General features: G+C 44.5%; 2 protein-coding genes across 2 annotated transcripts in view; one reads left to right on the plus strand and one right to left on the minus strand.

Moving 5' to 3' along the window:
• rxfp3 (relaxin family peptide receptor 3) overlaps positions 1 to 9,348 on the plus strand; it is an 18,306-nt gene extending 8,958 nt beyond the window's left edge. Inside the window, exons 2-3 of the mRNA XM_078241901.1 lie at positions 7,450 to 7,477; positions 8,150 to 9,348. Coding sequence (XP_078098027.1) covers positions 7,450 to 7,477; positions 8,150 to 9,267 — 1,146 coding nt within the window. The 3' untranslated portion in view covers positions 9,268 to 9,348. The remainder of the gene's footprint in view (positions 1 to 7,449; positions 7,478 to 8,149) is intronic.
• Positions 9,349 to 17,042: 7,694 nt separating this feature from the next.
• Positions 17,043 to 92,805, minus strand: slc45a2 (solute carrier family 45 member 2). The gene is made up of 8 exons (XM_078225190.1): positions 92,348 to 92,805; positions 91,777 to 91,953; positions 86,206 to 86,552; positions 82,225 to 82,368; positions 77,440 to 77,563; positions 53,307 to 53,512; positions 40,529 to 40,775; positions 17,043 to 17,155 (listed from the first exon to the last, which is right to left on the minus strand). The coding sequence occupies exons 1-7, from the start codon at positions 92,757 to 92,759 to the stop codon at positions 40,551 to 40,553; spliced, it is 1,635 nt and encodes a 544-aa protein (XP_078081316.1). The 5' UTR covers positions 92,760 to 92,805; the 3' UTR covers positions 17,043 to 17,155; positions 40,529 to 40,550.
• Positions 92,806 to 123,297: the final 30,492 nt, after the last annotated feature.

Here is a 123,297-nt window from a genome sequence, read left to right on the forward strand (position 1 = left end):
GTTCAAAGCTTTGGTCAATGTGTAGCCTTCTCTCCAACAGCACCATGAGAAGGTACAGCAGCTGTGTCTATCTGGTCCTCACTTGTCTGCTGTAGCCCGGTGAGTAATCATGTGGAGGATCTTCTCCCAAACCCAGGGGCACAAAAAGCCAGTTGCAGCACTTCTGTTAAGCTGTCTAAGATCTACAACAGTGGTTTTTAACCGGTGTGCAAGTATGTCGTGGCTGTGTCCATGGGTGGACTCCAAGCCCTGACTTAATTTTTTTCTGTGAAAAGGCAGATTGCCCAAAACTCTTTCCAATGAGGCCTTCAGCACCTTCTCTTCACTACTCCTCCTTGATGGACCCCCTTCCTCTCTCCACAGAGTTTTAAGCTCACCTTACAGGGTCAAATTATTGTTCCAACAGGTTGTTGCTATCAGGGTACCTGTTGTGCGAACTGCATTTCCCACCAGAATAATGAGGGCGATTCTCCCCCAAAAAATGCTACGTGTTGAATTCGTGTGAAAACTGGAGTAAATCCAGTAAATCAGTGGGAGTTTCAAGATGAATCCCCCACATTCCGTGCACTGCAGAATGCACTGCGTGAATCACTCTAAAAATCAGTGGACAGGGCCTAACCTCCCCCTCCCCCAGCCTCATCTCCCAATACCCAACTCCTCCCCAACCAGCAGCCGTCCGCCACAGTACCAACCCCCATCCCTGCAATCCTGACCATCCCTCTGTGGTCCCGACCCCCGCACCACCCCCTCCCCCCCCCCCCCCCCCCCCAGCAGACTGCTCCACCCCTCCCCACCCCGATGACCAGGCCCAATCGCTGGCCTCCCTCCCTTCCCTACTGATCCCGACGCAGAGTGATAGCGGGACCGCCCCCCCCCCCCCCGCCCACCAATCACACCAACCACCCTCCCAGAGGCCACGCCCTCATCAGGCCCTGTCCCCATTAGGCCCCTCCCCCATTGGGCATTGGCACCTTCTCTGGGCATTGGCACTTTCCCCTTGGGCAGTACCATGGGGCCCAGGCTGGCATTGCCAAGGTGTCAATGCCAATGGGGCACCCCCCCCCCCCCCATGCCTAACCTTCTGGGTACCTTGCTTGGTCCTCTCCACTCAGCGGGGTTGGGTTGCTAGCTCCATGTAAGTGGGGAGCTATAGTAAACCATGCTGGAGTGAAACACTCCTGGCGGGGGGCGATCCCAGTAAGGAGTCTAACAACACCAGGTTAAAGTCAAACAGGTCTATTTGGTAGCAAACGCCACTAGCTTTCGGAGCGCTGCTCCTTCATCAGATGGAGTGGAGATCCTAGCAGGCCGAGAGATTACATAATCCTGAGCCAGCTAATAGCATTTGAATAGTATTCAAATTAGGGGCTGCATTCATTAGGCAGCTCCGCGCCGACTCCTGGCACGGTGCTGATGGTGCTGGAAATCTGGCGCTGGGAGATGCGCTCAGGCTGAGACGCCCAGCGTGAATCACGTGAATTGGGCGCCGCTAGAATCTTCCGGCCCGCCACGCTAAAAAATCAGCACAGTGGAATGGGAGAATCATCCCAAACATATCGTGATGTCCTAGAGGAGCCCAATTTGCATGAATGGATGCTTGACTCAACTGATCAATTACAACACTTGAAAATTCTGGTTAAGTCTGGAGCTGGAACAGAGTTTATCCACTCCATTTTAACTGCTTCACCAACTGAATTCCAATGGGTGGATATTTCTCACTGTCAATCATTATTATACATTTACTAGTAATTCAGATTTTTAGTTTGTTTCCAATAAGATACAGGAGCAAAATTAGGCCATTTGGTCCATCAAGTCTGCTACGCCATTCAATCATGGCTGATATATTTCTTATCCCTTTCTCCCACCTTGTCCCCATAACCTTTGATTGCCTTGCCAATCAAGAGCCGATCTATCTTTGTCTTATATGCACTCAATGACCTGGCCTCCACAGCCTTCTGTGGCAATGAATTCCACAGATTCCCCACCTTCTGGCTGAAGAAATTTCTCCTCATCTCAGTTCTAAAGGATCGTCCTTTTACACTGAGGAAGTGCCCTCAGATCCTAGTTTTGCCTACTAATGGAAACATTTTCCACAAGTCCACACTTTCCAGACCTTTTAGTATTCTGTAAGTTTCAATGAGATCCCCCTTCATGCTTCTAAACTCCATTGAGGTATAGACTATTTTGTAACTGTCTAACATAGAAACATAGAAGAGAGGAGCAGGAGGAGGCCATTTATTACAGCTATGACTGTAACACTACATTCTGCACTCTTTCCTTTCCTTCTCTATGAATGGTATGCTTTGTCTATATAACACGCAAAAAACAATACTTTTCACTGTATACTAATACATGTGACAATAATAAATCAAATCAAATCAAAATTTGGCCCTTCGAGCCTGCTCCGCCATTTATTACGTGGATTGGGGATTGGCTATCTAACAGGAAGCAGAGAGTTGGGATAAATGGGTGCTTTTCTGGTTGGCAGTTGGTGATCAGTGGCGTGCCGCAGGGATCGGTGCTGGGGCCTCAATTGTTTACCATTTACATAGATGATCTGGAGGAGGGGACTGAATCTAGGGTATTCAAGTTTGCTGATGACACGAAGGTGAGTGGGAAAGCGAATTGCGTGGAGGACGCGGAAAGTCTGCAGAGAGATTTGGATAGGCTGAGCGAGTGGGCGAGGGAATATAACGTTAGCAAATGTGAGGTTATCCACTTTGGAAGAAATAATAGTAAATTGGAATATTATTTAAATGGAGAAAAATTACATCGTGCGACTGTGCAGAGGGACCTGGGGGTCCTCGTGCACGAATCGCAAAAACTCAGTCTGCAGGTGCAGCAGGTGATCAAGAAGGCGAATGGAATGTTGGCCTTTATCGCGAGGGGGATAGAATATAAAAGCAGGGAGGTCTTGCTGCAACTGTACAGGGCACTGGTGAGGCTGCAACTGGAGTACTGTGTGCAGTTTTGGTCCCCTTACTTGCGAAAGGATATATTGGCCTTGGAGGGAGTGCAGAGAAGGTTCACCAGGTTGATACCGGAGATGAGGGGTGTGGCTTATGAGGAGAGATTGAACAGATTGGGTCTGTACTCGTTGGAGTTTAGAAGGATGAGGGGTGATCTTATAGAGACATATAAGATAATGAAGGGGCTGGATAGGGTAGAGGTGGAGAGATTCTTTCCACTTAGAAGGGAAACCAGAACTAGAGGGCACAGCCTCAAAATAAGGGGGGGCCGGTTCAGAACAGAGTTGAGGGGGAACTTCTTCTCTCAGAGGGTAGTGAATCTCTGGAATTCTCTGCCCATTGAAGTGGTGGAGGCTTCCTCATTGAATATGTTTAAATCATGGGTAGATAGTTTTCTGATCGATAAGGGAATTAGAGGTTATGGGGAGCAGGCGGGTAAGTGGAACTGATTCGCTTCAGATCAGCCATGATCTTGTTGAATGGCGGGGCAGGCTCGAAGGGCCAGATGGCCTACTCCTGCTCCTATTTCTTATGTTCTTATGTTCTTATTACGATCATGACTGATCATCCAACTCAATACCTAATCGTGCTTTTTCCTCGTAACCTTTGATCCCATTCACCCCAAGTGCTATATCCAACCGTCTCTTGAATACATTCAATGTTTTGACATCAACTACTTCCTGTGGTAATGAATGCCACAGACCCACCACTCTTTGGGTGAAGAAATGTCTCCTCACCCCCATCCTAAATGGTCTACCCTGAATCCTCTGACTGTGACTCCTGGTTCTGGACTCCCCCACCATCGGGAATATCCTCCCTGCATCTACCCCATCTCATGCTGTTAGAATTTTATAAGTCTCTATGAGATCCCCCCTCATTCGTCTGAACTCCAGCGAAAACAATCCTAAACTAGTCAACCTCTTCTCATACATCAGTCCTACCATCCCCGGAGTCAGCCTGGTAAACCTTCGCTGCACTCCCTCCAGAGTAAGAACATCCTTCCTCAGAAAAGGAGCCCAAAACTGCACACAATACTCTAGGTGTGGCCTTACCAAGGCTCTGTATAATTGCAACAACACATCCCTGCTCTTATGCTGTAATGTATGCTTTGATTTGCTGTACTCACGTAAGCTGCCTGGTGATGCAGAAACTGATGCTTGGTGGAAAAGCCGTCACTCGCAGACCAGTTTATGCAAGCTAGAATACTGTATATAGTTGGAGTCCCATTGACTCTGAAGAATTAATTTAACTGTACTAATAATGGCAAGGCTGTCAGCCTTCTTTTTTTTTGAATGGCCTGTGATAGCAAGGGTACATGCGGAACCTGCCAAAAATATAGCAGATACCCATGTTCCATCTCCATGGCCCACCCCTTATATATTATTGGCCACTGTCAGTTTGCTATGACATTGTGGGGTGGTCGATTCAGCTGAGATAAATGGGTGTGCTGCAGAATTGTTTGTCTCATTAAATTCATAGAATCCTACAGTGCAGAAGGAGGCCATTCAGCCTATCAAGTCTGCACCAAACACAATCCCACCTAGGTTCTATCCTTATAACCCCATTCATTTACCCTAGCTAGTCTCCCTGACACTAAGGGGCAACTCAGCATGGCCAATCCTTGAAGAGTGCCGTGTTACTGGGATTCTTTGATTATTTATTAGTGTCACAAGTAGGCTTACATTAACCCTGAAATGTGAAAATCCCCGAGTCGCCACACACCAGCACCTGTTCGGGTGCACTGAGGGAGAATTTAGCATGGCCAATGCACCTTAACCAGCATGTCTTTCGCACTGTGGGAGGAAACCGGAGCACCTGGGGGGAACCCACACAGACACGGGGAGAACCTGCAGATTCCACATAGACAGTGACCCAAGCCGAGAATTGAACCTGGGTGTCTGGTGCTGTGAAGCAGCTGTGCCAACCACTGTGCCACCGTGCCGCCTATAGTGATGTAGTAGGACAACACTGCCCCCTCTCTATTAACCTTGGCACAAAGCTACAATTGAATTACACCATGCCGCTAACCATGTTCATAGAATCATAGAAACCCTACAGTGCAGAAAGAGGCCACCTGGCCCATCGAGTCTGCACCGACCACAATCCCACCCTGGCCCTACCCCCATATCCCTACACATTTACCCGCTAATCCCTCTAACCTATGCATCTCAGGACACTAGGGGGCAATTTTAGCATGGCCAATCAACCTAACCTGCACATCTTTGGACTGTGGGAGGAAACCAGAGCACCCGGAGGAAACCCACGCAGACACGAGGAGAATGTGCAAACTCCACACAGACAGTGACCCAAGCCGGGAATCGAACCCAGTTCTTTTCTAGATCTTCCCACCGCTCTTCACTTTATTGATTTCTTTTGCTTAATTCTTTTTCATGCAGGAAGACAAGTGAACCATTACCCTCACTGAAGTCAATGCATAGCAACCATGATCATGTGCAATCAGTCCCACTGGTCTGGATACATGCCGGACATTGGGCTTGCTAACAGATTCCCTTTTCACAACTTAAGGACGAAGGCCAATCTCAAGGAGGATGCAGAGAGAGAAAGATAATGTTTTAAGGACCTTCCTCATTGAAAAAGTGATGAATTGACAATCAGTTCATGGGAAGAAGCTGCCACAAGCAGTAAAGGGACTGACAGCAAAAACTCTTATAACAGAGAAATGACAAAAGTTGAGGGAGAAAGAGAGCATGAGAGTAGAACTCCGCCTTCATTAAGAACCCCTTTCCTCTGGGTAACTCATGCCCTCTCAACCTCAAAGATCTGTGGCTCTAGGATTGGCCAACTGCGTTACCTGAAGACATTCACGTCATGATGCCTGGCAGATCTGATCCTCATTTGCAGAGACTGCTGGCCACAAAACAATCATTTATGTCCAATCCCTCACCTTTCTTCCTGCCTGGCACTTTATGTTTGATTTCATGTTCCAGGTTCAGTTAGAGGGTGGCACAGTGGCACAGTGATTAGCACTGCTGCCTCAGAGCACCAGGGATCCTGGGCTCGATTCCGGCCTTGGGTCACTGTCTGTGTGGAGTTTGCACATTATCCTCGTGTCTGCGTGGGTTTCCTCCGGGTGCTCCAGTTTCCTCCCACAGTCCAATGATGTGCAGGTTAGGTGGTTTGGCCGTGCTAAATTGTCCCTTAGTGTCCAAAGGATTAACCAGGGTAAATAGGGTGAGATACTCTTTCAGAGCGTCGGTGCAGACTCGATGGGCCAAATAGCCTTCTTCTGCACTGTGAGGATTCTGTGGCTCCTTTTTGTCTTACCGTGAAAGTGTCCTCAAGGGACACAACTCTGTCAGCAAGTAAAAAGCTTAATTTACCTCAATTTAATCTAACGTGCTGCAGCCTGCGATGTTACAAAACGAGCAACCCCGCCACAGAAACAGCTTCCAAAAAGGAAATCCTTTCCAGGATTCTTTAGATAGCAACGCGTCCCACATCAAATAATGAAAGCTGATTTAAAAATACTTTAGAAGGCGATTATCCTGAACCTTGCCCACACAAAACAGACCCCAAATGAAAACAGCACCAAAAATCCAGCAGAAAAGTCAATAATGATGCAGAGCCCAAAATAAACGCAGTAAAGCAGGGGCTGAATGAAGAGGTTTAAAGAGGTTTGAAATAGCTCTGATGAAAGGTCAGCGCAATTCGCCTCTCGGCAGATATTGCCGAATCGATTGAGTTTTCCAAGTTCGTTTCATATGCCCGGCGCCCACAATATCCTGCTTCTGTTTTCTGCTCAGTTAATTGTGTCTGTGAAGCCGGATTCCATAACAGACTCTGTAGAAAGTAAAGCAGCGACTGACAGCATGGGCGGTAAGAACTTGAGGTTGAAATGATATCTATGTGTGTCTCTTTCACTATCGCCACGTGCTAATCCATTCTAGTGCCAAATTGTCATCCTGGATTCAGTGGTGTCAGTTAAATAACCCACTCTCACCTTCAACCTGCCTGCCCTTTCTCCAGCCACCTCCTGGACAGCTTGCTGTTCCAGTTTGCCTTCTCCCTCTGGGTGTCTCCCCACCACTCTCCAGTCCAGAGAATCTCTCCAAGTTTCTCATCAATGGGGGGAAGGCTGGGAAGAGCCGGTGCATTTTATTGATGGAACCGATTGAATTATGTATAATCATGAATGAAACGTGTATAATCCGATTTGGAAGTCCGCACGATGGGCTAATGCTGGCCACGTTTTAATGGCTAAACGGGTCATAGCAGGAATCATTAGTTGGGACAAGGTCGACAAGATTTTAGGGAAAGCAAAGAAGAATCAGTACGAAACAATGTGTGATTGTTAACAGGAAAGCGATTCTAAAGGAATGTTTCCAGCGTGATTTATAGTCTCGGACCCGGCCAGTTTTATGTGGTCAGACTTCAGAATCGGGCGAGGGTCCAGCCAATCTATCCCGGGGCATTCCCGCTTCCCTGTCCTTTGCAGGGATGCAAACGACATTTCAAATAGGGAACATCGGAGGACAGGTTCGCTTCTGGTCCTTTTTAAGTTAAGGGAGCCCAGAATATAGAGACAGAGAAGCCACGGACGATGGTGTGAGTGATCGACTTGTCCATCCCTCGGCTAATTGATGCCACTGGTAACAAAGTGATGTTTGAGTTGGAGAGACGGTGAGGATCGGTGTGGTTGTGGATCAGTCCCTCTGCACACACACACTCTCATAGACCTGCACAGGCTACAGCTTCAGCAAGGGAAGACTGAAGTTGCAAGGATGGATTTATTTTCCTCCTATTCATATAATAACGTGTAACCACTCACCCCTCCTCCCCTCCCCCCAACGTGAGGAGGAGTAACCCAATCAGAGCTTCCAGCTCAGAGGAAGGGAGGGTATACGCCAGCCCTGGAGTCCAGCCTCTCCCTTGCCTTGCCGGGGCAATGTGAGTAGGGGCTGAGATATAAAAGTGCCCCCTCGCTGCCTGCTTGGGGACTCTCCGTCCGGAGCCGGTTCCAATGGGAAGGGCGGAAAGGCGAGGCAAGTAGCGGCTCCTGATCGCCGGGGACGTGGAACATGGGATGGATGTCAGATTCCAAGCGGCCAACCACTCGGCTGCTCTGCAAGGAGCCATGGTAGACAGGGACAGGAAGGACATCCCACTGGAGAAACTTTCCATGTCCAACAGGACTAACCAGTCGCTGAAGTATTTGGAAGTGGACGAGCAGGGCATCATTGGAGACGGCTCTGCCGCTGTCAGGATCAGCATCTCCATTGTGTATTCGGTGGTGTGTGCTCTGGGGCTGCTCAGCAATGTGCTGGTGCTCTATCTCATGAAGAGCAGGCAAGGCTGGAAGAAATCCTCCATTAACCTGTTCGTCACCAGCTTGGCAGCCACGGATTTCCAGTTTGTCTTGACCCTGCCCTTCTGGGCGGTGGACACTGCTCTGGACTTTAGCTGGCCCTTCGGCAAGGTGATGTGCAAGATAGTCTCCTCGGTGACAGTGATGAACATGTACGCCAGCGTCTTCTTCCTGACAGCCATGAGCATTGCCAGGTACTGGTCAGTGGCATCCGCGCTGAAGCCCAGGAAGAAATTTTCCGGTTGCTCCGCCAAGTGGATGAGCGTCTTGATCTGGGTCTCTGCCATTCTGGCCAGCATCCCCCACGCCGTCTTCTCCACCACCACCACCTACTCCAACGAGGAGTTCTGCCTGCTCAAGTTCCCAGACCAGAACGGTTCTGGCGAGTTCTGGCTGGGTCTCTACCAGATCCAGAAGGTGCTGCTGGGTTTCCTCATCCCCTTAGTCCTCATCACAGTCTGCTACCTGCTCCTCCTGCGTTACGTGACCAACAAGAAGGTCTGCAGCTCCAGCACCAACAGGAGGTCCAAGGTGACCAAATCCGTCACCATTGTGGTCCTCTCCTTCTTCCTCTGCTGGCTCCCCAACCAAGCCTTGACCTTCTGGGGCGTCCTGGTCAAACTCAACGCCCTCCAATTCACCTACGAGTACTACATCGCCCAGTCCTACATCTTCCCCATCACTGTGTGCCTGGCTCACAGTAACAGCTGCCTGAACCCCATCCTGTACTGTCTGATGAGGAGGGAGTTCAGGAAGGCGCTGAAGGGTATGTTTTGGAGAATGACTTCCCCAACCATCATACACATGCGTCCCTTCACAGCCTCCACCAGACCAGAGCAGGAAGATCAGGGACGTGTCACCATCCCGGTGAACCCAGTCCAGCCGGAGATTTTGTACTGCCCCCCGGGCGTTGTCATGTGCAACGGGAGATATGACATGCTGCCCGCGAACTCTGCGGAGCCCCGCTATTAAGAGGTCTCTTTCACAGGGACGCTGTGTTTTAATCTTTCTAGTGGATCGCCTGGTGCCAGTCTGCCTGGTTTTAACTCTTACATTCGGTTCAACTCTCCAATGCTTCTCACCAGTGCTCCTCGTGTTTCAATTGCTTGAACAGACTAAAGTGACCGTGGCTTAATCGTTGTGCAGCTGAAATCGCAGGGAGTGACACTTCCCTAAGTAAAAGTTGCCTTAACGGTTTAAAAAATAATGATAATCTGTTTTTTTTATCTACTCGGAATGAGCCGAGCAGCGGGATATCCGCGCATTCGCGACGAATTAACAACAGAACTACCAGCCACTACAATAAACACTAATGGTGTTTTGCTAGACTATATAATACCAGCAGGCAGATTGAGGTCAAGTGCAGTTTCTTTAGTAAACAGCATCAAAGCCCACGAAATTAGATACTTGCGCTCTTGTTAACAAATAGTTTGCACGTTGGAAACATTGATTCCGCTTTCTTTAAACAAAATGTTTGTTTAGGTTAAAAAAACACGAAAGGTAATATTAGGAATTGTAATTAAACAGACTCCAATTTTATGCTTGTTTTCATTCAATCTGAATAACAAATGGACCATAAATCACTTTGATCGGGCATATGGCTTAGAATAACAAATTGTCATCGGGTGAAATAGCAGCGACAGTGTCACGGTTTTGCAAAACACTGATATGCACAGAATCATTTTCCATTCTAATTGCAACCCATGTCTCCCATTGCAATTTATCTTCGGTGCACCTGTCCTTTCTGTTCTGAGTCCGACATACTTATTCCAGGCTGTCCCATCTTTTAAAATAACTTTAATAAAAGACACTTTTTAAAAATATCTAAACCTCCCCAAACCGTGGAGCTTCTGGCACAGAGATTTGGTTAAGACGCGACATTCAATTTTATTGACAATATTCAGGAGAAGCGAATTGCGGCAACTTTAGGGCATACTGGACTGTAGATACTGTATAGTAAAAATCATCTTCTGTGGACAACCCTGTTTATGAGAAGTTAACTTCTTTACTCTGAATCTGCATATTATGGTCCTTGATAAGACTTGCAGCCAACACAGCTAAGCGTTGGCTTTTTGCTGTTTCGAGGATTCTGGTACAACACATATGGACTAAGTTTGCGGTTTCTAATAATGACATACTTCTTGTACAGAATGTGCCCAAAGATTCAGGACGTTGTAACATACTTACTTTCATATCTACCACTGCTGGCACTTATATTGTAAATTAAAATCGTGAAACAAAATCATTTTGAAAACATTAAGTGTAATATACCATTGTTTGTTAGTTGGAGGATTATAATGTTCAATACTTTGTTAACTTTGCATTGTTATACTACCTCGCTTAAATTGATGCAAAACAGTTTCAGATATGCATTGACACATAGTGGGTGGAATAATTCAAGAGTCAGATTGGCAATTTGACTGTGAAGGGCACGAGCTTCTCCAGGATATACAGTCTGGGCACAGACTGGGCTTCATATTGATTAGCGTAGGACTGCAGTCAAAAGTACAATTTTTCATTTGAAGTTAGTGCTTCCTTTAATGTATTATCTATCAACATGGGACATTTTGCAAGCTGGATTTAGTGTGCCACTTTTGTATTGCTATAAATAATTTTGGGTGCATGTTGATTATATTAGTGCCAACACAACTCCAAGGTCTGGACCCAGTCTGACATCAGAATGCAGTATGTCAAGCTATGTGAAAATGCGGTGCCCCTAGCCACCCCCCATCCCCCCACCCCGGGTCAGGCTGCTCACAATCACCACCAGATGAACAATCAGTTCATAGCAAGCTGAAGTGAATTTTAATCATCCCACAGTCCGAAAGACCTGCTGGTTAGGTGAATTGGCCCTGCTAAATTCTCCCTCAGTGTACCCGAACAGGCACCAGAGTGTGACGACTAGGGGATTTTCACAGTATACTAATAAATAAAACACATTATTTCAATATAACCTCCTAGCCACTTAATAAACTACACTGGTTTAATGGGTGCAGAACAATAGCTATCCCCTTCTGCATCATTCAATTTTAAAAGAAATATTGCTTGTGAATAAAAGATATTTAAAGTTTATTTATTACATAAGAACATAAGGAATAGGAGCAGGCCATCTAGCCCCTCAAGCCTGCTCCGCCATTCAATAAGATCATGGCTGATCTGATAGTGGGTTCAGTTCCACTTACCCGCCCGCTCCCCATAACCCTTAATTCCCTTAATGGTTAAAAATTTATCTATCTGTGACTTAAACACATTTAATGAGGTAGCCTCTACTGCTTCATTGGGCAGAGAATTCCAAAGATTCACTACCCTCTGGGAGAAGAAGTTCCTCCTCAACTCTGTTCTAAATTGACTCCCCCGTATTTTGAGGCTATGCCCCCTAGTTCTTGATTCCATTGTAAGTGGAAATAACCTCGCTTCTACCCTGTCTAGCCCTTCATTATCTTATATGTCTCTATAAGATCTCCCCTCAACCTTCTAAACTCCAATGAGTACAGGCCCAGTCTACTCAATCTCTCCTCATAAGGTAACCCCCTCATCTCTGGAATCAACCTGGTGAACCTTCTCTGTACCCCCTCCAAAGCTAATATATCCTTTCTTAAATAAGGGGACCAAAATTGTACACAGTACTCTAGGTGCAGCCTCACCAGTACCCTGCATAGTTGCAGCATGACCTCCCTGCTTTTATACTCCATCCCTCTCGCGATAAAGGCCAACATTCCATTTGCCTTCTTGATTACCTGCTGCACCTGCAAACTGAGTTTTTGTGATTCATGCACAAGGACCCCCAGGTCCCTCTGCACAGTAGCATGTTGTAATTTTTCACCATTTAAATAATATTCCATTTTACTATTATTCCTTTCAAAGTGGATAACCTCAAACTTACCAACGTTATACTCCATCTGCCAGATCCTTGCCCACTCACTTAGCCTATCCAAATCTCTCTGCAGACTCTCTGTGTCCTCCACGCAATTTGCTTTCCCACTCATCTTTGTGTCATCCGCAAACTTTGTTACCCTACACTCGGTCCCCTCCTCCAGATCGTCTATGTATATGGTAAATAGTTGAGGCCCCAGCACCGATCCCTGCGGCACGCCACTAGTCACTGATTGCCAACCGGAAAAGCACCCATTTATTCCGACTCTCTGCTTTCTGTTAGATAGCCAATCCTCAATCCACGCTAACACTTATTAGTCACAAGTAGGCTTACATTCACACCGTAATGAAGTTGCTGTGAAAATCCCCTAGTCGCCATACTCTGGCACCTGTTTGGGTACACTGAGGGGGAATTTAGCATGGCCAGTTCACCTAACCAGCACATCTTTGGACTGTGGGAGGAAACAGGAGCAAATCCATGCAGACACAGGGAAAACGTGCAAACTCAAACCCAGGTCCCTGGAGCTATGAAGCAGCAGTGCTAACCACTGCACCACCATGCCTGCTTTAAAATACTGAATGAGAATTTGCCTGGTGTGTAAATTGTAACTTCCAGCCACAGATTTTTTTTCCATTCTTACTTTTTGTGATCCCGCAGTATAACTGCAGCCTAACACCAGTGCTTAAAAGAATAACAATAAGTTAGATTTACTTAACATCTTTTAGTAAAACTACACAAGGCACATTACAGAAGATTATGAGCAGAAATTGACACAGAACCTTATAAAGGATTTAGAAAATAGGAGCTGGAAGAGGTAATTTGGTCCTTTGAGTCTGATGTCAGCAAAGGCGACCAACTGCTTGGTCAAAGGTGTAAGCTTAAGGAGTGTTGTAAAGGAGGAGAGAGGGGTAGAAAGGTGGAGAGATTTACTGAGGGAATTCCAGAGCTTAAGGCAGTTATGATCTCTGTGGGGAAACCATTAACCAAAATAATAAAATTTACAGAATGACCCTCAAATTCCACTTTTGGTTTCCACTTTTTGGTAGCCTTTACATTAATGCAAATCGGAACCAATGCAAATTACACATGAATTAACAGGCATACGATACTTCAAATAAAAATGTAAATTTCTCTTTAAGTAGTCAATACAATAGAAATATGTCTTATGCAATCACAAGCATTCATAAATGTGGCACTATGTGGCTATAAATTTCAACAACATGCTGTTCTTTATTAAACCAGCTTAGATCAGCATTTCTATCCGATAACAGCTTTCATTTTTGACTTTCATGGGTACAATTATCATCAGCAAGGTACAATTATTCTACAAACCCCCTCTACCTCAGGTCATGACAGTCCTGACAATGTAACTTTCCAGAGTTCCCTTTCAGCCAAACAGCTAATAACACCCTGAATAGAATCATAGAATCCCTACAGTGCAGGAGGAGGGCATTCAGCCCATCAAGTCTGCATTGACTTACCCCATAACCCACATATTTATCCTGCTAACCTATATATCTTTGGTCACTAAGGGGCAATTTAGCGTGGCTAACCCACCTAACGTACACATCTTTGGACTGTGTGAGGAAACCAGAGCACCCAGAGGGAACTCATGCAGACATGGGGAGAATGTGTAAACTCCACACAGTCACCCAAGGCCAGAATTGAACCTGGCACTATGAGGCAGCAGTGCTTGCCACCATGGTTCAGTTTGGCCAATTATGGGAAAAGCCAGTTCCTCAGTTATCCACGATGCTTTATGTCCCAAGATGCATAGGTTGGGGGATTAGTCAGGTGAATACATAGCATGATGGGGATAGGGCCTGGGTCAGATGCTCTGTTAGACAGTTGATGGAGACTTGATGGGCCAAATGGCCTCCTTCTGAGCTGTGGGGGTTCAATGAAGTTGCGGCTCCAACCAAAGTCAATGGACATTTTGCTGGCCTGCTGCATGTCCCTTGCCGGGACCAGCCACAGTCTGGCTGGAAAATCCCAGCCTGTGTTCCTGAAGGATTGTAGGCAATTAGGGAGGTGGGGTGGGGAAATGAGAATACAGAAATGAGAACTTAACATTGGAGCTGTTGCTGGATTGAAAACCATTGTAGGTAAGTGAGCACAGGAGTGAATGGGACTAGGTGGGAGTTAGGATATAGGCAGCAGAATTTTGGGTGAGTTCTAGTTTACAGAAGGTAAAAGATAGGAAACCAGTCTGGTGGGCATAAAAGGCTGTCAGACTAACAGTAAGAAATCATTTTACTCTTAAAGAAATGTTCTTCTGTGCAGATTGAAAACAATCTGTTTATTCGTATATAAGAATAAAGATGTTTCTTACTTTAATGCAGACACAACACCAGCAACTTTTTTTAATCTTAAGGAAATGCAAAAGAGAACATTCAAACTGATGACATGCTTTTTAGGGTATCATAATTAATCTCAATACCCTTGGATGAAAACAAGAGCACCTTTCACCAATTTCTCATCACTATCCTTTGATTCTTATTGAAAGTGTACTCACGGATATTATGTGAAGATAGGTGTCTTCATTTTCATTGCAGGCTAGAGACTGGGAATTCTGCAGAGTAACTCACCTCCTGAATCTGCAAAGCTTGTGCACAATCTATGAGGCACAAGTCAGGAGTGGGAAGGAATACTCTCCAATTGTCTGGATAGGTGCACTCCAGCAACACTCAAGCAGCTTGACACCATCCAGCAGTCCCTAATTGTGCTTGAGGTGGTGATGATGTGCTGTCTTCTTGGAACTGCTGCAGCCTGTACATCACAAGAACACCCGCTTGATCGACGCCCCACCCACAAACATTCACTCCATCCACCTCCGGGGAACAGTAGCAGCAGTGTGTACCATCTAAAAGATGCACTGCCGGAACTCACTAAGGTCCTTAGGCAGCTACCATTGAGAAGGACAAGAGCAGCAGATGCAGCAAACACCACTAGATGCAAGTTCCCTCCAAGTCACACACAAACATGTCTTTGATCTATATAATTCTTCTTTCAATGCCGTGGGGTCAAATTCCCTTCCCAGCAGCACCATGGGTGTTCTTGTGATGTACAGGCTGCAGCAGTTCCAAGAAGACAGCACATCATCACCACCTCAAGCACAATTAGGGACAGGCAATAAATGTTGGCCTTGCCATTGACACACACATTCTATGGTGAATAAAATATTTTAGGTAGCCAGTCGCATTCACTGTTCATATTAACATGAAAAATCACCACTTGCTTGACATGCTATCGGGTGGCAAATATCCATGGATCTATACTGTGGGTTCAAGAGAGGGGAGGAGACATTTTTTTGTACAAAACATTTTGAGACACACTGGCAGGTCAATGTTAACGTGTCCTTTGAGAAATCCCTGGGATCGGGTGCAATGCTGGGTTTATATCTATGAATATAAATGTAATATAACATATTGTGGTGTGTAAACCTGGCAGTGACCTAACCCCATTGGTTTCCTGAATACCAAGTTTGTAAAATTAACATCCCCTACAAGTGTCCTGGTGCTATCATAAACCAAAAAGTGAAAGAAAACTAATATATCCTACTCCAGTAGTTTCTATGTTTATAGCATAAACTTCGCAGATAGATGTTGGTCTTCATTGTTTCTACCTTTTGTAATAATAAATAGATTAACATCTGAAGAGACAGGAAGTTAAACATTTAGCCAATACCATTTCCTGTTTTTGAGGCACTGATCATCTTTGTGTACATGAAACATGTACAGCAAAATAAGATTTTATGAAAACCTTTTATTACCTTGCAAATCTTATGGCATTCAGTCATAAGAGTGACACTGTAATGATCTCCATGCATGATTTTCCCCAATTTATACTTAATCACCTGATGCGACTAGCATGCTGATGTATTGAATAGCTTGTGCATTTATCGATACTGCCCTAGAAGCACTTAATCCATCAGTCATTTGTGAAGCCCAAGATAATAATAAATCTGTGGTGCCATTGAGACAGGAATCTCTGCCACACTACATCTTGCTGACTGATTTAGATGTGGATTGTTCACATACCATTGTTTTATCAGCACAATCCAGGCCCAGGTTTATACTTGAAAGAAGTTGAGCTATCTCATCCTAACATACATATGGGTGCCCCTCTTAGAAGCTATAACATTGCACTCAGCCGTGTGAAATCCCAATATCTGTCATAGCAAATAAATTGTGTGGCTACGGTTTTGTTTGAGACGTTTATTATAGTTTCATGTCAGACTCTCAGAAAACTACCAACTCTTCTGACATGTACAAGAAGTTTATGGTTATATGTAAAAGCCAAGTGTAATGTAAATTTATTTGCAATAAATGTTTCCCCATTATTATAGAATATCCGTGTTTTTGCATCAATAAGATAATTTTCGACATCAAATAATTTCCAGTCACAAAATGAAGAGAGATAAAAATCAGGTGATTTCTGTCTTTTCTCAGCTCATAGATCTCAGGTGTAGATCAGTAGCAGTATTCCTGTCTCTAATACAGGAAGGTATGGGTTTAAGACTTGACCACATAATGTAGGCTGACAATTAATTATTGTACTGAAGGAGTGCTACAGTGTTGCAGGTAATTGTCGTTTGAATGAGAAATTAAAGCAAGGCTGTGACATTCCTTGCAGATGGACAGGAAAGATTCCACGATACTATTTGAAGAAGAGTAGGACAGTACTTCCAGTGGTCTGACTAATATTTTCCTCAGCTAATACCGCCAGGAAAAAAAAATTGGTTACCTTTGTCATTAATGTTTGTGGACCTTGTCGTAACTTGAGACACATATGCAAAACTAGTAACAGTAGCCAACTTCAAATGTGCTCCATCAGCTATGAAAAGATTTGATGCATTCTAAGGACATGAAACATGCTGTATAAATGTATTTTATTTCTTTCCTGGATTTGCAAGAAGGTTGACAAAGAGCTCCACGAGTGTTGAATTTGGGTATTCTATTTTTTTATCCTGAGTCAGTCCAGAGACTGCAAAAAAGAACCAAGAAAAGAACAGTGTTATCATTTGAATCTTTTAAGATGTATATATATTAAAATACCACTTGACATCCTAGTCATGTCGAAAATATTTGTTTCTGTAAATTATTTAAGTTTAAATAAAATTGATTAGTTGCTTTATTCTCAACAAATTTGGTATAACCTGTCATACATTTTCATCATCCAATATACTGAATATGCATCAAGAACTACCATGCAAATTCCAACATATAATGCATCTTAATCCGTTACAACTTTAGCATCTAGCAGCCATGATTCCAAACTTTGTTCTAACCATTCTGCTGGAAAATCAGTGAGGTGGTATAAGGCCAAGGCTGTGTTGTCTGCCATCTTATTTAAGACACCGGATATATTAGCATTGACTCATTTTATTGCTGTGATTGAAGTTCCACAGGTTAGTCATTGTCTCTCTGGAAGAAGGCATCCTTGTGACATTAACCAAAATAAAAACCCAATTATCTTCCTAGTTGGACCCATCAAAGTGACAGTATCAGTGCTAGTGCATGTTCTGCATGAGAATTATGACAATACATCCTCAGAATGAATCAACTTCCCAGGATAATTCATTGTGTGGGAGGTGCAATGCCAGAAGTTGTAAAGGAGAAAGACCCAGTAGCGAGAAAATATATGAATTAATATTGGCAAAGTAAGAATGTTGCAACTTTTGAAGATCTTCATATTTCATTGACATCTGAAATCATGTGAAAATTGCTGAATATTGTATGATGTGTGGGTTGCTGATCTTTAATTCTGTTGTGTGGTAGCTGCAAGTTTCCAATCTTCCCATTGTTGATGATCAGCCAATCAATGTTTCCTCTTCTTTAGAATCATAATACCATAAGAAATAGAACATAGAACATAGAACATTACAGCGCAGTACAGGCCCTTCAGCCCTCGATGTTGCGCCGACCAGTGGAACCAATCTAAAGCCCCTCTAATCCACACTATTCCAATATCATCCATATGTTTATCCAATAACCATTTGAATGCTCTTAATGTTGACGAGTCCACTACTGCTGCAGGCAGGGCATTCCACGCCCTTACTACTCTCTGAGTAAAGAACCTACCTCTAACATCTGTCCTATATCTCTCACCCCTCAATTTAAAGCTATGTCCCCTCGTGCTAGCTATCACCATCCGAGGAAAAAGGCTCTCACTATCCACCCTATCTAATCCTCTGATCATCTTGTATGCCTCTATTAAGTCACCTCTTAACCTTCTTCTCTCTAACGAAAACAACCTCAAGCCCCTCAGCCTTTCCTCATACGATTTTCCCACCATACCAGGCAACATCCTGGTCAATCTCCTCTGCACCCTTTCCAACAATTCCACATCTTTCCTATAATACGGCGACCAGAACTGTACGCAATACTCCAAATGCGGTCGCAACAGAGTTTTGTACAGTTGCAGCATGACCTCCTGGCTCCGAAACTCAATCCCTCTACCAATAAAAGCTAACACACCGTACGCCTTCTTAACAACCCTATCAACCTGGGTGCCAACTTTCAGGGACCTATGCACATGGACACCCAGATCCCTCTGTTCATCCACACTACCAAGTATCTTACCATTAGCCCAGTACTCTGTATTCCTGTTACTCCTTCCAAAGTGAATCACCTCACACTTTTCCGCATTAAACTCCATTTGCCACCTCTCAGCCCAGCTCTGCAGCTTATCTATGTCCCTCTGTAACCTGCCACTTCCCTCTGCACTGTCTACAACTCCACCGACTTTCGTGTCATCCGCAAATTTACTAATCCATCCTTCCACGCCCTCATCTAGGTCATTAATAAAAATGACAAACAGCAGTGGCCCCAAAACAGATCCTTGCGGTACACCACTAGTAACTGAACTCCAGGATGAATATTTCCCATCAACCACCACCCTCTGTTTTCTTACAGCCAGCCAATTCCCGATCCAAACCACTAAATCACCCTCAATCCCATGTTACCGTATTTTCTGCAAAAGCTTACCATGGGGAACCTTATCAAACGCTTTGCTGAAATCCATATACACCACATCAACCGCTTTACCCTCATCCACCTCTTTGGTCACCTTCTCAAAGAACTCAATAAGGTTTGTGAGGCACGACCTACCCTTCACAAAACCGTGCTGACTATCCCTAATCAAATTATTCCTTTCTAGGTGATTATAAATCCTATCTCTTATAATCCTTTCCAATACTTTGCCCACAACAGAAGTAAGGCTCACCGATTACCAGGGTTGTCCCTACTTCCCTTCTTGAACAAGGGGACAACATTTGCTATCCTCCAGTCTTCTGGCACTGTTCCTGTAGACAATGACGACACAAAGATCAAATAGGAACAGGCTTAGGCCATTCGGCCCCTTGAGCCTACTCTGCCATTCAATAGGATCATGGCTGATCCATCTTTTTCACATCCATCTTTTTGTCCATTCTCCGTAAGCCTTGATTCTCTTACTGATCCAAAATCTACATATTTCAGCCTTAAATATACACAAAGGCCAGAACTCTACCACCTTGCCCACCAAGGAATCAGAGCAGGTAAGAGTTTGACAACGGAAATCTCCTTTGACCTCGGGTGGGAGTTTCTGGTCTCACCTGAGCCAGGCCCTAAAATCCCACCCAATGACTCTACCCCCACAGCTCTCTGTGGCAATGAATTCCAAAGATTCACAACCCCCTGAGGGAAGAAATTCCTCCTCATCTCAGTCTGATCTTGGCATCCCTTTATTCTGTTCCCTTCCCATGAGAGGAAACATCCTCTCAGCATTTACCCTGTCAAACCCATTAAGAATCCTCTCCATTGAAATGAGATCACCTCAAATTCTAATGAGTAAATATGGTCTCATACCTTGTACAGTTGCAGCAAAACTTCCTACTCTTACACTCCAACCCCCCTGAAATAAGGGCCAACATTCCATTTGCCTTCCTGATTACCTGCTGAGCGAGTTTTCTGTGTTTTATGCACAAGTCCCTTTGTGTTGCAGCTTTCTGCAATTTTTCTCCATTTAAATAATACTTTGTCTTTTGTTCTCCCTTCCAAAATGAACAACTTCACATTTTCCCACATTATACTCCATTTGACAACTTTTTGCCCATTTATTTAACCTATCAATATCTCATTGTAAACTGTTTGTGGTCTTCTCGCAACATGCCTTCCCACCTATTTTTGTACTATCTGCAAATTTGGCTACAATTTCACTTCCCTTCCTCCAAGTCATTAATATACATTGTGAACAGCACTAATCCCTGTGGAACTCCATTGGTTTCAGGTCACCAACTTGAAAAAGAACCTCTCATCGCCACTCGCTGTTTCTTGCCCATTAGCCAATTCTCCATGCCAATATACTACCTCCAACACCACAGGTGCTTATCTTATAACATAACCCTTTGTGAAGTACCTTGTCAAAATGCCTTCTGGAAGTCCAAATACAATACATCTACTGGTTCCCCTCTATCCACTCTGGTTGAGATTTCCTCAACAATCTCTGATAAATTAGGCAGACACGATTTCCCTTTCATGAAGCCATGTTGATGCTGCTTGATTACATTATGATTTTCCAAAGGTGTTGCTATTACGTCCTTAGTAATTGATTCCAACATTTTTCCAACAACAGATGTTCGACTAATCTGCCTATAGCTACCTGCTTTTTGCCTCCCTCCCTTTTTGAATAGGGGTGTCATGTTGGCAGTTTACTAATCCTCTGGCACCTTTCCAGAATCTAAGAATTTTGGAAAATTACAAACAATGCATCCATTATTTCTGTGACTACTTCTTTTAGGATCCTAGAATGCAAGCCATCAGGACCAGGAGACTTATCTGCCTTTAGCCCCATTAGTTTTGTCCCATCATCACCATCACTTCTCTAGTGATGGTAATGATGGGATGTTTGACGTACCTTCCACTGTAAAGGCTGATGCAAAATATCTGTTTAACTCCTCTGCCATATACTTGTTCCCCATAACTATCGCCCCAGATTTATTTTCTAAGGGTCTATGTTCACTTTGACTTCTCTCTACCTCATAGAGTTACAGAGGTTTACAGCATGGAAACAGGCCCTTCGGCCCAACTTGTCCATGCTGCCCTTATTTTTTTTTTAAACCCCTAAGCTAATCCCAATTGCCCACATTTGGCCCATATCCCTCTATACCCATCGTACCCATGTAACTATCTAAATGCTTTTTAAAAGATAAAATTGTACCTGCCTCTACTACTACTTCTGGCAGCTTGTTCCAGACACTCACCACCCTCTGGACAGTTTTGTATCTCTCCCCTCTCACCTTAAACCTATGCCCTCTAGTTTTAGACTTCCCTACCTTTGGGAAAAGATATTGACTGTCTCGCTGATCTGTGCCCCTCATTATTTTATAGACGTCTATAAGGTCACCCCTCAGCTTTCTACGCTCCAGAGAAAAAAGTCCCAATCTATCCAGCCTCTCCTTATAACTCAAACCATCAAGTCCCAGTAGCATCCTAGTAAATCTTTTCTGCACTCTTTCTAGTTTAATAATATCCTTTCTATAATAGGGTGACTCATAACCTTGTAAACCTCTATCAAGTCACCCTTCAACCTCTGTCATTCCAGTCAGCGACTGATACACAAGGACACCAAGGTCTCGCTGAGTATCCACCTCTCTCAATTTACAACCATTCAAGCAATAATCTGCCTTTCTGTTATTGCTACCAAAGTGGATAATCACAATGTGATCAACCACATTGCTGTGGCTCTGGAGTCACAAGTAGGCCAGACCAGATAAGGACAGCAGATTTCCTTTTCCCGAAAGGACATTAGTGAATCAGATGGGTTTTTACAACAATCAACAACAGTTTCATGGTCATCAGTAGATTCTTAATTCCTGATATTTTGTATTGAATTCAAATTCCACCATCTTCTGTGGTGGGATTTGAACCCAGGTCCCCAGAACATTAGCTGAGTTTCAGCATTAATAGTCCAGCAATAATACCTCTTGGCCATCACCTCCCTGCAGTTTTCTTCATAACAACATAAGAACTAGGAGCAGGAGTAGGCCATTTGGCCCCTCGAGCCTGCTCTGCCATTCAATAAGATCATGGCTAATCTTTTCGTGGACTCAGCTCCACTTACCCGCCCACTCACCATAACCCTTAATTCCTTTACTGTTCAAAAATTTATCTATCCTTGCCTTAAAAACATTCAATGAGGTAGCCTCAACTGCTTCACTGGGCAGGGAATTCCACAGATTTACAATCTTTTGTGTGAAGAAGTTCCTCCTCAACTCAGTCCTAAATCTGCTTCCCCTTATTTTGAGGCTATGCCCCCTAGTTCTAGTTTCACCCACCAGTGGAAACGACTTCCCTGCTTCTATCTTACCTATTCCCTTCATGCATCTCCTAGCATTTTAATTTTAGCACCGCAATGTCTGTAACCAAGGTCCTCTATAATTGTTACTGATGCAAAATACTAGGCATCATATATATTTTAATCTGGCCTAATGCAGTGTCCTGGGGTTTTAATATCCTTTGGGGATTGCTCAGTGGGGCTGGATTTGGGGATAATTGACAGGTCAGGTGATGTCTGGTTGGACAGGTCTTTTTTCCACACAGAAAGCCAAAGTTTTAGGAAGGCAGTGGCAAGATTTCTCTGGCCGTTCACGCTGGCAGGATTCTCCAGTCCTGCTGGCAACGCAGCCCCTGCTCGCGGGTTTCCCGTCGGTGTGGGGGCGACATCACTGGGAATTCCCATTGACAGCAACGGGACCAGAGAATCCCGCCGCTAGCAAACAACACGCCACTTCCCACCAGCAGGAAACATGTGGTTTGGAGGCCGGTGTTATTAGCCCCAGTCTGGTTTCTATCTCTGTCTCTCTCTCCAGAGGCATGCTGAAAGTTCCAGGGCTGGAAAGCCTCAGAGTTTTAATCCAACATACAAAAGGGCCAATTCACAGTAGGTGTTAAAATCTCTTATCAACTTTTACAGATGCACCATAGAAAGCATTCTTTCTGGTTATATCACAGCTTAGTATGGCTCCTGCTCTGCCCAAGACCGCAAGGAGCTACAAAAGGTCGTGAATGTAGCCCAATCCATCACGCAAACCAGCCTCCCATCCATTGACTGTGTCTACACTTCCCGTTGCCTTGGCAAAGCAGCCAGTATAATCAAGGACCTCACACACCCCAGACATTCTCTCTTCCGCCTTCTTCCGTCGGGAAAAAGATACAAAAGTCCGAGGTCATGTACCAACCGACTCAAGAACAGCTTCTTCCCAGCTGCTGTCAGACTTTTGAATGGACTTACCTTGCATGAAGTTGATCTTTCTCTACACCCTAGCTATGACTGTAACACTACATTCTGCACTCACTCATTTCCTTCTCTATGAACGGTATGCTTTGTCTGTATAGCGTGCAAGAAACAATACTTTTCACTGTATCCCAATACATGTGACAATAATAAATCAAATCAAAAATCCACCATCACATGAGCATACTTGCTTTCTGTGCTAAGTCTAAAAAGGGGTGTGTGTTTGTGAGATGTTGTTTGACTTGGAACAACAGAGAGAGCTAGCTGTTAAGGTTTATACAATATCATGGTTGTTTTCTTGTAATTAGTTAAGGTTATGCTAATTCTTTTTGTTACATTTTAACTGTGTTCTTAAATAATGACGAGTGAGAATACAGGAATGAGATAGAGAATCTGGTGAACTGGTGCGGCAACAATAATCTCTCCCTCAATGTCAACAAAACGAAAGAGATAGTCATCGACTTCAGGAAGCGTAGTGGAGAACATGCCCCTGTCTACATCAACGGGGACGAAGTAGAAAGGGTCGAGGAAAGCCCACCAACACCTCTACTTTCTCAGAAGATAAAGGAAATGGCAGTAAATATACAGTAAATGGCAGAACTCTTAAGAGTATTGATAGGCAAAGGGATCTGGGTGTAGAGGTAAACAGGTCACTGAAAGTGGCAATGCAGGTGGAGAAGGTAGTCAAGAAGGCATACGGCATGCTTGCCTTCATCGGCCGGGGCATTGTGTTTAAAAATTGGCAAGTCATGTTGCAGCTTTATAGAACCTTAGTTAGGCCGCACTTGGACTATAGTGTTCAATTCTGGTCGCCACACTACCAGAAGGATGTGGAGACTTTGGAGAGGAGACAGAAAAAATTTACCAGGATGTTGCCTGGTATGGAGGGCATTAGCTATGAGGAGAGGTTGGAGACACTTGGTTTGTTCTCACTGGAACGACGGAAGTTGAGGGGCGACCTGATAGAAGTCTACAAGATTATGAGAGGCATGGACAGAGTGGATAGTCAGAAGCTTTTTCCCAGGGTGGAAGAGTCAATTACTAGGGGGCACAGGTTTAAGGTGCGAGGGGCAAGCTTTAAAACAGATGTACGAGGCAGATTTTTTACACAGAGAGTAGTGGGTGCCTGGAACTCGTTGCTGGGGGAGGTAGTGGAAGCTGATATGGTAGTGACTTTTAAGGGGCGTCTTGGCAAGTACATGAATAGGATGGGAATAGAGGGATATGGTCCCCGGAAGTGTAGGGGGTTTTAGTTAGGTTGAGCAGCATGGTCGGTGCAGGCTTGGAGGGCCGAAGGGCCTGTTCTTGTACTGTAATTTTCTTTGTTCTTTGTTCTTAGAAATTTGGCATGCCAGCTATGACTCTCACCAACATTTACAGATGCACCATAGGAAGCATTCTTTCTGGTCGTATCATAGCTTGGTATGGCTCCTGCTCTGCCTAAGACTGCAAGAAGCTACAAAGGGTCAGGAATGTAGCCCAATCCATCACGCAAACCAGACTCCCATCCATTGACTCCATCTACACTTCCCGCTGCCTCGGCAAAGCAGCCGGCATAATTAAGGACCCCACGCACCCCGGACATTCTCTCTTCCACCTTCTTCCTTTGGGAGAAAGATAAAAAGTCTGAGGACACGTACCAACCGACTAAAGAACAGCTTCTTCCCTCCTGCCATCAGACTTTTGAATGGACCTATCTTGCACTAAATTGATTTTTCTACACCCTAGCTATGACTGTAACAGTACATTCTGCACTCTCTCCTTTCCTTCTTTATGAACGGTATGTTTTGCCTGTATAGTGCACAAAAAACAATACTTTTCACTGTATACTAATACATGGGACAATAATAAATCAAATCAAAATCAAATCAAATAAACTTTGTTTGATAAAAGCTTCCGAGTGGGTCACTTGAATCATACCTGAAGTGAAACATATCATTTATCCCATGCCAAGTTCAAAGTGCAAAACTTATGATCTAGGCTGACTTCATAAAACACCATGGGGCGGCACAGTGGTTAGCACTACTGCCTCACAGCGCCAGGGACACAGGTTCAATTCCCGACTTGGGTCACTGTCCGTGTGGAGTTCGTCCTCTCCTCCCGCGTCTGCGTGGGTCCCACCCAGGCGCTCCACCCCCCCCCCCTCCCCCTGCCCCACAGTCCAAAGACGCGCGGGCCAGGTGAATTGGCCATGCCAAATTGACCATTCGTGTCAAGGAGACTAACTAGGGTAAATGCATTGGGATAGGGCCTGGGTGGAATTGTGGTCGGTGCAGACTCAATGGGCCAAATGGTCTCCTTCTGCACTGTAGGGATTCTATGATTATTCTATGTTAACATCCTAGGGTTACTGGCCTGGGACATGACAGAGGGGTCAGTGATTCATACTGCTTGGGAAGCCAGGATGATTGGCTGAGGTGCCACGGTGGCACAGTGGTTAGCGCTGCTGCCTCACAGCACCAGGGATCCAGGTTCAATTCTGGCCTCAGGTCACTGTCTGTGTGGAGTTTGCAGGTTCCCCATGTCTGCGAGGGTTTTTTTTATAAGGTCACCCCTCAGCCTCCTACGCTCCAGAGCAAAAAGTCCCAGTCTATTCAGCCTCTCCTTATAACTCAATCCAACAAGTCCCGGTAGCATCCTAGTCAATATTTTCTGCACTCTTTCTATAATAGGGTGACCAGAATTGCACACAGTATTCCAAGTGTGGCCTTACCAATGTCTTGTACAACTTCAACAAGACGTCCCAACTCCTGTATTCAATGTTCTAACCGATGAAACCAAGCATGCCGAATGCCTTCTTCACCACTCTGTCCACCTGTGACTCCATTTTCAAGGAGCTATGAACATGTACCCCTAGATCTCTTTGTTCTGTAACCTCATTTAAAGAAGCCCTTATTGTCAATTTTTATACTCCTTGCTAGTTTACTCTTGTAGTTTATTTTCTCTTTCTTTATTATCTTTTTAGTCCTCTTTTACTGAATCCTGAATTTATTACAGCTTTCTGGGCTATCACTGACTTTAGCCGCCTTATATGCTTTTTCTTTCTCCTTAATATTCTCCTTAATTTCCCTTGGTTAGCCATGGTTGGTTTATCTCTCTCTTGAAGTTACATTGGGTTAGCCATTATCTCTCTGGAAGAGTGCAGAGCCTTGTAATGCCCTGTGGCATTAACCAAAATGCAACTAAAACCCAACTATTTGCCTAATTGGACCCATCAAAGTGACGGTACTTGTGCCAGTGCATGTTCTGTCTGAGAATTGTGACAGTACATCTTCAGAATGAATGTTTTAAATTGTGGCATAGGATCATTTACATCCATCTACTTTAACGAATCAACTTCCAAAGAGGATTCATTATGTGGGAGATTCAATGATCCCTCTCTTAGAATTTTTCCTCTTTACTGGGAGTCATGAATTACCTCCTTAAATGCCTGCTACTGCTTGCTTACTGCCTTTCCTGTCACTCCATCTGCCCGTCCACTTTAGCTAATTCTATCCTCATCTCATTATAATTCCTTTTATTTAATTTAAACACAGTTGTTTCCAATACAATTTTCTCAGTTTCAAACTGAATATTAAATTCTTTGTAATGATCACTACTTCTGAGGGAATCTTTTACTTTAAGCAAACTGGCAGTTTTTCAATTGGCAAATCTGTTGACATCATCTTTGGGTCTCTCTCTCTCCCTTATGTTCTATGCCCGGTTCTCCTGCGATGGGGGATAAACACAGCTCAGAGTAGTGCTCACACAATGGATTACTGCTGCAGAAAGAGAAACAAAAACTATAGAGATTGCAGACCTTAAAGATATAGTCCACGTGACAAAAACTGCCAATAGATTACTTGCATAAGAAAGTAGAATTTTAAGGATCAATTTTGCTCAGTTGGTAACTCGCACTCATAAACCATCAAGCTGCATTCCAGGACTAGTCAAGGATCACACATATTTTTTAAACAGATTTATCAACTTATCCTGCTACCTGGAAATATATTGTGCACATAAATGGCTATTTCTTTGTTTTACATTGATATAAAGCTGAATTTTGGTTTTCTTATGATATTTTCCACTCTTGTCCACCACAACACCCGCTACGAACCTGGATTGGAAAATCCTGATCTATGAAACATTCCTGGGCATTGCACTGTGGTTCTTAAAATGGAGATTACACTGATTCCTTCTGTCAACCCTGTTAGACTGCCTTTACCCATGCTCATAATGGACTTCCTACCTGCAGTCACTGTACATGGCCTCCACAGAATATCTGAAAACCTAACTCACTTGTTGCTGATACAATGGACAAAACGGCTGTTCATTCTGCCACCAGGCAGATTCTGAAGCTATAAATGTTAGTCCTTTCAACCAGCTTCAGTCTTGACAGGTTACATTAAAGTTGAATTTGCCCTCCTTATCAGATGCAGTAATTCAGTGAAGGGCAATTTTTAAACTTCGAGCTGCCCTTGCATGATGAACGAATGCCCTGTGAGGAAATAGCAGCTGCTTAATAGCATTTCCCATGTTGGCAGATTTTATATTAGCCCATCACAAACGTTCAAATAGGGGGATGAATCAGACCAATTACTTTGCACCACTAATAGTGCGACCTACCATGCACAAGATACTGGCTTAATTTTCCTCCACAACAATTATTATATTTCAAGGGAATTCATTTTATTTGAAATATTTTGAGAGGTTTCAGGATTGGGATAAGACACTAAATAAAGGTAAGCATGTTTTTCCCTTTAAGTCTTTTATTGACTTAATTTCTTGGAATTTGCATGATTCCAGTCAAGCATAATAACTTTGTGAATCCATAGCTTTTCTTGTATGAATACATATACATTAAGTGTGATAGAATCCCTACAATACAGAAGCAGGCCATTTGGCTCATCAAGTCTGCACTGACTCTCTGACAGAGCATCGAATCCAGATCCTGTGCCATAACCCCACATATTTTCCCTACTAATCCCCTCTAACCAACACATCTTGGGGCACAAAGGGGCAATTTTAGCATAGCCAAACCACCTAACCTGAACATCTTGGGAGGATACCGGAGTACCCAGAGGAAACCCAAGCAGACACAGGGAGATTGTGCAAACCCCACATTAACAGTCACCTAACTGGAATTGAACCCGGGTCCGTGGAGCTGTGAGGTAGCAGTGTTAACCACTGAGCCAGGTTGTCCGTTGTCAGGCTACTCATCTTGGTTTGGTTTAGCTCAGTGGCTGGATGTCCGGTCAGTGATGCAATGTGACGCCAACACCGCAGGTTCAATTCCCATACCGGCTGAGGTTATTCATAAAGGCCTGCCTTCTCAACTTTGCCTCTTGCCTGAGGTGTGGTGATCCTCAGGATAAATTGCCACCAATCAGCTCTCCCCCTCAAAGGAGAGAGCAGCCTATGGTCAGCTGGGGTTATGGCAAATTTACCTTTTTACTTTTCTTTGTTCTGCATTAACACATTCTGATCTCTTAATGTACCACTATCAGCACCCATTTTAGCAATGATCACCACCATTTACATTCCTTTTGTCCTATTGTCCTTGACATCTTTGCTAATCTCTCCATAGTCTTCATCTATCACTGGTCCTCTTTTCAGCCCCTACGACTAGGTAATCCACACCACCCCCCCCCCACCCACCACCTACTTCTCCCCACCTCCCCTTCAAGATCCCACCGCCACCCGCCCCATCTCCCCTTCAACATCAGTATAGATCTCATCTCATCTTATTTCCAGTTTTTTTTAGGTCAGACAAAGAGTCATCCAGACTTGAAATGTTAAACGTTAGCTCTGTTCTCTCTTCACAGATGCTGTCAGACCTGCTGAGATTTTCCAACATTTTTAGTTTTTGTTTCCAATTCCAGCATCCGCAGTAGTTTTCTTTTACCTGTGCTATATAAAAAGGGCAGCACAGTGGCACCGAGGTTAGCACTGCTGCCTCACGGAACCAGGGACCCGGGTTCAATTCTGACCTCGGGTCACTGCCTGTGTGAAGTTTGCACATTCTCCCCATGCCTACATGGGTTTCCTCCCACAGTCCAAAGATGTGCGGGTTAGGTGGGATGGCCATGCTAAATTGCCCCTTAGCATCAGGGGGACTAGCTAGAGTAAATGCATGGGGTTATGGGGATAAGGCCAGGGTGGGATTGTGGTTGGTGCACACTGGATGGGCCAAATGGCCTCCTTCTGCACTGTAGGGATTCTATGGATCGTATGTGTTCAGTTAATGATGCACTTTTAATATATCCAGAGAATAAACGCAGGAGACGGTACTATTAAATTCAAATAGAGGCAAGTCAGGCACCTGCGGGAAACCTTATTGTTCGGCCAGTAGGGTCTAATCTTTGAGAAGAGACAGACTGCAGAGGAGTCATTAATTATTTTTTGTCAGGTTTGTATAAAGCATCAGTATTATATCCACAATGAGGCAATGTTGCATTAATATGTATCAATGCACTATTGAATTCAACATTAATAACCAGCAATGGAAGATGTGCAAAGTGGCCTTTTCATTGTGTTCTGATGCCCTTCTAAATGTCACTCGAACAGTTCACCAGAGGGTGCTTTTGTACTGCAAAATTGTTCATAGAACATAGAACATAGAACATTACAGCGCAGAACAGGCCCTTCGGCCCACGATGTTGCACCGACCAGTTAAAAAAAAAACTGTGACCCTCCAACCTAAACCAATTTCTTTTCGTCCATGAACCTATCTACGGATCTCTTAAACGCCCCCAAACTAGGCGCATTTACTACTGATGCTGGCAGGGCATTCCAATCCCTCACCACCCTCTGGGTAAAGAACCTACCCCTGACATCGGTTCTATAACTACCCCCCCTCAATTTAAAGCCATGCCCCCTCGTGCTGGATTTCTCCATCAGAGGAAAAAGGCTATCACTATCCACCCTATCTAAACCTCTAATCATCTTATATGTTTCAATAAGATCCCCTCTTAGCCGCCGCCTTTCCAGCGAAAACAATCCCAAATCCCTCAGCCTCTCCTCATAGGATCTCCCCTCCATACCAGGCAACATCCTGGTAAACCTCCTCTGCACCCTCTCCAAAGCCTCCACATCCTTCCTGTAATGTGGGGACCAGAACTGCACACAGTACTCCAAGTGCGGCCGCACCAGAGTTGTGTACAGTTGCAACATAACGCTACGACTCCTAAATTCAATCCCCCTACCAATAAACGCCAAGACACCATATGCCTTCTTAACAACAAGAACCAAAGAGCACAAATAAACCTACTTATACTGTGTGGCCACAGATAAAAAGAATTGCAAATGTTTTGGAGTTCTTACAAATTGGGATAATTGTTTCAAGACATTCCTCAATTGTATCGAAAGGAATATACAGACCATTGGTGCCTGCATCTTCACTTTGTCAATGTGAAGAGATGTCTAGTTACAGAACATAATGGGAAAACACTGCCTTGTGCCGTTGTAAGTGACGGTCTTGTCATTTATGGGATGCGTGTTGCTGGCTCAGCCAGTATTTATTGCTCATCGCTACTTGTCCTTGGGAAGGTGGTGGTGAACCATTTCTTGAACTGCAACAGTCCTTGTGGTTTGGGTACATTCGCAGTACTGTTAGAGAAGGAGTTTAAGGATTTTGACCAAGCAACTGTGAAGGAATGGTGATATACTTCCAAGTTAGGATGGAAGGCGATTCCCCTTTGGAGAGTGCGAGGCTCAGGGAGTGTGAGGTTCGGGGAGTGTGAGACTCGGGGAGTGTGAGGCTCGGGGCCCTCAGGGAGTGTGAGGCTCGGGGCCCTCGGGGTGTGTGAGGCTCGGGGCCCTCGGGGAGTGTGAGGCTCGGGGCCCTCGGGGAGTATGAGGCTCGGGGCCCTCGGGGAGTAGGAGGCTTGTGGCCCACAGGGAGTGTGAGGCTCGGGGCCCTCGGGGAGTGTGAGGCCCGAGGCCCTCGGGGAGTGTGAGGCTCAGGGCCCTCAGGGAGTGTGAGGCTTGGGGCTCTCGGGGAGTGTGAGGCTCGGGACCCTCGGGGAGTGTGAGCCTCGGGGAGTTTGAGGCTCGGGTTCCTCGGGGAGTTTGAGGCTCGGGGCCCTCGGGGAGTGTGAGGCTCGGGGTCCTCGGGGAGTGTGAGGCTCGGGGCTCTCGGCGAGTGTGAGGCTCGGGGCCCTTGGGGAATGTGAGGCTCGGGGCCCTGAGGGAGTGTGAGGCTCGGGGTCCTCACCAAGCGAGCCACCAATTTATGCTCTCGCACCAAGTCAAAATGATCGAGCAGAGGAATTGAACTGAAAATGAGTCTGTCTTCCTCATGCGCAGAAAAAAAAGAGGTACATGCTGCATCATTCTAACTGCAAAGCTGTGATCAAGACATCTTTGCAGCCTCATTATAAATATCACATTGCTAAAATGTACATAGCCCAATGGGTGCAATTGTGCTGTGCTGTAACAGTAATACAGTGCAAGTATTGATTTCCACCAGAGGAAATTAAGTTTACTTCATTCAAACAACTGTATATTCAACAATATAATAAGCAAGAAAGCCATATGTATTGATCTGGGTACAAATGTATTAATTCACAATAAAAACGTATTAAGCATAAAATTGATACTTTAAAAAATATTCTTTGACATTCAGTGCAAAGAAGCTCGAAAATCTGATAGAAGTGCTTAAAATGATAAAACGATTACAACGAGGTAAATAGAAGCAGATTTTGCAAGTGTCTGAGTAACCCCAAAGGAGGGGTGAAGATTAAAGATTATATTTAGAACAAAGTGAGAAGTCTCACAATACCAGATTAAAGTCCAACAGGTTTATTTGGTGGCACGAGCTTTTGGAGTGCTGCTTCTTCACTCACCTGATGAAGGGGGCAGCGCTCTGAAAGCTCGTGCTACAAATAACCTGTTAGATTTTAACCTGGTATTGTGAGACTTCTTACTGTGCCCACCCCAGTCCAATGCCGGCATCTCCACACCATTTAGAACAAAGGACAGCAGTCACTTTACACAGAGAACTGTGGAATTCACTTCCAGGATTTGTGGTGGAGGTCAAAACGATATCAAAATTCAAGACGAGATTGGATAGGTGGACAAAAACAGAGTAAAAAGTTGTCAGGACAGGATGGATCTGGTGCTTGCATGGAGGGTGAACATGGATTGGTTGGGCTGAATGGTCTGTTTGCATCTTCGAACTTCTGTGCACCATGAATGACAGTACCAGAGAAGATCATAGTCATTCCAAACTCTTAACTGTGCTCAGTGAATTTGACTGGTGGGAAACAGAACCATCTCAGGCAAACTTGGGACGGAATTGTCCCAATAACATTCTAAGTGCCGAATTCACATAAAAGCTGGAGCAAAACCACAGGTTTATTTCAGTGGGATTTTCAAAATGAATCTCCCACACTCTGTGCCCTAGTGTGAATCTTATTAAAAATCAGTATTCCCACTGGAGAGGCCGGCAGCATAGCGCTGAGTGGGCCACTGCGCATGTGTTGATCTGCCAAAGTGGATATCGGCGCATGCGCAGTGACCCTGCACTGCTGGCCTCCCGATCGCTGCCCAGCCCGATCGCTGCCCAACATCACGACCCCACATCGCTAGCCGTGCGAACCCCCCACCATCCCGTCGCTGGCTTTATGGGCGTGTCCGTCCAGCCTCGACTTCACTCCCCCACTCCTCCCCCCCCATGCAGTTCTGATCTCCTGATCCCCACCCCCACTGGCAGCCTCAACCCTCCCCCACAAGTTCTAAGCCCCCCCTGGCAGGCCAACCCACCCTCCCGGGACCCCCAGTGTACGGCCCTGATCACTGGCCTCCCTCCCTCTGTCACCAAGCCCGAGTGCAAAGTGGCAGCAAGACCACCCACTCCCATTCATCTCACCACCAGAGGCTCCGCCGCCTTACCCCCCACTCCCTCTGGCCCCACCCCATTGGCACTTTGTCCCTTGGGCAATGCCTGGAGGCCAGGTTGGCAATGCCCGGGAGGCACCTCCCTTAACCCTGATCTCCTCCATGGCCTCCCTTCACTCTAGCTCAGGGCCACTAACTCCCTGCTGGTCAGGAGCTGGTGTAAACCCCGCTGGAGTGAAACACTCCTGATGGGGGGAATGGCGGGGGGGAGAGATGCTAGCAGGCCGAGAGATTTCAGTTCTTGGCCTGCTAAAAGGATGCAAATCCCAATTAGCATAATTTATATAGCTCTGTGCTGATCTCTGGTGCAGAGTTGATGGCACCAGAAATGTGGCTCGGGTCTCTGGCCCGCTGCACTGCTCTGGGAGAATTGCTCCCTAGATCTTCAGTTTCATACTTAGCTGATGTCCAGCAAGTGTGTGGTGGAGATATTGCAATTGCCCTGCGTCTCCTTGGTTAGAGAAGAAAAAATCCATCTTGGCCTCTGAATTTTATCTAAAAGTTCCTAGTTCAAAGTATTCAACGTGTGATGAATAGTGGGAAAAGGATAGGACCGCGTCGTGACATCTCATATGGGAGCACAGTTTAGCTGATACTTGCTGCTAAAATTAAAGTTAAAGTTTATTAATTGGTCACAGGTAAGGCTTACATTAGCACTGCAACAAAGTTCCTGTGAAATTCCTCTAGTTGCCACAGTCCGGCGCCTGTTCGGGTCAATGCACGTAACCAGCACGTCTTTCAGAATGTGGGAGGAAACCGGAGCACCCGGAGGAAACCCGCACAGACACAGGGAAAACGTACAGATTCCACACAGACAGTGATCCAAGCCGGGAATCAAACCCGCGTCCTTGGCGCTGTGAAGCAGCAGTGCAAATCACTGTGCTACCGTGCCTCTCCAGGCCACTAAGACTCATACGTGAATAGTGGCAACTTTGCTAGGTCCTTGAGCCTTGCCAATATCATGGGACCACATTCCAGCAAGGAATCAACTTTTCAGAGGGGTGGAGAATTTCCCAAGGGAAATCACTGAGAAATAAAATCTGCTTCACAAGTTACCCAATGACAATATAACTTACAAAAATCTCTTGATTTAAAAGTCCTTTCTTTTATTAAGTTGCTCAACATTTTAACCCATTCTCAGTTCAAGATCCAATAAGAATTATGTGGTATTAGTAGGTACATATATTGTGGGTTATATACAATAATACACATTATCAGCTTTATTCTGTAATGGTGCTAGGGTCATTTGTCAAGTGGCTAAGCTAAAGGCTGAGTATGAAAGTAATACATTGTTCATTAAAACAAATGACAGACTTGTTTTCTTTATGGAGTGGGGTGGGGGGAGAGGGGTCAGTGCAGGGGAGAGAGAGTAAAGGAACTGTGTGTCATTTTGTACGTCCATTGTAAGTTCTTACATCCTGTTATATTCTAAAAAAAAACAAGCTGGTTAAATATTTTGACTATATGCTTCTCTTAGCAAAATTCTGCTGCAGTAATATTCATTTCTGAAATACAGTATAGAGTTATTGCAAATGGCTTTATTTTAATCTCTGGTCCTGAATGAGGTTCTCCCAGGGCAGCACAGTGGCATAGTGGTTAGCACTGCTGCTGTACAACGCCAGGGAACCGGGTTCGATTCCCAGCTCGGGTCACTGTGCAGAGTTTGCACGTTCACCCCGTGTCTGTGTGGGTTTCCTCCCACAGTGCAAAAGACGTGCTGGTTAGGTGCATTGCCTATGCTAAATTCTCCCTCAGTATTTTTAAAAATTCATTCGTGGGACATGGGCTGGCCAACGTTTATTACCCATCCCTAGTTGCCCTTTAGAAGGTGGTGGTGAGCTACCTTCTTGAATCACTGCAGTTCATGTTCTGTGGGTTGACCCACAATGCCGTTAGGGAGGGAATTCCAGGATTTTGACCCCCAGCGACTGCGAAGGAATGGCGATATACTTCCAAGTCAGGATGGTGAGTGGTTTGGAGAGGAACTTGCAGGTGGTGGTGTTCAAATGTATCTGCTGTCCTTGTCCTTCTAAATGGAAGTGGTCATGGGTTTGGAAGGTGCTGTCTAAGGATCTTTGGTGAAGCAGCTGAAGATTGTTGGGCCTAGGACACTTCCCGAAGGGACTCCTACAGAGATGTCATGGAGCTGAGATGACTGACCCTCCACAACCACAACCATCTTCCTATGTACTAGTTATGACTTCAACCAGCAGAGCGTTTGCCCCCGATATCCATTGATTCCAGTTTCGCAAGGGCTCCTTGATGCCATATTGGGTCAAATGCAGCCTTGATGTGAAGGCCTGTCATTCTCACCTCACCTCTGGAATTCGGTTCTTCCGTCCATGTTTGAACCAAGGCTGTAATGAGGTCAGGAGCTGAGTGACCCTGGCGAAATCCAAACTGGGCGTCACTGAGCAGGTTATTGCTGAGCAAGTGCTGCTTGATAGCACTGCTGATGATCCCTTCCATCACTTTACTGATGATCAAGAGTAGGCTGATTGGGCGGTAATTGGGTGGGTTGGATTTGTGTACAGGACATACCTGAGCAATTTTCTACATTGCTGGGTAGATGCCAGTGTTGTAACTGTACTGGAAGCGCTTGGCTAGGGGAGCAGCAAGTTCTGGAGCACAAGTCTTCCGTACTATTGCCGGAATTTTATCAGGGCCCATTGCCTTTGCCCGTATCCGGTGCCTCCAACTGTTTCTTGATATCACGTGGAGTGAATTGAACTGGCTGGAGACTGGCATCTGAGATGCTGGGGACCACTGGAGGAGGCCGAGATTCGGCACTTCTGGCTGAAGATTGTTGTGAATACTTCAGCCTTATCTTTTACACTGATGTGCTGGGCTCCTCCATCATTGAGGATGGGGATATTTCTGGAGCCTCCTCCTCCAGTGAGTTGTTTAATTGTCCACCACCATTCACGACTGGATGTGGAAGGACTGCAGAGCTTAGATATGATCTGTTGGTTGTGAGATCGCTTAGCTCTGTCTATCACTTGCTGTTTTTGCCAATTGGCATGCTAGTAATCCTGTTTGGTAGCTTCACCAGGTTGACACCTCATTTTTAGGTACACCTGGTGCTGCTCCTGGCATGCCCTCCTACACTCTCCATTGAACTAGGGTTGATTCCCTGGCTTGGTGGTAATGGTTGAGTGGGGGATATGCCGGGCCTTGAGATTGCAGATTGTGCTGGAGTACAATTCTGCTGCTGTTGATGGCCCTCAGCGCCTCATGGATGCCCAGTCTTGAGTTGCTCGATCGGTTCGAAGTCTGTCCCATTTAGCACGATGATAGTGCCACACAACACGATGGAGGTTATTCTCAATGTGAAGGCAGGACTTCATCTCCACAAGGACTGTGCGGTGGTCACTCTTACCGATACTATCATGGACAGATGCATCTGCTGCCGGCAGATTGGTAAGGATGACACTTTGCAGGGTTGACAGGGCTGTTTATTTTGCCATTGTCTTTTCCGGTGTCTAGGTCGACACCTAAAGGAAATTACAGGACAGGAACAGACCTTTTGGCCTTCCAAGCCTGCACTGACCATGCTGCCTGTCTGAACGAAAACCCGCTACCCTTCCAGGGACCACATCCCTCCATTCCCATCCTATTCATTTATTTGTCAAAATGCCCCTTAAAAGTCACTGTCGTATCTGCTTCCACTACCTCCCCTGACAGTGGGTTCCAGGCACCCACCACCCTCTGTAAAAAACTTGCCAAATACATCTCCTTTATACCTTGCCCCTTGCACCTTAAACCTGTGCCCCCTAGGAATTGACTCTTCCACCCTGGGAAAAAGCTTCTGACTATCCACTCTGTCCATGCCCCTCATAATCTTGTAGACTTCTATCAGGTCACCCCTCAACCTCCATCGTTCCAGTGAGAAAACAGACCATTCTGGCCCGATGCCTGATGAAACAATCCACAGTTCTGTCCAGTGCAAGTCAGAGAGATATAAGACACTTGGTTGAATCAGAAAGCAGATGAACTTCAAACACACACAGACTGCTAAGATTGGAAGGAATTCTATGATGCTCTGAAATCAGTCTACGGGCCTCAGTCTACTGGGTTCATCACCAACCATCAGTCTCTCCCTCAATGTCAACAAAATGATGGAGATGGATGAATGACTTCAGGAAGCATAGTGGAGCACATGCCCCTGTCCACATCAATGGAGTTGTAGGGGAAAAAGTCGAGAGCTTCAAGTTTCTAGGTATCCAGATCACCTAGATCTGTCCTGGTTCCTCTATGCCAAAGCTATAGTTAAGGAAGCCCACCAACGTCTCTACTTTCTCAGGAGGATAAGAAAATTTGGCATGTCAGCTACGACTCTCACCAACTTCTACAGATGTGCTATAGAAAGCATTCTTTCTGGTTGTATCACAGCTTGGCATGGCTCCTGCTCTGTCCAAGGCCGCATGAAACTAAAAAGGGTCTTGAACGAAGCCCAGTCCATCACGCAAACCAGCCTCCCATCCACTGACACTGTCTACATCTCCCGCTGCCTTGGAAAAGCAGCCAGCATAATCAAGGGCCCCACACACCCAGGATATATTCTCTTCCACCTACCTCCGTCGGGAAAAAATACAAAAGTCTGAGGACACATGCCAACCAACTCAAGGATAGCTTCTTCCCTGCTGCCATCAGACTTTTGAAGGGACCTACCTTATATTAAGTTGATCTTTCTCAACACCCTAGCTATGACTGTAACACTGCATTCTGCACCCTGTCCTTTCCTTCTCTATGTACAGTACACTTTGACTGTATAGCGCTCAAGAAACAATACTTTTCACTGTATACTAACACATGTGGCAATTATAAATCAAATCAAATCAAACAACATGTTACAGAAAAAGCCCAAATTCTCCAAAGATAAGCACAGCACTTTAACCACATATCAAATGGCCTTTGTCCATCAATCAGGAAGCAATTGACAGACTGCCACAGGTTGCCATTAGTTGCTCTCTTGGTCACCTTCCAACCCAGTTACAAATGGCAAATGGAATCAATGTCCTGCCTGGTGGCAAAGCTCCAGCAGCTGATGCTATCCCAGCTGGGATCTGCAAGGCTGAAGGTCAATGCCTGCTCAAGAAGCTCACTGAACTCTTTCAGCTTATGTGGGAGCAAGGAATCATCCTGCAAGAAACCAAAATTAAAATTAAACTCTGCCCAAAATTTCTACGAAGAGATTCCTGCCCAATCTCCAGCAAAGGTAATAAACCCTTTATTTAAAAAAATGAGAGTTGTGGTATGAAATGAGGTCCTTCATTAACCATTATCTGCTTAAAATAAATTTAAGCTCATTTTTAGGTTACAGGCTATTGGGTCCATTCATTCGTTTGAATAGACGAGGGGGCAGCTCTGACATGAGTTTTAAAATGGCTTTCTTTTATTGAACAGAACTTAAAAATTTAACAGAACAGAAGCAAAAAGAAAATGAAAACTTGGAGACTGGCTTTTAAGTACTGGACTGAACTGGATCTCGAAAACTGAACAAACAGTTCCAAATCATAGTTCAACCGTTATCTCGTTATTGGAAATGTTTTCCACAGGCTGCTTCTGACTTTAGAAAAACAATTCTTGCAGCTGCTGTTATGTTGTTGTTGGCCTGAATTGTGTATCCTTCAGGAATGCAGTCAATTTTTAATTAACCTTTAACCTTCTGATTTTTAAAATGTAGTCAAGTTAACATAGTTAGTTGCATAGGCAGAAACATCTTAAACTGAAGTCTTTGCATAGACTGAAAAAAGCAGGGCTACACATACGTAGGATCTCTCACAGATCGGTTAAGAACTGACAAGCTTAAAACAAAGCTCTTGATAAAGGAAGTCAAATTCATAGTTATATTTGATTACAATGATGTCCAACACATCCAATATTAATGCATTTACGGATATCCATGTTACGTTGTCTTTTACTCTTCCTACCAACTATTCCTATCTCCCTAAGGTGGTCATGATGTGGAGATGCCGGCATTGGACTGGAGTAGGCACAGTAAGAAGTCTCACAACACCAGGTTAAAATCCAACAGGTTTACTTGGTAACACGAGCTTTTGGAGCACTGCTCCTTCATCAGGTGATGAAGGATAAAGGAGCAGCTCCAAAAGCTTGTGCTACCATATAAACCTGTTGGACTTTAACCTGATGTTGTGAGACTTCTTACTGTCCCTAAGGTGCTGATGGGTGTTGGGCTATACTAGGCATTGTCCGGTATCTATTCCGTGGTGAACGAAACAGTAGAGTTAGTTCTGCAATTGGGTATTCCCGTTATGGAGCTGTGTGGGCAGGGAAATCATGGACTTAGAAAATCTAATTTTATGCATGTTAATTTAAATGCATTAATTTAAATTAATATAAAGCTCTCCAAGTCCAATTTCCTGACCAGTATTCCTTGCTAGTGTCCAGAATATCCAACTGAAGAATCAGCTCTAGTGTTACAGGCTACTTTACCAGTCTGTAAAAGTTCCCAGAAAGTGATCAGGATCATGAATCTAGGCAATTTTTCTCCTTTTCAAACAGGAAAGCCTTGATAATTGCAGCACATCTACTGTTGGCCCAGATGAGATCAGCTAAGTCAGCACAGGTTTTTATTATTGTATTGTGTTTTTGGTTTGTACAGCGCAGATTCATTCTCACTAGAATCATAGAATCCCTACAGTACAGAAGGAGGCCATTTGGCCCATTGAGCTTGCACCGACAACAATCCCACCTCAGTCCTATCCCCATAACCCCACATATTTACTCTGCTAGTTCCCACTAAGGGGCAATTTATCACGGCCAATCAATCTATACATCTTTGGACTGTGGGAGGAAACCGGAGCACCCAGAGGAAACCCACAGGGAGAATGTGCTGACTCCGCACAGTGACCCAAGCTAGGAATCGAACCCGGATTTCTGACACTGTGAGGCAGCAGTGTTAATCACTGTGCCACCATGCTGCGCCTGGATCTACCCTGGATCTCTGCCCCATATCCTCAAAGGCCTCACAGGAAATGATTCAAATGAATAAAGGACTAAGGGACATGAGTAGGCTATTCAGCCCTTACAACCTGGCCCCACCATTTGATAAGATCGACCGTGATTGATCACCATCCTATATCAGAGATATGGCCTGCTGAAATCATTGGGGGAAGTTGAATGTAGTGCACAGTTACCAATTCAGAACATTTAAGGAAGTTAGGGAAAATTGCTTACTACCTTTATATTTTTTCTGATGACCTCACGGATCACATTGGACAAACAATCCAACAAAGCAACAGCCAAGCAAGGAGATGGCAGATGAAGCGACCACAACAACTTTCACAGTGCCAGCCAAGTTCACCAAAGCTCCAATACCCGCTCCAACCAGGATTTGTGCCAGCTGCACCATAGCAGTGAGTGCAGCACAGTCGATGCCTTTACCCCTGCCTTCATTGGAGGCCTTTCCACCATTTGCTTTTTCAATCTGAAAACAGAGAAAGACCATAATCACAAATAAGTTGGAGAGCTCAATTTGACAGGAGCTTTATGTGCGTCATAATGCTATTTATCATCATTATTTATTTTTAAAGAGCTTTGACCTTCAAAGAAAATAATTGATTGACATCACAACTTTTGTTCAGGGACAGCAAAAACAAACTACAAGAGACATGAATAACCTTTGTCACGAAAATGACAACAAGTGAAGCAAACCTGCACTCTGTGACGACTTGCATCGGTGTATCTTATGTTTGTGAATAAATGAATAAAGAATTACACAGCATTACATCGTATTTACAGCTCAACAGGTAGATCCATGCTGATGTTTATACTCCATATGAGACTCCTTCCATCCTTCTTCATCTGAACCCATCAACATATTCCTTTTGCCCTCATGTGTTGACCTAGCTACCTCTTAAGTGCACTAACGCTATTTGTCTCAACGACCTTGTGGTAGTAACGTTCACACTCTAATCTCTCTGTGGGTAAAGACGTTTCTCCTGAATTCCCTTTTGGTTTCGTAAGTAATTAACTTATATGCATGGCACCTAGTTCTGGTCTTCCCTGCAACAAGTGGAAGCATCTTCTCTTCAACCATCTCGTCAAACCCTTTCAGAACCTTAAAAGTTTCTATCAAATTACCTTTCACACCTTGTTCTAGAGAAGTGGTTCAGGATGTTCAGTCTTTCATGGGATAGCCATTCAGTCCTGGCATCAATCTAGTAAATCACTTTTGCATCCTCTGCACTTCCAAAAGGCATTTTGACACAGTGCGACACAACAGAGCAAAGTGAGAGCTTGTGAAAAAAAAGGGACAGAGGCAACATGGTTATGAAATTGGCTAAGTGACAGAGTAGTGGTTAATGGATGTCTTTAGGGCTGGAGTCGTGTTCCCAGGGGTTTGTGTTGGGGAGCTTGCTCTTCCTGATATATATGATTGAGCTAGACCTTGGTGTACAAGGCATAATTTCAAAATTTACAGAGGATACAATACTTGGAAAAACAGCGAACTGTCAGGAAAACACTGTAGAACTCCAAAAAGACATAGACAATTTGGCGAAATGGGCAGACAGGGGTCAGATGAAGTGCAATGCAGTGAAATGTGAAGTGATTCATTTCGGTAGGAAGAGCATGGAGAGATAATATAAATAAAGGATACAACTCTATACGGAGTGTGAGAGCAGAGGGGTCTGAACATATATATGCATTAGTGATTAAAGGTGGCAGAACAAGTTGAGAGCACAGTCAAAAAAGGATACAGTACCCTTGGCTTTATTAATAGGGGCATAGAGTACAAGAAAAGGAGATTAAATTAAACTTGCGTAAGACACTGGTTTCACCTCAACTAGAGTACTGCATCCAGTTTTGGGTGCTGTACTTTAGGAAGGATATGAAGGCATTGGAGAGAGTGCAGAAAAGATTAATGAGAATGGTTCCAGAGATGAAGAAATTCAGTTATGTATAATAGACTGGAGAAGTTAAGACTATTTTCCCTGGAGGATGATTAGGAGAGGGTGCAGGGCGATTGGCAAAAGTCATAAAAGAAAACTTAATGCAGCTGGACGTTAACTCCTTGGAATGCACTGCCTGAGAGTGTGGTTGATAGATTTAACTGAAGCATTCAAAAGAGAATTAAACCATTATTTGAAAAGAAAGAATGTGCAGGGATATGGGGAGAAGGTGGGAGAAAGGTACAAAGGGTTCGTTTGGAAGGCCAGTGAACACAATGGGCTGAATGGTCTCCTCCTGCACTGTAACAGTTCTGGGATTAAGTATTTTGTTTAGTTCTTATGGACTTTACCAAACATTTTGTCATGAAAATCGTGCTCTTGTCAGAAAATATTAGAAGAAAGTTACGGGAGGACTTGAATGTACTGAAAGAGACACGGGACCATGGTCAGCAATTATCCCATGTCTGTTCCTTACAGTGCACATAGCACGTTAATTTCACGCTGTCTGCTGTTTTGCGCCAAGAATGCCTGCAGCTCCTAATGGGGAGTTGCATTGTGACTGCAAAGAAATGGTGGTCGCCCTTTAACTGAATGTGTTCCGTCAAAGCTTCAAAACAGCTGAATCTGGTAGAGAGAATAAATCAAGATATTCTGATATTACACTGGCAGCCTTAATGGAAGAAATGGAAAAGAGGAAAGATGTTCTGTGCCCGCAGGGTGACAGGAAACCCTCCAGAAATATGCTGAGGAGACGGTAGGAACAGCTGTCAATGCCAAGATGATTCATCGGTACCCTTATGAAGGAATTCAGTGTCAAGAGAGAAAAACTGTTGGACATCAAGTGAAGAAAGACCTACTAGAGGGCACTGTTGGCTGTCTGGCTCGAGATGCTAGAGAGCATTAGTCCTTCCCCACAGTGCGGGATGAGTTTCAATGATACTTCAAGGATAGACATGCTAAATCAAAGAAATGTTGCAATTCACATCCTATACCACAGATACAGCCTTCACTCCTTTCCTTACCAATCACACTGTTTGTCAGAATTGGCTGTTAAAGAAAATTATTTATCCAAAGGTCAACCTCTGCAGCACTCAAGCACAATCATCACTCAAAATCACTCAGTCAATTCACTCTGTCTGCACAAAAACTTCTACTAGTTCTCAAGGTCACTTCATTTAAAGAGATAATGCATACGTAGCTCTCACTGTGATGAGACGTAAGAGCTCATTTGGGTGAAAGCAGTTACGTGACTTCAACGGGAAGGAAAAGGTAACCCACGTGGAAAGCCAAAGATAACCCGGCAGGAGAGGAGCACCACCACAGGCAACTCTGAAGTAAAATCCTTGCGGGGTTTTCCCAATATTAGACAGGAACCCCACAGATTATCAAGTAAAAAAACATTTATGCCACTTCGCTAATATTTCTGCTGATCCTTCGTTGAAGATATGGTCGATGATTAGGAGAAGGCCAGATTCTGCATAAACAGGAAGTGTGAGGCTATCTTTGAATAGCCTCTTTAAACCCTCAAAATGTGAAGTCAGAAACCCTTATTGAGATCATTTCAGCTTTCAAAATTTAGGCAAACACTCATAATGATGTAATAACAGCCCTTAGGAAACATCATTGAAGAATTCTGTTGATGTTGCAAAGTTACCAATGTTGTTTCCAACTTACGCCAGGTGGCCTGTCAATCAAAGCAAACCCACAGTTTTTTAAAAACTCTGAATAATATCTTACGTCTCTTTTTAATCAAGTTTAAAAACAAGGAGTTTTTACAAATTTCAGATCGTGACAATTAAACAGATTATAAATGTACTTCAAGAGTGTATATCTAGTCCAACAATTCATGACTTTCACACTGTGGGTTAAGGCCCTTGGAATGAAAATGTGTTTGTCTGAATCAGATCCAATTCAGCCCTGTTGAAGTTGGGTGCCCTTTCAGTGTGAATCATGCCCCACCTGCATCCCCTGCTTTCAAAAGTGGATCTGTTGGAAACGGAGCCAGGACTTTCATATCCAGGGTCCACTTGGTTGCTGGAATCTTGCTGATTTGCAAAAATCGGTCTCTAGATTTTGCTGTTCATGAATATGAAGATTGTCACATGGATATTTTGAGGACATATGCATTCTATTAGCTACTCCTTGAAATCCTGTCAAAATCTAAAACTGGACAGCTCTTTGTCTCTGGCACCGTGCATAAAGAGAGTATCAGTGACTTGAAATGTTGTTGGAGCTGCGCTCATCCAGGCAAGCGGAGAGTATTGCATAACACTCCTAACTTGTATCTTGTTGATGGTTGACAGGCTTTGGGAAGTCAGAAGGACAGTTACTTGTGACAAAATTGTCAGTCTCTGATTTGTTCTTGTAGCCACAGTATTCACGTGGCTGGTCCAGTTTAGTTTACTCCAACTTAACTCCCAGGATGTTGATAGTGGGAGATTCACCAATGGTAATGCCATTGAATGCAAAAGGGAGATGGTTAGATTCTCTCTTGTTGGAGATGATTATTACTTGGCACTTGTGTGGCATGAATGTTGTTTGGCACTTTTAGCCCAACCCTGAGTCTTGTCCAGGTCCTATTATTCACCATCGACAAAGCACAAGTCAGGCGTGTGATGGGCTACTCTACACCTGCCTGAATAAGTGCAGCTGCAACAGCACTCAAGAAGATGAAGAAGGCTACTCGGTCCTTCATGCCTGCTCCGCCATTCAATAATATCATGGCTAACCTGATTTTAAATTCATTCCACATTTCTGCATACCCCTATTAACCTTTCACCCCCTGGCCTATCAGAAATCTATTTACGGATGCTTTAAACATATTCAAAGACTCTGCTGCCACTGCCTGTTGTGGAAGAGGGTTCCAAAAACTCTCAATCCTTTAAAAAAAAATCCTCATCTCTGTCTTAAATGGTTAGCTATTGTTTAAACAGTAACTGCATGCATTTGTTATGATACAGTAGGTGGCAATTGCTGAGCTGAGCCAATTTTAGAGGGAAACTTGATCAAGCTATCACAATGATTTGCAATTTGTATTTTGTTACAAGAATGTACATGCACAGAAGCAGAAGTAAATCCATTATCACTTTTGGAGATTTTAAATAGTAAATTAAAACATTTATTAACCAAAGAACAGAAAACTCAAAAACACAAGATTATAGTTACACAGTAAAATTTAGTCCTAAAACATTTCCTAAAAGATTTCTACATAGCTAGACTCAAAAATAAACACTTTATTGCAGGCAACAGTCCCTGTAGATCCTTAATCCATAATAAAATCCAGTAATATTACCGCAAGATACCCACTATTGCTACTGGGGAGGTATTTCACAGGGCTTCTCTCTCCCTCTTATTTTGACAATGGAAATCCAAGGCTTGAAACAAAACCTTGCTTTCTGGAACAAACAAACATGTCTCTGGGGGTGGCTAGAGGCTGCTTGCTTCACAGGTCTGTTCAAGAACAGCACACCCTTCAGAATATCACATCGCCTCTTCACTAACACAGTTTTCCATCTTTACTTGAATATGTTCCTTCTCTTTCACCTTTAAACTCATTGTTCTTAAATTCCTTTTGGAAGTTACCTTTCCCAGAATATAAAAATCTTTATGGCCACTAGATTCAGGAAAAATAAACTTAATAAAATTGCTTTATTCATTTATGATCTTTGTCAGTTTTAACCTTTCCTTTGAAACTCATCAAGTAAACAGAAAAAACTTCTATATCTCTGCATTCAAATTCCCTTACATGTTGTTTACTTATCCCATCTTAGCTTTGCTCATCTCCACTTCAAAATGCCTGCTTTTATACTTAACCTTTCGATGATTTAAACCTTGCAACCTGACTGTTTGACAGTACAGCTTAGTAACATCGGAAAAATTATTATAGCTTTACATTATTCACATACACCCTATCAAATTCCTCCAGAATTTTATATGTTTCAATCAAGTTGCCTCTTATTCTTCTGAACTCCAGCACTTAAAAGCCTATCCTGTACAGTCTTTCCTCATAAGACAAACCATCCATTCCTGCAATTAGTCTAGCAAACCTTCTCTGAACCATTTCATAGAACATAGAACAGTACAGCACAGAACAGACCCTTCGGCCCACGATGTTGTGCTGAGCTTTATCTGAAACCAAGAGCAAGCTATCCCACTCCCTATCATCCTGGTGTGCTCCATGTGCCTATCCAATAACCGCTTAAATGTTCCTAAAGTGTCTGACTCCACTATCACTGCAGGCAGTCCATTCCACACCCCAACCACTCTCTGCGTAAAGAACCTACCTCTGATATCCTTCCTATATCTCCCACCATGAACCCTATAGTTATGCCCCCTTGTAATAGCTCCATCCACCCGAGGAAATAGTCTTTCAACGTTCACTCTATCTATCCCCTTCATCATTTTATAAACCTCTATTAAGTCTCCCCTCAGCCTCCTCCGCTCCAGAGAGAACAGCCCTAGCTCCCTCAACCTTTCTTCATAAGACCTACTCTCCAAACCAGGCAGCATCCTGGTAAATCTCCTCTGCACTCTTTCCAGCGCTTCCACATCCTTCTTATAGTGAGGTGACCAGAACTGCACACAATATTCCAAATGTGGTCTCACCAAGGTCCTGTACAGTTGCAGCATAACCCCACGGCTCTTAAACTCCAACCCCCTGTTAATAAAAGTTAACACACTATAGGCCTTCTTCACAGCTCTATCCACTTGAGTGGCAACCTTTAGAGATCTGTGGATATGGACCCCAAGATCTCTCTGTTCCTCCACAGTCTTCAGAACCCTACCTTTGACCCTGTAATCCACATTTAAATTAGTCCTACCAAAATGAATCACCTCACATTTATCAGGGTTAAACTCCAAGATTTCCAATGCATTTACATCCTTCCTTAACCAAGGAGACCATACTGTACACAATATTCTAGATGTGGTCTCACTAGTAGTTGTATAACTGAAGCAAAACCTCCCGACTCCTGTATTCAATTCTCCTTGCAATAAATGACAACATTTTAATAGCTTTCCTAATTACTTACTGTGCCTGTATATTAACTTTTTGCAATTCATGCTGCAGAACGCCCAGGTTCCTTTGCATTTCAGAGCTCGACAATCTCCCACCATTTAGATAATATGCTTCTTTCTCATTCTTTTGGTCAAAATAGTCAATTTCACATTTTCCCAAGTAGAACTGCATTTGCCAGATATTTGTCCATCTACCCAGCCTATCTATATCCCTTTGTAGCTTCTTTATATCCCCTGTCGAGGTCATAGCACTGATGTGGCACCTATGGCACACATCATTACATCTTGCCACCCAGAAAATGAGCTATTTATGCCTGCTCTCTGTTTCCTGTTAGCTAGCCAATCTACTGTCCATGCCAATATATTGCCCTCTAAACCATGAACTTTAATTTTTCACAACTACCTTATCAAATGCCTAAGTACAGTATATCCACTGGTTCCCCTTTATCCACAGCTCATGTCACTTGTTCAAAAATAAATTGGTTAAACATGATTTCCCTTCCACAAAGTGCCCTGGTATAACATCTTTCATAGTGGCTTCCAAAATTTTCCCTATGACAGATGTTAAGTTAATTAACATTAACAGCAATGGTTTCTTGCTTTCTGTCTCCCTCCTTTTTCGAATAACGGAGTTACATTAGCTATTTTCCAATCTAATGGAATCTTTCCCAAATTTGGTGAATTCTAGAAAATTAAAACCAATGCATCAACCGTCTTACTAGCCATTTCTTTTAAAATCCTGGAATGAAATCCATCAGGATCCAGGGACTTCTCAACTCGCAGTTCCAACAATTTGCTCAGTACCACTTTCCTGGTGATTGTAATTTTCTTGGAATTTTCCTCTCTCCCTTCCACTTCTTGAGGTACAGCTATTTTTGGGCTGTTACTTGAATCCTCTATGATGAAGACTGATGCAAAATACCTACCATTATCCTGCTTTCCATTATCAATTCCCAAGACTCACTTTCTTTGGGACTAATGGAACTAACTTGGTTAGCTATTTTCTTTTTAAAAATATCTGTAGAAACTTTTACTTTCTGGCTTTATGGGCTGAATCATACCATATTCTTTCAAAGTGTTGGCTCCGGTGAGGAAACCGGTGTGAATCCCGTCAGTGCTGGTGGTGGGAAATCTCACAGAACAAAGAACAAAGAACAGTACAGCACAGGAAACAGGCCCTTCGGCCCTCCAAGCCTGTGCCGCTCATTGGTCCAACTAGACCATTCGTTTGTATTCCTCCATTCCCAGACCTGTGACTATCCAGGTAAGTCTTAAACGATGCCAGCGTGTCTGCCTCCACCACCCTACTTGGCAGCGCATTCCAGGCCCCCACCACCCTCTGTGTAAAAAACGTCCCTCTGATATCTGAGTTATACCTCGCCCCTCTCACCTTGAGCCCGTGACCCCTCGTGATCGTCACCTCCGACCTGGGAAAAACCTTCCCACTGTTCATCCTCTCTATACCCTTCATAATTTTGTACACCTCTATTAGTTCTCCCCTCATTCTCTGTTTTTCCAGGGAGAACAAGCCCAGTTTACCCAATCTCTCCTCATAGCTAAGACCCTCCATACCAGGCAACATCCTGGTAAACCTTCTCTGCACTCTCTCAAAGCCTCCACGTTCAGTCTTTTTAAAAAAATACATTTACCCATGTGAATCACACCTTGCTTGTGATGCCTGCTACTGATTTTTGTTTGCTCTAGGAAAAATTGACTTCTGCAATCAGTGGGATTTTCCATATAAAAATCTCCCCAGCACTTGTTCCTGATCCAGCCAGGGTTTGGCTGCCTAAAAGCCTGTGCATAGTGTCAAGGATCTGCCTAGTGACTGCAGTAACCAGCATTCAAAGGGGACAAAAAGATGTGACCTTTCCTAGCAATGAGATTAGCGGATATAATCAGGTGTAAATAGCTATCATCGGGAAATAGCTTACCTCGATAACTAAGAGATCAGTGAAGGTGTATAAATGCTAATTTTGAGAGTCGCAGCGTGTGAGAGATGTAGATAGCACAAATACGCAGAGGGAAAAAAATCACAGAGGAACCAGGGTATAATTGCCAGCATCTGCAAAAGCAGGCAGGCTAGTTGAACATCTCACAGCCAACGCTGGGGGCGGCAGAGTGGCACAGTGACTACCTCTGCTGCCTCACAGTGCCAGGGACACGGGTTCGATTCCCGGTTTGGGTGACTGTCGGTGTGGAGTTTGTACATTTTTCCCGTGTCAGCGTGGGTTTCCTTCGGGTGCTCCGGTTTACTCCCATAGTCCAAAGATGTGCGGTTCAGGTTGATTGGCCATGATATATAATTGGGCAGAGCCAACGTGGATTTCTGAATGAGTAATCATGTTTTACAAACCTGTTGGAGATTGTGGAGGATGTTACCTGCAGCATAGATAAAGGAGAACCAGTTGGTGTGGTGGGCTTTCGATAAAGCTGCACAGAGGAAGTTAGTGGACAAAATTAGAGCACATGGGATTTGGGATAATTTGGATTGAGATCACAGACAATAAATCGAGAGTAGGAACAAAGGGTACGACAAGGATCAATGTTAGGACCATAGGTGTTCACAATCTATGTAAATAATTTGGATGTGGTTATCAAATGCAATATATCCAAATTTGCCAATGACACAAAATTGCTTTGGAATGCAAATTGTGAGGCGGATGCAAGGATGTTTTAAGTGGACTTGGACAGGTTAAAATAACAAACAAGAACATGGCAGATTGAATACAATGTGAATAAGTATGAAGATATCTACTTTGGTAGAAAAGAAACAGAAATGCAGAGTATTTCTCAAATGTTGAGACATTGGGAACTGTCGATGTCCAAAGGGACCCACCTGGGTGTCCTTGTTCATGAGTTATTAAAATTTAGCATGCAGCTGCATCAATCAATAAGGAAAACCAATGGCATGTTGGCCTATATTGCAAGGGGATTTGTGTACAGGGGTAAAGATGTCTTGCTGCAATTGTATGTTTCCTTTGGCTCGTGAATCAAGAACTAGGGAACACAGTCTCAGAATAAGTGGCAGGACATTTAAAACTGAGATGAACTGGAATTCCATCAGTCAGAGAGTGATAATTCATTGGAATTTTCTACCTAAGAGAGCTGTCAGGGCTCAGTCATTGGGCCCGATTTTACCATTGCGTTTTCGGGCACGAAAACTTGGTAAAGTGGGCATGAGGTGAATAGCGCAATCCGCACCTGCCTCCATGCCAGTTCCCCCTTTACCAAGGCCCAAAAATGGCCACGATTGGGACATTTGCATGCATTTAAATGGACTTAATGGGCTGCATGCCCAACTTTACCAGCACTTCTCCCTTTACCACTGTGTTCACCCATCCGGAATTGGCGCAAAACAGATATGCTCCATATAAGTCCGATTTGGATGTTCCTTCAGTGAGGGTTAGTGAGGAAGTAAGTGCCTAATGTCCGATGGCACTCTGCTTGAAATTGGTGGGGGGGGGGGGGGGGCGGGTGTAATGGGAGGGGGGGAAATGTTGCGGGGAGGTGGATCCATTGCCGCTCTGCTTGAGATCAGTGGGGGAGGTTGGGGGTTCCACTGCCACTCTACCTGAGATCAGGTGGGTGAAAGGGGGGTCCGGTGCCAATCTGTCTGAGATCAGTGGGGGAGAGAAGGGAATCTGTTGCCACTATACCTGAGATCAGTGGAGGGAAGAGGGGTCCGCTGCCACTCTGCCTGAGATCATTGGGGGGGGGGGGGGGAAGGGGGAGGGGCCCGTGATCAGTCTGTGTCACGCGGGAAGTGGGGGGATAAAGAGGTCAGTAATGTTGTGGGGAGGGGCAATGTCTGTGGGGGCCAAAGGAAGGCATTATCCGGCCTGGGAGGGATGTGGCAGGGGAGCAGCATTCTATCATTTTATTTCTGAGCATGCACAGTTAGAGGCGCCGATGGGAACTGCAGGGCTTTGGGCGCGTTTTGCCCCGCCCAAAGGCTTTGAAGCGCGATTCGGACTCATTGATATTTTTGCAGGCAGAGTGCATATGGGGGCACCTCAGAACGGGTCTAAAAGTCGGATCTGAAACACTCCCAGTTTCAAGTCCGCCTAGCACTTAGAATCAAAATGGTAAAATATGTCTGGAATTGTTCAACAGGGTGTGTTTCCGTTGGGAGCTTATGTAAAGTTGAACAGCTTCAGCCTAGTGAGAATAAGGTTGGAAGAATGCAAAGAAAAAAATTAATTGACAAAGATGGAAGTTTTGAAGAAAATTTATTCCACCGGAATTAAATTTCAATTACATCATCTTTTTCCCTTACCTATCCTGGGTTGCAGCTCTCCATCTTATAGAATCCCATTGAGGGCCCATTTAGTATATTCAATACAAAGATCAATAGATTTCAAGATGGTAAAAAGATCAAGCGATATGATGAAAATGGCGCTGAGGTAAAAGAACAACAATCGTCTGGTTGGATGGGAGCGTGAGCTCGATTGGCTGATTGACTAATCCTCCACACCTGATGGCCTGCTTCCTTTTCTTTTTCCCTGCTCGGTAATGTCTAATCCCAAGGCTGACTTTTCCTGTGAGGTTTATACTGGCGATGCATTCTCTCTCTAGCTCAGGCTAGGTGAATCTTATAGTCTTCTTTAACTCCTCAACTTCTTCAATCTCTTCAATCTAAGCACAAACTCCCACTGCATGCTGTGTGATGAGCAGTAGTGTCAGCACTTTCTCTGCTTTAGGCACAGAATTGGCTGTCTCTATTTTCCTGCCCTCTCTCTTCCTCTCTCTCGATCTCTCAGATTCTTGCAGACTTATGTCTGTCAGTTTTAATACTGGCTTACGAAACCTTTCATTCAATCTGACAATGTCTTTCCATGGATCTTTTGCTTCCCAACACTCATCTCCATGGCAATGTCAATCATTTATATCCAGGTAGAAATGCTAATTAGCATGAACTCTGTACCCCCAATTCCATTCCAGATTGGAATTAAATAGGCAATTTGAAATTCAACTGCTTATAAAACCTGACATTGCTAACACCTCACTGTGAGAGTCAGAGACTAACAGTCTACCCACAGTGAGCACAGATGCTCTTGGCAGTGTCCACTGGTTTCTTTTTACTTATTTGTGGGACATGGGCATCGCTGGCTGACCAGCATTTATTGCCCATCCCTAGTTGCTCTTGGAAGGCAGTTGAGAGTCAACCACATTGCTGTGTCTCTGGAGTCACATCTGGCCAGACCAAGTAAGGACAGCAAATTTCCTTTCCGAAAGGACATTTAGTGTACTAGATGGTTTTTCTGACAATCGACAATGGTTTTGCGGTCATCAGTAGATTCTGAATTCCAGATTTTTAAAAAAAATTGAATTCAAATTCCACCATCTGCCGTGGCAGGATTCAACCCCAGTTCTCCAGAACATGAGCTGAGTTTCTGGATTAACAGTCTAGTGATAATACAGCTAGGTGTGAATATCTTTCACCTTCTTCCCGGTAGATCAACCTGTGCTCCCTTAAACCTTGAAAAATGAAGCCACCCAGGCTTGTTGTCAGGCAGAATTCAGAGCAGATCACATGACCACCTTCGTTCCTTCTTTTGACCTTAAATTAAACTAATGACCCCAAACATAATTCTTATAAACTTTGTATTTGTAACAAAATCTCCAGAAGTGGGGCGGCACAGTAGCACAGTGGTTAGCACTTGCTTCACAGCTCCAGGGACCTGGGTTCGATTCCCGGCTTGGGTCACTGTCTGTGTGGAGTTTGCACATTCTCCTCGTGTCTGCGGGGGTTTCCTCCAGGTGCTCCGGTTTCCTCCCACAGTCCAAAGATGTGCAGGTTAGGTTGATTGGCCATGCTAAAATTGCCCCTTAGTGTCCTGAGATGAGTAGGTTAGAGGGATTAGTGGGTAAATATGTAGGGATATGGGGGTAGGGCCAGGGTGGGATTGTGGTCGGTACAGACTTGATGGCCCAAATAGCCTCTTTCTGCACTGTAGGGTTTCTATGATTTCTATGATCTATGAAAAGAAGATGGTTGCTAATATAGCATTCACTTACTCTCGCACATTTCAGTTCTACAGACTTACCTCTTCTTTCCTGTGGTACTCAGCTATCAAATTAAATGGCACAGTGTAGAGCGTACTAGACATCACTCCAAAAGCTGTACAGAGGATCAGTGTGGACAGAACATTAGGAAAGAGAGCAATTAATCCAGTTCCAAGACCAAACAGGAAGTATCCAACAAAGTACATTCCTTTCAACCCTAATTGTGGCACAAGGACCTTCTGGAAATCTGAAACAGAATCAATGACAACAAAAACACCATTAAACTTTCATAGACACATCATGAACAATATTTACAAACTATGCCAGAAATTTGAAAAGAAATGGAATTTCAGAACTAAAGGTCTCAGTCAGCATTGGAAAATAAAAATGTTTTAAAGTTTATTTATTAGTCACAAGTCGTCTTACATTAACGCTGCAATGAAGTTACTGTGAAAATCCTCTAGTTGCCACACTCCGGCACCTGTTTGGGTACACTGAGGGTGAATTTGACATGGCCAATTCATCTAACCAGCATGTCTTTGGACTGTGAGAGGAAACCGGAGCACCCAGAGGAAACCCATGTAGATACAGGGAGAACATGCAAACTCCACACAGATAGTGACCCAATTCGGGAATTGAACCCGGGTCCCTGGTGCTGTGAGGCAGTAGTGCTAACCACTGTGCCGCCTCACATAATCAGAATTCATCAGAAATTTGAGATTTGGTTATGAATCATAATGTGAGCCCATTTTCTCTTTTCGACAATGTTGGACATGTTTTGCCTTTACACACTTTCTGTTTGTAAACTTGCACATGTTACAGAGTTACAGCAATGCTACAGAGAAAATACCATCAAATAGGGTTGGATCCAATAAGTCTGCAGTATTGCAAGCTGCCCATCTCAAACCTTGCATTTTTCATATAACTGAAATTAGAGTACATGATTTTGACCAGATGTAAATTGAGTTCAAAAGCTTGCCTATTGCCATTAAGTTTAGATGGCAAATATTGTGAAAACACAGTAAGAAAACTTACTGAAAATTCATTTGCACAGAAATGATCCATAGAAAACATTTGAAAGTTAGCATAGATGTCAATGACTTTGAAGTTATATCCTACCTTTTACAAGATAATTAGAAACCAGGCAGATCGTTTGATTAATTAATTTATACATTTCAACGTACATGGATTTCTGAAACATATTCCAGATCTTTACCTCCACTATTCTTCCTGGAAAATGAAATTCCTGACATCAGCCTTACATTTATCTTCTGCTCGTTTGAACCTATTTCTCCTCATGCTCCTCTTACACTGTAACTTCAAGCAATATTGAGGATTTGCCTTTATGCAACATGGCATGGACTTAAATATCTGCTTACATGAGGTGGGGTATGATCACGGTTCCTTTGTGATTTAATTTGTTAATGCTTAATGGATGAAAGAGGGGATTGTAGCTGGATGGTTAACAGCAAAGCATGATGGCAAAAGTAGGCAATCTTACACAACAAGTAAGTGTGGCAGTATGGTGGCACAATGGTTAGCACTGCAACCTCACATTTTCAGGGATCTAGATTCAATTCCAGCCTTGGGTGATTGTGTGGAGTGTGCACATTCTCCCTATGTCTGCGTGAGTTTCCTCCAGGTGCTTCGGTTTCCTCCTACAGTCTAAAGATGTGCAGGTTAGGTGAATTGGCCATGCTAAATTGTCCCTGAGTATCCCAAAGTGTGCAGGTTAGATGGATTAGTCATGTTAAATGTGTGGGGATACAGGGATAAAATGGGGGAGAAGGCCTGGGTCAGATAATCTGTTAGAGTTGATGCAGACTCAATGGACTTCTTCTGCACTGTAGGGATACTATAGATGGGATTTTCAGCTGCGTTCACTCCAAGACCGGAAAATTCCGCCTGAGGTCAATGGGCATTTGCATGGTCTAGTCCTGCCTACTATGATTCCTTTGGCGGGAGAGACGGGACAATTCCACCCTACGATTCCATGATATGATGTACTCAGCAATAAAACACAAGGCCAGCAATGCTCAAGCTGGCATTGAGGAAAATGGGTATGGGCCATCTGTGTATGTGGCAAAAGAACTTGCTGGAAGAAACTGGATAAAGGGAGAAGTTAGCAGGCTCAGCAGGGAGACTTATGGGATCAACATTGCATAAGAAGATCACCCTGAGTTCAGGGCTGAGAGAAGAAGACCCATCAAAAGGAACCTGATCACCTCAGCTTAATACAGACAGTATTTAAGTCCAGACTGAATCTTGTGATTCATTGTAACCAACAAATAGTCAGTACTCTAACAAGTGAAGTAAAGAACAGTTCAATGTTTATCAAGTATTTAAACAGATAACAAGAAGTTTACCAATGATTTAAGTTAAGTTAGGAGTATTTATCAAGTGTTTTAAACATTAATAGAATGGCTTGTAAGAAAGTTCTCGTGTTAATGTCTCTTTGTCCATCACATTAGTTAAGACCTTAGTTTGAGGGTCAACAGTGTCTTAATATTTTGTGTTCTGTAAAACAATTTAAAAGCGAATAATGATCGGTGCTTTTACTTCCTGCTTTACTGACTATGAAAATTCTTCAATTTAATTGGCTATTCAGCTTGCCTGAAGACATCTCTGTTGAGGGACACCAGAGCACCCTTATATGTGGTACTGGATTGAAAGTCATGTCCGAATAGAGGAAATCAATGTCACAGAGTTTGCTGAATATTTGTGGATGGGGACGGTACAGTAGCACAGTTGTTAGCACTGCTGCCTCACAGCTCCAGGAACCCGGGTTCAATTCCCGGCTTGGGTCACTGTCCATGTGGAGTTTGCACATTCTCCCCATGTCTGCGTGGGTTTCCTCCGGGTGCTCCGGTTTCCTCCCTCATTCTGAAAGATGTGCTGGTTAGGCGCATTGACCCGAACAGGCAACTTGGGGAATTTCACAGTAACTTCATTGCAGTGTTAATGTAAGCCTTACTTGTGACTAATAAACAAACTTTACTTTACTTTAGGGTTCATTAAGATTAGCAGTGAGTGCCATCATTTTAACGTTAACTGCAAAATCTGAGCCATTAAATATACTTTCCTATACTTCGCAGTGAGCCTACTTCAGAGTTGAGATATTGAATTTAAACAGAAAGTGACATGACCGTAGCCCTATTGTTCTCCTGGTCTGTAAGGGCCTATTGCAGGACATATTTTCCAAAGCAATTAGATTCACATTCCTTCCACCAAATGGCAATAATCTTCTAAAATAAAAGAATTTAACCAAATGCCATCTAGTGGCTGTATAGTTAAACCTTTCATGCGCAATACGTATTTCATGGCAGAACTAAAGATTTCAGATTGAAATAAGTACCAAACATGCATTAAAAAAGCACCAAAGTGAATTAAAGATGCCTCAATGACTCCCCAACTTCAGTTACTAATCCTCCTATAGTACAAGAAGCTCCTCACTACCATAACATCATTATAAAGGGGAGATATTGGCATAGTGGCAAGATCACTGGACTAGTAATTCAGAGACCCAAGCAGAATGTTCTGCGGACGTTGCAGCTGGTGGAATTTAAACTAATGTAATAAAATCTGGAATTAAAATTCTAGATACTAAAGGCATCAAGGAGAGCATTGGCATAGAGGATCAGCCATAATCACATTGAATGGCAGTGCAGGCTCAATGGGCCAAATGGCCGACTCCTGCTTCTATGTTTCCATATGTCAATAAGAATGTACTCCATGATGTAGGAAATCTCTTAACCACTCTTTCAAATAAAATTTTGCAAAACCTCGTCTAATTCATTTCCCTGTTACCTACAATCTATTCAGCCCAATCACATCCTCTGTTATTGAGTCATAGAGCAATACAGCAGGGAAACTGACTCTTCAGCCCAACCGGTCCATGCCGACCATGGTGCCCTCCCAGCTAGTCCCAATTGCCCATATCCCCCTAATCCTTTCCCATCCATGTACTTTTCCAAATGCTTTTTAAATGCTGCTATTGTACCTGCCTCAACCACTTCTGCTGGCAGCGACATATCAGCACTTTCACAAAACAGTATGGTCCTGTCAACTCTTAGAGCCATTGAGGTCTACAGCACAGAAAAGGCTCTTCAGCCAATCATGTCTATGCCAGTCAAAAACAACCACATAACTATTTTAATCCCATTTTCCAGCACTGACCCTCCACCAAGAGTAAGAGTTCCTTCCTGTCTACTCGATGCCTCTCATAATTTTATATATCTCAATCATGTCCCCCCTCAGTCTCCTTTGCTCCAAGGAAAACAACCCCAGTCTATCTAATCTCTCTTCTTAACTAAAATTCTCCAGCCCAGGCAACATCCTGGTAAATCTCCTCTGTCCTATCACATCCCTCCTATAATCCAGAACTGCACATGATAATCCAGCTGTGGCCTAACCAACGTTTTACAGTTCCAGCAGTTCCAACATTTTATACAATTCCAGCATAACCTCCGTGCTCTTAAACTCAATGCCTTGGCTAATGAAGACAAGTATACCATATGCCTTCTTAACCACTTTATCTACCTGTCCCGATACCTTAAGGGACTGGTGTACAAGATCCCCCTGATCCTCGGTACTTCCCAAGATCCTGTCATTCATTATGTATTCCCTTGGTCTTGTTTGTCTTGCCCAAGTGCATCATCTCACACTTATCCAGACTAACTTCCATGTGCCACCGATCAGCCCAAAAGCCTGTTTATATCCTCCTGTAACCTAAGGCTATCCTTCTCACTATTTACCAACCCACCAATTTTTGTACCATCCACAAACTTACTGATCAATCCTCCTCATTAACTTTTTGAGCGATCGGGGCATGCAGGTCCACAGTTTCCTAAAAGTGGCAACACAGATGGCCAAGATGATTAAGAAAGCATGTGGCATGCCTTCATCAGCTGGGGTAGAGTACAAGGGTTGGGAAATCATTTGACAAAGGGTTTGACAAAGCTTTGACAAAGGGTCATCTGGACTTGAAACGTCAGCTCTTTTCTCTCCTTACAGATGCTGCCAGAGCTGCTGAGATTTTCCAGCGTTTTCTCTTTTGGTTTCAGATTCCAGCATCCGCTGTAATTTGCTTTTATTAGGTTGGGAAATCATGTTGCAGCTATATAAAACCTTGGTTAGGCTGCATTTGGAGTACTGCGTGCAGTTTTGGTCATCACACTACCCGAAGGATATGAAAGTTTTGGAGAGAGTGCAAAGAAGGTTCACCAGGATGTTGCCTGGTTTCAAGGGTGCTGGTTGGCTATGAGGAGAGGTTGAATAAACTAGGATTGTTTTCATTGGAAAGATGGAGGCTGAGGGGAGACCTGATAGAGGTCTACAAAATTATGAGAGGCAGAGGCAGGGTGGAGAGCCAAAGGCTTTTTCCCAGGGTGGAAGTGTCAATTACAAGGGGCACAGGTTCAAGATGAGAGGGGGAAAGTTTAAGGGAGATGTGCGGGGGATGTTTTTCACACATGTGAGTGGTGGGTGCCTGGAATGCGCCGCCAAAGGAGATGGTGGAAGCAGGCACATTAGCAATATTTAGGAGGCATCTGGATTGATACATGAATAAGAAGGGAATAGAGGGATACGGACTGAAGGGCAGAAAGATTTTCTTTTAGTTTAGTTAGGGCATTATGTTTGACACATTCTTGGAGGGCCGAAGGGCCTGTTCCTGTACTGTACTTCTCTTTGTTTTTTGAACATTCAAGTCAAAATCATTTATAAAAACCACAAACAGTAAGGACCCTAACACTGATTCCTGCGGGACTCCATTTGATGCAGGTTTGCAGTCAGAAAAGCACCTTTCAATCATCACTCAATCATCACCAGGTGGCACAATGGCACAGTGGTTAGCGCTGCTGCTTCACAGTGCCAGGGATCCAGATTTGATCCCTGGTTTGGGTCACTGTCTGTGTGGAGTTTGCAGGTTCTCCTCATGTCTGAGTGGGTTTCCTCCGGGTGCTCCGGTTTCCTCCCACATTGTGAAAGACATGCTGGTTAGGTGCATTGACTTGAACAAGCGCCGGACTGTGGCGACTTGGGGAATTTCACAGTAATTTCATTGCAGTGTTAATGTAAGCCTTACTTGTGACTAATAAATGGATTTTACTTTTTTTTAACTTTCACTCTCTGTTTCCTGCCACTCAGCCAATTCTGGATCCAATTTGCCAAATTTCCTTGAATCCCATGGGTGCTTACCTTCGCTTTCAGTTTCCCATATTGGACCTTATCAAAAGCCTTGCTGAAGCCCAAGAAGACTACTTCAAATGCATTGCCCTCATCTACACACCCTGGTCATCTTTTTGAAAAATTCAATCAAGTTGGTCAGACCCTACCTCCCCTTAACAAAACCATGCTGACTGTTCTTGATTAATCCCTGCCTCTCTAAATGCAGATCAATTCTGTTTCTCAGAAGTGCTTCCAATAGTTTCCCCACCACTGAGGTTAGATTAACTGGCCCATAGTTTCCTGATTTATCCGTTCCTCCCTTCTTTAATAATGGGGCCACATTGGCTGTCCTCCAATCCTCCAGCACCTCTCCTGTGGCCAGAAAGGAATTGAAAATTATTGCTTAAGCCAAACCATCACCATTTGCTCAATTCCTCATAGGCCTATATTAACGTTTCAAATCGTACTTTAAAAACAAAAATCATCCACGGGTTTCTCTTAAAGATCCCTTGGAGATATTAGGTATGGAAAGAGTATACCTGGCCGAATGCAGCGGAATCCATTTCAGCACTTGTACATTGAATGGTGATGTCTTTATGCTGGCTTTGTACAGACTCATGGGAAAGAATCTTGTGCCATTTGACTTTCCAGACCCCATGAGGGTCAGAGGTGCATTAACAGATAGCTAGATTGGCCACCTCTGTGCTTGACATCAAATTAAGGATGTGGGCAGGTTTCCAAGGGGCGGGGCTCTTTCAGAGGGCCTGCAGAACTGGGTGGCAAGTAGCCCCACTGGGAGAGATGGACCCCACTGAAGGAAAGGGAAGGCAAGGGCACCTCAAAATGAAGTTAGGGGCAGATTTTACCATCGTGTTGCACCTGTTTTTGGACATGACATGGTAGTAAAGTGGGGCGTAAAGCGATTAGTGTGATTGGCGCTGGTTTTTGCAACCGGCGCCATTTTGAGCGCCAGATTTTTGGCACAGTTAGCCTCTCACCAGAAATGGGTGAAAGGCAGATTAATATATTGAAATTTATTTAAATGCTGTTTTACACCTGCTTAGCGAGCCCAGCACTCAATCTTCTGGGCCCGCCCCCTTTATGACTTCACTGGGAAAGGTTCTCGCCAGCGAGGAATAGACATTCTCCCCATGAACAAGGAGGAATCAACTTGGTCTCGCCGATGGAACCAGAGGCCATTGAAGACCCCGGGGAGACGGAGGGCAAGAGGGGTGCCCCTTGGGCAATGCAAAACTTGCAGTGCCACCCTGGCACCTGGGCAATGCCCACCAGGCAGTGCTGGGATGGGGCCAATGGGGGAGGGGTCAGTAGGGGAGGGGCCAGTGAAAGGCAAGGTCAGTGGCAGCAGGTCTAATGAAGGTAAGGTCAGTTGGACGGGTCTAATGCAGGAGAGGCTAATTGGGGAGGGAGCCCGCTGCCACTCCGTAGCGATCGGTAGGGGGAGGGAGGGAGAGGGGGCCTGCTGCCACTCTGCAGCGATTGGTCAGGGGAGGGCAGCGGGGCTGCGATCGGTGGGGGAGGGAGGGGATCTGCTATCGGTCTGGGCGGCGGGGGGTACGGGGCAGGTTGGTGGGGGCTGTATCTCGGGCTGCGGGCCCACACGATTGCAAGGGGGGAGCTGCTTCAAGCTGCCTGCAGTAGGAGGGCCCTGACAGCTCTCTCTTTTCTGTCAGACCCCTGCTGCTGTTAATGCGCATGTGTAGCATCAGAGGCCTGCACATGCGCACTATCTCCCTCTGCAGGCTTTCAGACATGTTAAGCCCCACCCACAGGCTTCTGCTGCGAGCAACAGGCTCGCTCACAATTTTGCAGATAGAGTGTGTATGGGGGAGGGGTGGGGGCCCGAAGACACACCCAAAAGACAGATCTGAAACTCTACCAGTTTAAAGTCCACCCAGCACTTCGACAAGAAAATGCTAAAATCGCCCCTATAGTCTCTGAAGGGTGATGAAATTTAAAAATAATGAATGCTCAGAGCTATCAGGGCCAAAATGAAGGGGTACACTGCCACTGAGTTGTCTGTGGCTATGGTTGTGGCCCTCTCCTCTCAGTGACTCTGTGACTGGTTGACTGAGAGGAAGCCACCTGCAAGTAGATGCCAGACTCCTGTTTCAGCACGAGGCCGTCAAGCCTTGCAGTTTCTGGAATTGACACCTTGGTGGGACCTTAATTGCCCTAATTGGTTGCCCGCTTTTGTGGAGCAGGTTGCCAATTCAGGTGCCACCTGCAGTATGATGGAACAGGGTTGGTGGTGTAATGGAGACCTGACCTGACGCTTACATTTCAAACATTCCATGCACCCCATCTCCAAAGCTGTCTCTGCGAGCAAATTAGGATAGTTTTTAAAAAATTATTTCATGGGATGTGGACATTATTGGAAGACCAGCATTTGTTTCTTATGCCTAATTGCCCTTGAACTGAGTGGCTTATTTGGTCATTTCAGAAAGCAGTTAAGAGTCAACCATATTAAATCTGCAGTCAGGTGTAGGCCAGACTAGGTACGGATGGCAAATTTCCTTCCTTAAAGGGCATTAGTAAACCAAATGTGTTTTTACAACAATTGACAAAGGTTTTATATGACAATTACTGAGGCTGGGTTTTAATTCCATATTTATTCATTGAATTTAAATTCTACCAGGTTTCATTGTGAGATTTCAACCCTGGTCCCCAAAGCATTAGCCCTAATAAATCAAAAGGAGGCCATTTGGCCCATAGAGAATGCACCCACTCTCCAGGCCCCACCCCACACATTTACCATGGTTAATTCCCATAACCAATATCTCGTGGGACAGTAAGGGGTAATTTAGCATGGCCAATCCACCTAACCTGCACATCTTTTGGAGTGTGGGAGGAAACTGGAGCACCTGGAGGAATTCCATGCAGACACGGTGTACGTTTTTCGGGCAACTCAGGCCTTTTTTAATGAGCTGGGAAAAGGACTTGAACCCTAAAGAACTGTGAAAGTGGCTACACTTGACTGCAGGACTTGACCTGGTCAGTGAGCCCAGCCAGCCTGTGTGTGTGTGTATGTGAAGGGGCCCAGTCCAAAAATTGCAAGCAGCCAGAAACCAGACAGACTGCTGATTAGGTTATCAGCAGCACAAAAAGAACCTCGCGACATCACCAGACTAGGCCGGCAGCAAGACAATGCACCTGGTCTGGACACAATACAGGTGATAATGGCCTTGTCCCAGAGCGAGGAGAAGCCCATTTCCCTAATGGGAAAACAATTAAACGATCTCCGATGGAACAATACAGGACAGCAAGGGACCTATCACCTGGGATGGGACCATCTGGTCTCTATGGACTGTAAGATCGCAGCTGCAAATAACGAGCAAGCCTTTGTCTGTGGAAACTGCCGGTTGGAAGGAGTTGGCTGGAAAAAGAATTCAAGTTTACAATATAAAAGGATGGTCACGTCGGCCATCGCTTTTTTTCTCTTCGGACCAGCATGACAGCACTCTCCACTCGGTCGTCTCCAGTACGCAGCCTGAAGCCACTGAGCAATTTAAACTAGGATTGTGAGTATCCCCTGGTAATTCGCGAAGTTCCCGAGATCATCATAGTGGATGAGTCTTTGGGGAAAGTGGGGGGGCTTTTGCATGCACCTTTCATAGTTTAAGACACTGGTAAACTTGTATAAAGTAAGAATTCCGAGGTGTCCGTCTTAGTATTCCTTCCATAGCTTATAGTCTTATAGAGCATAAGGCATGGTGTGTTGTTTTCCTGGTGTTTGGTGACCTTTGACCTTGATGTTTTAATATATTTATCTTTGACTTCCGTTGGAGTCCGTTTTGATCTTTTCAATTTCTCACCAATGATCTCTGACTAAGTCACAATATAAATATTCCTTACCATAATTCCGGAGTCTAGAACTGAGGGTACCCTGGGCGCTTCGAAACCGCCCACTCAGGAAAGGCTGCCAGATAGTGGATAGGCAGCAGTTTCCTTTTCTCTCTCTTGGGAGCGCTACTCTAGTGAAGTAGACGCAAGGTGGCCATTGTTCCATCGGCAAGAGAGAGAATCACTCGGGCATTGGTGGGGTTTGGGTGACGGAGAACCCAACCTAAAATAAGCCCAGTGGAGTTAAAAAGAGGGATCACGCTACAACGGGGAGAATGTGCAAACTTCACACAGACCCAAGTAACCCGAGGCCGGAATCAAGCCCGAGTCCCTGGCGCTGTGAGGCAGCAGCATCAACCACTGGGCCACAATGCTGCCCTAATCACCAGAAGCATTATTCCCCAGCAAGAGTTGGAACAGTGACTATTAAATTACTTTGTTCCTGTGAATTGGACAGTCGGGTTATGAGTTTTCTAAGCTCTATTTGGAAGTGACCCCACTCATTTATCATATTCAATGCAATGTCAGCAATTTCTTGGGTGAAATTCACTATGATGTAACACCACACTCAAAGATTATTTTGCCATGGTTGATAAACTCGTCCCAACTTTCCACCATAGCTACAACCCTATTCGACCAGTAACTTTGTGCCTGTGTCTGAATTCCTTGTCACTTGGCTGGGATCTGAAGGTTTTTTCTAGTTTCAAGGATTTTAATGAAAATGAGCTGCAAGTCCCGGACAGGCTGAATGTGCACAAAATGTATAAATTACCAGGGATAGATAATATTCATCTTTAATTGAGAACGCTGAAAAACTGGAGTGAAGATTTGTGAGATACTGGCAATAATTATAAATAGACGTTCAAAATCAGGATAATACAATGCTGTTATTCAAAAAGGGAGAGTAAGCAGAAACATGCTTTTGTGCAAACTCATTAATCGTACGAGCTCTCCATGTAAAATAATGGAATCAATTATCATGAATAAATTTGAAATTTATCTGCAAAGTAATAATATAATAAAAAGCAGTCAACATAGATTCAGAAGAGGGACATCATTTCTGATCAACATTGCCTGAGTGAGAGCACTCTCATTTCAGGATCAGAGGCCAAGGGTCCCACTCAGATACTTGAGTCCAGAATCCAAGCTGACGTCGGAGGGGAGGGATCAGGATAATGAATTTGATGATATGCCATGATCAAAATGAATGGCGGAGCAGGCTCGAAGGGCCAAATAGCCTACTCCTGCTTCTAGTTTCTATGTTTCAATCCACATCAAGTAAATGTACACTCTGCCAAATTAGATTATTAAAAATTCTTTCATGGGATATGGGTGTCGCTGGCTAGGCCAGCATTTATTGGCCATCCCTAATTGCCCTTGAACCACCTTCTTGAATGGCTGCAGTCCTAAGGTAGGTACAACAACTGTGCTATTAGAAGGGAAGTTCGAGGATGTCTACTAATTTGTAAATTAGTAGAGTTTAGGAAGACTGAGAGGGGATCTCCGTAAACTGCACAAGACGATAAGGGGGATTAACAAAGTAGACATAGAGAAGATGTTTCCTCATGTAGGACAATCTAGAACAAGAGGTCACAGGGCAGATTTAAAACAGAGGTGAGGATTAATTACTTCTCTCGAAGGATCGTGAGTCCGTGGGATTTACTAACCCAGAGAGTGGTGGATGCTGGGACATTGAGTAAATGTAAGGAAGAGGTGGACAGATATTTAATTAGTAAGGGATTTGAAGGGTGATGGTGAACGGGAAGGAAAGTGGAGTTGAGGTCGAGATGTGATCAGCCATGATCATATTGAATTGCAGAGCAGGTTCAAGGGGCTGAATTGCCTATTCCTGTTCTGAGTTCTTATGTTTCATGAATAGCGCTGCCTCCATTATCACTATAGTGTAGTTAATGTGCATGCTCCATCTTTTCTTAAAATTACCCGCTGTTTCAGTTGTGGTGACTGAGCTGACTTCTCTCAGAATGCTCCTCTGCCGCCTCTGTTGGACTTGATGTGGACATGCCGGTGTTGGACGGGAATGGGCACAGTAAGTAGCCTCACAACTCCAGGTTAAAGTCCAATAGGTTTATTTGGTATCACGAGCTTTCGGAGCGCTGCTCTTTTATCAGATGAGTGCCTCTATGGTTGCTCTTCCTCCTGTTTATCACTGGGGAGGGAAGGGGGGTGTTCTTCTGTGACCCACTGTCCTCCAGAGGATGTCCAGCAAGCTCATCACAGACAGCAAGGTGTGGCAGACAGCAGGCTGCCTCCTCCTCTGCTGTGGATGTTGGGGATGCACCGAGACGTAGCAGCAGGATTGGAAAGGTTAAGAAGCTCTAGTTGCACAGTGTGGGCACGGGTTTAAGCACTTGTACATACATTTGTAAATAAACACCCACTAATTGCGCCCTCTCCACGTCTCCTTGTCTGATGAACTGTGTTCCTTTCATTCTTGATAACGGCAGGGTGCTCAGTCCAGGGCTTTCTCCATATGCTTTGTGCAAGGTTTCCAGGTCATTCATGTGCTTTCATAGTCACCAAACACATCAGTCATGCCTGTATCCCGTGGGGAATGAGGATGTCTCCCACAGTATCCAGGGCTACCGTCACTCATTCCAATCAGTGTCCATGTGTGCTCTTTTCACCATCACATCTGTTTCAGCATCTGGTGACACTCAAGTCAGACCCCTGTCTCCCCAGGGTCACAACCCAGTGTGTCCTGTCACTCCGAATCAAGCCTGGTCACTCCTGAGTCAGGGCAGGTACCCCTGAGTCAATCTCCTGAATAAATGGAGTTGTTCCGTGAGCACTGCGCTCACTTCCGTGCTCTCCTCAGAGGTGTGCTTGCCAGGTGTACACCTTTTGGAGCTGGTCTTGATTCGCGCTGTTAAGATAACATGCTGCCATGGATAAACTTTTTGACAGCAGGGTATGATTACGATGTACATAGAATCCTTACAGTGAAGAAAGAGGCCATTTGAGTCTGCACCGGTTCTCCTAAAGAGCATCTAACCTAAGCGCCATCTCCATAACCCTGCACATTTACCATGGCTAATCCATCTAACCTACACATCCTGGGACACTAAGGGGCAATTTAATATGGTCAATCCATCTAATCCGCATGTCTTTGGACTGTGGGAGGAAACCGGAGCAACTGGAGGAAACCCAAGCAGACACGGGGAGAATGTACAAACTCTGCACAGACAGTCACCCAAGGTCGAATCGAACCTGGACCCTGGCGCTGTGAGGCAGCAGTGCTAACCACTGTGCCACTGTGCCACCTCGTTAATGAGATGCAAGTGTATTATAATGATATTCCCGATGAACATCGGCAAAAGTAGCTCACCACTGATGTGGGGTTGGGGCAATTGCAGCGAGCTTTCACACGATTTCAATCGCAACTTCAGACTTCCTGTGCTATTTCCCATTCCCGTTACCCGCTCGACATGAATGGGAGCAGAAAATCACAGCCTACATAATTGGTTAGAATAATAGATCACATTTGCTGAGACAGATGCAAAATACTGCATGCAAGACAAAAACTAAAAAGGGGACAAGTACTCCAGAAATACTCTTGAAATATCCAAGCATGAAGCTGAGATATCTAGCTGTCTTGGACTTAACTCTGAACATGCCCAGCCATAGAAACATACAAAAGATAGAAAATAGTAACAGGCCATTCGGCCCTTCAAACCTGCTCCACCATTCATTATGATGATGGCTGATTATCCAACTCAATATCCTGATCCTGCCTTCCCTCCATTTCCTTTGGTCCCCTTCGCCCCAAGTGCCATATCTAACTGCTTCTTGAAACCATATAATGTTTTAGCCTTGACTGCTTTCTCTGGCAGCGAATTCCATAGACTTACCTCTCCCTGGGTGAAGAAATGTCTCCTCATCTCAGTGCTTACCTTGTATCCTTAGACAGTGACCCCTGGTTCTAAACAGCCTCACCATTGGGAATATCCTTCCTGCATCTACTATGTCTGGTCCTGTTGGAATTTTATAGCTTTCTATGAGATTCCACCCCTCATTCTTCTGAACTCCAATGAATATAATCCTAATTGACTGAATCTCTCCTCATATACATCAGTCTGCCATTCCAGGAAACAGTTTGGTTTTGCAGCAAACAACAAAGCCAACAGAACGTTGAACTACAACTTGTAAACAGACCATGGAGTTCTCTGGTGGGAACGTACCATTACTTTTTTTTTATTCATTCGTGGGACATGGGTGTCACTGGCTGGCTAACATTTATTGCCAACCCTAGTTGTCTTTGAGAAGGTGGTGGTGAGCCACCTTCTTGAATGGTTGCAGTCCATGTTCTGTGGGTTGACCCACAATGCCGTTAGGGAGGGAATTCCAGGATTTTGACCCAGCGACCGTGAAGGAACGGTGATATATTTCCAAGTGAGGACGGTGAGTGGCTTGGAGGGGAACTTGCAGGTGGTTGTTTTCCCATTTATCTGCTGCCCTTGTCCTTCTAGATGGAAGCAGTCGTGGGTTTGGAAGGTGCTGTCTAAAGATCTTTGGTGAATTGCTGCAGTGCATCTTGTAGATAGTACACACTGCTGCTACTGAGCGTCAGTGGTGGAGGGATTGAATATTTGTAGATGTGGTGCCAATCAAGCAAGCTGCTTTGTCCTGGATGGTGTCAAGCTCCTTGAGTGTTGTTGGAGCTGCAACCACCCAGGCAAATGGGGAGCATTCCATCACACTCCTGACTTGTGCATTGTAGATGGTGGATAGGCTCTGGGGAGTCAGGAGGTGAGTTATTCGCCACAGTATTCCTAGCCTCTGACCTGCACTTGTAGCCACTGTGTTTATGTGGTGAGTCTTGCTGAGTTTCTGGTCAATGGTAACCCCAAGGATGTTGACAGTGGGGGATTGCAGTGATGGTTACCCCATACTGTAACCATTACTGTACCCAGTTCTGATCAAGATACAAGAAGAATTTCAAACGCTAGAAGTTGTGCAGAGAATAATAACAAGGTTCCTTTCTCGGTTGTTTCCTTTTTTTTTGAAGTTTATTTGTTAATGTCAGAAGTAGACTTACATTAACACTGCAGTGAAACTATTGTGAAAATTCTCCAGTCGCCACACTCTGGTGACTGGTTGGATACACTGAGGGAGAATTTAGCATGGCCAATGCACCTAACCAGCATGTCTTTTGGACTGTGGGAGGAAACCGTAGCAGCCGGAGGAAACTCACGCAGAGACGGGGAGAACGTGCAGACTCCGCACAGACAGTGACCCAAACCGGGAATCGAACCTGGGTCCTTGTTGCTGTGAGGCTGCGGTGCTAACCACTGTGCCACCGTGCCATCCCATTAACACATTGTCATTGTGTTCAGTTATGAGAAGAATCATAGAAACCCTACAGTGCAGAAGGAGGCCATTCGGCCCATCGAGTCTGCACCGACCACAATCCCACCCAGGCCCTACCCCCACATATTTACCCGCTAATCCCTCTAACCTACGCATCTCAGGGGCAATTTTAACCTGGCCAATCAACCTAACCCGCACATCTTTGGACTGTGGGAGGAAACCGGAGCACCCGGAGGAAACCCACGCAAACACGAGGAGAATGTGCAAACTCCACACAGACAGTGACCCGAGCCGGGAAGAGTTTTGAGAGAGGAGGTTCTTTAGCCAGAGGGTGGTGAATCTATGGAATTCATTGCCACAGAAGGTTGTGGAGGCCAGGTCATTGAGTATATTTAAGACAGAGAAAGAGAGGTTCTTGATTGGTAACGGGATCAAAGGTTACGGGGAGAAGGTGGGAGGATGGTGTTGAGAAACTTATCAGCCATGATTGAATGGCGGAGCGGACTCAATGGGTTGAATGGACTAATTCCACTCCTATATCTTATGGTCTTATGGCAGTACTGAGAACTTATTCTAGATGCTGGAGAGACTGTTGAAAGCTCTGATCAACAGTATGCTTATAAATATCAATTGTAATCTAGCACTGCTCCATTTCACTGTAATTTATAGCTCTACCCAATTTTGTAACTGAAGTTAAGTAACCGTTTTAGCCTGATTAATGTCTGATTTATGTACGGTATTTCCTCATCCAGGAAGATTGAAGGCGTAATGGGAATGATACATAAATTTGAAAATGCATCTCAGATCATTCGAATAATTGCTAGCCTGTACACTTTGCAGAGGTGAAAGATTTTTAAAAAACTAATCCCTTCTCCTTGTGGCTGCATTTTTTCAAAACTTCTCCCAACTTCTGTCAGTCAAAAACTACAAGTCATGCAAAAATACCACAAAATACCGGCATTAAGGCCTGTAAAGTCATCACACTCTCTTCACCAAGCTCAACTGGCTTTTCATAGTAACACAGTGACAGCTTTATTTAAGAAGCAGGACAAAGTCAATCCAGCCAATTGTGTTAATAGAACATAAGAACATAAGAGCTAGGAGCAGGTGTAGGCCATCAGGCCCCTCGAGCCTGCTCCGCCATTCAATAAGATCATGGCTGATCTTTTCGTGGACTCAGCTCCACTTCCCCACCCACTCACCATAACCCTTAATTCCTTTACTGTTCAAAAATTTATCTATCCTTGCCTAAAAACCATTCAATGAGGTAGCCTCAACTACTCCACTGGGCAGGGAATTCCACAGATTCACAACCCTTTGTGCGAAGAAGTTCCTCCTCAACTCAGTCCTAAATCTGCTTCCCTTTATTTTGAGGCTATGCCTCCTAGTTCTAGTTTCACCTGTCAATGGAAAAAACTTCCCTGCTTCTATCTTATCTATTCCCTTCATAATCTTATATGTTTCTATAAGATCTCCCTTCATTCTTCTGAATTCCAATGAGTATAGCCCCAGTCTACTCAGTCTCTCCTCATAAGCCAACCCTCTCAACTCTGGAATCAACCTAGTGAATCTCCTCTGCACCCCCTCCAGTGCCTGTATATCCTTTCTCAAGTAAGGAGACCAAAACTGTACTCCAGGTGTGGCCTCACCAGCACCTTATACAGCTGCAACATAACCTCGCTGTTTTTAAACTCCATCCCTCTACCAATAAAGGACAAAATTCCATTTGCCTTCTTAATTACCTGCTGCATCTGCAAACCAACTCCTTGAGATTCCTGCACAAGGACACCCAGGTTCCTCTGCACAGCAGCATGCTGCAATTTTTTATCATTTAAATAATAGTCTATTTTGCTGTTATTCCTACCAAAATGCATGACCTCACATTTACCAACATTGTACTCCATCTGCCAGACCCTTGCCCACTCACTTAGACTATCTATATCCCTTTGCAGACTTTCAGCGTCCTCTGCACACTTTGCTCTGCCACTCATCTTAGTGTCATCTGTGAATTTTGACACACTACACTTGGTCCCCAACTCCAAATCATCTATGTAAATTGTAAACAATTGCGGTCCCAACACCGATCCCTGAGGCACACCACTAGTCATGATTGCCAACCAGAAAAATACGCATTTACCCCCACTCTTTGCTTCCTGTTTGTTAACCAATCCTCTATCCATGCTAATACATTGCCCATAACACCGTGCACCTTTACCTTATGTAGCAGTTTTTGGTGCGACACCTTGTCAAATGCCTTCTGGAAATCCAGATACACCACATCCACAGGTTCCCCATTGTCCACTGCACATGTAATGTTCTCAAAGAATTGGACCAAATTAGTCAAACATGACCTTCCCTTCATGAACCCATGCTACGTCTTACCAATGGGACAATTTATACCCAGATGTCTCGCTATTTCTTCCTTGACGATAGAATCAAGCATTTTCCCTACTACAGAAGTTAAGCTAACTGGCCTATAGTTACCCGCCTTTTGTCTATCTCCTTTTTAAAACAGTGGCGTCACATTTGCTGTTTTCCAATCTGCGGGAACCACCCCAGAGTCCAACAAATTTTGGTAAATTACCACTAGTGCATTTGCTATTTCTCCCGCCATCTCTTTTAATATCCTGGGATGCATTCCATCAGGACCAGGAGACTTGTCTACTTTTAGCCCTATTAACTTGCCCAACACTGCCTCTTTTGTGATAATGATAGTTTCTAGGTCCTCACCTGCCATAGCCTTCCTGTCATCAATTTTTGGCATGTTATTTGTGTCTTCCACTGTGAAGACCGACACAAAATACCTGTTCAATGCCTCAGTCATTTTCTAATTTCCAGTTATTACATCCCCCCTTCTCATCCTCTAAAGGACCAATGTTTACTTTAGCCACTCTTTTTCATTTTATATATTTGTAGAAACTTTTGCTGTTTTTATATTCTGAGCTAGTTTACTCTCATAATCCATCTTACTTTTCTTTATCTCTTTTTTCGTGGCTTTCTGCTGACCTTTATAGATTTCCCAATCCTCTAGGTTCCCACTAATCTTTTCCGCTTTGTATGCATTTTCTTTCAATTTGATACCCTCTTTTATTTCCTTAGAAATCCATGGCTGATTATATCCTTTTTCTACAGTCCTTCCTTATCACTGGTATATACTTTTGCTGAGCACTGTGAACGATTGCTTTGAAGGTCCTCCACTGTTCCTCAATTGTCCCACCATAAAGTTTTTGTTCCCAGTCTACCTTAGCCAACTCCTCCCTCATCCCTTTATAGTCTCCTTTGTTTAAATACATTGGTATTGGATTTTACCTTCTCACGCTCCATCTGTATTTTAAATTCAACTATACGGTGATCGCTTCTTCCAAGAGGATCCCTAACTGCAAGATCATTAATTATTCCCATCTCATTACACAGGACCAGATCTAGGATAGCTTGTTCCCTTGTAGGTTCCATTACATACTGTTCAAGGAAGCTATCACGGATACATTCTATGAACTCCTGCTCAAGGCTGTCTTGACCGACCTGGTTTGACCAATTGATATGTAGATTAAAATCCCCCATGATAATTGCTGATAATTATTGCATCAGTCTGTTCTTGATCATCAACAACAGGTCGTTGACAGTGCTGTCAATTGCCACAAATACCTGTTCACTGATAATCAGTTTCAGATCCTCCAGCATTACCCAGCTCCTGATCTCATTACAGCCTCAGTCCAAACATAGATAACAGAATTCAAGAGGTGAGATGAGAGCAACCACCCCGACATCAAGACAGCCGTTGACTAAATGTGGCATCAAGGAACCCGAGCAAAACTAAAGCCAATGGGAATGAGGAGGAAAACGTTCTGCTGCTTGGAGTTACACCTCGCACAAAGGGAAATTGTTATGATTATTGGAGGTCAATCATCTTCTCAGTTCCAGGACAACGCAGTACGAGAGCCCCTCAGGGCAGTGTCCCAAGTCCAACCATCTTCAGCTGCTTCATCAATAACTTTTCTTCCTTCATGAGGTCAGAAGTGAGGATGTTCATTGATGATTGCATAATGTTCAGCACCATTCGCAACTCTTTAGATACTGAAGCAACCCATGTAGATATGCAGCAAGACCTGAACAACATTCAAGCTTAGGCAAGTAACATTTGTGCCACACAAGTGTCAAGTAACATTTGTGCCATACAAATGCCAGGGACAATGACCATCTCTAACAAGAGTGAATCTAATCATCTCCTTTGACATTCCATGGCATCACCATTGCTGAATCCCTCACTATCTACATCCTGGGGGCTATCATTAACCAGAAACTGAACTGAACTAGCTATATAAATATTGTCCCTGCAAGAGCAACTCAAAAGTTAGGAATCATGCAGCGGGTAACTCATTTCCTGACAACCAAAATCTGTCCACCATCTACAAGGCACAAGTCAGAGTGTGACGGACTATTCTCCACTGAGTGCTCCACTGAGCGCTCCACTGAGCGCTCCTGGCTCAGGACAGCTCCAGAAACATTCAGGAAGATCGACATCTCCCACGACAAAAAAGCTCACTTGATTGGCACCCTGTCCTGTACCTTCAATATTCACTCCCTCTACCACGGATGCAAAGTGGTAACAGAGTGTACCATCTACACAATGCACTGGAACAATTCACACATCCCTTCTGGCAGCACTTTCCAATACCTATGACCTCTACCACCTAGAAGGGCAAGGGCATCAAATGCATGGAAACATCACCACCTCTAAGTTCCCTATCAAGCCACACGCCATCCTGACTTTGAACTATGTTGCCGTCCATTCATTGTCATTGGATCAAAATCCTGGAACTTCTTTCCTAACAGCACTAAGTGTTCCTACAACACATGGACTGCAGCAGTTCAAGAAGGCAGCTCACCACCACCTTTTCACAGGTAAATAGCGATGAGCAATAAATGCTGGCCTAGTTAGCGAAGCCCACATCCCACAAACATATGGTAGTGTGGCCCTTTAAGGAGGGGGTACATTTCCCAAGGGCAAATTGATCAGTCCGGACCCGATGTATTGCTATGATCGGAAGTTGAACCAATCAGCAGAAGGGTGCATACCACAGGTCGAGGAGGGACTCGCAGTTGGAGCTAGGGAGTCGAGTAGAGCAGCCATATTGTAATTTAGTCTGACCTTGTTGTATATATTATTCTTATTGATTGGCAAGACAGCCTTTGTTGATTCAAGCCACATCGAGTCACCCAATAGCCTGTGAACAAATATAGAAAATTCAGGAGAAGGCTTTGGCCTATTTCGTGCCCTTATCTGCAATGTTCTTTTGGTGCATTTGTGTTAAACTTCCCGGAAGCTTCTCTTCTTGAGTTCCAAATCCTTCAACAGCCTTTTAAAGTTTAAATTTTATTTATTATTGTCAGAAGTAGGCTTACATTAACACTGCAATATTTTCTGTGAAAATTCCCTAGTTGCCACACTCCGACACCTGCTTGGGTACACTGAGGGAGAATTTAGCATGGCCAATGCACCTAACCAACATGCCCTTTGGACTGTGGGAGGAAACTGGAGCACCCGGAGGAAACTCACACAGACATGGGGAGAAAGTGAAGACTAGACACCGAGTGACCCCAACTGGGAATCGAACCTGGGTCCCTGGCATTGTGAAGCAGCAGTGCTGAACACTGTGCCATCCTGCCACCCGATGAATTCCTTCATCTTGTGATTTACCCTTACCACACTTCCCCGTATTGACCTTCCAGTCTGTCAGTAATGACCATTTACCATTTTCTCAGTTCCACCTTCAAGAAGCTTATCCTCATATTTGGTGAATTCTTCTCATTACTCAATCCTATTTGCTTTCACAACTTTCAATGTTGTCAGCCGTGTTTATGCTCTTGATGCTTTCCTCTCATCCCCGGTGACCTTTCCTATCTGTCACTCCAAGAAACCTTTGAGTATTGGATGCTTAGAGATACAGGTTTACGCTTGTTCACAGAAAGCGTAATGGAAAATGGAGCGAAAGGACTGAATAACGTGTCTCTCTGGGCACTTGTACTGCCTCCTCTTGTCATATTAATAGTGATGGATGGTGTCCATGAAAATGTGTGCCCCAACCATAAAATTATGGAGGCAGAGAAAATGCAACGCCAGTAGTACAATTTAATAAGATACTGGAGCTGTAAATTCTATCAATTGAAATAATTAAATAAGACTTAAACAGGAAATACATTTCCATAAAATTTACTTTAACTTTATGTTGTTAACTTTCTAGCTGTATCACTGCTTGGTATGATTCCTGCTCTGCCCAAGTTTGCAAGAAACGACAAAAGGTCGTGAATCTAGCCCAATCCATCACGCAAACCAGCCTCCCATCCATTGACACTGTCTACACTTCCCGTTGCCGCAGCAAAGCAGCCAACATAATTAAGGACCCCACGCACCCCGGACATTCTCTCTTCCACCTTCTTCCTTCAGGAAAAAGATACAAGAGTCTGAGGTCACATACCAACCGACTCAAGAACAGCTTCTTTCCTGCTGCCATCAGACTTTTGAATGGACCTGCCCTGCATTAAGTTGATCTTTCTCTACACCCTAGCTATGACTGTAACACTACATTCTGCACACTCTCGTTTCCTTCTCTATGAATGGTATGCTTTGTCTGTATGGCGCACAAGAAATAATACTTTTCACTTTATGCTAATACATGTGACAATAATAAATCAAAATCAAATCAAATGTTAATAAATGACAGAATGATGGATATTGAATTGGAATTCCGTCAAATGACAGAGAACGCAAATCACCAAATTATTAATCAAAATTAATGGAGATATGGCAGAATGTAACATATTGAGCCAAAAGAGTAAAAAAGAGTGATACTTATAAAATTGATAGAACAAAGAACAGTGCAGCACAGGAACAGGGCCTTTGGCCCTCCAAGCCTGTGTCAATCGCATTTACCTATCTAAACCAACCGCTTATATTCCTTTATTCCCCGTTTGTTCATATGGCCTATCAAGATAAGTCTTAAATGTGGCTAACGTAACTGCCTCAACCACCTGACTTGGCAGTACACTCCAGACCCCTACCACCCTCTGTGTAAAAACCTTCCCCTTACATCTCCACTGAACCTTTCCCCCCTTATCCTGAACTTGTGCCCCCTTGTAATTGTCATTTCTGCCCTGGGAAAAAGCTTCCAGCTGTTCACCCTATCTATACCTCTCATAATTTTATAAACTTCGATCAGGTCGTCCCTCAGCCTCCTTCTTCTTTCCAGGGAGAACAATCCCAGTTTATTCAATCCCTCCTCATAGCTAATACCAGGGAACATTCTGGTAAATCTTTTCTGCACTCTCTCCAAAGCCTCCACATCTTTCTTGTAGTGTGATGACCAGAGTTGGACACAGAATTCAAAATGTGGCCGAACCAACATTTTATATAACTGTAACATAATTTGTCAGCTTTTATACTCGATGCCCCATCCGATGAAGGCAAGCATGCCATATGCTTTCTTCACCATTTTTTACGCCTGTGCTGCCACTTTTAAGGATCTGTGGACCTGTACTCCCAGATCTCTGTGTGTTTATGCTCCTGATTGTTCTGCCATTTATTTTATAACTCCCACCTGAATTGAACCTACCAAAATGCATCATCTCGCATGTATCTGGATTAAATTCCATTTACCATTTCTCTGCCCAATTTTCCAGTCTATCTATATTCTGCTGCATTCTCTGACAATCTTCATCACTATCCGCAACTTCGCCAATCTATCATCCGCAAACTTGCTCATCAGACCAGCTATGTTTTCTTCCAAGTCGTTTATATATATTACAAACAGCAGCGGTCCCAGCACTGATCCCTGCGGAACACCACTAGTTACAGACCTCCATTCAGAAAAACACCCTTCCACTGCTACCCTCTGTCTTCTATGGCCAAACCAGTTCTGAATCTATCTAGCTAGTTCACCCCGATCCTGTGAGATTTAATCTTTTGCACCAGCCTGCCATGAGGGACCTTGTCAAATTCCTTCCTAAAGTCCATGTAGACAACATACATGGCCTTGCCTTGTCAATCATTTTAGTCAATTCCTCAAAAAACTCAATCAAATTACTGAGGCATTATCTCCCTCGTACAAAACCATGCTGTCTGTCGCTAACAAGACCATTCAATTCCAAATGTGTATAGATCCTATAACTAAGAATCTTCTCCAACAATTTCACTATCACTGACGTAAGCTCACTGGCTTATAATTACCCGGGTTATCCTTCCTACCTTTCTTAAATAACAGGACAACATTAGCTATCCTCCAGTCCTCACTAGTTGCCAACGAAGAAACAAAGAGGCCCAGCAATTTCATCTCTGTCTCCCTCAGTAATCTGGGATAGCTGCCATCTGGCTCTGGGGATTTATCTACCTTAATGCTTTTTAATTCACCTAACACTGCCGCCCTCATAATGATGACTTGTTCGAAAGGGTTTATATACCTCTCCATGACACCATCAATCGATGTGTCCCTCTCTTTTGTAAATACTGATGCAAAGTACTCATTAAGGATCTCACCCACTTCCTTTGGTTCTACACATAATTTCCCTCCTTTGTCCTTAAGTGGACCAACTCTTTCTCTAGCTACCCTCTTGTTCCTAATATATGTATAAAACATTCAATTCATATTCACATTCAATCCCAGTTATGAATATTAATAACTGCTAACCAATGGATTAACATATTTAGGTAAGAGTTCTCCTCAAATAGAAAAGAGTCGTAATAGTCGTTCTCAATATCATTAAAATAAAGAGACACTTAGCATGCAGAAAACAATGAAATATTCCAACTCAAGGACTTACATGAGTAAATTGCTGAAAAAATGGCATTAATGCACAAACCCCAGCATCCGATTTCAACACCTCGCTCGTATATAATATATGAGGTAGAGTTGTGTTCTGCATAAGGATTCCCATGATATACCACCTGAAAATTTTAAATAAAGGGATTCAGTCAAAATATTATAAAAATACGAACATATGGCGCTGTTTCTCTTCATGAGCAAAATCAAAAATATGGAGGGCAAATTTTTTATTAAACACTTAAAAGGCATGATTATTGGATCCAACTAGGATTAATGTATAGAACTCATGCTCAAACTAAGGACCATAGCTCTTGCCCTCATCTAGTCAATTGCAAAGGATTGTGCACCAGTATAGCACAACGCATCCTGCACCAGTCTTGTAAATACCCAGCTCAACACAACAATGCATTTCATCTCAGGTATCCTCATATCTGAGGGTGTGTATGCGTGTGCGTGAGAGGGAGAGGGTATGTGTGTGTGTGTGTGTGCGTGCGTGAGAGGGAGAGGGTGTGTGTGTGTGTGTATGTGTGTGCGTGAGAGGGAGTGTGTGTGTGCGTGAGAAGATGTGTGGGGGCGATCATACCAGAATTTGGATAAGTGTCAGGGTCTGACTGAAAACTGATGGGTTTCGCTCCAGATCTTCTGACACACTCGGCCCTATTTTGCCATTTTGATTCTAAGTGCTGGGCGGACTTGAAACTGGGAGTGTTTCAGATCCGGTTTTTAGACCCACTCTGAGGTGCCCCCATACGCACTCTGCCTGAAAAAATATCAATGATTCCGCTGGTGCGGGATGAGTTGTGCTATATTGGAGCACAATCCTCTGCAGTCGAGTAGATGAAGGCAAGAGCTATGGTCCTTAGTTTGAGTTATTTTCATTAATCCTAGTTGGATCCAATAATCATGCCTTTTCGTGTTTAATAAAAAATCTATGCTCAATATTTTTGATTTTACTCAGGCAGAAACCTGTGGGCAGGGCTGAACGCGCCCGAAATCCTTCAGCTCCGATTGGTACCTCCAACCGCGTATGCGCAGATAAAAAAAATGATAGACTGCTGCTCCCCTGCCACATCCCTCCTGGGCTGGATAATGCCTCCCCTTGGCCCCCACAGACATTGCCTCACCCCCACAACACTACTGACGTCCTTATCCCCCGACCCCCCGCCTCCCAGACTGATCTTGGGCCCTTCCCCAACTCCCTCCCTCCCCACGATCTCAGGCAGGGTGGCAGCAGACGCCCCTGCCCCCCTCACCAATATCAAGCAGAGTGGCAGGGGACCCCCCCTTCCCTTCCACTGATCTCAGGCAGAGTGGCAGCGGGCCCTCCCTCCTCCCCCCCCCCCCCCCGCCCACCGATCTCAAGCAGAGTAGCAGCGGACCCACCTTCCCCACACCCCCCCACCCACTGATCTCAAGCAGAGAGCCATCGGACGCTAGACAACTACCCCCTCACTAACTGCAGTGCCCGAATCAGACTTCTATGGAGCATATCTGTTTTGCGCCGATTCTGGACGGGCGAATGCATGCAAATGCATTTAAATGGCCGTAGCGCCCATTTGGGGCGCCGACCCGATCACAGTCATTTTTGGGCCTTTATAAAGGGGGAACCGGCGTGGAGGCAGGCATGGATCGCGCTACTTGCAGCATGCCCAATTTTACCAAGTTCTCACGCCTGAAAACAGACGCAACACGATGGTAAAATCGGGCCCATTGTCAAAAAAAAAATGGGGGCACGTTTCACACCGCCATTTTGAGGTGCGGGGTCTAAACACACCAGCAAAGCTGGCTCTACTGAGATCAAGGAAAAATAACCACACCCCCAAACCCAGAGATCTCGGGGACTTCCCCCACCACACGATCAGAGCTGGCATTCGCCACCCTCACTCCCCCCACACCTCCCCGCAATTAGAGCCGGCATTCCAGCCAGCAGGTCGGCACTGCCATGTCCCTCTTCCCCGGCGAGTTTACTCATCTTTATTTCCCTGGGGGCATCCCCAAAACAGGTTCGTATCTGGGTTAACCTGTCGTAAACCTCGTGGATGTGCGAGAAAATATAGTGAGGGGTCAGTCAATATGTGGCGAGGGAGGTATTTAATTCTATTTGAATGTATTAAAATCAGGTTCATACCTGTTATGGGTGCATTTGCGATTCCTGGGTTTCCCGGGATATTGAACCCCGACCACCATTCCTGCAGATGGCAAGAGTGGGCTCTGTATCCCGCCCAGTGTGTGAGAGCGTCAGTGTTTATGAATGTGCGTGTGTGTGAAAGGGTGTGTGTGCGAGAGGGCATGTGTGTGGGTGTGAAAACGTAAGGAGGCAATCTTACCTGGTCGTCCTGCTGGTCGATCGGCATTGCGAGCCCGCAAAATGGCACGAAAGGCAAAAAACTGGGTTCGCGCCCAGTTCCTCACAATATTACCAGCCCAATCTGCCAGCATGATCAGCGTACACCCGGGAGAGACTGATTTTAATATTTATCAGCTTATTTAACTGTTATTAGTGAACCCGGGATGCAATTGTCCCTCACTGTCTCGCTGGCGGAGGTTCCCAATGGATTCTTCGACCTTGCCCGCAGCTGGGATTCTCCAGTCCCTCTGCAGTGAATGGAAACGTGGCTGAGCGCCAAATTCTCCGTTCCCGCTAGCAGCGACAGAGGGGTGTGAATGGCTCGAGAATTCCAGCATACATCTTTCTCCACAGATGATGCGTGGCCTGCTGAGTATTTCCAGCATTTTCTGTTTGTAATTCAGATTTCCAGCCTCTCCTATTATATTGTTCTTCTATTATATGCTCCATGGTGAGCATTTATAAAATTGATTAGTTTCAATTTAAAATGAGAAAATACTCCCAATGCAAAGTGTAATTTTTCTGTTAACAAAGCCCACTTTGGATAGAAACAGCACATTGTTGCAGGTTAAATGATTGGTGCTTGTGGTGAACCATTGTTAGTTCCCACCAGGTAGTGCTGAGCCATGGTCTGGCCAGTACTATGAGTCTGTAGATATGTTACTGTTGGGGTTAGGGTTGGGCTGTTCTACCTGTTAATATAGTTGTTATGGTACACCCCAGTCAGCTCCGCCTCCTGGGAGAGGTATAAAGGTCACTGCTCTGCCTGGTGACCCTTTAGTCTGGGATCGTATACTGTATATGGTAGCTCTGTTAGTGTTGGCAATAAAAGCCTTTATTTCCCGAGTATATCACGCCTCTTGTGTGTTATATCGCGCATCAGTGCTAAAGGGGAAAGGTGGCATGGAGGGTAGGGGGTGCGGTGCAGAAGGAGTCAGGAAGCAGGCAAAGCACCAGGGCCCATGATTTTTCTCCCTCACTCTGCTTGCAAACCCAAAACCTCTATCACCTTGAACGACAAGAGCAGCAGATGCATGGGAACATCACCACCTGCATGTTCTCCACCAAGTCAAAGAACAAAGCACAGGAACGGGCCCTTCGGCCCTCCAAGCTTGTGCCAATCATTTTGCCCTAATTAAACTAAAAAAAAACCTTCTGCCCTTATTCAATCCATATCCTTCTATTCCCTTCCAATTCATGTACCTATCCAGATGCCTCTTAAACATTGCTATTGTGCCTGCTTCCACCAACTCCTCTGGCAGCACGTTCCAGGCACCCATCAGTCTCTGCATGAAAAACCTCCCCTGCACTTCTTCATTAAACTTTCCCCTTCTCACCTTGAACCTTTGCTCCTTTGTAATTGACACTTTCACTTTAAGAAAAACCTCTGACTATCCACCCTGTCTATGCCTCTCATAATTTTGTAGATCTTTGTCAGGTCTCCCCTCAGCCTCTGTCTTTTCAGTGAAAACAATCCTAGTTTATTTAACCTCTCCTTTTAGCCAACACGCTCGAGACCAAGCAACATACTGGTGAACATTCTTTACCGTCTTCCACGTCTTTCCAATCGTGTGATGACCAGAACTTCACGCAATACTCCAGATGTGGCCTAACTAAGGTTTTATATGGCTGCAAAATGATTTCCCAACTCTTCTACTCAACGCCCGGGCTGATGAAGGCAAGCATGCCATTTGCTTTCTTAATCACCTTGACCATCTATGTTGCCGCTTTTAGGGAACTGTGAACCTGCACACCCAGATCCCTCTGTACGTTAATGTTCCTATGGGTTCTGCCATTTACAGTATAATCCACGCCTAAATTTGATCCCCCAAAATGCCTCACCTCGCATTTGTCCAGATTAAACTCCATCTGCCATTTCTGTGCCCAAGTCTCCAATCTATCTATATCCTGTTAAATCCTCTGACAATCCCCGGCACTATCAGCAACTCCACCAATCTTCATGTCATCGGCAAACTTACACATCAGACCCCCTACATTTTGCGCCAGATCATTTACATATACTGTGAACTCCCTTCCTAACAGCACAATGGGTGTACCTGCACGACTTGGATGGTAGTAGTTCAAGAGGGTGGCTCAACACTATCTTCTCAAGGGCAATTAAGAATGGGCAATAAGTACAGGCTTTGCCAAGAAAGACTAAGAAAAAGAACAATACAGTTTGTGAGACCTTGTGTATAAAACACTGCTGTTAATGCATTGGTACTTTGAGCATCCTGAAGATGTGAAATGGCTCCAAATGAATGCATGTAGGCATAACAGCTGCATACCTACACAGAATAACACATCCATAGGAATGAAAAATACAATTTGGTCTTGATTTACTTTCTTGTTAACAAATGTTTATACTAGATATCAGAACAAAAATGGCAGAAAGAAATTCAAAATAAAAGATTAGCCAATGCCACATTTTTTTACCTGCCCCGTGAAGTCAGTGAAGAACAGCATAGTTGAGAGAAATGCTGTCCATCCTATGAGGTGACTAACACACAAAAAACGGTAATGAGAAGGCATACTGAACAGAGCTTTAATCAGTGACTTCAGGGTTATATGTCTTAATACCTGAAAACAAATGTGAAAATATATTAGTATCGCTTAATTCTCTTTCATCAATAAACCAATGTTGTTGGTGTTAACTTTCAGAGATCCTTTACAAAATGTCGAAACATAAGTTGCGGAGAGGTTCTACTGATGCTACTAAAAATCTAAAATATTTTATGGAGTTGTAAGACATTTGTGTATGAACAGAAAAATAATATTTTCCTATCTTTATAAGTGCTTACCTGATCCATAGTGTACACAACTACTTTTGAGCTTATAGTTTCAATCGGATTTTGCCGCAATGCGATTTTGATCGATCAAACAAAAACTTTGTTGCAATAAAAATTATTCTGACTTTTCAGTGTTATTTAAAAGGAATTATTTGTATTCTTTTTAACGACCCAAAAGTTAATTTTCTTTTCAATGTAGTATATAGTCTCCTCCTGCAAGTACAATGCTGTAATAGGGACTTCCATTGGATTGGTCCATGATTATGCAGTGGCCTGCCTTTGCATTCCTGCCTTCAGCAGTATGGCTGACCGGGAAGCTCTCTCACTCTTACTGCCTGCCATTAAACATATTAGAAGGATGGACAGGCAGACAATTCACCTGTTCAGATGTAGGGATGCCACTACTGTGCTACAAAATGCTCCAGAGACTGTAGCTGGAATTTTCCAGCCATTCACAAACCCGCTGCCTCTGCAAATGAGGACGAAGAATTTGGCGCTCAGCCAAATCTCCGTTCACTGCAGCGGGACTGGAGAGTCTCATTGGCATGAACAGCTGAAAGATTCCAGGTTCAATTCTTGGCAGCACAGTAGCACAGTGGTTAGCACTGTTGCTTCACAGCACCAGGGACCCAGGTTTGATTCCTGGCTTGGGTCACTGTCTGTGTGGAGTTTGCACGTTCCGCCAATTCTGCATGGGTTTCCTCCGGGTGCTCCGGTTTCCTCCCACAGTCTGAAAGACGTGCTGGTTAGGTGCATTGACCCAAACAGGCGCCAGACTGTGGCGACTAGGGGAATTTCACAGAACACTCATGCAGTGTTAATGTAAGCCTTACTTGTGACTAATAAATAAGTTTTAACTTTACTTTTGGCCTTGGGTGAATATCTGTGTGGAGCTTCCACATTCTCCCTGTGTCTGCGTGGGTTTCCTCGGGTTCTCCGGTTTCTTCCCACATTCCAAAGATGCACAGGTTAGGTGGTTTGGCCGTGCTAAATTGCCCTTAGTGTTCAATGATGTGTAGGTTAGTAGGATTTACATTGTGGAAATGACATAGTTCTCCCTTGTCTATACATAAGTCAATTGGGTCTTAGAACAAAGAACAAAGAAAATTACAGCACAGGAACAGGCCCTCCAAGCCTGCACTGACCATGCTGCCTGACTTAACTAAAACCCCCTGCTCTTTTGGGGACCATATCCATCTATTCCCATCCTATTCATGTATTTGTCAAGACGCCCATTAAAAGTCACTACCGTATCCGCTTCCACTACCTCCCCCGGCAACGAGTTCCAGGCACCCATTACTCTCTGTGTAAAAAATTTGTCTCGTACATCTCCTTTTAACCTTGCCCCTCGCACCTTAAACCTGTGACCCCTAGTAATTGACTCTTCCACCCTGGGAAAAAGCTTCTGACTATCCACTCTGTCCATGACTCTCATAATCTTGTTGAATTCTATCAGGTCGCTCTTCAACCTCCATCGCTCCAGTGAGAACCAACCATGTTTCTCCAACCTCTCCTCATAGCTAATACCCTCCATACCAGGCAACATCCTGGTAAATCTTTTCTGTACCCTCTCCAAAACCTCCACATCGTTCTAGTAGTGTAGCGACCAGAATTGAACACTATATTCCAAGTGCGGCCTAACTAAGGTTCTATAAAGCTGCAACATGACTTGCCAATTTTTAAACTCAATGCCCCAGCCGATGAAGGCAAGCATGCCTTCTTGACTAGCTTCTCCTCCTGCATTGCCACTTTCAGTGACCTGTATACGTGTACACCCAGATCTCTTTACCTATCAATACTCTTAAGGGTTCTGCCATTTACTGTATATTTCCTATCTGTATTAGACCTTCAAAAAGGCATTAGCTCACATTTGTCTGGATTAAACTCCATCTGCCATCTCTACGCCCAAGTCTCCAACCGATCTATATCCTGCTGTATCCTCTGATGGTCCTCATCGCTATCCGCAAATCCACCAATCTTCGTGTCGTCCGCAAACGTACTAATCAAACCAGTTACATTTTCCTCCAAATCACTTATATTACAAACAGCAAAGGTCCCAGCATTGATCCCTGAGGAACGTCACTTGTCACAGCCCTCCATTCAGAAACGCACCCTTCCACTGCTACCCTCTGTCTTCTTTGACCGAACCAGTTTTGTATCCACCTTGCTAGCTCACCTCTGATCCCATGCGACATCACCTTCTGCACCAGTCTGCCATGAGGGACCTTGTCAAAGGCCTTACTGAAGTCCATGTAGATAACATCCACTGCCCTACCCTCATCAATCATCTTCGTCACTTCCTCGAAAAATTCGATCAAGTTCGTGAGATATGACCTCCCCTTCACAAAACCGTGTTGCCTCTCGCTAACACGTTCACTTATTTTCAAGTGGGAATAAATCCTGTCTTGAAGAAACCTCTCCAATAATTTCCCTACCACTGATGTAAGGCTCACCGGCCTGTAATTACCTGGATTATCCTTGCTACCCTTCTTAAACAAAGAAACATTGGCTATTCTCCAATCCTCTGGGACCTCCCCTGTAGCCAGTCAGGATACAAAGATTTCTCGCAAGGTCCTAGCAATTTCCTCCCTTGCCTCTCTCAGTGTTCTGGAGTTTATCCCCTCAGGTCCTTGGGACTTGTCCATCTTTCTCAAGAACCCCAATACCTCCTCCTTTTTGATCTCAACATGACTCAAACTATCTACACACCCTTTCCCAGACTCATCATCCACCAACTCCTTCTCTTTGGAATACTGACGCAAAGTACTCATTTAATACCTCATCCATTTCCTCTGACTCCACGCATAGATTCCCTCCCTTGTCCTTGAGTGGGCCAACCCTCTCCTTGGCTACCCTCTTGCTCTTTATATATGTATAAAAAGCCTTGGGATTTTCCTTAATCCTGCTGGCCAATGCTTTTTCGTGACCCCTTTTAGCCCTCATTACTCCTTTGCTTAAGTTTCTTTCTACTTTCCTTGTATTCCACACTTGCTTCGTATGTTCCCAGCCTCCTAGCTTTGACGAATGCTTCCTTTTTCTCTTTGACTCGGCTCACAATATCTCTCGTTATCCAAGGTTCCCAAAACTTGCCATACTTGTCCTTCATCCTTACCGGAATGTGCTAGTCCTGAATCCCTATCAACTTACACTTGAAAGCCTCCCACATGCCAGATGTTGATTTGCCCTCAAACATCTGCCCCCAATCTACATTCTTCAGTTCCTGCCTAGTATTGTTGTAATTAGCATTTCCCAATTTACCACTTCACTTGAGGACTACACTTATCTTTATCCATCAATACCTTAAAGCTTACTGAATTGTGGTCACTGTTCCCAAACTGCTCCCCTACTGAAACATTGATCAACTGGCCGGGCTCATTCCCCAATACCAAGTCCAGTGTGGCCTCTTCCCTAGTTGGGCTATCTACATACTGTTTCAGGAAGCCCTCCTGATGCTCCTTACAATCTCTGCCCCATCCATGCCTCTAGCACTCTTGGAAAACAAGCCAATATGAAGAGATATTTAAAGTGATTTAGAAGACAGTCATTCTTTGATCAAAAAAAATCCTCCCTCCTTGCAGCACCAGCAAAGTCTAACTTTAAAACAAAATGCACATTAAAGGATAATTACCTCTTCCTCTGATGGTTTCATGCAGGTGATTTGTGAATTGTCTTCCAATTTTCCCACGACTGACAAAGAACTTGGTTTATAAAAATTTGGATTGCGGTGACCATCTGCGGGACTCTCAGTGCTTCCATAACTATGAGCATTATTTTGCAACAAACAGAATTTCTGAAGTTCTACGTTTTGTCCGAATGGAATTTCCGGAATGCTGCACAGGTGTATTATGAGAAATATGATTAAGTTAATTGCAGCAAAGACATAAATAACCTGATATTCAGATCCTAAAAATGTTCCCAGAAAAGTGTTCTTCCAATCTATGGCACCAGTTAGGTAGCCTGCAGCACCTCCAAGACCTAAACAAAGAGGAGGCAGAGCCATTAACATTCATAGAATTTGAGCAATTTGTATCAAAGTAACTTACCGACAGTTTAACCCTACAGTGCCACCACCAGTACCTATTTTCAAATAGGCTTGTCAAGGAATGATAAGTTTCTTCCCCCGCTGACACTGAAGAGTTGTGGCCTTCTGATTAGCCCTCTCAATCTCTGACCAGCGTTAACATATATTGATAACATCTATAGTACTAAACATAACCTTTTATCATCAACACCTCAATTCTTTTTATAATCATATATTCCAATAGAATTTTATTAAGTGTACAGAATATTTACACCACAGAAATAGGACATTTGGCCCCAACAGGCCCATGCTGGTGCTTATCCTCCCTGCCTCCTCCCACCTTTCTTCGTCCAGCCTCCTCAACATGCCTTTACATTCCTTTCTTTATTATGTGTTTAGTTCAGCTTACCCTTAAATGTACCCATGTTGATCACCTCAACTACTACTTGTAATAACAAATTCCCCATTTTACTCTTGGGTAAAGAGTCTCACCTAAATTTACAATTGCATTTATTAGTGTATTTATTCAGTGGGATTTTTCAGGCAGACAGGGCCTCAGTTTAACATTGCTTGGAAAAGGTAGCACTTCTGACAGTGCAGCATTCCTTCAGTACTGCACTGAAGTGTCAGATTTTAAATAACTTTTCTTTCCTTCCTTTCCTTATTGATTTTAACAAGACCAATTGTTTCCTGATTATACCAGTGTTTGAACCAGTGGGAATATTTCATTTTCCCACACCAATTATTCAAGCGAGTGAGATTGAGGATGGTTTTATAATGCGAACTAACATCCACTAGGAAGTGGGTTGAGGTTAAGTGACCTTTTTTCAGGCAGGACACACACACAGTACTTGTGCTCAATTGATTGTCCTGTTTCATACATTGCAACAGTGATGACACTGCAAAGGTATTTCATTCATTGTAAAGTGCTTTGGGATGGACTCTGTTTGTGAAAAGTGTGATATAATGCAAGCCTTTCTTTTTTCTCCTTACAATTCATCTTGTTGACCACAGCCAAGTGCCCGCTAGTGATTTGTTGACAAGTGAACACAAAAGCATTTTCTCCCCGTTTATCACTGGTAACCAAAAAAAAAATTTTTTTTGTGCAAAAGCAAAATACTGCGGATGCTGGAAATCAGAAATAAAAACATAAATTGTTGGAAATACTCAGCCGGTCTGGCAGCATCTGTGACGAGGGGAAGCAGAGAGAAGGGTTGATGATCTTGCCAAGACTGAAAGTTTGGTGGTCGATTCTACAGGCTCACTAATTGCTGGTGAGTATCATGATGGCTCAGAGAATTGAGTGTCAGGGAAAAATCCTGTTTGCTGCCCATTGCAATTCTCCCAACCCCCACCCCAACAGCCCCAGTCAGGTTCCCACCCATGGTAGGCAGCAACTCGATAATTATGCAAACGTGCTGATTGCAATACATGACTGAATGGTGGTGGGGGAGGGGGGGGTGACTCGTTATTTGAGTGGCTGGGGAGGCGGGGAGGGAGATTTCCCTCTTTGCTGAGAGGTTGGTGGTGCTCCCCTGGTCAGTGGGGCAGAGGAAAAATGTTAATGTAATGCCCTTATTCAAAAAGGAAGGGAGGTAGAAAGTAGCAAACTATAGACCAGTTAATTTAACGTCAGCTGTTGGGAAATTGTTACAATTCATTATTAATGAAGTAATAACAGGACGGCATGGTTTTATGAAGGGTAAGTCATGTTTGACTAACTTGCTAGAGTTCTTCGAAGATGCAATAAGCCAAGTGGATAATGGGGATCCTGTAGATGTAGCATATCTTGACTTCAGGAAGGCGATTGATAAGGTGCCGCACAGAAGGTTAATACACAAGGTAAGATCACATGGGCTCAGAGGTAATTAAATAGCTTAGATAGAGCGGCACGGTAGCACAGTGGTTAGCACTGCTGCTTCACAGCTCCAGGGTCCTGGGTTCGATTCCCGGCTCGGGTCACTGTCTGTGTGGAGTTTGCACATTCTCCTCGTGTCTGTGTGGGTTTGCTCCGGTTTCCTCCCACAGTCCAAAGATGTGCGGGTTAGGTTGATTGGCCAGGTTAAAAATTGTCCCTGAGATGTGTAGTTAGAGGGGTTAGCGGGTAAAATATGTGGGGGTAGGGCCTGGGTGGGATTGTGGTCGGTGCAGACTCGATGGGCCGAATGGCCTCCTTCTGCACTGTAGGGTTTCTATGATCTATGATGAAGAGGATTGGCTAATCAACAAAAAGCAGAGAGTCGGGATAAATGGGTCTTTATCTGATTGGCAAGATGTAACTAGTGGGGTACCAAAGGGTTCATTTCTTGGGCCCCAACCATTTTCAATCTATATTAATGACGTGGATGCAGGGATAGAAGATACTGCAGCTAAATCTGCAGATGGCACTAAAACAGGTGGGATAGTAAGTTTTTGATTTGATTTGATTTATTAATGTCACATGTATTAGGACACAGTGAAAAGTATTGTTTCTTGTGCGCCATACAGAAAGCATTCCATTCATAGACAAGGGAACGAAAGAGTGCAGAATGTAGTGTTACAGTCATAGCTAGGGTGTAGAGAAAGATCAACTTAGTGTGAGATAGGTCCATTCATAGGTCTGACGGCAGCTGGAAAGAGACTGTCTTGAGTCGGTTGGTATGTGACCTCAGACTTTTGTATCTTTTTCCCAATGGAAGAAGGTGGAAGAAAGAATATCTGGGGTGCATGGGGTCCTTAATTATGCTGGCTGCTTTGCCGAGGCAGCAGGAAGTGTCGACACAGTCAATGGATGGGAGGCTGGTTTGCATGATGGATTGGGCTACATTCATGAACTTTTGTAATATCTTGTGGTCTTGGGTAGAGCAGGAGCCATACCAAGCTGTGATACAACCAGAGAGAATGCTTTCTATGATGCATCTGTAAACGTTGGTGAGAGTCGTAGCTGACATGCCAAATTTCCTTAGTCTTCTGAGAAAGTAGAGGCGTTGGTGGGCTTTCTTAACTATAGTGTCGGTATGGGGGGACCAGGACAGCTTGTTGGTGGTCTGGACACCTAAAAACTTGAAGCTCTCGACCCTTTCTACTTTGTCCCCATTGACGTAGACAGGGGCATGTTCTCCTTTACGCTTCCTGAAGTTGATGACAATCTCCTTTGTTTTGTAATGAGGAAATAAGAAATTTACAAATCGATATAAGTTGGTTAGATGAGTGGGCCAAAATGTGGCAGATGGAGTTTAATGTGGATAAATGTGAGATTATCCATTTTGGTCAGAAAAATGGAAAGGCAGCTTATTATCTAAATGGGGAAAGACTTTGGGTGCTTCAGTGCAAAGGGATCTGAATGTCCTTGTGCAGATTTGCAGAAAATTGGTATTCAGGTACAGAAGGTAATATGGAAAACAAATGGAATTTTGCCATTTATAGCTAAAAGAATAGAGTATAAAAGTAAGGGAATGTTGCTGCAACTATATAAGGCATTGGTGAGACAGCACCTGGAAAACTGGTCCCCTTATTTGAGGAAGGATGTAATGGCATTAGAGGCAGTTCAGAGGAGGATCACTAGATTGATTTCAGAGATGAGGGATTTGTCTTATGAAGAGAGATTGAGCAGTTAAGACCAATACTGCCTGGAGTTTTATCAGAATGTGAGAGGATATAATTAAGGTATATAAGATGATAAAAGGTATTGACAATGTAGATGTAGAGCAGATGCTTCCTTTTGCAGGGCAATCTAGAACAAGAGGTCATAGATTTAGGACAAGGGGTAACAAATTTAAAACAGAGATGAGGAGAAACTACTTCTCGCAAAGGTTGGTGTATCTGTGGAATTCATTACACCAGAGTATGGCGAATGCTGGGACATTGAGTAAATTTAAGGAGAAGTTGTACAGATTTTTAATTAGTAATGGGTTGAAGGGTTATGGAGAATGGGCAGGAAAGTGGAGTAGAGGCCCAGTTGCGATCAGCCATGATTGTATTGAATGATGCCGCAAGCTCGAGGGGCTGAATTGCCTATTCCTGCTCCTAGCTCTTATATTTTGTGAATGCCTCCATTGAACCTGCCTCTACCGCACTTCCAGGCAGTGCATCCCAGACCTGAATCACTTTTTGTGTAATTTTTCCCCCCACATCACATTTGCTCCTTTTGCTAATCACTTGAAATCTGTGCCTCTCGCTCTTGATCCTTTTACGAGTGGGAACAATTTCTCCTTATCTACTCTTTCCAGCGTCCTCATGATTTTGAACATCTATCAGATCTGCCCTCGGCTTCCTGTCTCCATGGAAAACAGTCCCAAACTCTCCAATCTATCCTCATAACTGAAGTTTCTCATCCGTGGATCCATTCTTTTAAACCTCTTCTGCACTCTATCCAATCATTCACATCCTTCCTATAGTGTACACAGAACTGTACACAAAAGTCCATAAATCAACCTGTTGGACCATGTTATTAACATTCCTCTCCAGCCATCAGACCCTGAAGTGGGACTTGAACCCAGAGCTTTTGGCTCATAAGTAGGGACCTTACAGCATAACACGATTTCTTCCTTACAGACTTATGTATTTAAGTATTTTAATTTTTCATCTTGATTAACATTTTATACTTTCTATGTCCATTTTGGCACAACAATTATCACTAGACTATTAATCCAGAAACTCAGCTAATGTTCTGGGGACCCGGGTTCGAATCCTGTCATGGCCAATGGTGGAAATTGAATTCAATAAAAAATATCTGGAATTAAGAATCTACTGATGACCATGAAACCATTGTCGATTGTCAGAAAAACCCATCCCATTCATTAATGTCCTTGAGGGAAGGTTTGGCCTACATGTGACTCCAGAGCCACAGCAATGTGGTTGACTCTCAACTGCTCTTGGGCAACCAGGGATGGGTAATAAATGCTGGCAGTCATCAACATCCAACAAATGAATAAAAAAATTAATAGAGCACCCGTGTTGCAAGTCATATGCTACATAAACTATACCAGAAATCCCAATCTCCCCTGTAGGCTACATAGACTGTCTACAAATGATTTCAAACCAATAAGCCGAAGGGATTCTTTTATACCTGATAGTTTGCTACTTTTTGTATGTTTCTGGTTGACAAGATCACGAGTTGAGTCCTGCTGCAGTCAGGGTGAAACCCGTGATAACTGCACACGGCCAAGTGAGTGAGAGGCTTGAAAGGAATGCACTCACCAGTTAACAGTGCATGGAAGTGTAAGGCTTTCTCTTTATCCTGATGGGAGCAGACATCAAACAAATAAGCCTTGATAGGGCTGTCGATGAAGTCAGCTGAGAAGTCAAAGACGATCACGCCGAAAACTGTAATAAGGACGCCCCAAATGTGCTTTTGTTTTCTGTCCTTTATGGCAGCTGGAATACATTTACAATCAGATTATCAACCTGCAAGGTTCCTCAAATGTTTTGAGTTGGAGGTTATTTTAACATGGAAATTTTGCAGGACACATTTTTATGTACAGTATTATGAGAGAAGATTACGAGTTGTAACTGCAGTAGTTTAGCATTTTCGTATTTTAAACTTACTATTCAGGCGAGACAGGTGTAAAGGCAGATCTTGTAAAGAACTTATGGCTAAGATTTTTTTTACATTCTTGAACAAGTGGGCTCTGAGCATAATGTTAAAGATTGAGATTTTTAAAAAGTGAGTTCGAATGATTGAAGTTTCTAAAAGTTCTGTCAGTCTGGGTCGAGTTCTATAATTCACTAACACTGCTCTGATTTTACAGTCAGGGTCAATGCTACTTGCCTGTCACCACAGCGTCTCCGTTGAGAAAGAGTGTCATTCCCAGCACCATCAGGACCCCCAGGGCTAAGATGTAGGGTCTCCTCCTGCCCCATCTGGAGCGGCTGTAATCGCTGGCGGAGCCGACCACGGGCTGGAGGATGAAGCCCAGGATAGGGCTGGTGAGCCAGACCAGGCTGTAGAGGCTGCTCGGGAGACCCACGCTGAGCAGCACCGGGGTGGCGAAAGCTCCCTCGGCAGCGTAGCAGAACTCCCTCCCGAACATCACGGCGCTGTGCATGAGCAGCCTGAGCGTGGACCTCCGGGGAGGCTCCAGCTGCGCTCTCACCTCCACATCTGTCCTGCCGCTGCTCCACACCTGGGTTTGGGGCAGTTGGCTCACCTTGTCCTTTGGCAGCGCTGTTGAACGTGTCATAGCTACTTACTTTAAATGTTTCTTCACCCCTGCCTCCCCGGAGTCTGGCAGGCGTTTCACTTCCCGGGAACAGCAGCAGAAATATTTATGGATCTCCCACTCTCTCAATGACGCAGGTCTGCGGGGTAGAAAAGTACTCACCATCCGAGTGGTCACCGCTTTGTTAAACTTGTGTGAGCGCTTGCCAAGTGAACTCACAGTAATTTAAAGTTCTTTTTAAAGTTGAAGTTTATTTATTAGTGTCACAAGTCGGTTTACATTAACACTGCAATGAAGTTACTGTGGAAATCTCCTATTGTGCAACCCAAATTTCCCCATGTAAACTCGAAAGTAATCATTGGGTGGTATTTATTTTCTTTTAAAATTGTAACTATTTTTTTCCGACTATTCCTGCCCTTAAAATACAACGAAGCTGATGTGGCAGTTCCTCTGGCCATGATGCCTGCACACAATGCTTATGTGACATGGGGGGGGGGGGGGCACGCTGGCTCACTGCTGTCTCACAGTGCCAGGGTCCTGGGTTCGATTCCTGGCTTGGGTCTCTTCTCTGTCTGTTTGCACATTGCCCCTGTGTGTGGGTTTCCTCTAGGTGCTCCGGTTTCCTCCTACAGCCCAAAGATGTGTGGGTTAGGTGGATTGGCTATGCTAAATTGACCTTAAAGTAAAATTTATTTATTGGTCACAAGTAGGCTTACATTCACACTGCAATGAAGGTACTGTGAAAATAGTGTCAGGGGAACTAGCTAGGGTAAATGCATGGAGTTATGGGGATAGGACATGGCTAGGATTGTGATCAGTGCAGACTTGATGGGCTGAATGGCCTCCTTCTACACTATAGGATTCTATAACACTATTCCTCATCTTTCAGTATAAAATCTTTTTTTTGCTCAAGTTATGACCTGTAAACCCCTGCCCTAAGAGGGTACTTCCTTTAATTCTTTTCATAGGATATGTGGCTAAGCGAGCATTCATTGCCCATCCCTAATTGCCCTTGAAAGTGTGGAAGATGAGGAATGAACTTATAGAGGTTTATAAAATCATGAGGGGCATAGATAAGGTGAATACCAAGGTCTTTTCCCCAGGGTGGGGAGTCCAAAACAGGAGGGCATAGATTTGACTTGATTTATTATTGTCACTTGTATTAGTATACAGTGAAAAGCATTGTTTCTTGAATGCTATACAGACAAAGCATATCATACATAGAAAAGCAAAGGAAAGACTGCAGAATGTAATGTTACAGTCATAGCGAGGGTGTAGAGAAAGATCAACTTAATACGAGGGTAGGTCCGTTTAAAGGTTGGATGGCAGCAGGGAATAAGCTGTTCTTGAGTCAGTTGGCACGTGACCTCAGGTTTTTACATCTTTTTCCTGACGGAAGAAGATGGAAGAGAATGTCCGGGATGCATGGGGTCCTTGATTATGCTTGCTGTTTTTCCGAGACAGCGGGAAATGTAGACAGAGTCAGTGGATGGGAGGCTGGTTTGCGTGATGGATTGGGCTTCATTCATGACCCTTTGTGGTTTTTTGGGTCTTGGACAGACCAGGAGTCATACCAATCTGTGATACAACCAGAAAAAATGCTTTTTATGGTGCATCTGTAAAGATTGGTGAGTCATAGCAGACGTGCCAAATTTCCTTAGTCTCCTTTGGAAGTAGAGGTGTTGGTGGGCTTTGTTAACTATAGCATCGGTGTGGAAGGACCTGGACACATTGTTGGTGATTTGGACACCTAGAAAGCTGAAGCTCTCGGCCATTTCTACTTTGTCCCCATTGATGTAGATAGGGGCATATTCTCCACTATGCTTCCTGCAGTCAATGACTATTTCCTTCATTTTGTTGACATTGAGGGAGAGATTATCGTAATCGCACCAGTTCACCAGATTCTCTATCTCTTTCCTGTATTCTGTCTCATAGTTGTTTGAGATCTAACCCACTACAGTGGTATCATCAGAAAACTTGAAAATTGAGTTGGAGGGGAATTTGGCCATAGGTGTATAATGAGTATTGTAAGGGGCTGAGGACACAGCTTAATGGGACACTGGTGCTGAGGATGTTCATGGAGGAGGTGTTGTTGCCTTAAGGTTTAAGGTGAGAGGGGAAAGATTTAAAAGGGACCTGAGGGGTAACTTTTTCACACGGAGGGTGGTGCGTAAATGGAATGAGCTGCCAGAGGAGGTGGTAGAGGCGGGTACAATTACAACTTATAAAAATAGAAATGGTGGAGAGCTTCAAGTTTTTAGGTGTCCAGATCACCAACAACCTCTTCTGGTCCCTCCATGCCGACACTATAGTTAAGGAAGCCCACCGACGCCTCTACCTTCTCAGAAGACTAAGGAAATTTGGCATGTCAACTACAACTCTCACCATCTTTTACAGATGCACCATAAAAAGCATTCTTTCTGGTTGTATCACAGCTTGGTACGGCTCCTGCTCTGCCCAAGGCCGCAAGGAACTACAAAAGGTTGTGAATTTAGCCCAATCCATCACGCAAACCAGCCTCCCATCCATTGACTCTGTCTACACTTCCTGCTGCCTCGGCAAAGCAGCCAGCATAATTAAGGACCCCATACACTCCAGACATTCTCTCTTCCATCTTCTTCCATTAGGAAAAAAATACAAAAGTCTGAGGTCACATACCAACCAACTCAAGAACAGCTTCTTCCCTGCTGCCATCAGACTTTTGAATGGACCTACCTTGCATTAAGTTGATCTTTCTCTACACCCTAGCTATAACTGTAACACTACATTCTGCATTCTCTTGTTTCCTTCTCTATGAATGGTATGCTTTATCTATATAGCGCGCAAGAAACAATACATTTCACTGTATGTTAATACATATGACAATGATAAATCAAATCAAATCGAAAGACATTTGGACAGGTACATGGATAGGAACGGTTTAGAAGGGTATGGGCAAATGGGACTAGTTCCATTTAGGAAACCTGGTTGGCATGGATGAGTTGGGCCAAAGGGCCTTTTTCTGTGTTGTATATCTCTATGACTCTATGAGAAGGCGGTGGTGAACTGCTTTCTTGTACTGTTGCAGTACATGTGGTTTAGGTACATTGACAACACTGTTAGGAAAGGAACTCCATGATTTTGATCAGTGACGACAAAGCAAAAGTGATATATTTCCAAGTCAGTATGGTGGCTGGCTTGGAGGGGAACTTGCAAGTTTTGATGTTCCTATGTATTTGCTACCCTTGCCTTTCTAAATGGTAGTGGTCACCAGTTGGAAGGTGCTGTGAAAGAAGCCTTTGTAAGTTGCTTCAGTGACATCCATGGTAGATATGGCTGTCACTGTGCATCGGTGGTGGAGGGAGTGAATATTGTAGGTGATGGATGGGCTGTTAATCAAGTGGGCTTCTTTGTCCTGATGGTGCTGAGATTCTTGAGTGTTGTTGAAGCGACACTCATCCAGGCAAGTGGAAAATACCCCATCACAATCCTGACTTGCAGCTTAGACAGGTTTTAGGGAGTAGGGAGGTGCGTTATTCTCCATAGAATTCCCAGCCATGGACCTGTTCTGGTAGCCACACTATTTTTATGGCTGGTCAGATTCAGTCTCTGGTCAATGGTAACCCCCAGAATGTTGATAGTGGGGGATTCAGTGATGGAGGATTCTGTGATGGTAATGGCATTGATTGTCAAGGGAAGATAGTTGAATTGTCTCTTCTTGGAGATGTTCTTTGTCTGGCACTTGTGTGGAGCAAATCTCTGCTGCTGTCAGACTTTTGAATGGACTTACCTTGCATTAAATTGATCTTTCTCTACACCCGAGCTATGACTGAAACACTACATTCTTCACTCTCTTGTTTCCTTCTCTATGAATGGTATGCTTTGTCTGTGTTGTGTGCAGAAACAATACTTTTCACTGTATGTTAATACATGTGACAATAATAAATCAAATCAAATCAAATCAAATGTTACTTTCCACTTATCAACCCACGCCTGAATATTGTTGATGTCTTGCTGCATTTGGGCATGCTTTAACTGAGGAGTCATGAATGGTGTTGAACATTGTGCAGTGGCCAGCAAACATTCTCATTTCTGACCCTATAATGGAAAGAAGGTCATTGATGAAATAGCTGAGGATGGTTGGGCCGAGGACACTACCCTGAGAGACTCCTTCAGCGATGTTCTGGGACTGAAATGGCTGACTTCCAACAACCACAACCAATAACCATCATTTTTCTTTTGCCAGGAAGGACTTCAAGCAGGAGAGAATTTTGCTTATGGTTCTGAATGACTTACATTTTGCGAGAGTCCCTTGATATTACACTCGGTCAAATGCTGCCTTGATGTTAAGGGCAGTCACTCTCATCTCATTCCGAGAGGTCAGCTCTTTCTTCATGTTTGGACTATGGCTGTAACAAGCTCAGAAGCTGAAGGCCCTGGTGGAACCCAAACTGAGCATCATTGAGCAGGTTATTGCTGAGCAAGTGCCATCATTTTGCTGATGATTGAGATCAGACTAATGGGGCATTAATTGGCTGGGTTGGCTTTGTCCTGATAGAACATAGAACATAGAACATTACAGCGCAGTACAGGCCCTTCAGCCCTCGATGTTGCGCCGACCAGTGGAACCAATCTAAAGCCCCTCTAATCCACACTATTCCAATATCATCCATATGTTTATCCAATAACCATTTGAACGCTTTTAATGTTGACGAGTCCACTACTGCTGCAGGCAGGGCATTCCACGCCCTTACTACTCTCTGAGTAAAGAAGCTACCTCTAACATCTGTCCTATATCTCTCACCCCTCAATTTAAAGCTATGTCCCCTCATGCTAGCCAACACCATCCGAGGAAAAAGGCTCTCACTATCCACCCTATCTAATCCTCTGATCATCTTGTATGCCTCTATTAAGTCACCTCTTAACCTTCTTCTCTCTAACGAAAACAACCTCAAGCCCCTCAGCCCTCATACGATTTTCCCATCATACCAGGCAACATCCTGGTAAATCTCCTCTGCACCCTTTCCAACACTTCCACATCATTCCTACAATACGACGACCAGAACTGTACGTAATACTCCAAATGCGGCCGCAACAGAGTTTTGTACAGTTGCAGCATAACCTCCTGGCTCCGAAACTCAATCCCTCTACCAATAAAAGCTAACACACCGTACGCCTTCTTAACAACCCTATCAACCTGGGTGCCAACTTTCAGGGATCTATGCACATGGACACCCAGGTCCCTCTGTTCATCCACATTACCAAGTATCTTACCATTAGCCCAGTACTCTGTATTCCTGTTACTCCTTCCAAAGTGAATCACCTCACACTTTTCCGCATTAAACTCCATTTGCCACCTCTCAGCCCAGCTCTGCAGCTTATCTATGTCCCTCTGTAACCTGCCACTTCCCTCCGCACTGTCTACAACTCCACCGACTTCAGTGTCATCCGCAAATTTACTAATCCATCCTTCCACGCCCTCATCTCGGTCATTTATAAAAATGACAAACAGCAGTGGCCCCAAAACAGATCCTTGCGGTACACCACTAGTAACTGAACTCCAGGATGAATATTTCCCATCAACCACCACCCTCTGTTTTCTTACAGCTAGCCAATTCCTGATCCAAACCACTAAATCACCCTCAATCCCATGTGTCCGTATTTTCTGCAAAAGCTTACCATGGGGAACCTTATCAAACGCTTTGCTGAAATCCATATACACCACATCAACCGCTTTACCCTCACCCACCTCTTTGGTCACCTTTGCAAAGAACTCAATAAGGTTTGTGAGGCACGACCTACCCTTCACAAAACCGTGCTGACTATCCCTAAACAAATTATTCCTTTCTAGGTGATTATAAATCCTATCTCTTATAATCCTTTCTAATACTTTGCCCACAACAGAAGTAAGGCTCACCGATCTATAATTACCACAGTTGTCCCTACTCCCCTTCTTGAACAAGGGGACAACATTTGCTATCCTCCAGTCTTCTGGCACTGTTCCTGTAGACAATGATGACACAAAGATCAAAGCCAAAGGCTCTGCAATCTCCTCTCTAGCCTCCCAGAGAATCCTAGGATAAATCCCATCGGGCCCAGGGGACTTATCTATTTTTACCCTTTCCAGAATTGCTAACACCTCCTCCTTATGAACATCAATCCCATCTAGTCCAACAGCCTGCATCTCAGTACTCCCCTCGACAATACTGTCCCTCTCCAGTGTGAATACCGATGAAAAATATTCATTTAGTGCCTCTCCTAGCTCTTTAGACTCCACGCACAACTTCCCACTACTGTCCTTGACTGGCCCTAATCTTACCCTAGTCATTCTTTTACTCCTGACGTACCTATAGAAAGCTTTAGGGTTTTCCTTGATCCTACCTGCCAAAGTCTTCTCATGTCCCCTCCTGGCTCTTCTTAACTCTTTCTTTGGGTCCTTCCTGGCTAACTTGTAACTCTCAAGTGCCCTAACTGAGCCTTCTCGTCTCATCTTAACATCAGTCTCCTTCTTCCCCTTCACAAGAGATTCAACCTCCTTAGTAAACCACGGTTCCCTCACACGTCTGCTTCCTCCCTGCCTGACAGGTACATATTTATCAAGGACGCGTAGTAGCTGTTCCTTGAACAAGTTCCACATTACAATTATGCCCATCCTCTGCAGTTTCCTTCCCCAACCTATGCCAGCTAAATCTCGCCTAATCGCATCATAATTTCCTTTCCCCCAGCTATAACTCTTGCCCTTTGGTATATACCTATCCTTTTCCATTGCTAAGGTAAACGTAATCGAATTGTGGTCACTGTTACCAAAGTGCTCACTTACCTCCAAATCTAACACCTGGCCTGGTTCATTACCCAGTACCAAATCCAATGTGGCCTCGCCTCTTGTTGGTCTATCTACATACTGCGTCAGGAAGTCTTCCTGCACACATTGGTCAAAAACCAACCCCTCTCAAGTACTCGAACTATAGCTTTTCTAGTCAATATTTGTAAAGTTAAAGTCCCCCATAACAACTACCCTGTTACTTTCGCTCCTATCCAGAATCATCTTTGCAATCTTTTCCTCTCCATCTCTGGAACTTTTCTGAGGTCTATAAAAAACTCCCAACAGGGTGACCTCTCCTTTCCTGTTTCTAATCTCAGCCCAAACTACCTCAGTAGACGAGTCCTCATCAAATGTCCTTTCTGCCACCGTAATACTGTCCTTGACTAACAATGCCACACCTCCCCTCTTTTACCACCTTCCCTGCACTTACTGAAACATCTAAACTCCGGAACCTGCAACAACCATTCCTGTCCCTGCTCTATCCATTATGATTTTTGTGTATAAGGCATAACTTGGTGGTTTTCCACATTGCCGAGTACACGCCAGTACTAGAGCTACACTGGAACACCTTGGCTCAGGGTGCAGCTAGTTCTGGAGTTTAAGTCTTCAGTACTTTTGCTGGAATGTTGTCAGGGGCTATTGTCTTTGCAGTATTCAGTGCCTTCACCTGTTTCTTGATATCATGTGAAATTAGAAAATTTTGGCTCAGTACTTGCACATATTTAAGACTTATAAATGTTTTGACCTCATTATTAAAATAGCAGGGGTGTACAGAACTTTATAAAGTTATTTGCCGAGTTTTCAAATGAAGTTTTGGTATTTATTTATCTGTGATGGTGAATGAAAGGAAACTAGCATTTACAAAGCACCCTCCATGATTTCAGGACATCCCAAAAACAGTTTACAACCATTGGAGTGTTTTTGAAGAGTAGACATTTGAATTGCACAAAGCAATGTAGTCAATTTTCACCCACAACCAGGAATGAGATAATAAGCAGAAAATCTGTCAAAGTGAAATAACAACAAATGCTGGAAATAATCAGAGAGGTTGCAGGTTGATAAGCTTGCATAAGAATTCATCAGTTCTCGTCATCAACCTGAAACATTTGCCAAAATCTTGCTGACGTTCACCCCCGCCATGGGTTTCTTGATGGTGAGGTGTGCGTTCAATGGGAATCCCCATTGGCGATGGTGGGACAATAAGATCCTGCCACCAATGAGTGGTGCGCCACCTCCTGCTTCCGGTAAACACACCAAAGAGAGGGAGAAAAGTCCCGTCCAACAACTTTGTTTTTCTCCACAGGTGCTGCCTGACCTGTTGTTCCTGGGAGGCTCGGTTTTGGAAACCTTGATTCATGGGATGTGGGCGTTGCTGGCTGGGCCAGCATTTATTGTCCATGCCTATTTGTCCGTGGACTTTTAAGAATCAACCACATTTCTCTAGATTTTGGGCCACATCAGGTAAGGATGGCAGATTTCCTTCCCTAAAAGACATTAGTGAACCAGATGGGTTTGATTTTCATGGGCATTAATAGGCTTTTAATACCAGATTTTTCTGCCATGTGGGATTTGAACCTGGGTTCCCAGAGTGTTACCCCGGGATTACTAGCCAAGCGACAATACCACTATGCCACCGTCTCCCCTGCTGAGTATTTCCTGTGCTTTTAAAAAAAAAATTTATTCCAGCATCTACTGCATTTTAAAAAAATATTAATCTTTTTAAGAGCCCAGTTCGCCCACAATTTTGGAGCCATACAGTCTTCTCTCTAATCTTATTTGCCCGCTGCCAATTTGCACGTTGCTCTGGTAATAATCCAGAGATTATTATCTTTGAGGTTCTGCTTCTTAACTTGGTGTCTAGCTCTTCATGCTGACTATACAGAACCTCTATCCCAATTCCACATATTGGTGGGATTTTCCAGGTCCCCTTCTGTGGCTTTTTTCGTGGTGGTAGAGGCAGCCCATCATTCACTGTCGGCAGGACTGGCTGGAAAATTCTGGTCTGAATTGTTGGTCCTTACATGAACCATGCCAACTGGATCCTCACCAGCCTGATCAGATGTTCCAAACCCTGGCACTGTGCAGGCAACACAGCCATATGGACTCTCGCTGTTTATTGCTTGGTAGCACTCTTGATGACCCTTTCCATCACTTTACTGAAGATTGAGAGTAGGTTAATAGGGCAATAATTAGTTGGGTTGGATTTGTCCTGGTTCTTGTGTACAGGGCAAACAAGGGTAATTTTCCACATTGACGGAGAAATGCCAGTGTTGTAGCTGTACTGGAACAATTTAGCTATAGGCATGGCAAGTTCTTGATTTGATTTGATTTGATTTATTATTGTCACATGTATTAACATACAGTGAAAAGTATTGTTTCTTGCACGCTATACAGACAAAACATACTGTTCATAGAGAAGGAAACAAGAGAGTGCAGAATGTAGTGTTACTGTTATAGCTAGGGTGCAGAGAAAGATTAACTTAATGCAAGGTAAGTCCGTTCAAAAATCTGACAGCAGCAGGGAAGAAGCTGTTCTTGAGTCAATTGGTACGTGACCTCAGACTTTTGTATCTTTCTCCCGATGGAAGAAGGTGGAAGAGAGAATATCCAGGGTGCGTGGGGTCCTAAATTATGCTCACCTGATGAAGGGGCAGTGCTCCGAAAGCTCGTGCTAAACCTGTTGGACTTTAACCTGGTGTTGTGAGACTACTTACTGTGCCTACCCCAGTCCAACGCCGGCAACTCTACATCTTATTTATGCTGGCTGCTTTGCCGAGGCAGTGGGAAGTGTAGACAGGGTCAATGGATGGGAGGCTGGTTTGCGTGATGGATTGGGCTACATTCACGATCTTTAGTAGTTCCTTGCGGTCTTGGGCAGAGCAGGAGCCATACCAAGCTGTGATACAGCCAGAAATAATGCTTTCTATGGTGCATCTGTAAACGTTGGTGAGAGCTGTAGCTGACATGCCAAATTTCCTTAGTCTTCTGAGTAAGTAGAGGCGTTGGTGGACTTTCTTAACTAGAGTGTCGGCATGGGGGGACCAGGACAGGTTGTTGGTGATCTGGACACCCAAAAACTTGAAGTTCTTGACCCTTTCTACTTCGTCCCCGTTGATGTAGGCAGGGGCATGTTCTCCTTTACGCTTCCTGAAGTCGATGACAATCTCCTTCATTTTGTTGACATTGAGGGAGAGATTATTGTTGCCGCACCAGTTCACCAGATTCTCTTTCTCATTCCTGTACTCTGTCTCATCATTGTATGAGATCCGATCCCCGACGGTGGTATCGTCAGCAAACGTGAAAATCGAATTGGAGGGGAATTTGGCCGCACAGTCATAGGTGTATAAGGAGTATAATAGGGGGCTGAGAACACAGCCTTGTGGGTCACCAGTGTTGAGGATAATCTTGGAGGAGGTGTTGTTGCCTATCCTTACTGATTGTGGTCTGTGAGTTAGGAAGTTCAGTCCTGGAGGTGCCAAGGCCCAGGCCACGGAGTTTGGAGATGAATTTTGTGAGAATAATAATGTTGAAGGCTGAGCTGTATCAATAAATAGGAGTCTGACATAGGTGTCCTTGTTATCTAGGTGCTCCAGAGTTGAGTGCAGGGCCAGGGAGATGGCATCTGCTGTGGACCTGTTGCAGTGGTAGGCGAACTATAGTGGATCCAGGTAGTCCGGGAGGCTGGAATTGATTCGTGCCATGACTAACCTTTCGAAGCACTTCATGATGTTGGATGTCAGAGCCACCAGCTGATAGTCATTAAGGCACGCTGCTTGGTTTTTCTTAGGTACCAGGATGATGGCCATCTTCTTGAAGCAGATAGGGACCTCAGATTGTTGTAAAGAGAGGTTGAAGATATCTGTGAATACCCCCGCCAGCTGATCCGCGCAGGATCTGAGTGCTCGTCCGGGTACCCCATCCAGGCCAGTTGCTTCAAGAAAGCTGCTCTGACATCTGCAATGGTGACCCTAGGTACAGGTTCATCCAGGGTGGAGGGCATGCTCTCGCTGATCTCTTGCTCAAAATGGGTGTAGAATGCATTGAGCTCATCAGGGAGGAGTGCGTTGGAGCCGGCAACTTTACATGCCTTCATCTTGTAGATGTCTTCAGTACTATTGCTGAATGTTGTCAGGGCTCATATCCTTTGCAGCATGCAGTGTCTTCCGTCATTCCTTAATATCACATGGAATGGATTGAATTGGCTGAAGACTAACATTTGTGATGCTGAAGACTAACATTTGTGATGCTGGGAATCTCTGGATGAGACCGAAGTGGATCATCCGCTCGGCACTTCTAGTTGAATGTGGATTTTTTTATTTGTTCATGGGATGTGAGCGTCACTGGCTGGAACAGCCTTTTCCCTTAGGGCATATAAGAGTCGATCACATTGCTGTGGATCTGGAGTCACATGTAGGCCAGATCAGATAGGAATGGCAGATTTCCTTCCCTAAAAGACATTTGTGAATCAAATGAGTTTTTATGATAATGATAATGATTTCATGGTCATCATTAGACTTTTTAATTCCATATTTTTATTGAATTTGAATTTCACCGTCTGCCATGGTGGGATTTGAACCTGGATCCCGAAAGCTTTACCCTGGGTCTCTGGATTACTAGTCCAGTGACAATATCACTATGCTGCTGCGAATGCTTCAGCCTTGTCTTTTGCACTTGTGCTGGGTTCCCCCATCTTTGAGGATGGGGATATTTGTCAAGCCTCCTCCTCTAGTGAATTGTTTAATTGTCCACCAGCATTCAAGACTGGATGTGACAGGCCTGCAGAGCTTAGATCTGATCTGTTGGTTGTGGAATAGCTTAGCTCTATCATTTGCTCCTTATGCTGTTTGGTATGCAGGTGTTGTAGCTTCACCATGTTGACACCTCATTTTATGGTTTGCTCCTGGCATGCCCTCCTGCACTCTTTCTTGAGGCAGGCTTGATCCACTGGCTTGGTGGTAATGATAGTGGGGGATACGACAAACCATGATGTTAGTGATTGTGGTTCTGCTGCTGCTGCTGCTGATGGCCGAGGGAACCACATGGATGCCCAGTTTTGAGTTGTTAGATCTGTTCGAAGTCTATCCCATTTAGCACAGTGGTCGTGCCGCACAACACAAAGGAAGATATCCTCAATGTGAAGACGGGACTTAGCAGCATTTAAGCAGCAAATAGATGAATAGAATGGGAATGGACTCCATAAATGCATACAGTTTTAGTTTATGCAGGCATCACAATTGGCGCAGGCCTGGAGGGCCAAAGGGACTGTTCCTTGTTCTTTGTTCTAAAAGCTAAACAATATTAATGAAATTTGTTAGATCAGATAACAGATTTAGCCACATTTTATACGGTATGCTATAACTCTATGTTATAGTGTTACATTCATAAAACTTCATATTCCCTGACCAAACATGGCCAGTATTACAAGAAACCAGATCATATTAATACATTGCACAAATAGTAGAACATATATCATTTTATGACCATGTATATAAAAGTACACACAATGACAACACAGGACTCAGAAGTGTGTTAATTAAATTTTGCTGGAACAAGGAGACCCTATAAGTGTGCAAAGTGAACCAGGAGAGAATCAGACATCATAATTGTGACCTCCCCCCACATCCTGCAAGCACTGGCAAAGATATACATACTATGGGAGAAGATGGGCACTCAGCATGAAGGGTAGCAGTGGTAGGAATAGGTGAGGATCGGAACTGGGGTCCAATACTCTGTTGGCTGACTGTTAGAACTTGAAACATCTGCCGAGAAATCATTTGCTACTGTAGATTTGAGATGAGAAAATGAAGTGGTTTGATTGAACCAAATGTCTACTGCACAGCAATCTGTTCACCATGTGGCAACACTGGTAACATCTGAAGTGGAAACTAAGAGAATGCTTCATTATCCTGTCAAAGTTGAATGTTCCAACAAATTATGTTAATGTGATATTCAATCAACAGCCTGTTATGCACCCTACCCTCTTTCCTTTGAAAATAAGGCAGGGTGCAAAATGCATGGCCAGTCTGGTATCACATGCAATACAAAAGTTGCAACTTCCACTGACTATCCTTTGAATAAGATGTTCAAACTAGGCTATTTCTGCCTGTTATGGTTGTACAAATATCCCATTGTGCTATTCACAGAAAAGCAAGAATAATTCAATAGTAACGGGTAATCCTGAGAGAGCAGTGGAAGGATGCGTTTCTGAATGGAGGACTATGACAAGTGGTGTTCCTCAGGGATCAATGCTGGGACTTTTGCTGTTCGTAATATATATAAATGATTTGGAGGAACATGTACCTGGTTTGATTAATAAGTTTGCGGACGACACAAAGGTTGGAGGATTTGCGGATAGCGATGAAGACCATCAGCAGGATATAGATCAGTTGGAGACTTGGGCAGAGAGATGGCAGATGGAGTTTAATCTGGACAAATGTGAGATAATGCATTTTGGAAGGTCTAATACAGATGAGAAATATACAGTAACTGGCAGAACCCTTAAGAGTATTGATAGGCAGAGGGATCTGGGTGTACAGCTACACAGGGTCACTGAAAGTGGCAACGCAGATGGAGAAGGTAGTCAAGAAGGCATACGGCATATTTCCCTCCCTCAGCCGGGGCATTGAGTTTAAAAATTGGCAAGTCATGTTGCGGCTTTATAGAACCTTAGTTAGGCCGCACTTGGAATATAGTGTTCAATTCTGGTCACCATACTACCAGAAGGATGTGGAGGCTTTGGAGAGGGCAAAGATTTACTGGGATGTTGCCTGGTCTGAAGGGTATCAGCTATGAGGAGAGTTTGGAGAAACTTGGTTTGTTCTCACTGGAAACATGGAGGTTGAGTGACAACCTGACAGAAGTCTATAAGATTATGAGGGGCATGGACAGAGTGGATAGTCAGAAGCTTTTTCCCAGGGTGGAAGAGTCAATTACTCAGGGCTTGGTTTAAGATGCAAGGGGAAAAGTTTAAAGGAGATATACAGTTTTTTACACAGAGGGTGGTGGGTGCCTGGAACTCACTGCCGGGGGAGGTAGTGGAAGCAGATACGATAGTGACATTTAAGGGTTGTCTTGGCAAATGCATGAATAGGATGGGAATGGAGGGATATGGTCCCCAGAAGAGTAGGGGGATTTAGTTCAGTCGGGCAGCATGGTCGGTGCATGCGTGGAGGGCTGAAGGGCCTGTTCCTGTGCTGTAATTTTCTTTGTTCCTCCCTCAGTCAAAATCTATACAAAGCAAATTTCTTGAGAAGACCCCACAAGTCTAGTTTAGGCTTCTTCTGTCTAGGACCTGCTTCACCTCCCAATTATGAGATCTCCTCATGCCTGAGCAACTGATCCTGTCAGTTATCCAGTCTCTTCCTGCCTCCGGGATCTAAATGAGGTCCAAGATTTAAAATCTGCCAAGACTCATTTCAGAAGCTGTGGGTTGTTCTCTTAACTCTCATTGCTGCTAACCTGCTGAAAACTGGGCCTTATTATCAGATTGTTTTTAAGATTGTATGAGAAGTCACTTGGCCAGCTCAATCAACCATTACTTTTGTAAAGAGCTGAATATCCATCTGTCCAGCAGTTGGCAGCCAGTAAGCGGCATTGCATTCATATATTTCAATACAGATACACTGGGATCTGAACTTTCCTTTAGAAATCATAGAAATCATAGAAACCCTACAGTACAGAAAGAGGCCAGTCGACCCATCGAGTCTGCACCGACCACAATCCCACCCAGGCCCTACCCCCATATCCCGACATATTTTACCCACTAATCCCTCTAACCTACGCATCTCAGGACACTAAGGGACAATTTTAGCATGGCCAATCAACCTAACCTGCACATCTTTGGACTGTGGGAGGAAACCGGAACACCCGGAGGAAACCCACGCAGACACGAGGAGAATGTGCAAACTCCACACAGACAGTGGCCCAAGCCGGGAATCGAACCCAGGTCCCTGGAGCTGTGAAGCAGCAGTGCGAACCACTGTGCTACCGTGCCGCCCTGATGGTCCTTGCAATGTGGCCTGGGGAAGGCTTGGCAGATCAATTGGTCTTTCCTTTGTCTTTTTTCCTTGCAACTTAACGGAAAAGCGATCCATGGAATCAAAGAACAAAGAAAAAAGAAAATTATAGCACAGGAACAGGCCCTTTGGCCCTCCGAGCCTGCACCGACCATGCTGCCCGATTGAATTAAAACCCCCTGCCCTTCAGGGGACCATATCCATCTATTCCCATCCTATTCATGTATTTGTCAAGACGCCCATTAAAAGTCACTACCGTATCCTCTTCCACTATCTCCCCCGGCAACGAGTTCCAGGCACCCACTACTCTCTGTGTAAAAAATCTGCCTCATACATCTCCTTTAAACCTTGCCCCTCGCACCTTAAACCTATGCCTCCTAGTAATTCACTCTTCCACCCTGGGAAAAAGCTTCTGACTATCCATTCTGCCCATGCCTCTTATAATCTTGTAGACTTTTATCAGGTCTCCCCTCAACCTCCGTCGCTCCAGTGAGAACAAACCAAGTTTCTCCAACCTCTCCTCATAGCTAATGCCCTCCATACCAGGCAACATCCTGGTAAATCTTTTCTGTACCCTCTCCAAAGCCTCCACATCCTTCTGGTAGTGTGGCAACCAGAATTGAACACTGTATTCCAAGTGTGGCCTAACTAAGGTCCTAAAGAGCTGCAACATGACTTGCCAATTTTTAAACTCAATACCCCGGCTGATGAAGGCAAGCATGCCGTATGCCTTCTTGACTACCTTCTCCACCTGCATTGCCACTTTTAGTGACCCGTGTACCTGTACACCCAGATCCCTTTGCCTATCAATACTCTTAAGGGTTCTGCCATTTACTGTATATTTCCTATCTGTATTAGACCTTCCAAAATGCATTACCTCACATTTGTCCAGATTAAACTCCATCTGCCATCTCTCCGCCCAAGTCTCCAACTGATCTATATCCTGCTGTATCCTCTGATGGTCTTCATCGCTATCCGCAAATCTGCCAACTTTTGTGTCATCCGCAAACTTACTAATCAATCCAGTTACATTTTCCTCCAAATCATTTATATAAATTACAAACAGCAAAGGTCCCAGCACTGATCCCTGAGGAACACCACTTGTCACAGCCCTCCATTCAGAAACGCACCCTTCCACAGCTACTCTCTGTCTGCTTTGACCAAGCCAGTTTTGTTACCACCTTGCCAGCTCACATCTGATCCCATGCAACTTCACCTTCTGCACCAGTCTGTTATGAGGGACCTTATCAAAGGCCTTACTGAAGTCCATGTAGACAACATCCACTGTCCTACCCTCATCAATCATCTTCGTCACTTCCTCAAAAAACTAGATCAAGTTCGTGAGACATGACCTCCCCTTCACAAAACCATGTTGCCTCTCACTAATACGTCCACTTATTTCCAAGTGGGAATAAATCCTGTCTCGAAGAATCCTCTCCAATAATTTCCCGACCACTGATGGAAGGCTCACCGGCCTGTAATTACCTGGATTATTCTTGCTACCCTTCTTAAACAAAGGAACAACATTGGCTGTTCTCCAATCTTCTGGGACCTCCCCTGTAAGAAGTTTAACAACACCAGGTTAAAGTCCAACAGATTCATTTGGTAGCAAAAGCCACAAGCTTTCGGAGCCTTAAGCTCCTTCTTCAGGTGAGTGGGAATTCTGTTCACAAACAGGGCATATAAAGACACAAACTCAATTTACAGAATAATGGTTGGAATGCGAATACTTACAGCTAATCAAGTCTTAAAGGTACAAACAATTTGAGTGGAGAGAGCATTAAGACAGGTTAAAGAGATGTGTATTGTCTCCAGACAGGACAGCCAGTGAGACTCTGCAAGTCCAGGCAAGCTGTGGGGATTACGGATAGTGTGACATGAACCCAATATCCCAGTTTAGGCCGTCTGCATGTGTGCGGAACTTGGCTATCAGTTTCTGCTCAGCGACTCTGCGCCGTCGTGTGTCGTGAAGGCCGCCTTGGAGAAAGCTTACCCGAATATCAGAGGCCGAATGCCCGTGACTGCTGAAGTACTCTCCAACAGGAAGAGAACAGTCTTGCCTGGTGATTGTCGAGCGGTGTTCATTCATCCGTTGTCACAGCGTCTGCATGGTTTCCCCAATGTACCATGCCTCGGGACATCCTTTCCTGCAGCGTATCAGGTAGACAATGTTGGCTGAGTTGCAAGAGTAGGTACCGTGTACCTGGTGGATGGTGTTCTCACGTGAGATGATGGCATCTGTGTCGATGATCCGGCACGTCTTGCAGAGGTTGCTGTGGCAGGGTTGTGTGGTGTCGTGGTCACTGTTCTCCTGAAGGCTGGGTAGTTTGCTGCAGACAATATTCTGTTTGAGGTTGTGCGGTTGTTTGAAGCCAAGAAGTGGGGGTGTGGGGATGGCCTTGGCGAGATGTTCGTCTTCATCAATGACATGTTGAAGGCTCCAGAGGGGATGTCGTAGCTTCTCCGCTCCGGGGAAGTACTGGACGACGAAGGGTACTCTGTCTGCCGTGTCCCGTGTTTGTCTTCTGAGGAGGTCGGTGCGGTTTTTCACTGTGGCGTGTCGGAACTGTCGATCGATGAGTCGAGCGCCATATCCTGTTCTTATGAGGGCATCTTTCAGTGTCTGGAGGTGTCTGTTGCGGTCATGACCACACCATGACCTCCCCTGTAGCCAGTGAGGATACAAAGATTTCTCTTAAGGCCCCAGCAATTTCCTCCCTTGCCTCTCTCAGTATTCTGGGATATATCCCATCAGGCCCTGGGGACTTGTCTACCTTAATGTTTCTCAAGAACCCCAATACCTCCTTTTTGATCTCAACATGACTCAAACTATCCACACATCTTTTCCCAGACTCATCATCCACCAAGTCCTTCTCGTTGGTGAATACTGATGCAAAGTACTCAATTAATACCTCGCCCATTTCCTCTGACTCCACGCATAGATTCCCTCCCTTGTCCTTGAGTGGGCCAACCCTCTCCCTGGCTACCCTCTTGCTCTTTATATACGTATAAAAAGCCTTGGGATTCTCCTTAATCCTGCTGGCCAATGTTTTTTCATGACCCCTTTTAGCCCTCCTTACTCCTTGCTTAAGTTTCTTTCTACTTTCCTTGTATTCCACATTTGCTTCGTGTGTTCCCAGTCTCCTAGCTTTGACAAATGCTTCCTTTTTCTCTTTGACTAGGCTCATAATATCTCTCGTTATCCAAGGTTCCCAAAACTTGCCATACTTATTCTTCATCCTTACAGGAATGTGCCGGTCCTGAATCCCTATCAACTTACACTTGAAAGCCTCCCACATGCCAAATGTTGATTTGCCCTCAAACATCTGCCCCCAATCTCCATTCTTCAGTTCCTGCCTAATGTTGTTGTTATTACCCTTCCCCCACTTTAGCACCTTCACTTGAGGACTACACTTATCTTTATCCATCGGTCCCTTAAAGCTTACTGACTTGTGGTCACCGAATCATTGAATCAATTATAGAAACAGCGTAGTTGCAATTATCTGGCAATGCGGCTGTCAGTAAGTCAATTGACAGTATATTGCAGGATACTAATTTGTACAAAACACACAACATAGACCACAATGAATGATTTCTCAACATTACGGGATCATCTTTTCTAATGCAAATGCTTTTTATTTTGAAATGGTCTTGTCATGGTGAGAGAGATTTTAAAAGGCTGGGTGATGAAATATTACCTTTTCCCACAGTCACATTACCCTAGGCGAGTATCACATGTTTATAAATACAAATATTGGAATAGCGCATTAAAATTTATTTATTAGTCACAAGTAGGCTTACATTCACACTGCAATGAAGTTACTATGAAAATCCCCGAGTCACCCCATTCTGGTGCTTGTTCGGGTACACTGAGGGAGAATTTAGCATGGCCAATGCACCTAACGTGCACATCTTTTGGACTGTGGGAGGAAACCGGAGCACCCGGAGGAAACCCACGCAGACACAGTGAGAATGTGCAAACTTCACACAGACAGTGACCCAAGCCGGGAATCAAACCTGGGTCACTGGCACTGTGAGGCAGCAGTGTTAACCACTGTGCCACCGTGCTGCCCATAATCAGAAACTACATGAAAGACGTGAAATAACATGAAAGAACCTTGTGAAAGAACCACGTGAGCTGTTCATATTTGTGCTAGCTGAGAGAGGAACAGCTGTTTGCATAATCAAAATTCATTCACTCACAGTTGCATTTGTCTATATTTTAAAAAGTTTTATTCTTACACATGGAAGTATGTTTTCCGCTACTTGGAAGAGATCTATATTTGACAGGGTAAGGTTTCCTCAAATGGTTGTGGTTCCTCTTCAAGAAATGCAAGTACCTCTATGAGGATTGTAGCAATGTGCTTTTCTTGCTGGACTCTGGAATTCACCTAACCATGCAAAAATCATCTCACTTGCAGCCGTGATCTTTTCATTCACCACAGTTAAACCAACCAGAGTTATGGAGAAATTAGAGAGTTAACGTTTTGAGTCCAATATGACTCTTCAGTTCCAAAGAAGAGTATTATTAGACTCAAGATGTTTGTTTGAGGAATCGGATGATCTCATCATCATAGAAATCAGAGAAACCCTACAGTGCAGGAAGAGGCCATTCAGCCCATCGAGTCTGCACCGACCACAATCCCACCCAGGCCCTACCCCCATATCCCGACATACTTTTGGACTGTGTTAATCTGATGTTAATCTGATGTTAACAGATGTTAATCTGTTTCTCTCTCCATCGACATTGCTGGGTTTTTCCAGCATTTTCTGTTCATATTTCAGACCTCCAGCATCAGCCGAAGTTTGCCTTAATGATCGGAAATTGTTGAGTCAGGCAGCTTGTAAAATGCCAAATCGAAAGTTGAGGTGCTGTTGCTCAAACTTACGTTGACTTTCATTAGAACAGTAATGGAGACTGAGAACAAAGAGATGAGAGTTGGGTTGGAACTGAGGATTAAAGTGACAGGTAACCAGAGCTCAGGGCTTGTGGGCTGAATGGAGGTAATTCCAAAGCAACCACCAATATGTGTTTGATCTCCCAGTGTAGATAGAGGAGATCACATTATGAGCAGCAAATACACTAACCCAACTTTAATTGCTGTTTCACCTGAAAGGAGTCTTTAGGAATCTGGATGATGAAAAGGGGGGAGGTAAACAGGCAGATGTTGCATCTCCTGCACTTGCATGGAAAGATGCTGTGGAAAGGGATGTGGTTATTATAGTTTGAAGAGTAAATTCACCTGATGAAGGAGCAGCGCTCCAAAAGCTCGTGATTCCAAATAAACTTGTTGGACTTTAACCTGGTGTTGTGAGAATTCTTACTGTGCCCACCCCAGTTCAACGCCGGCATCTCCACATCAAGAATAAACTATGCTGTAGTGGAAGGAGTGCTCCCATAAGATTGCTGACAGGAGAGAGCAAGGGTAGATGTGATGGTGTTAGGCAGATCACAAATAGGTCGAATGCGAATGCTTATGAGGTGGAAGGTGAGAACAAGGACAAGTAAAAAATTAATAACAGTGCAAGTAGAAGTAGAAACTTTAATCACATGTGACTTCCTTCAAGAGCCTGTGTCTGTCCAAGGTGCCGGGCTATCTTGAACGACTGGGAGGGAGGGCACTGGGAAGGAAGGTGAGGGGTGAGGGGTTCAGAGCAGAAATGTGGAAAATGGAACAATGTTGAGGGTCTTGTCAACCATGGTGGAACAGCATCCTTGGTTGAAGATAAAGGAAGACATCAGAACAGATACAATGGAGGCAGAGAAACTGAGAAAATGGAACTGATTCCTTTCAAGAAGTGGAAGGTAGCTGAGAATCAGTGGGCTTATTGATGCGCTATCAATAAGGCGAAAGACTACCGATATGCCAATATAAGTGTAGGCTTTTATTCACAACAGAATCAGGAGCAGATCCCAACAATTAACCGACCTGGACTGAACAAGGGGGAGGAGACAGCCACCTTTATACTAGGTGCTGCGGGGAGGAACCAAACTGGAAGGGGATGTGTCCAGGTATGACAAACACACACAACGGTGGTCCATATAGGACAAAGGCACAACTGAGGTCCACCACACTTATAATAAGGATGAACAGCCTATCCCCAGAAATGGAGACTGATAAGTGGAGAAAGAGCACTGAACATTCAAAGATGGAAAATATGAAAGCAATAGAAGGGTGGAAGCAAACTTGATAAAATTTTCCAACAGGAAATGACACTCATAGCACCATTAGTGAATTGGAGAAGAGGTGAGGAAGGGGGCCTGAGTAGGACTGGAACAAAGCATGGTCTACAAAACCAGAATTTTACATATGTTTATTAGATGGGTGGACTTATGGAATCTAAGTGCATCTTCTAACTTCCAGGAAAAAATGTGTGCCACTAGTGGTGCATTGTCCGCATCACTTCTGCTGCCTTATTTTCCCCATCCTCCTCCTCATTAACATCCAAAGAGTTTCTGCATCTTGATTCTCCAGCAGTTCCAAACCTTGCAGCATACCTCAATGATTTGCGGACTCTCCCTGTGCATGCAGATGGATATCTGCAGATATGTCCAAGCACCTGAAGTGCAGCATGCTAACAGCTTGTTTAATGGCAGGAAGTTAAAAGTCATTTGTTGTATTGCTCCTGGGCTTCATTCCTCAAGTTTCTGACAAAGGTGATCAGACAAGTTTTGTCTCTGGGTGGACTACTATAGGATAAAAAACATCATGCAGTAGCCTGGGAGTTTTGCACATATCTGCAAAAGCATCACTTTGTGGTTACACACCAGCTGCCCATTGGAGTGAAAGGCCTTGCAGTTGATAAACACTCCAGGTTGAGCTGGGGGTTTCTTAATTGCCACATGGGCAGTTGATGACACCCTGCCACCTTTGGGGACTCAGAACCCTGAGCACCTGCTCATTCTGACTGGCAAGAAAAGTTCACATAATAGGAGATCCTATCAATCAAGCCATCAGGCACCTATTTAAGAGTATCTTTGGACTGCTGTCTTTGACATCCTGCAAATGTCTCAAACAAGGCCTTGCAAGGCCACCAAATCCACTTGACAGCAAGTGTTGTTGCAGCAGGTTAAGAGTGTCATCCAGCACCTGAGTGGTCATCGTTGTTTAAGAAGGGTAGCAGGGATAACCCGGGAAATTATAGGCCGGTGAGCTTGACGTCCGTGGTAGGGAAGTTGTTGGAGAGGATTCTTAGAGACAGGATGTATGTGCATTTAGAACGGAACAATCTCATTAGTGACAGACAGCATGGTTTTGTAAGAGGGAGGTTGTGCCTTACAAATTTGGTAGAGTTTTTTGAGGAAGTGACAAAAATGGTTGATGAAGGAAGGGCCATGGATGTCGTCTATATGGATTTCGGTAAGGCATTTGACAAAGTCCCACATGGCAGGTTGATTAAGAAGGTTAAGGCTCATGGAATACAAGGAGAAGTGGCTAGATGGGTGGAGAACTGACTTGGCCATAGGAGACAGAGGGTAGTGGTCGAAGGGTCTTTTTCCAGCTGGAGGTCTGTGACCAGTGGTGTTCCGCAGGGCTCTGTACTGGGACCTCTGCTATTTGTGATATATATAAATGATTTGGAAGAAGGTGTAACTGGTGTAATCAGCAAGTTTGCAGATGACACGAAGATGGCTGGACTTGCGGATAGCGAAGAGCATTGTCGGGCAATACAGCAGGATATAGATAGGCTGGAAAATTGGGCGGAGAGGTGGCAGATGGAGTTTAATCCGGATAAATGCGAAGTGATGCATTTTGGAAGAAATAATGTAGGGAGGAGTTATACAATAAATGGCAGAGTCATCAGGAGTATAGAAACACAGAGGGACCTAGGTGTGCAAGTCCACAAATCCTTGAAGGTGGCAACACAGGTGGAAAAGGTGGTGAAGAAGGCATATGGTATGCTTGCCTTTATAGGACAGGGTATAGAGTATAAAAGCTGGAGTCTGATGATGCAGCTGTATAGAACGCTGGTTAGGCCACATTTGGAGTACTGCGTCTAGTTCTGGTCCAGCACTACCAGAAGGACGTGGAGGCGTAGAGAGAGTGCAGAGAAGGTTTACCAGGATGTTGCCTGGTATGGAGGGTCTTAGCTATGAGGAGAGATTGGGTAAACTGGGGTTGTTCTCCCTGGAAAGACGGAGAATGAGGGGAGATCTAATAGAGGTGTACAAGATTATGAAGGGGATAGATAGGGTGAACGGTGGGAAGCTTTTTCCCAGATCAGAAGTGACGATCACGAGGGGTCACGGGCTCAAGGTGAGGGGGCGAAGTATAACTCAGATATTAGAGGGATGATTTTTACACAGAGGGTGGTGGGGGCCTGGAATGCGCTGCCAGATAGGGTGGTGGAGGCAGACACACTGGCATCGTTTAAGACTTGCCTGGATAGTCACATGAGCAGCCTGGGAATGGAGGGATACAAACGATTGGTCTAGTTGGACCAAGGAGCGGCACAGGCTTGGAGGGCCGAAGGGCCTGTTTCTTGTGCTGTACTGTTCTTTGTATCTCTTTTTTTATTCATTCATGGGACACGGGCGTCGCTGGCTGGCCAGCATTTATTGCCCATCCCTAGTTGCTTTTGTTCAGAGGGCAGTTGAGAATCAACCATGTTGATCATAGATCATAGAAACCCTACAGCACAGAAGGAGGCCATTCGGCCCATCGAGTCTGCACTGACCACAATCCCACCCAGGCCCTACCCCCATACCCCTACATATTTACCCACTAATCCCTCTAACCTACGCATCTCAGGACACTAAGGGCAATTTTAGCACGGCCAATCAACCTAACCCACACATCTTTGGACTGTGGGAGGAAACCGGAGCACCCGGAGGAAACCCACGCAGACACGAGAAGAATGTGCAAACTCCACACAGACAGTGACCCAAGTCGGGAATCGAACCCAGGTCCCTGGAGCTGTGAAGCAGCAGTGCGAACCACTGTGCTACCATGCCACATGTTGCTGTGGTTCTGAACCACATGTAGGCCAGACCAGGTAAGGATGGCAGATTCCCTTCCCTAAAGGACATTAGTGAACCAGATGGGTTTTTAACAACAATCGACAATGGTTTTATGGTCATCAATAGCTTTTTAATTCCAGATATTTTTATGGAATTCAAAATCCACCATCCGCTGTGGCGGGATTCAAACCCAGGTCCCCAGAACATTAGCTGAATTGCTAGATTAATTGCCTAGCAATAATACCATGAGGCCATCGCCTCCCTCAGCCACCTGAGACCCTGGAGTTCCAACATGTTGAGGAAGCTTATCCTCTACCTGTAAACCGTGTGTAATGTATGACAAAAACGGTTGATGAAGGAAGGGCCGTGGATGTCGTCTATATGGATTTCAGTAAGGCATTTGACAAAGTCCCACATGGCAGGTTGGTTAAGAAGGTTAAGGCTCATGGGATACAAGGAGAAGTGGCTAGATGGGTGGAGAACTGGCTTGGCCATAGGAGACAGAGGGTAGTGGTCGAATGGTCTTTTTCCGGCTGGAGGTCTGTGACCAGTGGTGTTCCGCAGGGCTCTGTACTGGGACCTCTGCTATTTGTGATATATATAAATGATTTGGAAGAAGGTGTAACTGGTGTAATCAGCAAGTTTGCAGATGACACGAAGATGGCTGGACTTGCAGATAGCGAAGAGCATTGTCGGGCAATACAGCAGGATATTGATAGGCTGGAAAATTGGGCGGAGAGGTGGCAGATGGAGTTTAATCCGGATAAATGCGAAGTGATGCATTTTGGAAGAAATAATGTAGGGAGGAGTTATACAATAAATGGCAGAGTCATCAGGAGTATAGAAACACAGAGGGACCTAGGTGTGCAAGTCCACAAATCCTTGAAGGTGGCAACACAGGTGGAGAAGGTGGTGAAGAACGCATATGGTATGCTTGCCTTTATATGACGGGGTATAGAGTATAAAAGCTGGAGTCTGATGATGCAGCTGTATAGAACGCTGGTTAGGCCACATTTGGAGTACTGCGTCCAGTTCTGGTCGCCGCACTACCAGAAGGACGTGGAGGCGTTAGAGAGAGTGCAGAGAAGGTTTACCAGGATGTTGCCTGGTATGGAGGGTCTTAGAGAGATTGGGTAGACTGGGGTTGTTCTCCTTGGAAAGATGGAGAATGAGGGGAGATCTAATAGAGGTGTACAAGATTATGAATGGTATAGATAGGGTGAACAGTGGGGAAGCTTTTTCCCAGGTCGGAGGTGACGATCACGAGGGGTCACGGGCTCAAGCTGAGAGGGGCGAAGTATAACTCGGATATCAGAGGGACGTTTTTTACACAGAGGGTGGTGGGGGCCTGGAATGCGCTGCCAAGTAGGGTGGTGGAGGCAGGCACGCTGACATCGTTTAAGACTTACCTGGATAGTCACATGAGCAGCCTGGGAATGGAGGGATACAAACGATTGGTCTAGTTGGACCAAGGAGCGGCACAGGCTTGGAGGGCCGAAGGGCCTGTTTCCTGTGCTGTACTGTTCTTTGTTCTTTGACATGCTGTGGGCTGCAGTTCTCTGCTGCTGCCTTCGGTAGGTTGCAGCTGATGCTGCTGTCGCTGGTTATCTTTTCCTCATCTGAAGTCCATCCTCAGGCAGTGTTAATGACAGTCCAGCTGATTCTAATAGATTAGAGCTCCAAAATGCAGATTAGATGTAAAAACCTCCAGAGTGTAGCTAATGCCCCCGGTGTTCAATGTGTGAAATGTAAAATCCAGCCCAAGCACTGTCAACCAAACTCATTCACACAAGCAAGTTAAAAAAAGTTGTACCGTGCAACGTTCCCTCCAAATTTTGTTCCCTGTGCGCAATAGCCTGTTGCAGTGCAGACCCTTCAGGATTGATGGATGGCTGTAGCATGGAGTATTACCTTTATGATGCACGCTAGCATAGGGCTGGTTTTTCCCTGCATGGTAAATTCCCAATTGCTGCTTGCTGTGCACCCACACAACCTATTGGCAATTTCCTTGGTATGGCTTTCACCCCTTCAGTTGCTGTTATGTTCTCACTCTGCTTTCACTGAAAATTCAGGAAATCCATGGACCCAAGGTTAACTTGGAAAACCCACATCAGTATCACCAACTGAACAACTAATGTATGATGTGGAGATGCCGGCGTTGGACTGGGGTGGGCACAGTAAAAGTCTCATAACACCAGGTTAAAGTCCAGCAGGTTTATTTGGTATAACAAGCTTTCGGAGTGCTGCTCCACTCACCTGATGAAGGAGCAGCACTCTAAATGCTCGAGATACTTGTTGGACTTTAACCTGGTGTTGTGGAACTAATATATGGCATTTGACAACCTATCTTTCCCAAGGGGATTGCTTTCTCACAGCCTGAAGCGCTTGAGTGAAAGGCAGAAAGTCAGTGGGTTGCAGTCAGTTTTCAATATGCGATTGACTTCACAGGTTTTAATCTTCCACTATTAGACAGCCAGATCCATGTGCTCCTGTAGATACAACTCCAGGCTTCACAGTCAAACTTTTGAGGCTGCGGAGGCATGTAGATCGATAAACCAGGCTTCCAATTCTATTTTCCAATTGTCATTTCCAAGGAGGCCTGTCAAATGTTGGTTCGCAGGTAAAAAGTATATTAATAAGGAACCTTTCTCAGGCAGCACAGCAAAAGATCAGTTACATCATGGAAGTGGCTTTCTTGGAGGAGCATGCAAGTATCCGACAGGAAGCAAAGAGTCGGAATAAATGGGTGTTTTTCCGGTTGGAGGAAGGTAACTAGTGGCGTGCCGCAGGGATCGGTACTCGGGCCGCAACTATTTACCATTTATATAGATGATCTGGAGGAGGGGACGGAGTGTAGGGTAACGAAGTTTGCAGACGACACAAAGATAAGTGGAAAAGTGAATCGTGTGGAGGACGGAGAAGATCTGCAGAGAGATTTGGACAGGCTGAGTGAGTGGGCGAGGATATGGCAAATGGAGTATAACGTTGATAAATGCGAGGTTATACACTTTGGAGGAAATAATAACAAATGGGATTACTATCTCAATGGAAACAAATTAAAACATGCTACCGTGCAAAGGGACCTGGGGGTCCTTGTGCATGAGACGCAAAAGCCCAGTCTGCAGGTACAACAGGTGATCAAGAAGGCAAATGGGATGTTGGCCTATATCGCGAGGGGGATAGAATATAAAAGCAGGGATGTCTTGATGCACCTGTACAGGGCATTGGTGAGGCCGCAGCTGGAATACTGTGTGCAGTATTGGTCCCCTTATATGAGGAAGGATATATTGGCATTGGAGGGAGTGCAGAGAAGGTTCACCAGGTTGATACCGGAGATGAGGGGTTTGGATTATGAGGAGAGGCTGAGGAGATTGGGTTTGTACTCGTTGGAGTTTAGAAGGATGAGGGGGGATCTTATGGAGACTTATAAGATAATGCGGGGGCTGGATAGGGTGGAGGCGGAGAGATTCTTTCCACTTAGTAAGGAAGTTAAAACTAGAGGACACAGCCTCAAAATAAAGGGGGGTCGGTTTAAGACAGAGTTGAGGAGGAACTTCTTCTCCCAGAGGGTGGTGAATCTCTGGAATTCTCTGCCCACTGAGGTGGTGGAGGCTACCTCGCTGAATATGTTTAAAGCGCGGATGGATGGATTCCTGATCGGTAAGGGAATTAAGGGTTATGGGGATCAGGCGGGTAAGTGGTACTGATCCACGTCAGATCAGCCATGATCTTATTGAATGGCGGGGCAGGCTCGAGGGGCTAGATGGCCTACTCCTGCTCCCATTTCTTATGTTCTTATGTTATGTTGAAATAATACTGTTACTTTGGTGTGGTTAATGCCACAGAACCTGTTACTTCCTGTGTGATCCTTTACCACGAAGACTGGTTGTCTGGCTGCAGGGGAATGTTCTTTGGTACACATTGGTGCTGAATTCTAGACAGTTTCCCAGCTTTAAGCAGCAGCCAAGAAACGTCTTTTTAAGGTCCAGATATAGCCCTGCAACAGCTGCTGGCTGCCCATTTTTCTGCAAGCAGCGAAACAGATTGAGGCTTAACTCCTTGCACGTATTATAGAAACATTGAAAATAGGTGCAGCAGTCTATCCAGCCTCTCCTTATAACTCAATCCATCAAGTCCCGGTAGCATCCTAGTAAATCTTTTCTGCACTCTTTCTGGTTTAATAATATCCTTTCTATAATAGGGTGACCAGAATTGCACACAGTATTCCAAGTGTGGCCTTACCAATGTCTTGTGCAACTTCAACAAGACATTCCAATTCCTGTATTCAATGTTCTGACCGATGAAACCAAGCATGCTGAATGCCTTCTTCACCACTCTGTCCACCTGTGACTCCACTTTCAAGGAGTTATGAACATGTACCCCTAGATCTCTTTGTTCTGTAACTCTCCCCAACGCCCTACCATTAACTGAGTAAGTAGAAACATTGAAAATAGGTGCAGCAGTCTATCCAGCCTCTCCTTATAACTCAATCCATCAAGTCCCGGTAGCATCCTAGTAAATCTTTTCTGCACTCTTTCTAGTTTAATAATATCTTTTCTATAATAGGGTGACCAGAATTGCACACAGTATTCCACCTCTCGAACCTGCTCCACCATTGAATATGATCATGGTTGATCCTGCATTTTCAATATCCCACTCTCGCTTTCTTTCCATACCCCTTGATCTCTTTAGCTGCAAGGGCCACATCCAGCTCCACCACCCCAACAGCTTTCTGTGGTAGAGAATTCCGCAAGTTTACAACTCTCTGAGTGAAGTTCTTCCTCATCTCAGTCCTGAATGGCTTACCCTTTATTCTTATACTATGACCCCCTAGTTCTGGACTTCTCCAACATCGAGAACAATCTTCCCGCATCTAGCCTGTCCAGTCCCATCAAAAGTTTTTAAAAAGTTGATTTGTCACAAGCAGGGAAAAGCCTGGGAACTACAGCAGGGAAAAGCCTGATAACTACAGGCCAGTGAACCTCACATCTGTGGTGGGTAAATTGTTGGAAGGTATTTTGAGAGACAGGATCTACAGGCATTGAGAGACGCAAGGACTGATTAGGGACAGTCAGCATGGCTTTGTGAGTGGAAAATCATGTCTCTCAAATTTGATTGAGTTTTTTGAAGGGGTAACCAAGAAGGTAGATGAGGGCAGTGCAGTTGATGTTGTCTACATGGACTTTAGCAAGGCCTTTGACAAGGTACTGCATGGTAGGTTGTTGCATAAGGTTAAATCTCACGGGATCCAGGGTGAGGTATCTAAATGGGGATAGAAAATTGGCTTCTGAGGGTGGTTGTCGAGAGTTGGTTTTCAAACTGGAGGCCTGTGACCAGCGGTGTGCCTCAGGGATCAGTGCTGGGTCCGCTGTTATTTGTCATTTATATTAATGATTTGGATGAGAACATAGGAGGCATGGTTAGTAAGTTTGAAGATGACACTAAGATTGGTGGCATAGTGGGCAGTGAAGAAAGTTACCTCCAATTGCAACAGGATCTTGATCAATTGGGCCAGTGGGCTGACGAATGGCAGATGGAGTTTAATTTAGATAAATGCGAGGTGATGCATTTTGGTAGATTGAACCAGGGCAGGACTTACTCAGTTAATGGTAGGGCGTTGGGGAGAGTTACAGAACAAAGAAATCTAGGGGTACATGTTCATAACTCCTTGAAAGTGGAGTCATAGGTGGGCAGAGTGGTGAAGAAGGCATTCAGCATGTTTGGTTTCATCGGTCAGAACATGAATACAGGAATTGGAATGTCTTGTTGAAGTTGCACAAGACATTGGTAAGGCCACACTTGGAACAGTGTGTGCAATTCTGGTCACCCTATTATAGAAAGGATATTATTAAACTAGAAAGAGTGCAGAAAAGATTTACTAGGATGCTACCGGGACTTGATGGATTGAGTTATAAGGAGAGGCTGGATAGACTGGGACTTTTTTCTCTGGAGCGTAGGAGGCTGAGGGGCGATCTTAGAGGTCTATAAAATAATGAGGGGCACAGATCAGCCAGATAGTCAATATCTTCTCCCAATGGTAGGGGATTCTAAAACTAGAGGGCATAGGTTTAAGATGAGAGGGGAGAGATACAAAAAAGTGTCCAGATGGGCAATTTTTTCCCACACAGAGGATGGTGAGGGTCTGGAACAAACTGCCAGAGGTAGTAGTAGAGGCGGGTACAATTTTGTCTTTTAAAAAGCATTTAGATAGTTACATGGGTACGATGGGGATAGAGGAATATGGGCCAATAGCAGGCAACTGGGATTAGCTTAGGGGTTTTAAAAAAAAAAGAGCTGCATGGACAAGTTGGGCCAAAGAGCCTGTTTCCATGCTGTAAATGTCTATGACTCTATGGCTTACATTAACACTGCAATTAAGTTACTGTGAAATTCCCCTAGTCACCACAGTCCGGCACCTGTTTGGAACAATCCACCTAATCAACACATCTTTCAGACTGTGGGAGTAACACGCAGACACGGGGAGAACGTGCAAACTCCACACAGACAGTGACCCAAGCCGGGAATCGAACCTGGGTCCCTGGCGCTTTGAGGCAGCAGTGCTAACCACTGTGCCACCCTGCCGCCCAGGATTTTACGGTGGCAATTCTTCCACCCGCCACACTAATTTTCTCAGCACAGCAGAGCGGGAGAATCTCACGGTTGGTCATCACAGGAGTCGTGCATGCGTTCCCGCTGTCAGCGCATCTCCCAGCACTGGACATCTGGCGCTGTCAGAACTGCGCTGGAAACTGTGGGAAGACAAGGTAAGTTATTTGAACC

This window comes from Mustelus asterias, chromosome 1, assembly GCF_964213995.1.
Source record: "Mustelus asterias chromosome 1, sMusAst1.hap1.1, whole genome shotgun sequence".
Classification (NCBI taxonomy): domain Eukaryota; kingdom Metazoa; phylum Chordata; class Chondrichthyes; order Carcharhiniformes; family Triakidae; genus Mustelus; species Mustelus asterias.

Bases quoted from the DNA above. Each gene is read 5' to 3' on its own strand.
- slc45a2 (XM_078225190.1), bottom strand. From the start codon at position 92,759: ATGACACGTTCAACAGCGCTGCCAAAGGACAAGGTGAGCCAACTGCCC. The intron at 86,553-91,776 runs GTGAGTGCATTC...CTCTTTGTTTAG, and splicing joins CTTCCATGCACTGTTAACTG to GTCTTGGAGGTGCTGCAGGC. The intron at 77,564-82,224 runs GTAAAAAAATGT...TAAAATTTTCAG, and splicing joins TCACTGACTTCACGGGGCAG to GTGGTATATCATGGGAATCC.